Here is a 141310-nt window from a genome sequence, read left to right as displayed (position 1 = left end):
TTGGGCCCATTGGGCCTAAACCCATTGGGCTTTTATTCAAGCATTGGATGACTTGAAATAATAACCCAAAGCCCAAACAAACAACAAAGAGGCCGGCCACTTTAAGGTGGAAAGGGTGAGATATTTAGTCAAGTGTTGACTAAGTTTTCTTTTGTCTATATAAGGAACTTTATGAGATATTGTTCATTAGGGTTTTTGTGTGGTTAAAACAACAAAGAGGCAAAATAATATCTCTCTTAAATCACTACAAAGGCCGGCCACCAAAGAGGGTGATTTAGCTAACAATATTTCACCCTTTTGGTTATTCCTTCATCCTTCTCACTACACTAGTGGGTGAGGATCTTTAGAGGTTTTCTACTTTGGGAACTTGAAGAGAACCTAGGAGCACTCATTGTAACAAAGTGGAGGAGGCAAGGAAGGAAGCTAGGCTCAAGGAGTTCAAGGAACAAAGGGCTTGGAGGTGGTCCATCCTTGGTCTCAAGTCTAGATCAAGAGGTATAAGACTAAACCTTCACTTTGTTCTTTTTCTCTTAAATTTTATTTGATGCATTATATATAAACCTATGAACCTTGAAGGGGATTTGCATGACTATAGCTTTGATAATATGTTATAAATGCTTCCGCTGCTTTCGTATATCAAAATTGTTTTGGATATGCATGATAGTCATTTAGAAATCCCATACATGAATCTCATAGTTTTCCCTTCATAAGGAAAGTCAAGACGATACCACACTCCGGTACTTAGAGGTTTCGTGGTTACGAGATCATTCTCCCACAATATTTCCTAATGTCATTTGTACTAAATCATTCACTTGTACTCCCTAAAGGAGAGCTTGAACCTATGTACTTATGTAAACCCTTCACAATTAATGAGAACTCCTCTATTCCGTGGACGTAGCCAATCTGGGTGAACCACGTACATCTTGTGTTTGCTTTCCTATCTCTATCCATTTATATACTTATCCACACTAATGACCGGAGCAATCTAGCGAAGATCACAAAAAGTGACCGTTTTTGCTACCTAGGTTCTATCTTGCAAGAGAACGGAGAATTAGATGGAGATCTCAACCATAGAATACAAGCTGGATGGATGAAGTGTAAGAGTGTATCCGGCGTGTTGTGTGACCGTCGTAGGCCACTGAAGCTCAAGGGAAAATTTTATAGGATGGTAATAAGGCCAGCGATGTTGTATGGCACAGAATGTTGGGCGGTGAAGCATCAACACGTACACAAAATGGGTGTAGCGGAGATGAGGATGCTTCGTGGGATGTATGGGCACACGAGAAAGGATAAGATTGGGAATGAAGATATCCGAGGTAAAGTAGGAGTAGCCAAAATTGAAGGAAATATGAGAGAAAATCGGTTCCGGTGGTTTGGACATGTGCAAAGAAGGCCTACTGACGCTCCGGTTCGAAAATGTGACTACGGGACAGAGGTTCAGGGCCGAAGGGGTAGAGGAAGACCTAGGAAAACTTTGGAAGAGACCCTAAGAAAAGACTTGAGTACTTGGATCTAACGGAGGACATGACACAAAACCGAGCGCAATGGCGTTCTAGGATTCATATAGCCGACCCCACTTAGTGGGAAAAGGCTTTGTTGTTGTTGTTGTTGTTGTTGTTGTTGTAGGGGCTATCATCCGAATACCTTATGACCACGGGGATCATTTATCCGATTAGGCCTAAATTAAGTATTAGTTTTTGAAATTTGTTCACCACTATTTGGTGTGTGAAATTATATTTAATACATTATAAGTTATTCAGATTAGCATGTTTTTTTTTTCACACTATGGCTATGTAGCAAACGTTTAGTGTCCCACATTACTTTATTTCGTTAACTTCATAATAACTTTTTGACTTCTAATCCACAGTATCATAAACTAACAATATTGTAGATAACATATTGACAACATATCAAATAACCTTTAATTAAAAAGGGAGTAAAGTGGTTCTGTTTCAAGAGCATAGTAACACGGTTCTGTTTCAAAAGCAGGGCTAAAATGATATTTAAGATATAATTATGGGGCATTTTGAAAGGGGTAAACTGTTATTTGACCTTTTGAAGTATTACTCCAGTTGAAATTGACTCCTGGCTATTTTTTTGGTAAATTAACCGCCTAAACAATTTGAAATCAGCCAATTGGCCCCTTGTCAGTAGATTCCATCCATTATTTAGTCAAATTCAAAGGTAAACTAGTCTTTACTTCATCAATTCTTACTTGTGAACTATAACCACTATTGAATTTATGACATATGAAAGAAAAATAATGTGTAATGACTGTTGATGCACAAAATCGGAGGTCTTGGAACAACATAAATCCGACCGTGAATCTGCAAGAAATGTAAATAACACAAGATGTATCGTGGTTCACCCCAAGGTTTGGGCTACGTCCACACTGATTATGTATTTCTCTGAGAAGTGAGGGAGAGAATGTGAGAGCCTCTGTAATGAGAGTGAGGCTTTGAGAGGGGGTGAGAGGGCCTAGGAATTTGCCTCTTCCAATTGTGAGGGTGAGGGGTCCTTTTATAGAATAAATGTTCTTCACTTATTACATATTTGCCCATTCCTTTATCACATAATTACATTTAAGTCCCTTGAGTATTTGTACGAGATCTAAATACGGAGGCCCTAAATATGGTATAAACAGTAGTCCCCCAAGTCTTCAGTCAAGAGAGTCTTTTGGCTGGAGACTTGAAATTCAGTCCATGTGTGGGCTGAAGTAACTAGATGTTGTCTTGAACTGATGCTCGATATGAGGCGGTGCTTAATCTGAAATGATGCTTAACTAGAAAAGCACATGTTGTGAGGCTGCTCAGTTTATGGCGCTTGAAAGTGAGGGGGTCCCTTTTATAAAATAAGGGTTCGCTCCTCAATACATAAATGATGGGCTATAGTTGATGCTCATGGCGAGGCGGTTGCTCAACTGGCTGCGATGCTCTCTAATGAAGGTGAATGAGTCCCTTTTATAAAATAAGGGCTCACTCCTCAGTACATGAATAATGGGTTATGAGTGATGCTCGCAGCGAGGCGGTTGCTCAGCTGGCGGCGATGCTCTCTAATGGAGGTGAGGGAGTCCCTTTTATAAATAAGGGCTCGCTCCTCAATACATGAATAATAGGTGCTCTCTAATGAAAGTGAGGGAGTTTTTTTTTATAGAATAAGGGCTCGCTCCTCAGTACATAAATAATGGGCTAAGTCCCCCAAGTATTTTTCATAAGGCCCAGTTGAGGCCCAATATATGGTGTATAGTGTAGTCCCCCAAGTCTTCGGTTAATAGAGTCTGTTGGCTGGAGACTTCATATTGAATCCATGTATGGGCCGAAGTGGCGGTTGTTCGGAGGCGGTATTTGTATACCTTGCACTGAAGCTTTGCAAGTGAAGCTTTGTAGGTGAAGCTCTGTAAATGAAGCTTTTGAAGCTGGAGCTTTTGTAAATGAAGCTTTTGAAGCTAGAGCTCTGTAAATGAAGCTTTTGAAGCTAGAGCTCTGTAAATGAGGCTTTTGAAGCTGATTGACATGAGTGATACTCATGAATGTTTATGTTGATTAACATAAGTGATGCTCATTGATGTTGTCATAAGTGATGCTCATGAATGTTAACATGAGTGATGCTCATGAATGTTGACATGAATGATGGTCATGAATGTTTATGTATGATTGTCATGAGTGATGCTCATGAATGTTTATGTATGAATGACATGAGTAATGCTCATGTATAATTTGGAGTACTAGGCGTACTTTTGATCATCTGGTTGGTGGCATGAAGGAGAGTACTGGTTGTATATTTCATCACCTGGTTGGTGGAATGAATGGCTAGTTGCCAAATGGTATTTAGAGTACGGGTTGTACATTTCATCACCTGGTTGGTGGTAATAGCGGCAGGTTGCCAAATAATTTTGGAGTACTGGGCGTACTTTTGATCACCTGGTTGGTGGTAATAGCGGTAATTTGCCGAATAATTTTGGAGTACTGGGCGTACTTTTGATCACCTGGTTGGTGTTATTTTGAGCTTATGGGCCTTCACCTTCCACAACATGCTAGCCTATTTACTTTGGGCTTTGCCCGTTTTTTTTTTACATCATACATCTGTCAAAAAAGTAAATCACATCATTCTGGTGGGGTATTTATTCCTTACTTTTGCTTTCTGCTTTTGCTTTCTCTTTTTCCTTTTCTTTTCACTTTAACATCATGGTGTCGTCTGTGAAGAGTGGGAACATGCATGATGAAAGTTGGTGGGTATCTTTTGTGTTGTCATCGTGCCAAGTTGATTCCCTTAATCAACTTGGAGCTTGGGCTGCTGTGCATTAGTGGGTAGCCATGTTTTCTGTTTTTTTTCTTTTTGCTTTTGTTTCCCACTCCCTTTCCTGCATGTTCTTCTGCGTGTGAAGTTATCATTGGCAAGCTGGGAAATTGGGACACTGAGGGTAGCTTCCTAGGCAACGAGCTTAGCTTCGTCTTGGTGGACCCATTGTTTTGGGGCAGAATCAAATACAATGTAGAAGTTTTAGGGCAGGAAACTGAAAGTTTTTTTTGGAGACCTCTCTTTCGGTTGGCGGACCCATTGTTTTGAGGCTGCAATTGTTCCAATAAAACTAATTACCCTCTAATGGGCTATTAATAATCATACCTAGACATCTACAAGGAGTCAACTACCATCCCATTATTACTCCACCCGCATTCACTCATACACGCCCCATTCTCCGGCGATCCCCAGGTTTTTCTGGCGGGCTCGACAAACTCGACGTCGGCCATCACCGTTGACGCCGAGTCAGAAACAGACGCCCCACATCTCTCGCTCTTCCCATTCCCGACCACCAGAGACGACGTCGGAAATGTCATCGCCGGTGAAGACTGTTTGTAGTGTCTGGGTGGAAAGAGTGTTTGGCTGCAGAAAATATGTTAGGGAAAGAGGTGTGGAGATTACGATCTTGACGGAGATGGCAGACTCCGGCGGAGGAGACTTTGGGGTAGCTGCTTCCATGCGCTGGGACTCAGAAGTGGCACCTGAGAAAGGCCGCCGTCGTCATAGAGAAAGCTGCGGAAGAGATTGACGACGCCCCAGTCCTTGCCGCTGAAAGAGGTCGGATCGGATCCCAACGCAATCGCCTTCTCGAAAGTGGATTAAACCGCTCCGAGAGGGTTCGCCAGACAATCGTACACTACTCCCACCATATCTGATTCTCTTTCTCTCTCTCTGTCAATGTCGGTCTCTGTTAGACTTGTTGTAACTGCTGAAGTGTTGATGGTTTTTTTATTTGCCTGAGGTGGTATTCTCAGTGTTGCAGAGAGAGCAGGTAGAACTCTGTGTCTGTGTGTCTGTGTGGGTTTTGCAAATCCATGGCGGAGGTGAAAAAATGTAAAAGAACCGACATAACTTTTCGTGTCGATTCCCACAGACGGCGCCAAATGTTGATGCATAAAACCGGAGGTCTTGGAACAACGTAAATCCGTCCGTGAATCTGCAAGAAATGTAAATAACACAAGATGTATCGTGGTTCACCCCAAGGTTTGGGCTACGTCCACACTGATTATGTATTTCTCTGAGAAGTGAATGAGAGAATGTAAGAGCATCTATAATGAGAGTGAGGCTTTGAGACGGGGTAAGAGGGCCTAGGAATTGGCCTCTTCCAATTATAAGGGTGATTGGTCCTTTTATAGAATAAGGGCTCATCACTTATTACATATTTGCCCATTCCTTTATCACATAATTACATTTAAGTCCCTTGTCTATTTATACGAGATCTAAATACGGAGGCCCTAAATATGGTATAAACAATGACAATGTAAGATGCTCTGTTATGTAAACGTTTAGTTTTTTTTGTATTTTTTTCTCATTATGCTATGTGTTTTTGAATTATTTTGTGTTCATGTGTCAAAATTTTATTAGTGGCTATAACTGACAAATAACAACTGATGATGACATGACTAATTTGCCCTTGAATTTGATTGAATTGATTCCGCAATCTAACGGAAAAGGTTTAATTGACTAATTTTAAGTACTTCAAGGAGTTAATTTATCAAAAAATTAATTTAGAGAGTCAATTTTATATGCGGTGATAGTTTAGGGGGTTAGACCGTAATTTACCCTTATGAAAGATAAGTAAAAAATGAAACAAGGTAAAACCTTTTCTTTTAAGAAAAACTAATGAAAAATACCTGAAAACTTTAAGTTTTAATGATAAGGACAAAATAAAGGGTAAAGAGAATAGTATCAAGTTTGACCTTTTAGTGTAAAAATATGATTTTTCGTTAAAATAAAGAGTACCATGAACTTTTCGTTAAAACTTTCCTTCTTTTATTTTGTTTTCCAAGAACTTTTCCACTTCAATGAGAAGCAAATGGCGGCAGCAACCTTCAACAGTCCCGTTCGTCCCTTCGCATCACCCATTTCCCGCCAAATCAACTTCCCTCGCCAACGGTCTCCGCTTCTTCGATATAATTCCGTCAAAGGTGAGTTCTTTCTTCACTCCCATCCAAACTCCACAACTCAATTTCCCAAAAAAAATTAAAAAAATTGAAAGCTTTTTTCCTCCTGTTTGGTTGCGGAGATACGTTTGCCCAGTGAGAAGATAACCCAGAACTTCAATGAAATGCTAACAATCAGCTCCTTGTTCGATTTAGCTAAAATTTCAGTCTTTCGGTTCCAGTGCGTCCGAAGTAACTGCAAAAAATGAAGCTCAAATTTTCAATATTCTTTTGTTTTCTCGGCAACCAACCAGCCATGTGATTTGTGTGTTGTAGCTGCAGGTTATGCTCTTTTGGTTCTGCCTTGTTGGTTTTAGTTGTGCTAGAATTGTATGTACATGTATGGATAAGTGATTATCGTGTTTAATTGGGTGTGTAGGTTTTCGATTATACGAAAATAGGTCTTTGCATTGTGGTGTGATTTGTGCTGTCAATGGAGGCGGGAGAGGGTACGTATCTTCGTGGGATGAGAAGCCATATGAATATCTTCCAAGTGGGAAAAAAGCTTACTTGGACGAGCAAGATGTTGTCACGTTTCTTGATCCTCCTAAGGAGTTGATTCCTTTGGACTCGGCTTCCTACAATCCTGCTGCATATCTTTGGTTAGTATCGAATTGTTATGACCCTTTCGTTCCGAAACTTTGTTTGAGTTATTTTCTCATTCACTTGATTGACTTATTATTTTTTTGTATGTAATGTCAGTGCGAATTTTAGTAATTTCAAGTTACTCCCCTTGGTTGTGAAATTGCCGAGAAAAAGTACGAGTGTTGTATATATAACACACATGTATAGGGAGTGTCACCTTTGCTTGCATAAGATCAACGCATGATGATTATGGACGCCATTGATCAATTTGACTTCATCATACAGTTAAACGATTAACAGCGTGCCATTAAAACTTGCACATATTTCCCTTGTCTGCATATGCGATATAGTACTATCCTGCATATGGGATATACTACTATCTCGTAAAATGAAAACAATTTAAATGAGGAACTAAGTAAGATTAGGTTAGTTTGACTGAAGTTTTTATTTTCTTTGAGTCTACAGAATAGGCTGTGGTTCATTTGACTAGGATAAGAAATAACATCTATTTCCCTTTAACCGCATGAATCCTCAGATAAGAACGTTTATTTAGTAGTAATAATTATAATTTATAACTATAGGTAACATTAACTGTCTTTAAAGTTTTTGCAGATTGTGAATAATAAGAAAGTCCATTTTGTTACATTTTCTATCATGTTAGTCGGACATTATGTACATTTACTAGAGTTATGGTTGAGCTGTGTGTAGGCTTGTTATGCATAGATTTTTTATTTGGTGCGAAAATCATGCAAGTGGATTCAGTTTGAAGGCTGTTGACCCTATGTCTGTGAAAGTTTAAAACATAGAACCTGAAGAGAAAGCCCCAGAGTCAAAGAATACTAGTCATCACTTGGATCCTAGCCAGCAAGTCAATAGAGTCACCATTAGTCAAATAAGTTGGGATTGTTAAAACTACTATCGGTACAGTTTTGATTAGTTAGATTCTGTTTTGATTAGCCAAAGTTTTTCAGCTCATTATATAAGCTCAGTTGTAAGTTAATTTCATTCATCGGATGAGAAAGATAAGAAATTCTTCATGGCTTCAGTGCCACTAGCCTAGCGGCAGATTTATTTGATATGTATAAATTCTTTTAAAAGGGTCGTGTTTAAGTTGGTTTATCAATTTTGAATTTGACTAGTAACTGGTTGAGTGGTTAGTGAACATCATTTGTCCCTAATTCTAATTGGTAGATAGTAGATATTATTTCCATTTGGATTTCTTAATCTATTATTACTGTTCAAAAATGTTTGTCTGGTGTTGTTAGGAAAAAAATTGATGATATTCCTCCAGAAAGGCGTTATCGACTTCTGCGCTTGGTAGAACCAAGGTAATGATATTCATCAAATATCAGCTTAGTATAGTAGCCTACTAAGTTATGTAGAAAATTAGAATCAAAGCACTTGATGCTTGGATATTTTGCATAGCATTTCTCTCTATGATTTTAATAAGGTGGAATTTAGATTTTAGAGTCACTGATGTTTGGGCACTTGTAATGCAGGCTTGTATCAAGAGCTTGGGAGATAGCTGGCACACGATACGGCGATCCCAACTTAGCCAAGAGAAGTGCATCTACATTGTTGTCTAATGATGATGGTGTAACATCTCTTGAATATTATAATTGCCGAACAAGTGGAGGTAGGTCATGTAAATCAAGCCCTTTTAAACTGGAAGCATCTCCAACCGATGGCTGGCCAGAGGGCTCGTTTTAGCCCTCTGGCCCTCCAAGATCCTCCAAAATATTAATATTTTAATGAACAGTATAGGACCATATTTGCTTCCGTCTCCAACCGAGGGTCAGAGGGTCAGAGGGCTTGTTTTAGCCCTGTCACCAAAAATCGTCTCCAACCGAGGGTCATAGGGCCAAACATAATTTATTATTTTTAAAACAACAACAACTTAAATTTAAAAACAACAACTTAAATTTAGAAACTACAACTTATATTTAAAAACTACAACTAAAATTTAAAAATGACAAATTAAATTTAAAAACTACAAATTAAATTTGAAAACAACTTTAACTTAAATTAAAAAAGAATTTTAAAAAAAAGGCCCAAAAAACCTTAAAAAAAAAAAAAAAAAATATTTGAATCCAACGGTAACTGGCGCCAGCTAGCAGTTGGATTCAAAATTCTTTTTAAAAATTCCTGTCAGTTAACCGACAGGAATACATTGTATTTAATGTAAATGTATTCCTGTCAGTTATAACCGACAGGATTAAGCGGTTTTCTGGCCAGCCCTGGGCTGGCTGGCTGGCTGCTTGCAACCAGCCCTCCAACCCTCCAGCCCTCTCCAATTCCGTGGGGCCCTCTCAGATTCCACAGCCCTCTGGCCTAGCCCTCAGTTGGAGGCGGTTTTCGGGCTATTTTCGGCCCTCTGGATCCTTCGGTTGGAGATGGCCTAATGTCCCCATTAGTGCTTTTCAAAAATCACTGTAACTCGTTCGATGGAGTAGTTTATTAGTTTACTCTTTATCAAACTAAAGATGTTAAAAACATGAAATCTTCTAATTGTATGACATTAAAAATCCACCTGCTGATTAAGATGAGCAAATAGCCCATTTCTGATCACATTTGAATGATTATTTGGCATTTCTCAAACTTCCGATTGCGTATTTTAACCTGTTCATTATGTTACCTTGTAAAGAGTTTGACGCTGATCTCTTTAATAGGACCAATGCCCATTTCTTGGATAAACTCTTTCCAGAAGGTAATTCCTCTAATCCTATTGATTTTTGCTTTCTTCTATCTCTTTGTATATGCATGAATTGTTGGGACTGCAAAATTGGATGTTCTGCAAATCTCAGGCAATATTTTCTAGCACAGACGGGAACATTTATGGACGATTTATTGGTAATTTCTTTACCCTCCATGATTTTATTATTGAATTTATTATATTTTATTATACATCTATCGAATTGAAAGTTAGCATTAAATTGAAGTTTATGTTGGGGACAGTCCCTTGCTTCTTAATAGTCATGGGGGTTGGCCCATTTACAGTTCAACTATTAAGGCTGACATTAGAGAATGGTCCAACAACAGATGGGCTGATGTAACAGAAACATTATAGATTTGATTAGGAGGCATCGCAGAGGGAGTGGATTGCTCTGATAGGTTAAAGTTTGGTAAATTGTGTAAGGCAGTGGTGTTAAACACGATTCTTGACGTTTCTTATAGTGCCCCAACATGTGTTTCTTATGTATGGTTTACGTTATGTCTACTCTGTCATTGCATGGTTTGCAATTCCAAAACTAAATGTTGATTTGTTACTACTTATTAAGGTGTTTTTTTATACAACTCTGTACAATTATCGTAATGAATCAGGTGGATCATTTTTAACCGGACTTGCAAATTCCTTTAGTCCATTGTACTTCGTGGTGAGACAGCTTAAGGAAGTAATGCCAACTGAACAACCTTGTGATCTAGCGTATGAATTTGGGGATGGACTGTTTGACCTCCAAGAATACCCAGAAGGTTTTCCAAGACCAGGTATATATTTTCCTTATATCCAATGCAGTGCGGTATTATTAGAACAGTTTGTTCGGAATTTAATTGTTTCATGGTAATTGCTCCCATTTTTCCCCCATGGAAAAGCTAAGAAATACGAGAGAAAAACAAAGGTGAAGAGATGTTTTGATCTAATAAGTTAGACAGAGAGGCCCTAAGACGGAGGAGCCCTATACATGTACAATTATACACGTGGTGCATACATAACACACATATTGTATATACCTGACCATTCTAACCTTATCTTTTTCGAATAGACTAACCATTCTTACCGATACGTTGAATATATTACAAGGTACAATATTTATGATTTCGGTTCCCATCACATTCCCACTTCCAGTTCTTGTATCAGCTCTACCTACTTTTAGCAAGCACCGAAACTGCCTTGTCATAGCAACTGCCAGTGAGCTGTTTTTTCCATTAAGGGGATTAGGTATGGTACCGGCTGTTTGCCATTAAATTGCCTGCTTGCTCAAGCCTAGGAGTAGGACCCTTAATCACCCAAGCTCAAGCTTATTTTCCATATGAGAAGTTTGTTTTGGGTTTGTAATATCTGTATGACATCCATTAATAACAGTAACAAACTATATATAACTGTATGTAATTTCGCAATGTTTTCATTTTGCTGTTTCAGTCAAACATCCATATCCTTTCAACGATCAGGTGGTTGTGTATGTTCGCCATCTGGGGCCAGGCGTTTCAGTTGGGCAAGCATGGCAGGAAGGAAGGAAACTACAACAGGTGCCACAAAAGTTATGCTCCGATATTTTGATGGTGAAAGATTATTCTGCTCGTAGAGAAAATCAGTAACTGTTCTCGTGAAGTTAAGGGAAAGGAGAAAGGTTACGCTGTAATCAATTATACCTCGGTAGATCATGTTGTAAGGCGTTGAGAAAACAAGCACAGAAAGGACAGCGGGTAGGGATCAATATAAAGATCAGTTCCTGTTAGTCAAAGCCAACAGTAAGTGATTCACATTGATTTGAATTTACAAGTAGAGTTTCTAAAGCGTTTGTTTTCGCACGTCACTGCATTTATTTTCGATGAATTCAGGTATACGACACCCTTCTGTTGCTCCAACATAAAATGATTCAAGGATTGAATTAAGGCAAATGTTACTTTCAAAGTTAAAAACGGTTGATGCTGGCTGGAAATAGGTGTGATTATATGAAAATTTTACAATGTTGCGGCATATCATGTACACTGGGATTGTTGGCTGTTAGATCTCGGTCACTGGTCTTTGACCAAATATCTAACAACCAAAAGCACCAGTGTATAGAATGCTTCGGAGCATACTAGAAAATCCCGTGATTGTACGTATATTTGTAGTAGGGTTGGGCAGGACATTAGGTAGACTGGTAGAGGACATGCAGCACATGAAAACTTTCTACTAAAATGAATACAACACCAACTTAGAGGAATGATCGATGTCGTATGATCTAATTGCAAAGAAGGTTTTAAAGAACATAAGAGCTACAATAATGGACTTTCATTTAGCAAAGGATGATGCCTCGAGTTGTAAATTCCTTGTAGCACTTAGCTAAGAAGCATGTGGTTATGTTGATAATCAAATAATCAAATCAATAATCACATGAGAGCAATAAGGCATGTGAAAAATGCACACTAAACGGAAGGACGAGCGGTACTAACCTGTAACTCAGTGTACATCGAAACTCATATGTTACACTGATTTGCACCAAACTACGAGAAAAACTTAATTTACTTGCAACTCAACATATAATTAAACTTGCTCTATTGAATTACAGGTAAGTTTCTCTCGTCTTTTCATGCGTTATGTTGCATGAAAGTTCTTTTACCTCACCTATGTATTTGTTTTTGTAAAGGATTTGTAACTCGACTAGTAAGAACATTCACTCTTTAACCTAAACTCCCAAGTTCGAAAATCTCTTATTTAATATCGCTTGTATATGAAAACCATATAATTCGTTTTTTCTTTCACAAAAAACAAAACATGTATTGCAATAATTTGTATTGGAATCATGTGTGTTGGTGTGTTGTGATAAGTATGCATATGGCCGAATGGGCTGTCAACTTCTCTCGATCGACATGCACATATGGAGTAAATCAGCAAGAAACATGGGGCGTGGTAGTAGGCCAGAATCTTCCAAAACCAGTAGGCCTCATCTGGTTTTATCCTTCATATATTCATCGATGCTACAAGACACTCTTCTTTAATGGCTCCATGTGTTTGATTCTGTATTTCTCTATTATTTATTTATTTAATTTGTTCACATAAAATTATTTATTTAAACTCGTTTGCTAACTGTTTCAGTTTTTATTATTTTGGAATTATTTTCAGTTTTCAAGAAAAGAAAATTTGAAAGCCAAATTTCGAAAAGAATGTGATTTTCACTTTTTTTTTTTGAACAAATAATATTATCTACACAAAGGGGTGGGGGCATGAGTTAAGCCTCACAATGGGCTAGCAATAATATGGTTCAAATTCGACTTTGGCAAGAATCAGACCTAAGCCTCTCACTTACAAGTAAAGTAGAATATCATACCGTACTACTAAGTCACATTCACACGCCTTTTTTAGCTTCTCACACATCCCTCCTTATTTATAGTTATCAGATTGAATAATTAAATGCAAAAATCATGATTAAACATGGGTGTGTAAAAGATTAAAATGATGTGTGAAAATTACTTCATTTTTTTAAACCTCGGAAAAAATGAATTTCCGTTTTTTATTTTCAGTTAAAAAAGAGTAAAAACTAAATAGTAATAAAATCATCAGTTTGTCACCTTTTGTGGAAACTTCATAATTTTCTTCATTGTATTATTGACAAGAGTAAAACGGACCCATTATTCTGCAACTTACAGAGAATGAATCGAATCAAAATCCTCATTTTGTTATTTAGCTTGTTTTGCAGGTCCCCCAGCTTTGTCTCCACACTATAAATTGGAAGGGAAGATGACCAAGTCCTCCTCGTAATGGGGAGTGCATGCTACAATGGACGGCTAAGATCAATCTGGACGCATGTGCGACTAGTGCTAGTATTTTCCCGTCTATTTGCTTTTGACACTTTCAATCTTGAACAATCATAGCACACGGATTAAAAAAAGAGTAGATTGTAGCTATGATCCCTTAACTTTAACTCAATTGGAGCAATGATCCCTCAATTAAAAATTCATTACCATTGGTCCCTCAACTCATCAAAACGTGCAGCTATGGTCCCTCAACTAAAAATTCATTACCATTGGTCCCTCAACTTTAATTCAATTGGAGAAATAATCCCTTAACTTTAACCCAATTGACACAATGATCATTCTAACATAACTCGTTTTGACAAAAATTTTGACGTAGTTGACGAAAATGACCATAATTACACACTTGATGAGTTGAGGGACCCTAATTATATAAATGGTTTTTCCAACATAACTTATTTTGACAAAATTTTGACGAACTTGATAAAAATGACTATAGTTACACATTTTGATAAGTTGAGGGACCAATGGTAATGGATTTTTAGTTGAGGGACCATTACTCCAATTTGATTAAAGTTGATGGACCATTGCTAAAATTTACTCTTAAAAAAATGACATTTTTACTTCAGTAATAGGTAGTAAAGTTTATGGTTTGTGAGGATGAAAGGAAAAAGTAGGTTCACATGTTGTTGTATTCAAAAGAAGAAAAAAGAATGTCAATGGAGGAAGGCAAGGAAATCCAAAGCTTTCTTTTGACATAAAGGAAACAAAACGTTTGTTTCAACATGAATAGAGGGAAGTTTTAAGTCTTAGGGTTACCCCAATTCTTAAGAGTCGAGGAAAGTTCAAGGTTCATGGGATGATTAGAGGAAAGTTTGAAGTCTTCGGGTTACCCTAATTCTCAAGTGGCAAGGAAAGTTAAAGGTTCTGAATTCGATTCTCTCTAATGTGACAAAAAATTGACTCTTCTTGCAAATTCATTTTCCAACTCTTTCTTTAATTAAGCAATAGAATTAGAGCCCTCCATTTCCTTATAATCTTCCACACAGCATAGAAAAGAATCAAAAGATAAGCATGACACCCCATCAACCTACTTATACATGCATTTATTTGGGGATCTTTTGATGCTTTACTTTAGGATCCCTTTGCCTCTCATCATCATGTAACACAAAATCCTTCGGCAGTTGTAACCCCATAATCTATTTATGATGGGAGGGGTATTTTGGTCATTTTAGAAAAACAAAACATCGGTCAAACTTGGGCAAACAAATGCAAAAGTTGAATTCAAGACGAAAATTTTCTACCATGCTCCGTTGTATCTTTTATACTAGAATTATTTATCGTTAGATCTGTAATTAAAAATCCAACAGCTAAAATTTATCGGCAAAAAGTCCAGATATATAGCATACACCAAAGCATAGTAATATTTCGCTTCAAAAGTGTTCAAATATAAATCACAAGAAAATGAATGCATTGGAAGTGGGCGATGAGAGGTCCACACGGCTTCCATGAGGTAGGGCTTCTTTTTCTTTGTGCATCTACTACCACCATCATTCGTCCCTTTATCGCAACAAGGATTGGCACACATCCGCAACCACAAACCCTTTATTATTACTAGTGGCAAGATAGTTAAGACAGATCTGTGGGGTTCAATGTCCATAAACAGGGCATACTTAAAGGCCACCCCCGTTGCCTGCCGACACTATTTTTTGCTCGCCCTTTTTTTCCCAAGAGACAAACTCCTTTTACAAATGGACAGATACAATAGAGTATGGTTGCACCAGAGTTCGATTTTCCTTCCTCTTTAAGTTACAGTAGTTTAAAATATCGTTTTTTGGGGAAAAATTTGAGAGAGAGAGAGAAAGAGAGAGAGAGAGAGTGCAGTATCAATTCAACTAATGCAATATACAGAGAGTTATACATGTGTAAAATCTGAAAGTTCAAACAATTAACAAACCTATCTGGCTCCTCCAAGAACACTCCACACAGAAGCAGCAATACAAAGGATAAAACTGTAAAAAACCTACATTCTTATATGGAAATAGAACTCACCGATAATTTTCGTATGTCACAAATAAACCAAGAAAAAATATTCAAAAGGACAAAAAAATAGCTAGAAAAGAATCTATATGGGCAATTTTAATGAGAAGGAGCTATTTTGCATCCACCTGTTCCAGTCTTGGACACCAAGCATTCTCTTATTCACCCTTTATTTTTAACTTTTACCATGATTTTTTTTACCTCAAATCTCTAGCTCATCTGCTCACCAATTAGGTCAAGACCCACCAGTAAAAATGACACACCTTGGAATAGAAGGAAGTAAAAGTGTACTCCTTGTGCTGATAGGAGGCTCCTAAGTGCAGCAGTAAGCAGTAAGAAAGCCAGAGCTAGCTCTTTCTTGTATATCTTGTTCAGTTTCTTCACAGGAGGAGGTTTCGGAGCAGCTTCTTGATGCTCTTTTAATTTGTTGAGCTCCGAGAGGCCACTATCTGATGTTCCTCGGTAGAGTTGTGGGTGAATCATGGCCTTTGTTTCCCTCTCCTCTAATTCTAGCAGGTCCGGCTCCGATGACCGACCTGCCTTCTTGGTGACAACCCATTCGTACGAGCTCCCCAACTTGAACAAACCGGAAACCATAGCGTTGAATTTGGTCACGGACATTGTGTTTTCGAACAGGAGGTAAGGGACAATGAAGGGGAAAGATCTAAGGGAAGGAAGAATGTTCATGAATGACATAAATACAGGCACATAGCAGATAACCCACATGGATAGCTCGGCTTCGGGGACAAACATTGTCAGAGGAAGAATTATGCAGAACAATGTGAAAGAATAAAATGGGAGAATTAACTTCCTAAGAAGAAAGAATAGTAGTATCAAGTTTGCTTTCTTCCAGAACTTCATCTGCAATATGGCATTTAGTAGTGTTATTCTCAGAACGGTCTGATTCAGGGCAATACATTGATCAAAGAGAAGAATCAAATTGCAACATTACCTTAGAACTAATAATTGCTGGAAGGCACAAACGGAAAAGATGCATGGGACCAGAATGCCAACGATGTTGTTGCTTTTTGTAAGCTTCATAAGATTCTGGAAGCTCACAAAGTACCTGAAAAATCAGTTTCTTAAACTTGAGAAATCATTTGACTATATTATTCACAAAATGGAAAATGGCTTCTGATAAGGTAGAAAATAGATAACGAAGAATCCAAATAGTCGGAAACTAAACATAGGATCAGGTAAGGTTACCTTGACATCATTGAGGAATATGAATTTCCAACCACAAAGATGGGCACGAACTGCTATATCCATGTCTTCTACTGTTGTACGCTCAAGCCAGCCTCCAGATTCTTCAAGTGCTTTGATTCTCCAAACTCCAGCAGTACCATTGAAACCAAAGAAATTGAGGAAAACCCCATTAACCTGCTGTTCAACCTCAAAGTGGAAGCACAAATTAATGTTCTGGAGGCGTGTCAACAAGTTCTCATCTGTGTTGACAAAAGACCACCTAGCCTGAACTAACCCGAGCTCAGGATTGTCCTACCACATAAGTTAGAATTCCAAACAAAAATCAGTCACCTAAAGCAGAAATAGCTAGAAACCATAGAGAAAGAGCTAAATGAGATCTAGCCACCTTAAAATGGGGAACTGTGAGCTTGAGGTAGTCAGGGTTTGGCTGGAAATCGGCATCAAAGATTGCAACAAACTCATAGTCCTTTACATAATCACAATTCATTGCAGACTTGAGATTTCCAGCTTTGTAACCGGTTCTGACCAAACGATGGCGATAGATGATATTGACACCCCTTTGGTTCCACTTGGCTACCTCCCCCTTAATTAACCATTGTATGCTCTCATCATCAGAGTCGTCCAGAACTTGAATCAACAAGCGTTCTTTCGGCCAATCGAGTTGGCAGACTGCTGAAATAGATTGTTCATATACCTAATAATACATTTTTTGTTACATTCATTGTCACCAACAGAATGAATGATCTATGAAAACTAGTAAAACAGTAAAACATCAATTTCTACAGTTATACACATTTTTAGTAATCTTTCCAAATTAGTAATTTTATCAAACAATAACCCGAAAAAGAATTGGATTGTTACCTCTCTCTCATTACACATAGGAATTTGAACAAGAACTTTCGGATAATTGCATCCTGGAGCTTCCAAATCGTCTGACTTCAATGGAACTTCAAACTTTGGCTTAATCTTCTTAAACTTGATCCAGAAGCAACCTAAACACAGCAGCATCCGGTCGGCGGACTGGATTAAGAAGAGAGCCACACAGAAGTTAGTCAAACCCTGAATTGCAGGAGCAATGTAGCCGGCCCGGAACTCCAACCACGAAAAGTAAATCGAGTGAAGCCATCCTCTAATCTCCAAACTCTGTGGGATATGCAAATGCCAACCCTTGAAGTGAGCCATGAATTCAAAAGCCAGAAAAGCCAAAGCCATCATTAAGAACACCATAATAACCCTATACAAAATCCTCCCTTTTCCAGATTTCTCAGTCTCCACAGTCCCAAAAATCAATCTTTTTTTAATTGAACCAAGCAATGACCAAACAATGTTTCCAATCCAAGAAACAAAGCCAACAGCTTTGTGGGCTTTTAGAAGCAAAGCCCATGTAAATTGCCTAGCATTCTTCCCTCTGTCCTTATCAACTGGCCTGAAAACTTCATCTGGACCGTTTATCTCCAGCACTGAGTAATTAGGGTTCTCCATTGTTACCACCACTGGATTTCCCTTACTAGTCCTCTCCTTTCCCCACCACCTTGAAAAATTTAGGCTTGGAGCCATTTTTTGCTCTCAAGCTTCAAACTTTTACTTCTGAAGTAGTAAAAAAACAGAAATCCAACTATGAACAGTAAATCCACAGCAACCAGATCCCAACATTGAAAATCTCAAAAACCCATTTCAGAACTGAGCACATAAAGCAGAACCAGCACTAAAGACTGAAAATTTGGCACAAAATATTGAAACCCAGAAACCAAAAGTGAGAAAACTCACAAACCCATTTGAGGACTGGTACAAAAGAATCGATCACAAACTGCAACAACTTGACAAAAACCAGTTCAAACCAAATGCAGCAATGCAGAAAGGCAGAGAGAGAGAGAGAGAGAGGGAGAGAGAGAGAGACAGACAGAGAGTGTGTGTGAATGGTTTCTCATTGAACACTGACCAACATATGATAAAGCTCCGCAAGCTACCAGAAATGGGAAATTACTTTTGTGGGGAAATGTTTTCTTTTGTTTTTTTTTAAGAATTTTGTTAAACGTTTAATTCATGTGGGGGCATCAACAGTCGCTTGATTAATCCACTACTATAGAAACAAAACCGAGACCTAATGTCGCCTTTCCACATATTACCCTTTGCTGGACTGGAATTAAATAGTTTCTAAAATCAGAAAATAAATACAATAAAGTGATGATGAAGATTATAATGAGACATAATTAAATCCCTCGCTAACTACGTGTTAAGATAATTGACCATAACAATGTATTCAGCTCTTATTGAGTTTCCTTTGATGTGCTTGAGTATATTAGAATATCGATTTTTGAAAAGAAAAAATATTGTACTAAATTTCTCACTCCTTATAAATTTAAGAATGTAGTGTTCTGGAGTGTTGTGTACTCTGAATTTTTAATTGTTAGATCTCAATTATTATATTTGAAAATACAAATTTAACAGTTAAAGCCTTAAAAAACATATAATACTTCAAAATACACTAGAAAATCCATGACAGCCATCTTCTTGTTAAAGAAAGAGAGCACTTTGTTGGTATTGGTGTATGGAATTTGTATTAAGGTTGCAGATAATGAGGAAGATGAGCATGTGATTAAAATAATTATAACTTTAATCAGAATATAATCCATTTTATAAAAAAAAGGACAAGAAAATGGAATGGCCACTGACAATGCAGATCCCAAGTCTTACAATTAACCTCAATCTCTTGGCAAACCCCACACACTCACACACACGCACGCATTGTGTCGGTGGTCTTAAAAAAATACGAGTAAAATGCTTTTAGGTTTTCTTTTTCATGTAAAGCAATAAAAAGATTGTCCATCATGTTCATAAATCACAATCATGAAGTTTGCTCGACAACATTGATTATGTCTAGAAGTAGTAGGAGATTAAGATTCTTTCTAAGCAAGTTATATGTTTTAAATCAGAGTAGGTTTTTCAACAAAACTAATAATGCTGAGTCGCACTTTAAATTATGTTTTTATACTCTTATATATCTTAAAATCTTCCTCATCGCGAAAAAAAGGAAAAAATCAAAAATTTATTTTACTCTGTATAATCTAATATGTTGTGTCTCAAGTCATACTGTAGTGGAGATGATTAGTATATTGGATAATAATATTTTTTTATTTCACTAGTTTATTAAAAAAAATTATATTAATATACTTTAAATTAGGAAGACTTCATTGCATTTTCGTCTTAAGTTTCAGTTTGTATTGGACGGCTCTGTTTGAGTGCATACTTTTTGTTCTTTGTCTCTCTTCTCATGCAACTAGAGAAAGAAAATGCAATTGGTTAAGTTGTATAACCAGTACTAGTTTCTTCCCATTTCTAAATTGTATTGATGTTCTTTAGGTTGCTACTATAATCTCAATTTTTCATTTTGATTATTGTTAATTAACAAACGATGAAATGTTTATAAAGATTTTTTTTTTAATTGCGCCAGTAATATTGGTTTATCATACTCATCATCATAAGTATATGTACCATGCTCATATTTATATGAGTCAAACCTCTCCAACCGAGTGGAGACAATCTCCAATGAACTAACAGCTAGTTGATTATTGTAGGGGTGGTTTGGTATGGGATCCCGAAGCCTAAACTGAAAATTTTGGGATGGGAATTTGAAGATCAATTTCGAACCAAAATTTCAGTATTCCCAATTTTCGAAGTAGCCGAAATATTTTCGATATTTCGGGATTAGATTTTTTAGGCTAAAATTAGAGATTTTTGGATTGAGGGCAAAAATTTGGGCTTTTGGCCTTAAATTTTGTTGCTTAATTTCATATTTATTAAAATTTAAGCTTTTTATCTCATACTAATTGAAATAACAATTCATTCATACCAAGTTAAATTGACGTTCCAAAGTTTCAAACTACTTAATTTCATGCTTCTATTTCTAATATAGTCTACTATCAAACTACTTAAATTAAACATGCATGCAACCAAAATAAATAAATAAATATATATATATATATATATTTTTTTTTTCGGTTTGGAATTCCTGAACCATTAAATATGTAATCCTGATTTTTGTACAAAAGTTCTGGATCAATTCAATATGGAGTCCAGAAAATTTCGGTATTATTGGTTTGAGAATTTTTGGTATGAGATCAGAATTTTTTTTGTTTGGTTTGGAATTTTCGGAAAAAGTTGTTAGCCCTAGATTATTGTAGTTTTACATTTTACTCAATTGAAAGAAAATTATCCTTCAATAAATGCAGTAATGCAAATGGTATTATCTTCTTTATTGACCTTTCTTAAAACTAATTATCTTCTTTATTGACCTTTCTTAAAATTAATTATCTTCTTTATTGACCTTTGTTGTATGACTTTGGAGACATTAACTTGTATTATAATTTTTCTCTTTTTATATGTTTTTTAAGGTTTACAGTCAAAATAATTTCTAAGGTTGACATAACTCCCCACTGTGGTTCCTAAGATTTTGAATTAATAGAAGTGGTTTATCCACCATCAATCATTTTGGTCATACCGTAAAAAATTAATTTAAATAAGGACCAAAATGACAAAAAATACCCTCCAATTAATGAATAATAGGCCAAAATGATTTGACAAAAATTGAGGGTACTTTTGTCATTTTATCCTTATTTAATAGAGATCACGAAATGACCAAAACGACTGATGGTGGACAAACTCAGGGCTCACTTCTATCGATTTCAAATCTTAGAGACCAAAGTGAAAAATTTTGTCAATTTCAGGGACCATTTTGACTTAAAAATCTTTTTTTAATTTTTTCGTTTTGATGAATAAATCAAGCTATATTTTGAACTCACCTGTAAAGACAATGCAATTCATGTGGGCAAATTTGTAATTTAAAACTGGAGTCATCATTCCTTTGAGTTGGTGCACTGCTGTTGGCAAATCAACATTTCGTTGAACCACACAAGAACTTTGACAACAAATGTGATAAGTACCATATGGAGAACGATCAAGATTTACGAGACAATCACCTGAATAATTTTTACAACATATTGGACACGAATCAAGCACCTTTTAAGAAATATTGGTAAGGTGTAGGGGTGAATTTTTTTGCCATAAATCGATTTACTGACCGAATCATACCAGTCGGTTCATAATGGTATGGTATAGTTTTGGCATTTTTTCATAATCGGTTGACATTATACCGAACCGACAATTAATAGTATGGCTTTGGTATTGGATTTTGTATACCGTCGGTATGCCATACCTACAAATATATATATATATATATTTTTTTTTTTTCTATTTAGATATTTTATGTGTTTTTTACATGCTAACTGGAAACATGTAAGTATTGCTAATTTGTTTTCTAATTCTAATTATAGTACTTCAATCTAATGTTTATTGATATTTTTAATTTATTATTCAATATTACTTCTTATTCTAATCACTAGCATAGAGTACACACTTTGTGTGTGTGTGAACAATTTCTCTTAATAAGTGCATTTTTTTTAATATTACATAATTACTGTTTTGTCCTCCTTATGTAAATATTGTGTATTAAAAGTGAGGGTAAAATTGAAAAAATATGATTGTCATTATCTCAAAAAAGAGGGTATAATAGGAAAAATAGGGATATGATTGTCATTTTGTCAAAAGGTACAAAATTATTATTTTGCCCTCATTTTGTCAATAGTGTGTATCAAAAGTGAGGGCAACATAGGAAAAAAGTTGACAATGAGGGTTTTCTTAATAATAGTGTAGATGCATTTTTATGTAACATTTGAATTGAAATAGTTGCTGGTTCTACATCTCAAGCAGGAACATCAATTCCAAGTGCTTCGAAGAATTGATTCATGGAAGATTTCACATGCATTGGTTGCTGCTACTTCAATGATGTTGCATTATCAAAACAAGTTATTTGTTTTGGAATTATAATAAGGGAATCTTATAACCAGAACCATATTTTTGAATTTTAAGTTTTTTGTTTATGCATTAGTTGCTACAATTGAATTTAGACAATTATATTAGTTAGACTTTTGAGTTTGTGAACTTATAACTATTTGAATTATGTTTGCTGACATTGTTCTTGGCTTATTAAGTTTTGATTTGATTTTCATTTTAATTTGTTAAGTCATGATTATGTTGGCTTATCATCAATTGAAAAATTGTAGCAGCAACTTCTTTTTCTCTTTACTTTGTTGATCATGGGTTGGTGCATGGTCATGAGCTATTGTTTTTGTAGATTATTTGAAAACCATCAGTTGTGCCATCTACCAATCGAACCAGCCAATAATTTTGGCTGAACCGATTTTTTGCAACCGCAAAAAGATAGGTTGGCTAAAGGTAACTGATTTTCGGTAATTGTGTATATGTAGCTGGCATGTGGCAAAAGAAATTTGGCACGTTTAGCCAACCGAACCCAACCCTAGTAAGGTGTTGGACGCCGATAATGCTACCTCACTAAAACCTTGCTAGGAAAAACCCAATGGGATAAAATTATAGTCGAAGAGAAATGAGCACATCGCTTATATATTTTTGTTGCAGCATATAGTTGAGACTCCCCCTAATGAATAGCTTCGCTGGATAAGTGCCTATCCCTAATGATAGTAAGCCCTCATTCGACTGGCCATCTTTGTCAAGTTTGAAGTAATGTGACTTTTGTTTTCAAGAAATTGAACTTAGGTAGAACTTGATCCTAAGAAGTGCATGAGTTTTTTGTATACCTGTAAAGGTTAGAGAAATCCTAAAAGAAAAAATATACTTCAAAATATACAAGCTGAAGAAAAAATAAACACTTCACTAAGTCTCATGGCGAATATAAGCCATGTATAAAAATAGCCTCATAAGGCTTTCAATATTAATATACAATTATGTGAATTCTTTAACAGTATATTGCATCAATGTAAATTTAGTTTGAACTAACAAAAGTACTCATTGATGCAATTTATACCAAACTTATATAGAGTACAATGTATTGGTACCAACTACTGAGTACATACTTTGAGCTTTAGGATATTCCTTTGAAATCTTTGATAAAGATTTCACGGCATTTTCATTCTTTAAGAAATTTCTTCAACAATAAATTCTCAAGTGGTTAGTATGCAGTCTCCACATGCCACAAGTTTATGTCTAAAGAAACATTGTATTTATATAAATGTGGTTACATATATGATGACAAATATACTCATGTCTCTACTATGAAGCATCATGCCGTATTAGTGAGTTTATTCACTCATTATAAACACCAAAAAATGACATTTGGGGTATAAACTATAGGCCCCTATTCCAAGTTTTTCAATTACTCTTAAAAATGGAATTTGTATCTTTTCAATTTGGTGAACTTTTTACTTTGTCGACATTAATAGCAAAACTTGGTTGAATAGCCCTTGATGATATAAATGGCTACTATAGGGCTTGTTTGGAAATGTTTTTAAAATGACTGAAAGCGTTTTTAGTGAAAATGTTTTTGTAACCAATCCCTAGTAAAAACACAAGTGAATCCTAGAAAAATACTTGAAATGCTTCTTGAAAGAAGCGCATAACTGGTGCTTATTCTAGAAAGCACTTCAAGTACTTTTGGAATCCAAAATCATTTTCTCTAAAAGTAATTTCAGTAATTTTAAAAACATTTCCAAACGAGCCCATAATCATAATAATTGAGTATCATCAGTTTGTGATCCAACAATTCTCATTTTCATGCGCCTGCTTATTTATAAGTATTCTCAATGCTTGGGTACAAGTGCCTCTTCGAGAAGTCTATTGTCATGACAAACAAACAAAGATGAATTACTTAGAGAATTGAATTATAAATTACTATGGATAGTCATTTAAATCGTGCTTGAACTCTATAATCTCCACATCTGGGGATTTCAAAGTTTGGAACCCATATATTTGTTATGCTTGAGGCATGCAACATATTCACATACTTCACTTATGAGATAAGAGCGGATCATTTCTTCCTTTGGGAAAAATTGTCTCATAAGAGTGAATATTCGCAAAAATGCGGTAAATAGGAGCACAACCCAGAAGAAGAAAGATAAAATCAAATCTCAATTTGGATGGATAACCCATGTTTGTGTACACAATATTGTTGGTTGAAAAATTAATCAAAATATAAAAATATAAGTTCAAGTGGGTGCTAGCTAGCTATAGTGGCATATTTTGTAATTTTTGTTTATTTTAGATGCATTTAAGTATTACAATACATGATTGATATATTTATAATTAACATAAATATTGATAGTATATTGTTAATATTTAACTTTGTATTGATTTTATACAAAATCACCCTTTTATCTATTAATATGATTAGGGCACAAAAAAAAAACATTATGCATGGGTAGAGAACTTCGGATGGTAAGTTTATAAATAATAAATGTATTATAATTCTTAAATATGGTAAGTTTTGAAAATAAAATTTTTAATTAAATTTAGAAAACCGTTCACCTTAAAATCTAAAAAGAATCTTATTTAAGTCCTAAAATCTAAAATCCCATTTACTAATCAACACTAATAAGGAGGAATTCTTATTAATCTCCATATATTACGTATACAGAGGATTATATATAATCTTACATTTAATGCAAAGATTTAGTGGAGATGCAAATTTTAATTTATTACCTTCATAAATTAGAACAAGGTTTTCATTTCCAAAAGTAGTCTTGCAACTTGAAAATCTAATGTACTATAAATACAAAGCTCTCACTACATGATTCAGTTATCAATCACACTCTACTAACAGAGCAAAAAGACCGAGAAAACAAACAATATTAACGAATCCGTTCGATAATATGGCTTCCGTCAGCTTTGTGGGACGTTTTTCGGTGCTATTTTGCATTACCTTCTTTCTTTTGAGCTCAGGTACGTAAAGGAATTCTCTTGCGATCAATACTACTTTTATCAACGATATCGTCTGATCAATATAATCGGTACATGTAGTGCAGATAACGTTGGTCATAACATAAATCATTGGTATTGAACTTGTAGGCTACGTCTTAGCAAAAATCCCCCCATATGAAATCGGGCCATGTGAAAGATTTTCACCTTGCGACGCTTACTGCAAGAAACATATGACTGGCGCAATCTATTGTGGATTTTGCCACCTGAACAAAGATGGAAAAAACATGTGTTACTGTGATCCAAATAATGAGTGTAAATTTCCCCCGCATCCCTCTACAAACATGTAAACCTGCTCTATGGCCACCATGAATAAACAGAGAGATGGGGCAAACCCTAGTTTCATTCCCATTTATCTTTTAATTGAGTTGTGCCCAAATCTTTAACGAATAAAACTTTGCAAAAGAAATTATGATCACAGCCTTTTTCTTTTTTTTTTGTTACATCTATGAATTCAGTCTTTAATGTGCAAAATCATATTGACTTTGGAACAACGTAAAATATCAAGGTGTGATCTTCGCAATGTCACTTCGGTCACCAAATGTAGGCAATATGTAAAACGAAAAGGAAAGAATTAGAAGATAATCTTAAAGAATTCATCTAGAATTAACTAATTATTGGTAGTGTAAACAATTTATTCCAAACCTCTTAAGGTGTGATTTTTCCTTATTATACCTCTTACTTAATACGTGGAACAACCATAACTAGGTATCAAGCTCAACTCACCAAATATTCTTATATTAAATTGGTATTGCTTGTGAACCTCTTACAAGTAGATGAAAATATCATTAGACAATAATGCTAAATAAAAGAATGGCATACACTGATATTGTCCCCACGTAGATCTCAATAAACCTCTAGATGTGAGATTTTAACTCAAGAGACCTTGGTCTATGACTAATAGATTGTAAACTGAACCATACCACCTAAATTATTTTATTTGTTTTGGTACATGAATGAAAATCTATGAATGGTCAACTCTTACATTGACATCAATCATTTAATAACAAAACAAAACAAAACTTAATCATCAATTTATTGACATCTCTCTCTCACGATTTCTCTATCTTTAGTGTAAAGCAATTTTTGTTGTTGGCTCATGCCTTTGGTTTTAAGGTTGGAGGCAATCTTCTTGATAATCATTATGGATCTCTTCCTTCTCTTATTTTCTGTTTGCTTTATTTTGGTGTCGAATTGTCGTCATGATAGTTGTCATATTTTGGCCCAAGCACACAGTAAACATATAATTTTAGATCGAGTTATCACTTTTGATATGGAGTTGAAGTTGGAAGTCAAGGAAGATGTCGGATTGCGTTGGGATTAGGTTTAGCTAGTACGATGTTATGGGTTTAGTCGGTGCAGTGTTATGGCTCTCGGATGTCTGGAGGATGTGGAGCGGTGACATGGTTTTATCCTTTTATTTTGTTTAAGTTTAATAATTTTCATAAAGGTTCTTGGAGTTCGGTTTTGATTTCTCTCTTTTGGAGAGTTTTCTAGTTTGATTTCTCTTTGGCGTGCTACATCTCTTTTGGATCTACGTGTGAAGGGTGGAGTCATTTGATTTGCTAGATCTATTTCACTTGGTGTTCTAGGATCATGGCGATGATTAGGTGATGCGATTAGACTCATTGGCATCGTACTCTTTGTCCCAATATGATTTGCGGATTTTGTTCTTACATGATCTTCATGTAACACATGGTTTAACGATTTTATGAACTTGTGTAATCTTGTTCCAGATGAGTGCTTGAAGTCTACTTATTGCTTTGTTTTTTCGTTTTTCTTTTTGACAAACAATAGCGTTAGTAAATTGAATTGTTGGTTGTTAGGGGGGAGAGAGATAGGTGGGGATTGAATTCACACTATAGTGTATAAACATAATTACTTTTCACTATTGCAGTAAATCCCCGTCTACAAAATCCCATTTCATAATATAAACTTTGATCGATTACATGAAATGAAATAATCGAACCAAAGTGATCACCAAACTGATTGGTTTGGTTCATCTATGCTAGTAGTTTGAGGACTAAATCGAACCAAATCCGACCCCGACCACCCTTACTAGAATTGACAGATCATTGGGCCTTTGACAGATTATTGGGCCTTCTCTAAAGGCCTCAGGAAAAATAAAACTCGATCTGGCCCATAGACAAAGCCCTTGCGGGAACTACCACTGCAAGTTAAAGGGGCGCTTCGTCTAGGTCACGTTGACTGACGCAGAGAGAGAGAGAGAGAGCGAACGAAAACCAGAGAAAGACAATGTCATCGAACGCAGCGGCACCGTTTTGGCGCGCAGCCGGTATGACCTACATCACCTACTCCAACATCTGTGCGAATCTGGTACGGAATTGCCTCAAGGAGCCTTACAAGACCGAAGCCATTTCTCGCGAGAGGGTCCACTTCGCCGTCTCCAAGTGGGCTGAAGGCAAGCCCGAAAAGCCCAGTAAGCTCTTCCGTTCATTTCTATTTCGGATTTCAGATCTTGGGTTTTAATTTCCGTGATTTTTTGTTGATTAGGATGTTAAAAATCGCATCTTTGATCGTTGTTAGTCGTTGATCTCAATCTGTGCGATTATAATTTGGGGTTTTTCTGGTGAAATGAGATTTAATTTTGTGAAGGGTTGATAGAATTCAATTTGCAATGTTGGGTTGTGTAATTGGTTTGAGGTGAAATGAGTGGCTCAGATGTTGGATTTTTTTATAAAGTTTTGTTCTTTTGGGTGTGACAGAAACTGGGGAAAATGCATTTGATTGAATTAAGATTATTTGGAATATTGAGTTTTCGTCGAATTTAAGATTTCTTGAAATTTTCAAAGGTGTTAACTTTTAGATAAATCTGGGTTGTTATAGTTAAAACCACCGGCTTCAAGTAATGCACTTTGCGATCACTTAGTTTGTGTTTATGAAACGAGAATGTGTCTTTGAACTTTGCATCTTGTGGTTAGCGCAACTGGGTACTGAGGCAATTCTCTGTGTGTATTTTGAAGACATTTGGGAACATTTGTTAGTAGTTGCAGATCTTTCTTCCTATTGTTTTCTTTTGGTTACGGAGAGAATGCATATGATATTAGTCGGGAAATGCTAGGACTGCACATGATGGGGCATTATCCTGTGCTGCAAGAGGGCCGTATAACTTATGTTGTAGTAAAACCCAAGCAAGATGCCTGTATAACTTGTGGGGCATTATCGTGTGCCGTTTAGGATTTGGGGATTATTTTAGATGAGTGAAATTTTGGTCTTTTTGGTCAAATGAGACTTAATCTCGTGATGGGATGATTGAATTCAATTTACAATGTTGGGTTGTGTAGTTAGTTTGATGTGAAATGAGTGGCTCAGATGATGGATTTTTTGGAAAGTTTTTTTCTTTCGGTGTGACAAATAATGGTTAAAATGTATTTGATTGAATTAATATTATTTGGAGTCGTGAGTTTTCGTCAAATTTAAAATTTTTTGAAATTGTCAAAGGTGTTAACATTTAGATTAATATGGGCTGTTATAAATAGAACCACCCACGTCAAAGAAAACATGTTGTGATCATATTGCGTTTGTGAAATGAGAATGTGTCTCTGAACTTTGCACCTTATGGTTAGCCTAAATGGGTGCGGAGGCAATTCTCCCATTTCTGCAATTTTAAAGATATTTGGGATCGTTTGTTAGTAGCTTCTGATGTTTTTTATTTTTTTTATTTATGGTTGTTGCTTTCTTTTGGGGGTGTGGAGAATGGAAACGGGGACTGCAATCGCTGGGGGATAATCGTATGCTCTAAGAGGCCTGTATAACTTGTGAAGCAAAAGAGTAGGATAAAAACAGGGAACGTGCTGAAATTAATTAACAGATTTATCTTATTGGTTGCCACATTTTGTTTTCTCATTTCTAGTTTATAGATGATATATTCTTGTGTAGAGTGGTGATATCTAAATGCATCTTTGAGCAGTCCAAGAGGAAATAAAAGTGACTTTAGTTTGTGATCTCAGCATATGTTGGAAAATAACTTGCAATGCTTTGGTATTGTCCGCTTAACTGTGTTGCTTTAAGTTAGTCGTACTTCAGGAACTCCTCCAGTCCTCTTGGTGTTCAGCTGCCTGCATCCAAGTAGTTAAACCCAGGACAACTCCCTCAGAAGAGGGACGGTTATCATTGGGCTACAGCTCATGATTGGAAGGAACTCTTTCACAGAATATTGTTTCCTATAGTTGCATGCGTTTGTAAATTCTTTTACAACATGTAAAATCTGAAACACTTTCAGGCATTCTTTTACAACATGTAAAATCTGAAACACTTTCAGGCAGTGTAGTTTCTTATTTTTATTTCTTGGAATGTGCTTGAAACAAGGCTTTTTAAACTTCATTTCTATGTTTTGGGGGACGTTGATAACAATCAAGAAACTACTTGTTTCTCTGGTCACTTTTGTCTAGCCAGCTGTAATTTCTTGTATTCGAGGATTTCTGTTGTGGATGTTGTACATGTTCGTTGTAAGTTGGTGTGCTGGTTATGATTTGGTTGTATGTTATCAAATGTCCACTGTGAACAGTTGGTGGGCTGAAATAGGAAATTTTGGATTTAGATTTTATTTGTTGATGTCCTGTGTTTTCTCAATGTCCTCCAAACTGTTTCTTAATTCGAAGAGGTGCCGTTTTTGGAGCTGGTAACTAGTGAAGAAAATATCCCAGATAATGCAATTTTAAGGCTGGTTTTGAATTCAAATTATAGATAATTGAACTTGTTATTTTCAATGTTGTCTTTATTCCTGAGTGTTGATTTTTTCATGATCTGCAAACCGATGAAGGAAATACAGGGCACTCTGCAGAATGACTATGAGTTCTTAATATTCATTTTGTTTTAAATTTTCGTTATCTTTGAGAGTGTAGGATTTGAACGGCATGAATGTGATTGCACCCTAGTTTTATTTTTGAACTTTGTTAATCGAATTCTTATTCTGCCAAGCCCGTATTCTTATATATTCTTATGTATGTTTTTTGTTCTTTCCAACAGCTATTCGTACGGATACACCTGAAGCATGAGTTGAGAGAGCGATGTTGGACTGCTCATGCGCTTGTGTTACGCAGATGTTTTCTTCGTCCATTTGATCGATGTGATTATAACGGGGTTTTTTATGCCCAAAACTTTCAGACATGGAGTCTAATCTGTGTTTCTGCATGATCTTTCTGTTATAATAATGTAATTGACACTGATGAAGTGCTTGATTATTGAGTAGTGTAATGTCCTTGTCAAGGTCTAAAATATTGATCATATCGGAAATATCGGTGGTCCAAAAACACGAAAATTTCGATAGAAATATCGGGATATTATCGATATCGATAAAAATTGAATAAAAACCATGGAAATTGTAAGAAAAACTTGGAAATTTTCATTGAAATTTTGCAGGATGTTTATTTAGTCAATTATCTATTAGTTTATCACAAAAAATTGAAAGGAAATGCATTGCATAATGGATTTAACTGATTTAAGTTGATTATATAGCGAACTGGCAAATATTGTGAGTGTATAAAATATGTAGTAATTAATAAAAGAAGTTTAAACACACCATAATCATTTATATATAATGAATTAGTACAATATTTTACACTTTATATATTGCATGGTAAGATACATGAGTGACTTAGTACCGCATAGAGTTTCTATCAATGTTTAAAATATCGATGATATCGGAAATATCGATAATCCAAAAACACGAAAATTTCGATGGAAATATCAGGATAATATCGATATTTTAGACCTTAGTCCTTCTGACCAAATATTTAAATTTCATTTCTCGCATTACGCCATTGTTTCGAAATACAGATACTGTTCTTGTTCCTTGTTTTTTTCGAAAAACCTAATGTATCACTTTGTATACGATATTTACATCACCTGAATGTGCCAACATTTACAACAAATGTGACAGTTTCCTGAATGCTAATGACATTACAAAACTCCGCGTATATACTCGAACTCGCCTATGGCAAGACCTCACTTAAAGCGAGATCACGGAACACACACTACCCAACTTGAGTGTGTAACAAGCCTAGTTCTAAAACCAAGAACACCACTTGCCACCGTTAACTAATTGGAGTCGTTATGTCTAAAGGTAAGAGACTAAAGAGGGAAGCCCTAGATGATCAGCTCCTACAAGTTGTGAAACCTTAATTAGCATCATAATCATCACCACAACTATCCCTATCCTCTTAGCAGGGGGCGTTAAAGGGGAGCGAAAGGTGCAGTCACAGAGGACTTCAAATTTGAAGGATCTCCTAAAATTTTTATCACCTAATATTTATATGTAATAATGTTCTATATTTAAAAAATATTTTTGTTAGCACTTTAAAATCTCATCGTGCATTCCTTTAAGCTTTAATTTTTTTTCCTTTCTAAATATAAAAATTTGGAGTACAATGAGATACTTTTAATGGCAATAATAATACCTTAAAAAGGGTATTTTTTTTCAATTTATTATATAATAATGTTATATATTCAAGTGAAACTTTAAAGTTGGAGTTTTTGAAGTTTTTTTTCCTTGTTTGGTTATTTAAGATTGAACTGCTTTTGATTATTTAGTGAACGTTATGTTTGTAGCTCTTTTTATTTATAATTAATGACATTTTAAACTTGCAATTAGTGAGTGCTAAACTTTATTTTGATTTAAATGATTACTTTCTAGCGTCAATACATTATCCTACATTTTTTTTAAAAACCATCTTAAATAGGGGTCCTTTTATTAATTTCGCACAGGGCCCCCAAAATCTCAGAGACGGCCCTGCCTCCTAGAATTAATTAATCTCTCTTGCCATGCCATATACAGACTAATAATACATACGATACAATTATAAAGTCAATAATTTAAAAATAATCAAATTAATATTGTCACAGTTTAACATGAAAATGATTCAAGTATGATAATTGGTCCAAAAGGTGATAAGAATAGTCAGCTGGCGGCTGTTGTGGTTATTAGAAGAATCGTTGGTTGAGCCCGCTACCAATTCTCTAGTGATAAAAAAAATTAAAATAAATTACACAAAAATATCACCGGAGAATAGGCATATTGGAGAATAGGCATATTGTGGGTTGTATGGTGATTAGGGTCGAGTTTAACCGACTGTATTTTTGCTTTAAACGATTCTTCTCTTCTGTAAATTAGAACAATAATATCACTTGTACTTAACAACGGATTAACAAACTCAAGGTCTAAAATATCGATATTATCCCGATATTTCCATCGAATTTTTCGTGTTTTTGGACCACCGATATTTCCGATATCATCAATATTTTAGACCTTGATAGGAACTCTATTTGGTACTAAGTCACTTATATATCTTACCATGCAATGTATAAAGTGTAAACTATTATACTAATTCATTATATATAAATGATTATGGTGTGTTTAAATTGTTTTCATTAATTACTACATATTTTTTACACTCACAATGTTTGCCAGCTCGCTATATAATCAACTTAAATCAGTTAAATCCATCATGCAATGCATTTCCTTCCAATTTTTTGTGATAAACTAATAGATAACTGACTAAATAAACATTTTGCAAAGTTTCAATAAAAATTTCCAAGTTTTTCTTACAATTTCCGTGGTTTTTATTCAATTTTTCTCGATATCGATAATATACCGATGTTTTCATCAAAATTTCCGTATTTTTGGACTACCGATATTTTCGATATCATCGATATTTTAGACCTTGAACAAACCTAAATGAATTAAAAAAAGACTAAAATGTTTGACCAAAAAGAATTAAGAAATTAAAGCCGAAGTTGGTCATTCCAATTTCCACATGTAACGTAGAAAAATACGATACCTTATAAATCATATACCCTATAAAACAGTAATAACGTATTGCTTGATGTAGTTTCTTTAGTCCAAGAAATCGTATACTTACAACTTAACTGATTTGTAAAACGTTAATTACATTGATAGTGTACTTAATCAATGTTAACTCTTTTTTGCCTTTTCAATACAACAACATTGTGCTGGATCAATCAATGAGTTATTTATAATTCGATATCAAACTTGCAATAGACGAAAATTAAATTTAAAAACTTTCTACTTACATAGATAACTATCACTGGACGGTAGTCATATTAACGCTTTTGATTTAATTGCACAAAATTAGGAGCCGTAAATCCTAGTCAGACCTCATTATCTTCTGTAATTAACCGCTGTCAAAATCTAGTAAATCAGAGAGTCAAACCAAACCGTTCTTCCATCACATTCCCGTTTCCCCTCTCTTCCACCAAAACACGCCTCTTTAGCACTCGTCTCCTTTCTCTCTCCTCTCTTTCTCTCTCTTCGCTGGGCTCGGCAGCTCAACTTCCACCGTTCCACGTCCTAATTTCCACCGGCAGATAATTTCGAAATTACCTTTTTGTCCTCACCGGATCGTTCGCCCGTTTGCTCCTCGCAGCCCTAATTTCGGAGCTGCTGGTTCAGTTCATTGATCTGATCTGTCCCGCGATTGATGGCTTCGGCGAAGACGGCCCGGTCGAGAGGCACGCCGGCCAAAGAGAACGGCGTCAAGCTCCAGGAAGGCCTCAATGTCTTCAAGTCTGACAAGTTCGATTCCCAGGGCTACGTCCAGTCACGATGCTCCCTCAACGAGAAGGTCACTTTTTTCTATTCCTGTACATATACATACCCCTATATATATGTGTATGTAATATGCATACATGTTTTTTGTGTTCAGTGTTGTATATTTTCTGCTGTTTGGTTGGTGAGAAACCACGGGAAAGTGAAAGAACGAACTTTCAGAATTCTTGAATTGTTGATGGAATGGAATGCTATCTTTGTTTAGTTGTAGAATTTGGTTTCTTGAAACAATTTCGGGATATGCTATAAAGTTCGATTTTTCAAAATTGCGGAATCATATGAAGGGCCAATGTTAAATGTATGTATTTGAATTTTCTTGCAGGAAATAAGACAATTATGTTCGTATCTTTTGGACTTAAAGAGAGCTTCCGCCGAGGAAATGCATAGAAGTGTCTATGCTAACTATTCGGCATTTATACGGTGAGTTTTAGTTAAATGGTTAAAGTGACAAGTTAATGAGTTCATAATGTATGTGCAATTTTACCGGTTTATGTTGCTGAGGTGCTTCGCAATAACAGCACTGCCTTTGCTTGTTGATATGCTTAGTATATGGTTGGGTATTTGGGTGGCCTAGCTTGATACACTTGATTTTACGCAAGATTTGGTTGGTGAGATTCTTTAGTTTTAAAATGTACTATGTAAAAATATTCCCACCACCTCCAGCTCTAGGTAGAAAGTAAAAGAAAACCTCTTTGGTTCTCTTAGACCATGTTCACACAATATAAATTTCACTTGTTTAGAGTGGTTGGATGGCCATTCTTCTCTTAGTAGCTTGGATTTCGCTTCTGTGTTTATTACGTAGTGTTCCAGCTTATCCTGGTCTATACTTTGAACTTTTCAGAGTTCAGAACCAATTAAACTTGAGATACAAAATGTTACTTGTACTTGGTGCAGAGCATACTATGATTGTAATTTTTTCTTTAAGTAAGAGTTAAAACGTTTTCGGTTTTGTACTTGTTTGTTTCTTGTTGCTTTATGCAATTGTTTAAAAGTTGGTATTCATGGCAGTTTTAGTGCTGATATAGTGACAATCAAATGATTGTATATCTCCTTAAACTTGTATTTATTTTTTGATATTTTTGTTTTTGTACTAGAATTTCCGTTCTTGTTTCTTTAGATTATATGATTGATAATATTTGGTATTGAGGTAGTTTAGTTCCATTATAGTCACAGTCAAAGTGATTATTTATCTCCTTAAACTAGCATTTATTTTTTTATGTTTCGGCTTTGTTATTAGAAATTTCTATTCTTGTCTACCTATTAGTATGGTGAACTTGTTGGGGTAACTTTTTGGTATTTAGTTTACTTGATTGTAGTTTTCAAATTCTTTTGGAAGGTTTAGCCAGTTAATTCTTCAGTTATGGAGTCATTTGACTCATTCCTTTTGATACACATTAATTTTGATTTCATGTAAACTGCATTTCTTACTCACAGCACCTCCAAAGAGATATCAGATTTGGAGGGGGAGCTATCTTCTATCAGAAACCTGCTATCCACTCAAGCTGCTTTGATTCATGGTCTAGCTGAGGGAGTAAAAATCGATTCCCTATCTAAATCTGTCCCTGAAGGTTCTAGTGAAAATGGTTTATTAATTTCTGAATATAGAGATCCTACTGACCTGGAGAAATGGTTAGTAGAATTTCCTGATCTCTTGGATGTTCTGTTGGCCGAAAGGAGAGTGGATGAAGCTTTAGATGCCCTGGATGAAGGTGAACGCGTGGCCGCTGAAGCAAAACAACTGAAGACGCTGGATCAAGCTTTGCTCGTGTCTCTGCAGACTTCTATTGTTGAACGCAGGCAAAAGTTAGCTGATCAGCTTGCTGAGGCTGCTTGCCAGCCTTCTACCCGAGGTGGTGAACTTCGTGCAGCTATCTCAGCACTGAAAAGGCTTGGGGATGGCCCTCGGGCACACAGTTTGCTGCTCAATGCACATTTCCAAAGATATCAGTATAATATGCAAAGCCTTCGTCCATCGAGCACTTCATATGGAGGAGCTTATACTGCTGCACTCTCACAGTTGGTGTTCTCTGCTATTGCTCAAGCTGCTGGTGATTCTTCGGCGATATTTGGCAAGGAACCAAATTATACTTCTGAGCTTGTGATGTGGGCAATAAAGCAAACTGAGGCTTTTGCCTCTCTTATTAAAAGACATGCATTAGCTTCATCAGCAGCTGCTGGGGGGTTAAGAGCTGCCGCAGAGTGTGTTCAAATAGCATTAGGCCATTGTTCCTTGTTGGAAGCTCGTGGTTTGGCACTTTCTCCTGTGCTTTTGAAACTCTTTAGGCCTAGTGTTGAACAAGCACTAGATGCTAATTTAAAAAGAATTGAGGAAAGCACCGCGGCCTTAGCTGCTGCTGATGGCTGGGTACTTACATATCCTCCAACCGCTACACGGCAACCTGGCAGGCCTTCAACTACATCCCTCGGTAATATGACAGCATTCCAACATAAACTTACAAGTAGTGCACATCGGTTCAATTTCATGGTCCAGGTAAATCATTTTTCTCCCACATATAATCAATTAATCAACTTTCTCTGTGGGCGTGTGTGATTCCTTATTTTATTGTGGCCTCATAGATTACCTGATCATGCAGGATTTCTTTGAGGATGTAGGACCATTGCTCAGTATGCAGATGGGCGGTCAGACATTGGAGGGTTTGTTCCAAGTATTTAATTCATATGTGAGCATGCTCATAAAAGCATTACCGGGTTCAATGGAGGAAGAAGCAAACTTTGAAGGTTCTGGGAATAAAATTGTTAGTATAGCCGAGAATGAAGCCCAACAAATTGCTTTGCTGGCAAATGCATCCTTTTTAGCAGAAGAACTACTTCCACGTGCAGCCATGAAGCTGTCTCCACTGAATCAGGTTGCTTACAAGGATGATCTACGTAGAAGATCATCAGATAGGCAAAACCGGCATCCTGAGCAAAGAGAGTGGAAGAGGCGGCTTGCCAGCTCGGTTGATAGATTAAAAGATAGTTTCTGTCGTCAGCATGCTCTAGATCTCATTTTTACAGAGGATGGTGATAGCCATCTTACTGCTGACATGTACATAAACATGGATGGGAATGCAGACGAGGTTGATTGGTTCCCATCCTTAATATTCCAGGTATGCTGAGTAATGATTTTCTCTGGTGTCATTTCTGTTTGAACTCTTTTCTCTTCCTTCTTTTGAGCTGTCATGCTATTCATAGTTGGTGCTACTCAGTTCAAAATATTCCTCTGCTAGTTTGCTTTGCATGTTTCATACCCTTGTTGATGTCCTCTATGCTTAAGAAAGGGTTAAGAAAAATTTTGAGGACCTCCTCCTCTGACTTCTGTTGTCTAACTTCTTGTTGGAGGATGTGAAAGTGGCTATAAAACAAATGTCTTATGTCAAAATATTTCTGAACACATGTAGATATGTCTCCTTGCATGATACCTTGAAATTGGACTAATTACCTTGAATGTTATGGTCAACTGAAGATTATCAGGTGTGAAATGCTGTCTTTACATGATCCATAATTATACTTTTTGTTGGTTATTGATGGTCCGAACTAATGACAGAGACAATCTAAAATTTGAAAGGGACATTGATCATTTTAAAAGCAAGGACTTGAGAATTGACCAAAAAGTTCATGTGGGTGGGGGCATATGATATTCCCCTTTTTGTGTATGCATATTCAACTTATTTGTGGTGTATGTGATCTGAGTTTTTTTGTTTTTACTATTTACATGTTTTTATTATTGACTTTTGTTAACTCCTAAGTTTCTTTTGTCATTTTTGTCCCAATTCAGGAACTTTTTGTAAAACTAAACAGAATGGCCAACATAGCAGCAGAAATGTTTGTAGGCAGGGAAAGATTTGCTACATTGCTTCTAATGAGACTAACGGAAACTGTCATATTGTGGCTCTCGGAAGACCAGAGCTTTTGGGATGATATTGAGGATGGGCCACCTTTAGGTCCTCTTGGCTTACAACAAGTATGTAATTTCTGGTCACACCATCTGATTTACTCCGTGGTGGTTTATTTTGATAATCTGTCTTGAATCCGGTATAACAACTCAAAACTTATATGTACAAGCAATAAGAAGCACATAGCCATTATCATGTGAAGGGATGTTCCTATTTTAGTAACATGAGAAGGAACTATAGCATACAAGGAAATAATTGAAGATCTAACATATAGAGGACAAAGAAACGAGGATGGAAGGAAAAAATATAGGATTGGTATATTTTGAGTGAGGGAGTTAGAGTAAAAGGCCTGCAACTGTGATCGCTCTATTTTTTTTTATGAAACTCTCTTTCCATGCGAACTGAATCCCAATGTATCGAACATGAAAAGAACTTCCTCATATACGAGGATACTAAGTATTTTGTAACCTGGCCTTTCGGAATGATATGCTGATTCCCAGTTTTTTCCTTTTTTTTTGCCTGATATTTCTTCCCAGGTTACTAATAATTTAGACAACCTAACATTTGGTACCCGCAACTCTGTGATTATATTGATGTAAATTAGAAATCAAATCTAAAGCTATGTGAGGAAATAATGCAGATTAGAGGACTCATACTCATGATAGCTGTCTTCTCCTGTCTTAATTTTGGGTTATCCTAACGAGGACTCATACTACATGATAGCTGTCTTCTCCTGTCTTAATTTTGGGGATCTCCTCACTGAACACCCAATTTTATGTAACTTTTTTCATCTCTGTGCAGTTCTATCTGGATATGAAGTTTGTCATATGCTTTGCTTCTCAAGGTCGTTACCTATCTCGAAATTTGAATCGAGCTATTAACGAGATCATATCTAAAGCCATGGCAGCATTTTCTGCAACAGGCATGGATCCCAATAGGTATGCTTTGTTCATCATCAATAATATACGCACACATATACATGTAGATGCATAACATAAATGCACATATATTGAATCGTAATTGCAACTTATTCTATTTTTAAGCAAAAATTATCCTGGAAAATATTCTGGACCCGGTAAAAAAACAAATCACCCGTTGTAAAAAAGTTTTGGGTAAAACCTTCCAGTACGACACTATCATCTTTTTTATGCTGGACGCTTTTATCTGATTTGTTTTATTTATTTTTAATTTTGTAATTTATACGAGAACAATCTAAAGGGATTTGATATTATCTTGATCAATCTTTTTCTATATTTATTATATTCTTTGTAATTTACTGTATTCCGAGTTCTTATTTTGTTTTGATTACATGACTTATAGCTTTTGAGCAGTTGGTTTACTGTATGCCGGGTTGTAATCTTGTTTCAGTGTCCTTCCGGAAGATGACTGGTTCAATGAAGTCTGTCAAGATGCAATTGAAAGATTAAGTGGGAAACCAAAAGCCGTGAACGGGGATCGGGATCTTAATAGCCCGACCGCCTCTGTTTCAGCACAATCAATCTCATCTGTTAGATCTCATGGGAGTTCCTGAGGCACACCAAGTTTCATCTCTCTGTAAATTAAATAGAAAACCATCCTTGTATCCTTTAGAACCCCTCCAGTATAATTTTGGTCACCATCATCCTTCTCCCTCATTTTTTTCTCTGGAGGACGACGTTTCGTCTCACAAGGCTAGGAATTCTTTTTGAATGATTTGAGTTTGTAAAGTTGTTGATTGCAGTTGTTTGATCGGAATACAAGTTTATATAGTTCTTTTTCAAGTTCGGGCAGAGTCGCATAATCTGTATTGATATCGCCGTTACCCCGAATTCATGTGAATAATGTTTTATTTGTTGGAACCATGGAAGATATGTTTCTTAGGTTGAATATTTCCTTCCATTGATAAAAGAAGACATTTCAATGTGTATAAATATAATGCATGGTACAGTATACTGCGTTCCGTTTAGAATTAGCAGCTTGTGCAAAGAGAAATGTTTAAAATACTCTACGTTCGTGAAATATCGTTCATTTTGACCCACCAGTAGTATAATCTGTCATGTGTCGGTGTGACGATCACACTAAACATTTGCCGGTACATGCTTTCTGGGAAAAGTCAGTGTATCGAGATCCGGGTCTCATTTAAACCTGCCTAATTTGACATCCACACTTCCGGATTAGCTTGGAAAGGTTGTATCTTCGACTTCGTTGCTATTTTAGACATTAGATCTAACTGTTTAGTTTAGATCTTCTATTTCCAATCTCAACTGTTAATTCCTCGCCTGCAATCAGTGCTACGTAGTATTGAAGAAAAATCCAAGATTTTGATCACTCGTGTCTTACTTTTTCGACTCAGTCGACTCAAGTTCTCTTCCTCGTCCTCACTCGACTCAGTCATTCATATGGTTAACATCATAAGAAGCTTATCATCGAGGTGCCAATACCTACATGTTAGTTATATATTTAGAATGCTTGAAGTCATTTCCCTTAAAATTGCATATCGAACCTACATTGCACATGTTCACAGATACATCACTATCCAGTAGCATTAAACAGCACTAAAAGTACGCCGGTCACAGCAACCGATTTGGAAAAATTCAAAGGCTAGCCTTTTGTGCTTCTCACTTGGGAATCTGCATCTAACAATTGCTTGATAACAGCTCTCATCGTGGGCCTCCTTTTCGGATCTTTCTCAGTACATCTGAAAGCCACCATAAGCACCTCGATAACTTGATCCATGGTCGTTGAATCCAGAAGTTCCTCCTTAAGGCTTGAATCGACGATCTGATCAATTTGTTCCGTGCTGCTCCACACTGACTTGGCCCATCCTGCAATGTCAGTTTGCTCCATAAATGATGGATCCAATGCCTTCTTTCTAGTTATCAGCTCAAGTAAAACAATCCCGTAACTGTACACATCAGATTCCACGCCCTTTGCCGTTCTAAATGCATTTTCTGTCAAAAGCCATGAAAAAATAACAACTCAGTTCATTGAGTGCATGAAATGTACAAACATTTCTGAATACAAAATAAACTAGAATAATTACCTGGTGCAATATATCCGGTTGTACCCACAACTGCAATGGATGTCGTTGGTGCAGAAGATTGGTGATCCAGAAGTTTAGCAATGCCAAAATCAGCAATATGGGGCTCCATATCAGAGTCCAAGAGGATGTTCATAGGTTTGATGTCTCGATGCACTATCGGGGGATCACAATCATAATGGAGATATTCCAACCCGTATGCAGTTCCAAGCGCTATCCTGTAGCGAACACTCCACTCAAGAGTTGGTTGGGGTTCAATTTCATGTAAAACATCATGAAGGCTCCCATTTTGCATGTACCTATACAAGATTAAACCGTGGTCTTTTCTTAACCAGAAGTCTTCCAATCTAACCAGATTCCGGTGCCTAATTGACCCAAGGGTTTGAATTTCTCGAACCATGCTCAAACGCGTTCCTTCGTGCCCTGCAAATTGAAGCTTCTTGACTGCATAATCTTTGTCTGTCGCCAAGGAGGCCTTATAGACTGTTCCATGGGCTCCTCTCCCAATGATATAGTGACCATTCAGGTTTTCTGTAGCCTCCAGTACCTTGTTGAGCAAGGCAGATGGCCCCTCTTGAGCAGAGATCTCGAGATCGTGCTTGGCCTTTTTGCGCCAGAGGAACAGATAAATCAGCCCATAAAGCACAAAAACAACAAATATCGAGGATCCTAGAGCTATAAATGCAATTTGCACTTTACTAAGGCCTTTCCGGTTGCTTGGTGGGCTGTTGCAAGGCTTAAAACTGTTGTTTCCTGCGCACGTCTCACCACATGATGGAAGGTAATTGACACATATGTAGGGATTGCCCATAAATGACGATGGGGATGAGTTCAACAGCTTCATCAACGTCTCTGGTACTGGGCCTGTGAAGTTGTTGTCTGAAACATTAACCTCAGTTAGTGAACTCATACCGTCGACCGCTTTTAAAGTCCCTGTCAAATTGTTATGAGAAAGATCTAATTGTTGTAGCCTTATCAGCTTCCCTAGCTCCGGAGGAAGCGGACCTGTCAGTCCATTGTTGCTAAGATTTAAAGCATAAAAGATACTCTGCAATGCTCCAATTGATGGTGGAATCACACCTCCGAACAGATTTCCACCAAGTTGTAGCTCTGAAAGCTTTTCGAACTCTGACAAGAAAGTTGGGATGCCACCAGTGAAGCTGTTGTCGCTTAAAATCAGTGTTGATAAACCTGTCCAACTTCTCAGAATTGACGGAATGGAGCCATTCAACAAGTTGGACCGCACATCAAACTTATCCATTTTGGTACACTTAGATAGTTGAGGAGGCAGAGAACCAACCAAATTGTTCTGGAAAAGAACCAATGTACGGAGCTCTGCAAGATTCCCCAGCTCCGGCGGTATAGCTCCAGTTAACTTGTTTGCGGACAAATTGATAGTTGTGAGGTTGCCACAGTTTCCCAAGCTTGATGGAATAGCTCCACTAATCTCATTGCTGCTGATGTCCATGTAATCGAAGTTTGGATTTTCTGCAAATTCCGGGAGAGCTCCACTGAGGTTATTCTGTTCAAGCTTCAACCTCCAAAGAGTGGAGCAATTTCCAACATCAGAAGGTATGGAGCCTTGAAGTCGATTGGAAGCCATAGTCAACACCCTTAATCGCTTTCCATGGCAAAGATTTGGAGGGATTGTACCAGTGAAGTTATTATTCAGAAAATCTAACTGCACTAGACTGCTATTAATCCCCAGACCTTGAGGTATAACTCCAGAAAACAGGTTGTTAAACAACGAAATATTCTGCAGCTGCTTCAGCTCAGTCATCTCTACAGGCAGCTTCCCCGTGAGGCTATTATTGTACAGAAGGATGTGCTGAAGACTCTGAATCTTCCAAATGCTAATTGGGATTTCACCAGTTAACCTGTTCTCGAACAATTCAAGATCCTGCAATTTGGTCAGCATCCCCAATTCACTAGGAATTTCTCCCTCTAGTTGGTTCGTATACAAGTGTAGTCCGGTCAAGGACGTACACTTACTAAGTTCAGGGGGTATTTTCCCAGACAAACGGTTCTCAGGAAGGTACAGAAGTTCAAGCTTCTCTAGTTGGCCGAAGGACGACGGGATAGTCCCCACTAAGTTGCTACTCACAGCAGCAAACTGTGTTAAATTACCACAATTTCCCAGGCTTGATGGAAGACCTCCACTAAACTGATTGCGTGACAAATCCAAGAAAAACAAATTCTTGCAATCCCCAGAACCCAAATCAATCCTACCCTCGAGATGGTTCCCACTAACTTCAAGATACACTAGGTTCCCAAGATTGTTCAGACTCTTAGGCAGGACTCCACTCAACTGGTTATCACCCAGATACAACTCCTCCAATTTACTTAAATTCCCAACATTTGCAGGGATGGAACCATTCAAACTATTCTCATACAGATAAATATAGACCAAGCCGGAAATCGAAAACAAGGGTTCAGGGATTTCACCAGAAAAACCATTTACCGACAAGTCCAAGTACTCAAGTAAAGTACAATTGGCCAAGCCGGTTGGGATTTTGCCACTAAAGTTGTTGGAACGCAAAGAAAGAGTCTGCAAAAACCTAAAGCTGGCAACTTCAGGACCCAATTGGCCAGAAATTCCTAACCCGGTGAGGTTTAAGGCAACCACATTGTGGGATTTATCACACTGGATTCCAACCCATTGGCAAGGATTGGAATCAGAGGCATTCCAGGTGGAGGATATTGGGGTTGGGACTATAGTCCAGTGCTTGAGGAGGGACAACAGTGCCACCCCATCAGAGCTCAAGCTAGATACAAGAGGTATGGGCACAGAAAAGAAGAACAACAATAAGAAGAAGAAATTTGAGAGAGAAAGCTGCATGCTTTGGTGTCTAATTAGATGAAAAGAAAAAAGAAAGATATTTGGTAAAGATATGAGCTTTAGCTACTGCATGTAGATTCAGCTTTCCTTTGCATTTGAGTGAGTTGGAAACCGATGGAACAGTTTGAGAGAGAGAGAGAGAGAGAGAGAGAGGACGATGTTGGGATTTTGGTAAAGATTTGAGCTTTAGTGGTAAGCACGCTTATTTGAGCTCACAGTAAAACCCAGCAGCATGTAGATTGAATTGAGTTGGAAACTGAGTGGAAAAGGAGAGGATTGTGTTGGGGTTTTTGGCATGGCGGTTGAGGCTGTTAAATAGCGTAGAATTGAGTAGAATATGGAGTGTTTTTACGCGTACTTCTGGTTGGAGCCACATTTTGGAGACTAGTGTGGACCTTAGTCATACTTTTATAACCTGACAGAACCAAGAAACGATAAAGACTATTTTCCTGTGTGTTTTATGTGTGTTATTTGACAACTAAAATAATAAAAACTAAAATTTGTTTTGTGTGTGTGAACAAAGCATAAGGATAAATACCTTCTAGTGAAATTGTGTGATGAAATCAGGGTGGGTGGGTGCTTGTGTTCACACAAACATGCCTGCAGGGTGATTTCACATTTTGACCACGACGTATGAATCCAATATTATGTGTGTTTTAGGCTTTTAGCAGTTATATTTAATTTTTATAATTAATAGATTTTATTTATTTATTTTAATTCAATATTACGCGTGTTTAAGCAGTTATATTTAATTTTTATAATTAATAGATTTTATTTATTTATTTATTTTATCTATTTGTTTTTCTTACCTACTATATATTATTGAAAAAAATTATAAAATATTTGTGTTCTGATTTTATTAATAAAAAAGTGGGGCTTATAGTACATTATATATTGTCGAAAATGAGAATTGACATTTCTCAATATTTTGGAGCGTTTGGTTTCTCAATAGGATGTAATAATTTTAAACTCTTTCCTTCTCTTAAATAATAATAATTAAAAAAAAAAATAATACCAACCATATATATCAATCCCCAACCCCATTTGTTACAAGATAAACATGGACTGATAATTGTTTATGCGCACGCGTTTATTTAATTGTCAATATACACATACAAAATTATATAATTAATATAAAATACCACGATTGCAATATATTCGTATTGGAGGATTATATTCACACCCTAAATTACTTCTCTCACATCTTTTTAATTTTTTAATATTTTTTTATCAAGTGTTAATGGTGTGTAGAAAATATTAAAAAATTAAAAAAATGTGGAAGAAGCATTTTGAGATGTGTGAATATAATTCCTCATTCGTATTATATAAGTTGTCCATGGATTATTAATGTATTGTATATGCCACATTTAACCACTCCTCAACTACACTAAAGCATCAATTATTTATTGTTTTTGGTTTGTTAAACTGTCAATAAAAAAGGCAAATCCTTCAGAATGGACAATGACATTACGCAATGTGAAAACAAGGCATGGATTTGCGGAAGTCTCGTCCAAAGGTGGAGCTGACTGCACACAGCCACGTCAATACTGGGGACAAGAAAAGGATTCCTCCAACTATTTTAAGGGAGGGAGGCCCTACTTACTTAAACCACCACCAATTGTGACTTCTGACTTTCTGCAAAATAAACATATTATTTTGAGTAAATTGTACAAATGGTCCCTCAACTTTAATCAAATTGGAGCAATGGTCCCTCAATTAAAAATCCATTACCATTGGTCCCTTAACTTATCAAAATGTGTAGCTATAGTCATTTTCATCAATTTTGTCAAAATTTTGTCAAAATAAGCTATGTTGGAATGACCATTTATATAATTAAGGTCCCTTAACTCATCAAAATATATAATTATGGTTCTTTTCGTCAACTATGTCAAAAAATTTGTCAAAACGAGTTATATTGGAAGGACCATTGTTACAATTGAGTTAAAGTTAAAGGATCATTTCTCCACTTGAATTAAAGTTCAGGGACCAATGGTAATGGATTTTTAGTTGAGGGACCATAGCTGCATGTTTTGATAAGTTGAGGGACCAAAGGTAATGGATTTTTAGTTGAGGGACCATTGCTCCAATTTGATTAAAGTTGAGGGACCATTTGTACAATTTACTCTATTATTTTACTTATCAAAAATATAATTAAGCCTAATACTTGGGTGTGCGGGTAAATTCAGGGTTTTGACAATGAAATTGTGGGTGGGAATAAAATAAATACATAGTAAACTATTGTGAAGAAAAAAAAAAAAAAACCTCTCGCTTAGTTTTATTCCTAATCATATACTATCTATCATCTTACAATTTAACGTTAATTATCGTACCCATTGTATAAAATCAAAAATATAAAATGACCATTGATCCATGAACCGTTACATCTTTAGTCTCTAGATTTTTAGCCAACGACCCGACGGCTATGAATATCGGTCCATGCTGTGGGTCAATCCATTCTAGTTGCGAAAGCACGTATAGAAAATCAGTGGGTATGGTCAAAATCAAGAGCACCCGCACCCAATAAGGTCAAGTAGGGCTTGCATAAAGCGAAGCAAGAATTGCAAACTACCCACTTTCTATTTTTCTTCACTTTCCAGTAAGTCTTCACAACCTATGAATTCAGTTCACTTACAAATAATCAATGGCACGCTAGGACCAACGCATAGTTCCATCATATTTGCTTCAAACTAGTTATGGAAAAAATGTGTTTCCTCTCGCCGATGAACATCATGATACCTACTAATCTCGAGGCCAGAGGTACAAGAAAATTGCTTGATGGTTGCCTAGTGAAGTAATATTACCTGAAACAAACGAGCAGCTGAAGACACCTGACCTCCTCAAATGAATAGTGCATTGTCATTTGGTATTGGAATATCCTGTATATAAACCACATAGCATGTATATAATACCCAACATCTTTCTGAAAAGTCATGCTTCGAACATCTTGAATGGTAAAACTGCATGTCTAGCTCCTCGCTTAAACGATGATCTATGACTAGTCTAAGTTATTAGTATGTCGTGGGGATGGAAATGACAAACGTGATGGAAACGGAAAACATGATAACTAATGGTGTGTTTTCCTAAGTATCCACAACGGAATGGAAGTTATGCCATCAAATAGAACTGAGGACGACCTTCAGATGATTGGTTGAGATAAGTTAATCACTCAAACCTAAGTTCAAAAATAATGTAAGGTAGCAAGATGTCTATATGGATGGTCATTCCTAATTTCGACATACAACAATTTAATCTGTAGACAAATGCACGACCCACCACCCTACAGATGATAACAATATTTTTGCCCCTAATATTGCATTAACACATACTGCTGAAATATGCATGTCACAAATACGCTATAAGATGATAACAATTTGAGCCCCTAATATCCAGGCATTAACACATACTGCTGAAATGCATGTCACAAGTACGTTATAACATGGCCAAATGGTATGTTCATGATGCCACTAAGCGCATTCATTCACATGAGGGGAGATGCTAATGCTGATGACGTGACTATGAAATAGATGCATGCAACAGCTGCAAGATGCATCCTATCATGTGGTTGTGATTGTCTCTAGCATAAGGAACAGAGTACATCCCCTTCAAGCTACTGGTATGTCATAGCCGGTGGAGCTCCATTGGCAGCAGGGACAGCACCAGGGTGGTTTCCATCCTTCCTTTTCCCAAATGGGTTCTTTGAATATGTATTTATAAGTCAAGAAGAAAACATATATTGCCAATCACAAAAGGAACATAGACAAGTCACGAGTAACATATATATCTGTGGTGAGGTGGATCAGAATTCAGAATATATATATATATATATATATATATATATATATATACATATATAGAAGTTATTTTAAGGAATATTGGAATTAAAATTATTCTGTAAGATAAAAATCTTGCTGCAAATGCCATTTGGTAATCTAGACTCTAGTATCACTATGATATACCAACCGTAAATGGGTATTCAAACCTTTTATTCATGTAACATTAATCAGTCACACTGACGCACACAGAAAAGGCACATCAACAGATGACTTGTGCACGTTACTAAATAGGATTTGCTAAACTCCATATACTAAGTTAAGACAAGTTTTGTGATTATGTAGAGCACCAACAAACTATACAACTGGAAACCTAGATTAAAAAATAGAGCAAGAACCTGATCGATCTGACTCAGCATTGGATCGCATAACCCACAAAACAAAAATCCATCCTAGAAAACAGAGTTTTGGAAACATGAATATTACAGGTGACTTGAGAAAGTAGAAACTAGTCACAGTCATACATGTAAGACAGTCCAGCAACCAGGTACATACATGTGAGCACGAATTTTGACCTATGCTTATTTATACTTGCAGTCCAATTAATATTAACTTGCATAAACAACAAACAAAATATCAGCCATAAGAAAATTCCAAAAGGATATTGTATTCTCATGCCTACAGAACCAGAACTGGGGATAACAGCACCCTGCAAAGCATGGTGTACATTGGTGGCACTGTTCACATCCTGCATGGGTTATACAGAAAATCTGTTTAGTAAATATAGAAAAGGGCAGGCAATCAGAATATTTATCCCAATATGAAAGCGTCAATGAACAGCATTTAATTGCTAAATATTACTTACTTCAAACTCAATGAAACAAACAGTATGCCTTTCTTGTCTTAAGATCTTCATTTGCTTAAATCCAGGTTGTCTGCATTACCAAAAATTTATATTTAGCTTGACACCTTTCTTATGAAACAAAGAAATGAAACACATCCTAAGGTAAGGGATGTAACATTCATACGAGCTGAAAAGGCCCCTCAGTTCTTCCTCATTAATTGTCTCTCCCAGATTTCCAATAAATAAGGTATTGCACGGTGGGTTATCTTTAGTGTTCTGCAGGAAACATGAACCATTATAAAGAAGAACAAATTATATTTATCGGCTTCCTACATCATGGACAGCCAACAGTTATGAAAAAATTGGCCACTGCGAAACAACAAAAGTACAGCAAACAGGAAGAAAGAAAGTGCACAAACAAAATAAGCTAGATAAAGGGAAGAAAATAAATCTTTGAACTGTGAGTCAAATAAGTAAAAATGAATAGCTAATCTGCTTAGTTAGTTTAAATATCATTTTAAGGCTGCACTTCAGTTTTTTTCTTCTTCGATATAATATACATTCATTTATATAAACAAGAGAAGAAGGGGCACAGTGGTTGTTTGACTAAGTGATGGCTAGACAAACTATATCTCTTGATAAATATCAATATCTCAACTCCCCACACACACACCCCAATCCAAAGAATAAAAAAAAGGAAATTTGTGAGGTTCATGCAAACACAAACTCTTTACCCAACATTTTACGCACACAAAGCATAGTGGATTACCAGAACAGGTACATAACTACTCGGTGCTGGTACAGGAGGAGGAGGATGCATTTGTACTGGAGGAACAGGATAACCACCATATGGATCATACGTAGGAGGTGGTGGAGCCATATACCTGGGCCACACGAGCAACATTCACATGAGAAAATGTGAAATATCTGGAAAGGAAAACATATGCTCTATTGAGCAGCAGAAACAATTTTTTTCGAAATTAGATGAGCAATGTTTGATTACCCGTGTGGCCCCCAAACAGGTGGAGGAGGAGGATGAAAAGGAGATGGACTGCTATAGCCAGCCTGTGAGTAGTCACCACCAGTTCGCAAACGTTTACTCTGATCATAAGGGCTTGTATCGCCTACAATTCCTACAGTTTCGAACTCAAATTAGATAGTCACAAAAGATTCAATCAAACTCTCTAAGCTAACCAAAAACCATTGTTATTACAAATTGAACCAACATAATGCGGTAATGATAAACATAAGCAACAGAACCGATACTTGCACATTACCGGAAACAGGAAATTCTCTCCTATTCCGCTAACAAAATTGAACTTTAAACCAAATACATTGAGTACTACACAATGTAGATAAAACTCTATGAACTAGATCCCTAACAAAATACCGAAAACAATAAAACTCTCGAATTCAACTCAAAAAGTAACAAATTGATCACCATCCTCACCTCTTTTAACAAAAAGATTCTTCTTTGCCATCTCCGTGTGCAGCACAGCCTTCGACTCCGAATCGAAAATCATACCCTAAACCCCAAAATCCAACAAAAACTCAAAATTTCAACATAAACATCAAAATTAAAATTCAAAGTAAGAAATTATTCAAAGCTAACCTGAAGGGCGTCTTTGGCAGCAATGGCTTGATGAGCAGTGGAAAAGAGCGCGAAACTCATAGGCTTCTCGCCCTTGTTGTTGACCTGCGAGGCCTCGTATCCTGGCAACCATCTCAGGAGGTTCTGTATCTCTCTCTCCTTCACATCCTCAGGAAGACCAGTGATGAATATGGTGCGAACCTCATCGGTAAGGGGTCGGTTGGGGTTGTCGACGAGGTGGTGAGGAGGAGGAGGAGCTATAGAGCCAACAGCCGGAGGGGGAGGCGGAGGAGCGGCGGCTGCGGGCTGCCATTGCTGGTGGTACGGGTGGATCCCAGTGCCGGCCATATCCGATTTGTACGCAAAACCCTAGAGAGAGAAAGAGAGGGAGGGAGGGAGGGAGGGGAGAGAGAGTTGAGATTTGTCGGAGGTAAAAGTTGAGTGTTTGGAATGGGATTTTTTGCTGCGAGCGATTGGAAATTTGCCGAATCGCGTTACAGAAAACTGCAACTGTATAGGGTGCCGACCCTCTGATTCACTTACCCATCGTGTGTTGACACGTGCAAAAAGCAAGATCGTGAGGTTTATAACATTTTCCGTATTTTTGAGTTTGTTTTATTTCTTCTTCTGGCGTCCACCGGAGAAAGTTTTTGTGATATTTATGACACCGATTTATAAATTAATAATTTTTTATAGAATTTGAGAAATTTTATTTGAGTTTTAGAGATTTTATAAAAAAAAATATTTACTGTTGTAGCCTATTTTATCTGACAAGGAGAAGGGAGGTGGCGGTAGAGAGAGAAGAGAGATGTGTTTGTAGAATTGTCTAGATGAATGTGTGAGAAATGCATGGTCTAAGGAAAAATGCGTGAGAAATGCAAAGTTAAATAAAACATCTATGGGATGTCATCAGGGATATGATCAACCCAAGGTGGGTGCCTCGTTAAAACTTAGTTAGGTAGCAAAAACCCAGTTGGAAAAATGCTCCTAATCGTAGGGAAAAAGAGGATCAAGCAAGTATACTTCAGGATATTCCTCCTAAGTTTGACACGATTCTAAAGAGAACTAGCAATGTTACAACTCAGAAAGTTTATGCATACAAATTCCATGAACAAGCTTCCTGAAACTTCGCATTCAGTAGTGATTTGGTGAAGAGGTCGGCCATATTGTCTTGTGAACAGATTTGCATGACTTCAATTTTCTAATGCTTTTGTTGTAGATGTGAGAAGAAGAACTTCAGCGCATTGTGCTTGGTGTTGTCTCTTTTGATGTAACCCTTCTTGAGTTGTTCGATGCATGCTGCATTATCTTCATAGATCGTCATCGAGACATCAACGACGGGGTAAAGATCACGTGAGCTTCAAATATGGCTCACAATTACTCTCAACCAAAAGCATTCCCGAGTTGCTTTATGTAAGGCGAGAATTTCAGCATGGTTAGACGAAGTGGCAACGAAGGTTTGTTTAATTGACTTCCAAGATATTGCGGTGCCTTAAACGGTAAAGACATAACCCGTTTGAGAGCACGCCTTGTGCGGATCAGATAAGTATCCTACATCGATATAACCAACAAAGCGAGAATCGACTTGAGAAGCGGGGGGTGCAGCATCACTCAAGGATTCGTAAGGATAGAACAAGCCCAAATCCATGGTACCTTTAAGGTAGCGGAAAATGTCTTTAACACCAGTCTAGTGTCTGCGCGTTGGTGCATTACTGTATCTTGCCAAAAGATTAACAACAAAGGAAATGTCGGGTTTAGTGCATTGAGCTAAGTACAATAAAGCTCTTATCACACTTAGATAAGAAACTTCCACTCCAAAATCTCTTCACCATCCTCTTTCAGACGGAAGGGATCTCATTTTGTATCTAACGATTGAACGACCATAAGAGTACTCGAAGGCTTCGCTTTATACTTATTAAAGCGGCGTAACACCTTCTGGGTGTAGTTCGTTTGATGTACTAAGATTCTATCCGAACAGTGCTCTATCTTGAGACCAAGACAGTATCTAGTCTTTCCTAAATCTTGTATCTTAAATTCCAACTTCAGCTGCGCAACAATTCTCGCGAGCTCTTGAGGAGTTCCAATAAGGTTCATGTCATCGACATAAACTGGAACTATCGCAAAACCGGACTGTGACTTCTTAATGAACACACAAGGACATTATTCCTTGTTTACATATCCCTGACTAGTCAAATACTCACTCAGACGGTTATACCACATTCTTCTAGATTGCTTCAAATCGTAGAGTGAACGCCTCAGCCGAATTGAAAGTGTGTTCTGGGATTTGGAAATATTTGATCCAGTCAATGTAAGTTCTTCGGGAACTTTCATATAAATTTCCGTATCAAGATCCCCATAGAGATACGCAGTTACTACGTCCATCAGTTGTATACTCAATTTTTCAGAAACTACCAAACTGATAAGGTAGCGAATAGTAGTCACATCCATAACGGGTGAATAAGTTTCATGCGTTGTGAGAAGCCTTACACAACAAGACGAGCTTTGTAACGCACAATTTCGTTCTTTTCATTACGCTTCCGAACGAAAACTCACGTGTAGCCAACGAGCTTCACTTGTGAAAGAGTATGAGCTACAAGTCTAAACCTTTACATTTCGTAAACGAATTGAGTTCGACTTGGATTGCTTGTTTTCAGTTTGATTAATCGGTTCTACGTCGACATTCATCAACGGAATGAGGTTCAAAGTCATTGCTTAACATGATCTTAGTAGCTACTGCATATGCTAATGCATCATCAACGATCATCTCATTTCTACACCACACATCATCATTTAAGCTAGCATAATAGACCAAAATATCACGATTCTTAAGAGGTGGATTCGTCTTTTCAATGATGCTTCCGTAATCTAGAATTTCTTCATGAGTTAGATAGAATGAGTAAGAGACAGTCGGATTCACGATAGGTTCTTCAGGTGCATGTGTCGTGGGTTTCCTTTTTCAAAGGTGTGAATCCTTTAAACCAAGTGGTCTGTCAAACTTTTGTGTAGGGGCAGATGATTGGCTAGCCGCTAATGTACGTGGATCACCAAAGTTGGCATCCCGAGCCTCCATGAGGGAAGTCCGTCGTACATTTGGTACATTCATCTTTGCAGGCATATTTGTAGCTGGAATATGTGACCTTGTTACTTGCGCTAGAATGGTGAAAGCATCTGGCATGCTCTGAAGATCTAATATGCATTGCACTTCAGTTTCAGACTGAGCGGTGCGAGAATCTAAATGAGACAAAGTGGGAGTCATCCACGATAATTCGCGTCATTCTTCAGGAACATTGATATTCTTATCTCCCCCTAACGATGAGAAGACTGTCTTATAGAAGTGATAATCCGCGAAATGAGCGGTAAACAGATCGTCTGTCAAAGGTTTTAAGTAACGAATAATCGAATGAGAATCATATTTGACATAAATTCCCATCATTTGTTGAGGCCCTATTTTTGTACGTAAGGGCAACGAAATCGGCATATAGACCGCACAACCAAAAATGCGCAGATGAGATATGTTGGATTTATATCCGGTAACCAACTGAAAGGCACTATATGGTTGGGTAGCAACAGGCCTCAGGCAGACCAACATGGCTGCGTGCAATATTGCATGGCCCCAAGCAGTGATTGGGAGCTTGGTACTTATGACTAACGATCGAGCAATCATTTGTAAGCGCTTAATGAATGCCTCTGCCAGGCCTTTCTAGGTGTGAACATGGGGTACATGATGTTCAACTTTAACCCCAACCGACATGCAATAGTCATCAAAAGTTTTATATGTGAATTCTCCAGCATTATCCAATCAAATAGATTTTATCGGATAATCAAGATGGTGAACCCTGAGCTTGATAACCTGAGCCAACAGTTTGAAGAATACAACGTTCCTTGTGGACAACAAGCACACGTGTGACCAATATGTGGAAACGTCAACCAAAATCATAAAATATCTAAATGGTCCGCATTGAGGGTGAATAGGTCCACAAATGTCCCCCTGAATTCTTTATAGAAAAATAGGAGGATTCGAACGAATCTTGTCATAAGAAGACTTAGTAATAAGCTTTCCCATTGAACATGTTTGACATGCAATTCCTTGAATTGAACCTAAACGTCGAGTTAATGGATACCTGTGTGATGATATGAGGATACAGCACATCGCTGTTCGTCCAAGGGGTCCCAAACAATCATGCCAAAGTGTAATTTCGTGCACGGTCCCAGAGGTAGGGCAAGCCATATAGTGACTTTCTATGGAGTGTATGGTTATAGTAAACAGACCACTCGGGATACGCTTCATCTTCTCTAGAATACGCTTCTGGCCATATTCGTAGAAAGTTATGCATAGAAATTCAATTCCGTTTTCTATATAGGTTTCAGTGTGGTAATTATTATCTCTAATGTCCTTAAAACTCAACAACGTTCTTTCGGAACGCGGAGAATAAAGTGTCTCATCAATGGTCAAAATTGTACCATTGGACAACAATATATGTGTCTTACCGTATTCTTCGATCATGTTGTCAGAGGTGCATTCTTAGGTATGAGGTTAGTGAAATAGATGCATCCACGTAAAACAGTGTGCGTGGTTGCACTATCTACCAGACAACTAATTTCCCTACTAGTCATACCTAGAATAAAAAATTAATTTGAATTGGTCACATGTGTAAAAGTTCTAAAAACAAATATCCATTCAAAATCATTTTAAGTATTCAAGGATGGTAATTAATTAAAAACTTAATATCCAAAAACAAATCACCAACAAATAATCCAAACATAAAGGAAAATTGTTCAAAATTAACTAAAAACACAAGGGTGATTCGGCTGATAGGTGGAATTCGGCCCCATTGTCTAAATTTAGAAAAATAGTTTATGTCTAAGATTCTAAACTTCCATAGGGGTAATGACCTCGTGAAAGTCAAAAACTTCCATCTTGGTACTCTTCAGTCGTCCACTTGCACAAAATTTGATTCAAACTTCTTATAACGAGATTGATATTCAGCTACAACCTTCTGGGGAGTACGACAAAGACTGGACCAATGGTCATTTGAACCACATCGATAACACATATCCGCATCCATGGTTTCAGGTGCTTTGCCCTTATTCTTGAAGTTTGGGGCCTTGGGAGCGAGGTTAGGGGGTTTCTAGGCTTTGTTTCCTCCCTTAGATGGGCCTTGGCTCTGTTGACCTTGACGAGGTGGCTTTTGGCCGCCCCTACCATGCCTTTTTTGGCGTTTTGGGCTTTGGTTCGTGTTATAGTATGCTTCAGGCACAACAGTCGCCCTAGTAGGTCGAGATTGATGATTTTTCATCAACAGCTGATTCTGCTTTTCAGCGATAAATAAAACAGAGAAGGTCGAATAGGTCTTCTCCAGGAGATCTTCTTCGGTCAAAGTTTCATTACAAAACTTGAGAAATGATCGGATTCGATAAACTTCAGAATTATATTCATTCACAGACTTAAAGTTTTGGAAGCGCAAATGCTGCCAGTCATGTCTTGCTTAAGGCAAGAAAATGTCATTTTGGTGATCAAAGCGATCAGCCAAAGCGACCTATAGTGCTCGTGGATCATCCTCAGCAAGGTACTCGGTTTGCATTGCGTCATGAATATGTCTTCGGATGAAGATCATGGCAATGACTTTCTTAGCTTCGCCAACTAGGTTGTCCATCTCATCTTCAATGGCGGGACGCAAATTCTTTGCAATGAGGTGGAGCTTCACATCTTCGACCCATTTAAGGTAGTTCATTCTAGAGACCTCTAAAGCGGTGAAGTCGAGTTTGTTCAAATTTGACATGTTCCTATCACAAAATAGATGGACAAGATGTGGTTAGTGTAATGGAGAAAACAATTAATACATTCACATAAGAATAGAACATTCAGGTTTTAATAGACATGTATTGGTTAAAATTCACATGAAAAAGCTTTGGGTTTTCATGGGTGATGTTTTTAAGGAAAACTTCAGGTTTTCAAACAAGGCATGTTTTTAGAAACTTCATGTTTCGAAATAATTATGAACTTCAAGTTTATATGTTCCTACAGACAAACGCAAATATATACACAAAAATATGCAATAAGAAAATATGCAAATAGAACTTCAGGTTTATAATTATAAGTGAATTACTTATTTGGACTCTGGCCAAATTTAAAGTGTGGGAGAAAAAATTATAAAAACCATTGGGCCTAAAATAATTAGGCAATTAAACTCGGGCCCAAAAACTTGGACCAAAGCCCACGAGTGGGCTGAGTAAAAATGGTGTCGTAAGGTCCAAGCCCAAGAACTGGGCTGGGATTGGCACGGACCTAGCAAGCAGACGAGCTCAGCATCACAGAAAATGAGCTGCAGGTGCAAGCCCAAAAACAGAGGCCCAAACGGGCTCTGATCTTATGCTTCGCGAACACATGTACTCGAAGGGACGTAATCCTATACATTGCAGTACATGGAAGCCATAACAGCCATGCAGGCTATGATCCTCTGCGGTGCAAGATAGAAGAACACCGTGGCTTATGAAGGTCGATGTTTTGGGCCAAGGAGAGCTCCAAAGCCCAACGGGCTAGTGCTCACCGAGAACGGGCCAAGCCCACGTAGGCTGGGGTTTGAACCAGACACCCCAGCATGCACTGGGTGAACTTCGTCGGCAAAGACAACCGGCGCCATCGCTTCAAGAGGTCGTGTCTAGGTGCAAAAATCATGGTAAAGAACCATGGGTTCGATAACGACCTATAAAAGTATACGGGGAATGGAAACTCTCAACATTTGTGTTAAAAACCCTAGGAAAATTAATCGGAATTTCGAAGAAAAACCAAAGAGATTCAAAATGAATCTCGGCCAAAAAATCGTCGAGAAAGGGGGAAAGACGATTTGCAGGTCGTCGGGACGAGGACCTAAGATCAGGATTGGGCTGCAGGCCTATCTACGAGGGAATGAGACGCCATGGATGGCGTCAAGTGTGTTCTAGGTTTCAAACCAGAAGCCTATGGGTTTCAAACATATATAATACATAATTTAATGCATGAGCAGTTATTTGATGCAATATCAAATTCACATAATTCTACAATTATGAATATAATGCATACACAATTTATGTAGAATCTAAAATTCGAAAAACGTAAAGTTAGGTCATGCATTATGATGAATGTTCATGATATCAAGGCTGCAAAAATATCGAGATAAAAACTGTTGTTTTGGAAGAACATGATTGCATGATGATATGGATGAACTAGTTTGATGCAAAAAAAGCTTCAACGTCAGATTCCTAAGCGCATCGGTATGAGCGTGTTGATAACGTGTTGTAGTCTATTTTATCTGACAAGGGGAAGGGGCTGTCGACAAAGATAAAGAGAAGAGAGATGTGTTTGTAGAATTGTGTAGAGGAATGTATGTAGAGGATGTTGTTATTCCCCCTACGCAGTGCCTTTATTTATAGTAATAAGAAGGAGAAGAAATCTTTCATCCCCAAGGAATACAAGTTCATATAGGAAAGAACAACTAGAATCAAATCTAATTTAGGATTTACACAATCACATATAAACTAGGAAAGTTTATAACATTTAGTAAATACTCTTAAATTTTCAAAGGGAGAGGTGACATTAAGAATGGTTAAAAACACTACAAAATCTCTCGAATTTTCTCGAATTCTCCAACTTTGTAAAATCCTTTAAAATCATTTTCTAATTTAATGCCTCAAGAATATTGTAAATTCCTTTTAAATCCTAATTTAATACACATAAACTAAAATAATCACTTAAAATCTTGATTGAATATCCTTGAATTTGTAAAAGGAATTAAAATCTCTAAAAAAAATTGAATGCACCCCTTATGTATACATATTATAATATAAATGACATTGATTTGTCAAAGACTTTGAATGTACCGCACTAAAAAACTTCTCATCAGCTCCTTCCTGATTGCTGGAGTTATAATATAAATAAGACATAATTGATCAAGCCTAAAACCAATGAAAAGTTTTATCGAGTTGCTCATAATCTTGTGAAAATCTTTTCAAGGTAAATCTTCAATGCAAGATAATCGTCATGTTCATCATGTTATGCACGATCGACCTCTGTCAACTTTTAGGTGGTGAGATTTGAAAGTTGAAACATAATACCAAGAAGGAAATTTAGCAAGGTATAAATATATATTGTAGTAACACCAATTCGTCAAGATTTTGCCTCTACCAAAGCTTGGAAACCCAACCTAATTCAGCATATAGCTTGCTTGCCTCCCAAGACATTACCCAATGAATACCAAGCATAAAAGAATTCTGCTGTTGCTTATTACTGAAAAACTTCTAGCATTAATGTCTGCATTTACCAAAAGAAAATTGGAAAACTTCAACAGAATTACCATACAAATAAGTCCACACAATAGCAGAAGAAGTACTTCTGTTACTACACCAGCACTGACAATAATTGAACAACAACATCGATAAGAATCTCAGAATGCGGATAAAGAACTACCAAAACTAACTAAAACATCAATCCTAATACCACCGGCTTCTGGCTTATCATGTTGGCATGAAATACATTACTATCTAGACTAAATTCATGGCCCAACCAGGGACATGCAGAGCTGGCCGGCCTCTTTGTTTACTGCTGAAGAAGAAGAAGAACACTACTTAAACCAACTGATATTTTTTTTTTTCTGCACCAGAAGCCTTCTCATTAGGTTTTTACTATAGCTTAAGGAACACAAACTCTTCGATATCAGGTACCTTCCCGATTTTATTGAGTAACTCCTCTTTCGGTTCCTCATCCACTCCAATCGCCATTATGGCCTTCTTCTGGACAGTTCTTCCCACACTCATAAAGTTCACATTCACATTCTCAGTCCCAAGTATGTTCCCCACCTTCCCAATCATGCCTGGATGATCCACCTGCCGGCACAGAATGAGATTTCCCTCGAGGCTCACGTCCACACCAAACGATCCTAACAATGTCAGATGGGGCTTTCCATATTTCACTTTCCCCTCAATGCTTATGTTTCCATTTTCGGAAACACAACTTGCGAATTTGGACTCCACATTGGAAATGTGTACTTGGATTGAAGCGATAGGGCACTCTGGGGATGTGTCGACAGCTACCCTTTCCTCGCTTATGCGCAGACCTTTATCCTTCGCAATGAAATCTGCATTGACTAGATTGATAAATGAGGCAGATATCGGTTCGATGATGCCTTTAGTGATCATGGCCCTGAGAAGTCTGGTATCCAAGTCATCGGGGTGGCGAGCTGATTTGTAAACCACCCTCACAGATTTAATCCCACTTCCTCCTGCTACTAATTGTACAGCCAACTTTCCCAGCTTCTCGGCTAGCACAACATATGGAGACAACTCAGCCAGAACCTGAGAACATGAAAATTTGTGAGCGTAGTTAATCTTCCACGAATCTTGCCTATTCCTCTTCTACTAATATAGCAACATACCTCAGGAGAGACCATGGGAGCGTTGACAGCGGTTGCAGAAAGTTCACCTTTCAATGCCCCAACAACAGCTTCTGCTATTTCAATGGCAACACCTTCCTGAAAATATTATGTTTTGTGCAGAATTTGATGAGTTAAAGGATGTACGATATATCTTTCGAAAGTTTTGATCAGTGTCGGAGAAATTAAACGTGCCTGAGCTTCCTTTGTGCTAGCTCCTAGATGAGGTGTGACTGTTACATTCTCATGTTGCACGAGCTTGCTATCTTTGGATGGAGGCTCCTCTTCAAACACATCAAGTGCGGCCTGTTACGAAACAATGTAACAAACATAACCGTATGTTAGCATAGATCAAAACAATACTAAAGTCTGCAGAAAAAAATGGAGAAAATGTGGGTGATGGAATATACAAATGATGTTTCTCCCTCCAACAGAAGAGCGCAGAAGAAAAAAATAGGTGTGTGGAAATCACTTTCTTCCTTAAAAACATGCTATATACAGTTGTATCTTCAACACCGTCAGCTTTGACATAAATTAGAGAATCATACCTGAGCAACAATTCCACTGTCAAGAGCTCTCACTAGTGCATCTTCATCAATGACTCCGCCTCGGGCAACATTAATGATTCGGACTCCCTTCTTCATCATTGCGAATGTTTTATCGTTGAACAACTTTGATGTAGTAGGGGTGAGAGGCATGTGCAGTGATATGAAATCTGCAGTGCCAACTGCCTGCTCAAAAGAGACCAAATCCACACCAATTGCGCGCGCTCTATCAGCCGGTGCATAAGGATCATGCGAAATAACATGCATTCCCAAGCCTTTCGCACGTCTAGCAACTTCGGATCCAACTTTTCCAAGACCCATAACTGCCAATGTTTTCCCAACCAGAGAGACGCCAATGTACTTGTTTCGTTGCCACTTTCCTGCAAAAGTCCGGCATCAAAGTTAGCATTATGTGCAGGTTAGCAGTAGAACTTCAAAGGAAAATGCAGTCCATCCTTACACACACACACACACACAAAGAAAATGTGTCAACATGTTCTTCAAGGGGTCAAAACTAAAACAATAACGTGTCAACCAAAATTTTTTACGGTCGATGTAATGAACAAAATTTCGAATTTATTGATCTCGAAAATTATGGAAATTGCAGCCCTTTCATTCACTTAGTAGAACCAACACATGTTTACTTCAGAAACAATCAAACTCAAAGTTTGGTAGTATTCATTTTTACTTCTACATTCATTCCTTTTCTGACTCGTATTTCTCTTTTCAATAGTTAATCGTCGGAAAAATTGTGGAGTGTACTGGGAGAAGAGTGGAGTGTGGAAATCATTTCCCGGTTAGAAAACCCTCAGTCAATCATATTTGTCTTTGATAATCAAGAGGACCCTTAATTCCTAGCTATTAGTAGATAAAATATATCTGACAGAATTTGATTCCTGTTCAACTTGGGAATAAAATTGTTCCTGCATGCTATGCTCACATGCTCACATGCTCACACATGTGCATCCACCTGTGGAATGTGTCGGTTCAACAGCATCCATTCAAATTATATGTACATAAAGGGTTAGGACATGGAGACACACGTTTTTGACACACATTTTGACACCTATTTATAGGTCACATTTAATCAACGATCATGTGATTTCGGAATTGAGTATTTTTGGTAGAAATGATTTTTGAGATAAGACATAAAAATAAATTGTTAAATCGTTGAAATACATTACAAAATGAGCTCAACAAAAACATGCATCAAAATATGTGTTTTTGAACACATAGATCCCTAGACGCTTTTGTTCACTCGTTGCTTGGACAATCATTTTTCTACCCAGAAAGCGACAGATCCATATAAATTCAATGCACATCCACTAAAATTCAATGAATTGTGAAGGTACAAAAGCGGAAATCCGACCCCGGCGTACTGTGTGCGACTGTGAGTCGCGACATCAAGCAAGACAAAAACTATTTACTTCGCAATAATTCCATAACAATTGTTTTGCTCGAGAGAGAAAATAAACCCATCGAGTGTATCTTTAGCTTAGGTCTTTGATCCTGCAACGGGATTACAAGTAAGAGCATTTGCCATTACGTCTAAAATAGCAAATTTGAGTCCTTACCTCTCAATATAGCTTTGTATTGCATAGGAAAAAAAGCTTAAATCTTTAATCTCAAGGGCAAATTATTATGGCTTTTTAGTTAAAATAGTTCTTAAGATTAACATAACTCCTTACTTTGATTCCTGACAATGAACATCTATAGAACTGGTCCCTGAATTTGTCAACTTCAAATCATTTTGGTCATTTCGTGACAAATCTGTTAACTCCTCGTTAAATTGTCATGTGAAGACCACGTAACCATCTTTTGAGAGCATTTTTATCAAACCCCTCCACTTAACAAGGATTTTGATGAAATAACCAAAACAATTTACAATGAATAAACTCAAGAACTGCTTCTATCAATTTTCATTGTTAGAACCAAAGTGATGAGTTATGCCACTCTTATAGAGACTGTTTTGGCTAAAAAGCCAATTATTATCAACAACCAAAGTATACTACTAATTTATATTATGTTAATTGAAAGTTAAAACTAGAAATTTTAAAGTTTCCTTTTTGCTTAAATTTTTATTTTTTTTAGTACATCGATATTTTTGCTTAAAAATTTAAAACTCAAGTGATTTTTACATGTCCGTTCTCTCCTTTTAGATCCTTTTCATTTGTCCTTTGACATTAGGTAACGAATGGAGAGAGATATATTGAAGTGCATAAATAACTTCTCAAATTCAATAATAAACCAAAATGGTTGGCCTAACAAATATAAAAAAATAAGTACGAAGCGAGTTGTAAACTTAAACATAAGTTTGAACTTTCACATCCCAAAAGAAAAATCTATGCTTACCTAAAACATGTAATTTGCAAATAATTGCACATATTAAAATTTGATTTCATCCGAAACTAGGAAGTGCATGGGTCGTGAGAATTTTCTTAGAAAACTAAAAATATTAATAAAACAACAAATTAAATAAGTGTTAATTACCAGCTTTGATGGAAGCATCAGCTTGCGCAACATTTCGTGACATGGCAGTGAGCAGCGCAATCCCGTGCTCTGCGGCGGCCACGGTGTTTGCCGTGGGCGCATTAACGACCAGGCATCCATATTCCGTGGCCGCCTGCAGATCCACATTGTCTATCCCCACACCAGCTCTCCCCACCACCTTCAACCTCCCTTTGGCGGCCTCAAACACCTGCCTGGTCACCTTCGTTCCGCTCCGAACGATCAAAGCGTCGCATGTCGAGATCTTGGCGCAAAGCTCCTCATGGGAGAGGTCATACGCGCACTCCAAGTTGCCAAAGCCACCTAGGACATGAAGACCGGCTTCTCCGAGTTTTTCGGAGACCAGGATGGTCGGAGTTGAATCTGAAGACTGTTGCTTGGGAAGCTGGGAGGACTTTGAAACGTATGTGTCGGATGATGACTCAGCTGTTTTTAGAACGTTGGTTATGAGAAAAGAATGGGAACGCAAATTATGGGAATGGGAGAGTTTTAAGGATATGCGGTTGGAGGTGGTGTGGAGGAAGGAAAGGAGGTAGGGTTTGGATGGTGGTGGAGGGACTTGAGACAGCTTCGGTGAGGCGGTCAAGGCGGAGGAGGAGATGGCCTTGATGGAGGAGGAAGCCATGGAAGCTAGGAAGCGTTTTGTACTCTTTTTTTTCCTGTGTTTTTGGGAATCTGTGTGATTGTGGGCTGGTGTCTTGTTTTTTTAAAGTCGTTGGGATCTTAAAGAAGTGTTTGTAATTAAACCCAATTTGGGGTAATTTTTTTTAAGTTTTTAGCTTCTAATTAGGTAAGCATGGTTAGTTGAAAAGGAGAGGACGTAACTAAGAATAGACAAGTTTTGGAGATTGAATTTTTTTACTTTTGATTACAGCCACTGCAGTGTTTGTCCTCTAAAACCATGGGTTCTAGTTGCACAAGTGAATTTAGAGAGCAACACGTAAAAGTAATCTTTTCGGCTTTTTTAACTAAAATGGTCATTGAGATTGTTATAACTTTTTACATTATTTTTTGAGATTTAAAATCAATAGACATAGTTCCTCAATTTGTATTTTTGTCATTTTGATCCTTATTTAACAGAGATTTTTCACGGAATGACCAAAATAATTAACAATTGATGAACTCAGGGACCATCGATTTCAAATTTCAAGAACCAAAGTGAGGAGTTATGTCAGTCTCAATAACTATTTTAGCTAAAAAGCTTTCTTTTCTTTTATGCTATAGGAATCGTAACATACTCTCGTTTATGAGATTCAAAGTGAAAATATATTCCAACCGAATATAGACATATGTTATTAAACCAAATGGTCATTAGCAAAGAACTTTAAGAACACAAAAAGTCATGGCATACCATATTCTTTGATTTTTTGCGACGAATATGAGATTTTCATGACTTCCACGACTCAATCCCTCGTTGTAAAAGTCCGTAAGTATAAACTTAGAAGAGTGTTTTGCGTCCAGGGCATTCAAAAATTAAGATTTGTTCATCTGCTCATCGCATACTTGTTCATTACTAGAGTTTAATTTGCATGGACGCATTTGGCATTCCTTTTTAATCAACGATCCTTCGTCCTAATCACGGTCTCTGTTTCCATATTTTCTGAACTTTTAGGTACAAAGTTGACAAATGAATTGCAACCCTAGGCTTTTAGGATCTTTGGTTGTCGTAGAGGCTTCAAGTTTTCCCATATTGTTTAGGCTTCGTTTCTCTACTTTAACCAAATCTCTTTAACAAATAAGGCTTCATTTCCCTACCCAGAAATGAGTTTGGTCATATATGAGAAAATTTTCAGTGTGATGGAATACGGCCCATTACATCAAGTGTTATAGAACAAGTCATTGAAATTTTTTTTTCAAGTATCCAACCACTACTATGACAGTTGATTACTGGATCGTATTTCCGGCACACTAAAAAATCTATCCAAATATAGGTCCCATGATTGGTCAGCTAAAATAGACAAGCACCGACTCTTTGTTTCTTTCCAATCAAGTATAGCCACGAATCACTACTTCCAAGTTTCACGTAACTAAGAGCTATATGAAAATTAACTTTTGTCTGAGATTAATTGTACATACTACATATTCAAGCAGAATTGATGGTTTGATCAATAACATGGGATTTTTTTTCGATGTGAATTCTGATTGCATGCAAACGCAGTTTTAGCCGTTAAATTATTGCAAATTATTGCAAACGCAGTTGGAGTCGTTGAAGTATTGAGTTTATCATTTCAATAAATTAATCACGAGTCGTTATTTATGTTTACCGTCAATGCAATCGAAATTACACTGAGAATATTATAATATATCAACTGGGACTATTATAATTTCAATCCCACTACAAATTTACAATATCTCTCTCAAAAAGGAAGAACACATCATGTCTTGGAACCTCTTTATCGGTGGGGACCCAAGCATTCAACTTTGTCTTTTCATGGGTCCTTCCCATTTCCTAAAGTTTAAGTGCTTCAATTTTTAATTGGAGGTGTGGAATCCCTTTTGCCACAATTTAATTGGAGGTGTACATCATTCATTGATACCATACAATAAGACATTTTAATGAATTTTGAGTCGTAATGAAGTTTTTGTTGTAAAAAAAAAAAGTACTTTTCAGTTTGTTTTCATCATGTAAATGTCACATGAACAAATCTTTTTACTGTTCTAATAGATGGTTAAATGGACAAAAATGTTACAGAATGACTAAATTGAAACACATAATGCATTAGAGGTTTATGTAATTAAAAAAATGAAAACTTTGAATGCGGTCCCTAGCTATAAATATTTTTTGGCTGAAATTTTGTTGATTTTCAATTTTTGATCGAAGTCCCTGAAATTAATATGATAATTTATTTCTTTATATGTTACTATATTTTTTAAATTAAAAATTGAAATTTATAGTTGTTTATATTAATGAGATTTTAAATAAAAAAACATAATTTGTGGGATTAAAAATATTAAAATATAAATATACTATTGTGTGTGTGTGTGTATATAAAAACATTGGTACATTCATAAAAAATTAACCAAAAAATTATTGTACCAAAACATGGGTACATTCTTCGAAATAAAAAAATAAAAAAATATATATTAGGCTTAATAACATTAGTAAATTTCTTCGATTAAACTTGACATGAATACATTCTCAAATCAAAGAAAAAAATAAGAATGTACCCATATAAGTTTAAAAATGGATTAGAAACAAATTGAATAGATGTTATATATAAAAAAACATATAACAAATTTAAGAATGAGTACATTTTAAGATTAAAATTTTGAAAAAATTACATGAATGGGTACATATAAAATTAAAAAATTGAAAACATTTTTAAAAAAAGCTAATGGGTACAAACTTATTCTAATTTATTTATTTATTTTGGAAATGTTTTGAATTGAAAATTAGTTAGGAGTTTAATAAAGGTGTGAGTATTAAAATTCTAAATCAATTATTAACTTTTATTTTAAAAAATTATGTAACTGACATGTAAATTCATTATTACATTAATGTTAGAAACTTTGGTCAAAATCTAAAAACTAATAAGGTTTCAGTCAATGAATATTTGTGACAGCCCGTCCCAAAATATTTATTTTTTGGACGGCATGAAATTACTTATATACCCTTGGATGTTGAGTTTTATTGTGGAGTGTGAGTTAGACTTAAGCTTGAGGACCAATTAGTTCTATTTCTAATTAATTGGACCCAATTAGAAGTAAGATTTTGTTGGTTTTGGTTGGTGACCCACGTGGACACACGCACTCTCTCTTTCTTTCTCCCGTTGACACTCTTTCTCTCTCTCTCCTTCCTCTCAGGTTTCTTTCCATTTTCTGTACAACGTATGGACTAGTTTCAAAACCACTTGATCACTCACGGATCGAGGCTAAAGTTAGTGTCTTTGAGTTCTTGGCAAGCTAAGGATCACAACCATACCTTTTTTTAGACGTGAAACCCTCGTTTTCTAGAGAAACCGAGAATCCAGATTCGAGGTATTGTTCATGCACACGTGAATGTGAAGTTTTTAGAAGATTTCAAGCCTCTAGGAAGCTTTAGAACGTCTTCACGAAGCTCGGAGAAGAAAAACAAGGTGTTTTGGACGTCGGGAAGTCAAGTTTGGGGAGTTTGAAATTTGGTTAGAATTATCGTGCTTTCTCCGGCGAGATCCCATGATTTTGGAGCTTGAAATTGGTAAGATTGTGTTCTTCTAGTCCTAAGCTTCATTTTGGTTAAGATTTCATGAAATTTGGTTGAGAAATGGAAGAGAAATGAAGGTTTAAACATTTTCCAGTTTTCCAGCGACGACGGCAACTAGTGAGGTTCACTGTTGAAGAAAGAAGAATATTGTAATACCCTGAAAATTTTAAATATATGAATATGTGGAGAAAATCGAAAATAAATCGATTTATGATGATGAAGAATTAAATCGTGAATATTATTGAGCTTTTATATGATTTTTCAAGAATTTATAACAGTTTGTGTAAGTTTAGTTTTAAATTAAACTAGTGACGAGGTTTAAAGTTTGGACCTTAATTAATTAAAATACGTAGACCTTTTGAGGTCAAAATTTATATTTTTGAATAGAGCTCGACCTCACGAATGCGTAGGCGCAAACCGTTCGTGAAACAGAGTTAGAACGAAGAAGTTATTAACTTTTAAAGTCGGGGATAAAATTGTAAATTTACCATTACTAGAATGCTCCAGATTTTTGGAGCCAAATCTGGAAGGCCACGTGTGTGGCCCAGATTAAAAGTAAGAAAAGTTAGGCGGTGGAGATGGAAGATACATGAGAGAAAGGAGGGAGAGAGGAGCGAATCAGAAAAGGGGAGGATGAGAGGTGACCAATGAGAGAAGAGAGAAATGAGGGAAAGGAGAGAAGAAAATATGAGGGGGGAAAACGGGTCTTTTGACCCGTGAGGAATAACCGGTGAGATTCATCCTCTTCCGGCCACATTTCGACGAAATTAATGTCCCCCACAACCTGAAAATTATCTCTAATCATCTCTTTTACCTATTCCACCACAAATTGGAGTTTAATTGGTCTTAGAATTTGGGAAAACACCTCACGGGTGCCGCGACCTTCTTCGCTCGAAATCCATCAAAATCTGAAACGTTTTGGTTAAATTACAACCACCAATAGACTCTCCATGAACCAAGAAACAAAGCCCATTCATTGGTTGGGGCATCGGAGTTGTTATGGAGTCGAATTGAGGACACCCAAATTCTAGGGTTCCGACAGGTTTTGATGAAATTGGAGCCTTTCCAGGAAAAATTGGCCTTGGTTGCAGGTATGAAAGTTTCTCTACTCATTGAGATCTTCATTTTTGTAATTTGTAAGAATTTTTAGGAATAGTTGAATTTTCCGGCGAGTCGAGCGGCCGACCTCCACCTGCGGCGGCGGGGGCGGCTGCACACGGCCAGGGAGCTGACATTTGCGTTGTTATATGAATTTCGTTATTTTAAGTAGGTTGTTTTTGATCTAATTGTTATGGTTTAAGTGGTGTATGTGGGATTAAATGAACAGTTTGTATGTGGTTCGAAACTTTGAACTTTTGAACTACGAAAGGCTTGATCCCTGTTGAGGGTACGTAGGCAGTCTAACAAGACGTTAGATGCAGCCATAAAATATGTGAAGTTAAATTAATTCAAGAATAAAGGTTACATAATGGAAATTGGTCCCTACAAAGAAATGGTACTAAATTGGAATTTAATTTGGATGTTTTGGAAAAATGAATAATACTTATAAATTGCTTGTGGAATGAAGGATTTGAATTGGAGTTGTTAGCTAAGGATAATAAACTAAATAAGATTTTTATTTTGGGCCCATTACTAATATTATTATTTCTCGAAATAAAATAAATATTTCGGGACCGGGACGTTACAAATATTCCGTTAGACTTGACGGAATATTCCTAACGGCGTCAGGTTAGTTTTAACGGAATATTCTAATTTTTAGCGGAATATTCCTTAACGGTGGTTAAGGATTCTGTCAGGGTTGGCTGCGCGTGGGGGCGCGTCTGGCCGTGCCTTGGCTGGAGCGTGGCGGCGCATGGGATGTCAGAAATTTTTTCTAAAAATATGGGGATGTTCGTGAGGTTGTGTAAGTCACATTGGTATATTTAAACACCCCATTTGAGCAATGTATGAGAAGTTATTAGCTAGTATTGGTTATGTGCTTTAAATTAACGTTTTTATAGTTGTTTCTCATATAGGGGAGACTTATCCCGATGATGAGCGCAGTCAAGGGCGACTCGGGGGCTACAACCCTTTGACATACCAATGAGTGGGCTTTTGGTTTTCAGTATATATTTATATACTTGATATTTTCCTAGAAAATGTGTTTAAATGAAAGTATGCTTTGAAATGCCATGCATATAAATTTATACTCAACATATGAATTAGTATATGATGCATAATATGAATTGGTGATGTGGACGCTCAGGTAAGTACCATGTGAGTTATGTTTTGTTATATGAGATATTGATAATGTGAGACGTGATTGAGAGCTCATAAACCTGCACCCTGGGTGATTGTGATTTAGCCAGAGATATGGCACATGCCTGTTTATGATGTCACCTCCCGTACCATATGCTCACATTGGATCCAATTTAGGTGCATAGTCTTGTCGTACAGACCACTATAGGTGGTTCTGACTCGTAGGTGACTAGCGTTTTATCACACATCTATAATGAGAACGTAGCAATGAGCATAATTATATTACACCAAATCTTGTCATATAGACCATTACAATGGTTCCAACTCGTGTGCAGTGTAGTGCCGTATAGGTCACTTACGGTGACTCCGGCTAGATTGACTAATGAGCTATGAATTCAGCCGTATAGACCCCTGCAGGGGTTCCGGCTAATATGTTATTTCCCATGAACTTATTTTCACCTGAGTTACTTATTCTGTTATATATTTGGCATGGCATACTTATGATTATGGATATGTGAAGCATGAATTGATATATATATATATATATATATATATATATATATATATTTATATTCTATTTCTGGGAAAGTTATACATGTTTTACGGCGAGGGGTTAGAGCATTTGATAAATGAAATGGCTTTGAAAAGCTTTGTTTTTGCCCACTCATACTTTTTGTTTTGCGCCCCTCCAGGTTTTGGATAAGCTTGTTCGTTGGTGGCTCACGAGGATTTATTGGAGGTTCTGACAGACTATCACAAATGTAGGGCATCTTTGGGTGTCGTTTAATTAGTATTTGTCTTCTGGACTGAACTTAGGCTACTTACGCTCTGATTGTGTATTCACACATATTCTAGCACTTGTCTTAACTAGTACTCTTATGAGTTGGTTTTCATTTATTTGTATTCTCTATTATCATTATTGCTTCTACACTGTGCACATGGCTACGTCACCCTCATGTGACGGCTAGCATGCCTTGATCTCGGTCAGGGTGTGTCAATATTAGCAACTAGGGACTAGATACTAATTTTTCCTATTTTTTTTACTGAAACCTTTGTTGGTTTTTAATTTTTGATCAAAGTCCCTGAAATTAATGCAATAATTTATTTCTATGTATGTTACTATATTTTGTAAATTAAAATTGAAATTTATAGTTGTTTATATTAATGAGATTTTATTTTATTTTTTAAAAAACCCCATAATTTGTGGGATTAAAAATTATACTATTGTGTGTGTGTATAAACATGGGTACATTCATCAAAATTAACCAAAACATGGGTACATTCTTCAAAACCACAAAAAAAAAAAAAAAAAAAAGGCTTGGTAACATTAGTAAATTTCTTCGATTAAACTTGACATAGATACATTTTCAAATCAAAGAAAAAAGAATCTACCCATATAAGTTTAAAAATGGATTAAAAAAATGAATATATTTTATATAAAAAAAGGTACATTTTATATATAACAAATTGATATATTTAAGAATGAGTACATTTTAAGATTAAAAATTTGAAAAAATTACATAAATGGGTACATATAAGATTAAAAAATTGAAAACATTTCTTAAAAAAATAAATAAATAATGGGTACAAACTTATTCTAAAATTAGTTAGGAGTTTAATAAAGGTTTGATTATTAAAATTCTAAATCAATTATTAATTTTTATTTTTAAAAATTATGTAACTGACATGTAAATTCATTATTATATTAATGCTAGAGACTTGGATCAAAATCTGAAAACTAATAAAATTTCAGTCAATGAACAGTAGTAACTAGAGATTGGATACTAATTTTTTCTTAAAAAAAAACTATGTTAAAATGATCAAAATGAAATACGAGTTTACATTCAAGAATTCATTCAATATCATTTATGGTGTTCTAAAGTTTAGAGAGAAAATAAAGGACTCCTCGTAATTTCCTTTTTAATTGCATGTAAGCCTTTTTTATCTGTTTGAGCGCATATCGTACATTTATCAAGATCCTTAAGGACATGGTTGTAACTTTATTCTATTACTTTTGTGTATACTATATTTAAGGAGAATCTGAAATTTTCTTTGCTAGATCAGAGTGCTCCTAGAGAAAAATATCGGTTGGGTTTGGGAAACACGATCTATAAATCCTCAGCATTTAACATTAAAAAATGAACATAACACATGCTTGTGGGTTTATTAATTATTACGAAGATTAAAAAGTAGATCCAAATCAAACATTTAACATTCTGCATTTGACAAATGGTCCAAATTTTTTATGCCCCACTGCGATAGATCTCAACAATGAGTTTACGAAGGCTTCGAGTAGTGTGGGATAGGCTAATTACTAGACTGCTCTGGAATAGATGAATTGTCAAGGACAATCATGAGTGAATAGGCGTAGAGTTTATAAGTGAAAGGTTACAATTTAAAAAAAAATGATTCCAAATGAGAACAATTTCCCTTGAGTAATGGGAAATGAAAAGCAGGCTAGTCCTCGGTTATTCATATAAGTTGTGTTTTTTGTAGGTTTCCTATGTTACAACTATCGTACCAATTTAGGCGTCGATCTTGAATGGAATCAAAACAGCAACGAGCTGAGTACTATGACAACAGGGGGAAGCAAAGCTTTGTAGACATTTTATTATGGGAGACTTTGAATGTGGTCCCTATCTATAAATATTCTTTGATTGAAATCTTGTTGGTTTTCATTTTTTTATTGAAGTCCCTGAAATTAATGTGATAATTTATTTCTATGTACGTTACTATATTTTTAAAATTAAAAACTAAATTTTTTAGTTGTTTATATAAATGATATTTTAAATAAAAAACCATAATTTGTGGGATTAAAAATATTAAAATATAAATATACTATTGTGTGTGTATTAACATGGGTACATTCACCAAAAATTAACCAAAAAATTATTGTATCAAAACATGGGTACATTCTTCAAAATCACAAAAAAAAAAAAAGAAAAAGATATTAGGCTTAATAACATCAGTAAATTTCTTCAATTAAACTTGACATTGATACATTTTAAAATCAAATAAAAAATAATGTACCCATATAAGCTTAAAAATGGATTAGAAAAAAATTGAATAGATTTTATATAAAAAAATGGAAACTTTAACAAAAAGCTCTTGGTACTGTTCACTTTAACGAAAAGCTCCTGGTACTGTTCACTTTAACGAAAAACCACATTTTTACACTAAAAAGTCAATCCTGGTACTATTCACTTTACCCTTTATTTTGTCCTTATCATTAAAACTCAAAGTTTTCAAGCCCTTTTCATTAGTTTTCCTATAAAAAAATGGTACATTTTACATATAACAAATTGGTATATTTAAGAATGAGTACATTTTAAGATTAAAATTTTGAAAAAAATTAAATGAATGGGTACATATAATTAGCATGGGTACATTTGGTAAAATAAAAAATGGGTACAAATATTTTTTTTTTAAATATGGGTACAAATACATATAAAACTTTAAAAAATATGGGCAGAAAAAGAAATTAATATATGGGTACAAATTAAAACTGAAAAGAAAATTGGTAAAAATTAAAAAAAGGATTGCAAATTAAAAATGGGTACAAACTAAAACTAAAAATATATGATAAAAAATTTAGTCATAAATATAAATATACTAATTGTAACATTTTTAACATTAAATGAATATATTTAGAAATAAAAATATTTTATTATTGAAATAATTAATGATGTTATTAATACCCAAGAACCTTGATCAAAAATTGAAAAGGAATAGGATTTTAATCAATGGAGCAACAAAAGGAAGGATGAGAACCCAATTTCTCCTTTTATTATATTATGAATTCAAGCTCAAAAGAACATATATATGGAGGATATGTCAACTTGTGTACGTCTTGTTGACCATAAGGAAGAAGGTTGTAAAGCAGGCCTCGTTATCCATACCTCCGGTCAGATAAATGGAGGACCGATCGACCCGGGTTTTCATGAGCGTTGGCGGGTCCTGGAGTGCCTATCAAGAGCGCCCACATACATGAGGAGAAGAAGAAAAGGGGGATTACTTGTTTAGTATACCAGCGGAGCTTCCAAATTGAAGATTCTGACCATAGGGTCGATGTCCCAAGGCTTGTTCAGCCGTAAGAACCTGATCTGGAGCAATTTATCACATTCAAGTTGAAAGAGCATATTAACCATGTCCTACTGAGGAGTTTGAGCTCTTTTGGCTTACTTTAAGCCATGCGGAGAGGTTATCCACATGTGTTCCAAAGTGATGTTCATTTTTTGGTAATTGGTACTTTCAAGAGAAAAGTTTGGAATTCGACCACTCTTTTTCGACGCGCAGTGAGTAAAAAGCTTGACGATCTTTGAGGCAGTTCACATTGTATTCGTATAGGATGAATTTATATTAGGCCTCCGAGAACTAAAGGTAGAACATGGCTTGCTGTTGGAGCAGCCGCTCCCCGAGTCGTGAAGATATCATATTTCTAAATAGTACCTCATTTCCATTCACCACAAGGCAGCGCCCTCAATAGGTGGGTAGCTAATCATCTAGTATAATCAAAACATTATACATTAGGGAAAAAGTGGATCCAATTAGCATCAATTATTTATTGGGAACTTTAACGAAAAACACCCGGTACTGTTCACTTTAACGAAAAGCCACATTTTTACACTAAAAAGTCAATCCTGGTACTATTCACTTTACTCTTTATTTTGTCCTTATCATTAAAACTCAAAGTTTTCAAGCATTTTTCATTAGTTTTCCTTTATTTATTTGGGAAAGCTCTAAGAAACTCGGGATTTAATTAAAGATGCAGCAAAACTCTGTCGATTTTTTGGGACAATACATACAATGAGTTTATTGTAAGGATTTTCCGATCTAATAATATAATTTTATGTATAAATTTTTTTCCGCACGACATTGTATTATTAGAATGAGACGTGATATGATAGTAAACATGCTTCATATAAGTTTTTGTCCCACTTTGTGGGATTATCATTATAATCTTCATCAATTATTATTGCTGTTATTTTAAAGGGTTTCTCTGAATCTTTGTCCTGAGCAAACATGATTATATATTAATTTAGAAGCTAGATACCTATAGTCTTGCAATACGATTATGCATCTAAAGTTTTTGAAAGAAGGGAAATGAGAGAGAAGGGAGGTGAGGTTTGGGTCTGGATTAGAACCAAAGGAGGGGTTGGGAGGGCAGAGAGTTTAAAGTCATGGATCTTATGAAAAAGTGATGGGTGATATATGATCAGTTTGTTCGTATTTGATTTGATTCTTGAAATTAGGGTTTTAGAGAAAGAAAAAATGGAAGTAGAAATACTTGTTTACAAGAGATGGGATTTCGTCCCAGAAAGGCACAATTGAATTGAAAGAGAGAAGAATTTTTTTCTTTCAGAGAGACAGTGAACGGACACAAGGAAATGGCATAACGAAGTGGGCAATCCAGCATAAAATGACATTTTTGTTTTTGTCCTTACATGTCATTTCACAAGAGGGTAAAATTGACATTAAAATTTATACTAAAATGGGGGTGGAAAAATAAGACAATGGAATGTGTTTATCAGCACTCTTAAAATAAGAGAATAATAATTTTTCTCATTTAATTTTTCTCATTTAATTTTTCATATTTACCTTTTGATTCAGTCTCACGTGTGTATCATGTGAATTATTTTCAATTGACGATAAGAATATAGCTGCGAGTTTTACTGAGTTAAAAGACCAATGGTCGTGAATTTTTAATTGAAGGATTATTGCTCTAATTAAATTAAAATAAGAAATTATTATTACAATTTTCTGTATTTTAAAATTCTAACTCCACTATTGTAAAGTCGCATCAACCAAGTAATAAAGAACCAGCAGTTTTTCCGTCCACTGTAAGTATTTAATTTTAAATAAAAGTATTTAAAATAATTCTGATCGTACGATGTACGGTGAACGGATACGATTTGATAATCCGGAGAGGATCCTCATTCATTCTTATAAAAGCTTTGATTTGTATCCTAAATATTGTTTACAAAAAATGTATTCTACTTTCCAACTATAACCTCTCGTTGGCTTCTTTAAAATATTTATTTTTTTATGAGAAACTATACACTAAAGTTCTCAATAATATTACAAAGGAACGAGGGACCAAGCAATAATTAGAAGCTTAATTCCTGCAAAAAATATTACACTTTAAAAACAACTTTCCTGCAAAAAATAAAACGAATACATCTAATAACTTGGTTTCATCATCGCTCACAAAAATAAAAAGCCCAATGGGACATTCTGGCCCAAATCCTCAAGCCCAACAGACTTCAAGTCTTCAAAATCTGAGCCAAGAGCAACTAATTGCTTAAATTAGGCAGTGAAATTTCAAGTACAATGCAACTAAGGAAAATCATTCACACTGATCATTTTCAAGTAAAAAATTTCGAAACAGAAACTGTACAATTTGCTCTTTCAATTCATAGTTTTATTACGAAAGAATGAACCAACATACTAATTCTTCGAATCCGAGAGCACTGTCTATTCTTCACCTACAAGAAATTACCCCGGAGCTGCTAAACAATGTAAAACCATTGCAAAAACAAATGCCAACATATCTGCAGGACAGAAGACTGAGCAGCACTGAGTATGTCAAAAAGTGAGAGATGATCAGTCGATCATCTTGTATTCCTTTCGGTCTTTCATTATCCTCAGCCCGACATATCTGCCAAAATTGGATCAAACAAAGTAGTCAGTTTTCAAGAACATTTCATTGTGCACAATTGCAAATGTAATGACTGGGGATTTGAGGATAAACTTACCTCCCAAGCATCATAAGAGTAGCCTGGGGATTTGTCCCAGGTGATATACCGAATGTTGATCCATCGACAACTCTGAGTGCATCAGTACCAATGACCCGGAAATCACCATCAACCACCTTTCCTATCATGCATCCCCCATGGTAGTGCCATATGGTGCTAACAGTGCGCCGGCAGAAATCTGCCATCAGCTCAAAGTTTGATTGGTCTACAGGCAATGCAGGTCCCACAAACCTAAAGTCTTTGTTCCCAAACCAGCCCTGGAACTTGAAATCCTCCATAGACCTGGTCTTGAGTATATCACCAATCTTGCGCGTCCCATTCACACACCTATGCACATCCACCGGGTTGCTGAAGTAGTTGAATCGAACAATTGGGTTCACGTTGACATCTGTTGAAGCCAACCTCAGAGAACCAGCTGAGGTTGGCCCAATGGTTTTCTCCATGAGGGTTGCCACTGTGAGGTAGAGAGGCGCAGATGGCGTCCGAATGAACACAGACCTTGCTGGAGATGCAAAAGGTATAACATTGGAGGCTGCTTCAATGTAAGCTCCTGATTCAGTAATTCCCACAACCTGTATTAGTGAGTGCTCCAGTGGGATTGGTGGCACAATTGAGATACCATTTCTCGGATTATCGTAGAGATACTGCCCAACATAAGAAAGATGATGAGCCACTGGAATCCCCCATGATGAAAGATACGGCCTCGGGCCAATACCACTCAGCAGAAGCAGCTGTGGACTTCCAATGGCACCAGCTGAGAGAATCACCTCACCATGTTCACGTAACACAGCATGGTGATACCTCCCGACGCTGTCACGAAAAACAACCCCCACTGCAGACTGCCTGGACGCTGGAGATGGCCCAGTTGAAGCCAACAGAATCCTCTCCACACTGGCATGAGTCACAACTTTGATGTTCAGTGGTTTTGCATAATTGAGAAGATCTGCAGCACTGTGTCTCCTTCCCAAAGTGTCAAATGTTGAACCACCAATCTTGGTCCCCACCACATGATCCAAATTGAACCCATTGTAGGGATCAACGCCAGCTTCCAATAACCCATCTCGAACTGCCGATTGCCAAGTCCTCAGCTCTGGCCGAAACACAATTGCCCTTTCAACCCACTCGTACGACTCATTCACCATTTGGAGATCCCAATCGACACTGGTTTTCATGTAAAAGTCCTGATCTGCACGGCTGTAGAAACCAGCATTTATGGCACTGCTGCCTCCAAGAATGCGGCCTCGGACATTTGCAACTCCTTCTTCAGATGTGAAGGCTTGAGTAGGTGAGTCAAGGGAGTTGACATCCATGAGTGTGGCCAAGAAACCTTCTTTGGTCATCAAGTTTCGATTTCCATAAGCAACCCCACCCCGTTCGAGCAAGAGCACTCGAAACCTAGATGATAATGTCGCAGCCAAGGGGCACCCAGCAGTGCCACCTCCTACAATAATGTAGTCATAATAATCTTCCGTTGGAAAATCGGTGGCGTTGACAACAAATTTGAGGTAACTTGGCTCTGCAAAAAGAACACAGAAGAATCAGACACAGTTAGGTTCATAGAGGCATCAAAGCAAACGTATACGGTACAGAAATCGCCGTCTGTTTGGTTACCAAGAAAACTCATAGCAAAAACACGAAATTTCAGTAACTTGGCTTTGTAAACAACAGAGAAGAAATTATCCTCTGTTTGGTAACCCAGAAAACTCACAGAAAAAAAAATTCCAAGAAATGAAAGTATGCGACATGGAAATCAAACTTATAGCTATCTAGAAGAAAAACAGAGGAGAAATTAACCCCTTTTTGATTGCCCAGGAGAAATTGCACTTTCTTGCAATTTTTTTTCAGATACCAAAGAGAACCCAATTGAGAACGGGTTTCAGAAACATCAAAAAGCAAAAACCCATAAAACCCAGAGAGAAGGAAAAGAAAATCCATATGTGGGCCTAAATCTTTAACCCCAAGAAAGACTCAGAGTTTCGTTAGATTCACTAAATCAGTACAGAGAAGCTCAATCCACTGTTTGGTTTCCAAGAAAAAAGCAGAAGAAAAATGAAAACTTTGCAGCATTTCAACCACGATTGCATTCCCCATCCCAATTTCTTGCATGCATTCAGAAATTTACGCCAAAAAAACGAAGGAATTCGTACGAATCGAAGGAAAAAAAGAGAGAATTTCAGTTACCCTGATGAGAACGGTGCGAGCCGCGCGTCCGGGCGTCGGCGATAATGGCGTTGACAAACAAGAAGAAGAACGCCAAGTGTAGAAGGTAGAACGCAATGGGCCTCGGCATTGTTTGGATTTTCCCAGCGTTTCTTGGAGGAGAGAGAACTTTCTCGGTGTTTCTTGGAGGAGAGAGAAAGAGAGAGAGAGAGAGAGAGAGGGGAAGGGAAGGAGCTAGAGAGAGGACTGTTTCTCTGCAAAAGTAGTAGAGAGGAAGATAGTGCCTTTTTGGTTAAACATTCAGATGGAAGATCGTTATTTAGCGGCAAAGAGCGTTAATCCCCTGCGCCCGTGAGCAAGAGAAGCCCATCTAATAACCGGATCACCAGCCGTTCCATTTACGAGGATCCCACTTCTCAAGAAATCGACGGGTAAAACAGTAATTGCGTATCAAGGGTGGGGTCGACGGAATAACTGCCTAATTGGATCTCTGCCGTTAAACACGAAAATGCTGTCGTAGTTGCAATTCAACAGATTCTGAGAACCGAAACGACGGCGTATAAAAGCAAAAACAGGTCATCGCACTTTCAAACTTATTGGCCGATAGACTCTCATCAGATAAGAGGCCTCTCAGTGCGAGCTGAACACCCAGCACAGGAATTTCAGGTAATCGTATTGTTTTTATTTGGTTAATAAATTATTGCAATTTTCTTAATTTTGAAATTTAGCTGATCAATTGCACCTGCAAAAGATTTGAACTTTGAATAACGAATTTAGGGTTTATATGTTTTAAGGGAAAATTTATGAACTTTGAGTAAATTTTGATTTGTTATGTTAATTAGCAGTGTGATATATGTGCTGGGTTTTGATAATTAAAAGAAAATGATTTCCGCACGTCCTTGTTTATTTTTGTCCCTCGATTCTCCTTTTGAGTTGATCAATCCAAAGGCGGGAAATAAACAAGGGTATGCGGAAATCACTTCCCTGATTGAAAAATGATGAAGCTTTATCCTTCGTATGATTTTCGGTTGCATTTTTTTCTAAAGAAGATTTTGTGTGAATTTTGATGTGTGTTATTGTGAAGAGAAGATTGAGTAGTTGTTTTTGTTACTATTTTCTAGTTTTTGAGTGCAGATGGATCTTAATGATCTTAACAAGGTGTGGGAAATCAAACCACTAAAGAAGATTGGGGAAGAGGATGCAAGGGAAATACTTGAGAAGGTAGCGAAACAAGTGCAGCCGATAATGCGCAAACGTCAATGGAAAGTCAAAGTGCTTTCGGAATTCTGGTAGTGTATGTTTGTTCTTCTCTTACCATGATTTTTATGTGTGTTTTGTTGTATATTTACTGCTGTCTGTCTGCAACTTTGAAATGCAGTCCTGCCAATCCTGGTCTTCAGGGGCTCAATGTAGGAGGAGGTGTTGAAATTAAGCTCAGACTGCGGAGGCCGAACAGTGATTGGGTTTTCTACCCGTATGAACAGATCCTTGATACAATGCTGCATGAGCTCTGCCACAACGAACATGGTCCTCACAATGCTGACTTTTACAGACTTTTGGATGAGATCAGAAGGGTAATTATCTTAATCCCCTTTCATGGTGTTTTTCATTGTTTTCTTCTAATGTTTTGCATATGAAAACTAATGGCCTTGTAAGAGTATCTTCCGTTGAGAACCTTCTGTTGTGTACAGTATCTACTTCGATGGCGTTAGATTGGTTAAGAACTGCCTGGAGTATGGTTTCTATATGAATTCAAAGCATACATCCGACTCAAAGTAGCTTCTTATTTTATTTGAAAGCTGTCCTAACTGATGGAAATTCTGTAATTTCCAATGGAAGATACAGACATGAATTGTCTTATTCAGGTTTTCACTTGTAAAAGAAAGTTCATCTTAATCTTAAGGATTAGATGCGGTGTTAAAAAATTCTTAATCACTACTGTGACTAACAGCACCTCCTGTGAGCACATTTCTGTCTAGAATCTTTCCTTAATGCATTTTAAATCTAAAGTGAATCATCTGAGTTCTAGAGCAAATTACTGCAACTCAAAAGCAATCACTTTTTGGAATGTCCTACGAAGCCTTGTTGAATGATCATACTACTTATGCATGTATACATTCACGGGACCTACTTACCTGCAGTGCATTTGTATATCAATGCGCATGTTTGTTGTATAATATAAGGGAGGTGTGGAATATCTCCACTTGAATAAGAATATGCACTTGCATTGGCTTGACGGTATCTTACTACCTTGTCTTGGACAATTGTGGGTTCTTCCATTGGTCTGATCGTATTAGATGATCTGGGTCTGGAATTGTTTATAGAACTCCGTTTCATCACAGTCCATATTTCTGAAGTATCATGCATAACCTGTTCCTAGATGGCCTTAATTATTTAAGCTTTAAAAGCACAAGAAAGCTTTTAAATAATATGATCCAATATTGTTTCGCCCTCTAATTTCATTTGTGTTCCATTCCTTAGTTTATTAATTTCGTCATCCTTGCCTCTCTTCTGATCGTATGGGGTCAGCCACATGAATTCTTGTCTGCCCTTTTGTTTTCATGTCCAGTATCTCCTTATAACTATAATATTTAGGTTTAATTATAAGCTCTAAGAGGCTCAAGTAAAGCCTTTCACTATTTTGCGTGATGATTTGCTGCAGACTTATCCCTGGACAAGAGTTTCCGTCAAGTCCTACTACTATTAAAGGTTTATATTATTTTCTAACTTGTAATTTCTGTTGTTGCTCTGAATTGAAACTTTTGGTAACGTGTTGTTCCATAATATACATCTTCCTAACTTTGTGATGATATTCTTTAATAGTTCATTTAAGTCCCCTCATTATCAAATTGCTTGAGTTAGCATTTTCGACTGTAGTTCTATAGTTTATATAGATGGATGCTTTATGGACGATGGTCCATCACTAATTTGGTCCCGCGTTTTCTGCAGGAATGTGAGGAACTGATAGCTAAGGGGATTTCAGGCACGGGGCAAGGATTTGATCTTCCTGGAAGACGTTTGGGTGGTTTCTCCCGTCAAGCCCCTCTGTCATCTATTCGCCAGACTGCCTTGGCTGCTGCTGAAACCAGAGCACGCCGTGGAGCTTTGTTACCATCAGGGCCTAAGCGTTTAGGTGGCGATAGCAACATTAAGGCAGCTTTGAGCCCAGTACAAGCTGCTGCTATGGCTGCAGAAAGGAGACTGCATGATGATTTATGGTGTGGGTCCAAGTCTTCGGAGGGTGACATTGGAGTACATGGGAACATTGGAACTTCTCAAAGGCCACAACCGTTCGCATTTACTGATGGTGTCTCTAATATTAAACCGAAGCCAGGTCAGGAAGAAATGGATGATCAAGCAAAGTGGAAATGCAGTATGTGCACTTTATTAAATAAGGTAATGTTATTCTATGCATAGTTTTGTCAAAAATTTGAATACAAAACTCCTTCTCTGTGTGTGTGTGTGCGAGTGCATACTGTAGAGTATATGCGATCATCAACGTGCATTCTAATGCTTTGAAGTTGTTTCAGCCATTGACATTGAGATGTACAGCCTGCGGGACGCTAAAAGAGGACCTGAAGTTTAAGGTTTGGTCTTGCAAATTTTGTACCCTAGACAACAGAGTCGAGCTAGATAGATGCTTAGCTTGTGGAGAATGGAGATACTCGTCCGGCCCTCCTGTCCCTACCCATGGACCTTACGTCGGTACATGAGAAAGAGTGGTTCTGAATCAGCTGGGGACTCTCGACGAGTTATACAGAATGATCTTATGTACACACTTCAACAACTACACATGACATGACTATGTTTATTATAGTGATCTAATTTGATAGTACAGATTGTGTTTGAGTTATATAATATTAATCCTAAGGAGTGTTTGTGAATGTGTTTGGACGGAAAAATGGTTGGTTATTCCGCCCGAAAATTGTTTCTCAGTTCGGTGGCCCTGGAATGATAGTTCGGTGGCCCTGCAAATTTTCCTTCGACTGCAGTCTGCAGTACCTATACTATATGATCGCCGGAGGTGTTAAGAGGAGCATGGACGTGGTTCTGAGTATTTAGTTCATTTGGGGAACTAGGAATTTTATCTTGCCCGGAGTTCCGATGTGATTGTACGCCAATCTCTGTTGATCAAGACGTTCAGAATTTTATCTTCCCTTCCCTGTTCATCTATGAGCTCGTACCAAAATTCTCGTGGCCACACACCCCACCACCGCCACCGCCACTTTTTTCCATGGAAAAAGTCATCTCTCTTAGCTCGAGTGCTATATTTAGTAGATGCCATATTACTCGAATCGAGATGGGCTCAAGCAATGGGAATGAGGCAAAAAAGGTGGAAATGCATGGATTCAACTTTTGGTTCACCAAGACTTTTGTCATTCTTTTCAAAATCTTCTGAAATGTTTTCTTTTTACGTGTATAAAGACTTACTTGCTAGAGAGATTATCGTTTTAAACCACATGATGTGGTTGTTAACGCTTGGTCTTCTCTTTTAAATGATAACACGCAATGGGTTGACGAAGACTACCCTAATCACCAGGACTATCAATTTGATTTTGATTTTGATTTTATGAGATTCAAAATCATGAAATCGTATATTGCATTAAACTATTATATTCACTCGTATACATACTTGGTCAACTTAATGTGTAGACTCTGGTGATTGTGCTAAACTACTTTACTTTTCATTTTTTTCCAAATTTTTTGGTTCTTATTTTATTGTCTTGAGGGTAACGGACACTAGTTTGGAGGGGAACTCAATGTTTTGTTTTTGGTAAAGAGAGGAACTCAACGTTTGATTGGTACGAAAATGTCAAAATCTCATCTTCTACAAATAGACCAACCCAATGTATACCATAGCATGCATTTCATGTCCACATACAGAAACAAATGTACCAATCCAAGCCATGTACTATTCTAATTTCCGTCCTTTGGTTTGAAATTTTTTATTTCGTGTGACACAACAACGTCGTGTTATCAATATCATTTGTTTAACACATATTTATTAGTATTATCATTTAGCATGACTGTCATACTATTATATTATGTTATTTAACTACGTTTTATAATATGGTTAAACAACATGAATCGACATTCTTAGTTCGACGACATATCAACTATATCATTCACTCATAATATAACACTTAATTAGAAACATCAGATGACGTTACGGTCTTCACATCCAACAATTTTTCCTTTTGTCGACTACGTAATATTATTATTATCAAGTGCTACTTAACCTAACCTTATGCATATCTTCTTTTTCCATTAATATAATCTAAATTGGGTTTAGACTTGGGATTACGATTAGGATTTGCCTCTAATTAAAAAGATTAGAATAATAGCCACCAACCATGTGAAAAACACACAATTATATACAGCTGTGCTGGAGGCTGGAGGCTGGAGGGCTTCTATTTTCTCTTGGCTTGCTTGACGGGTTTGTTTACAAGGAACAAAAACATCAAACAAGAAGATGCTAGGAAATGCAGAAGCTCTGATCTTTCAATGGAACGAAAGCGCCCAGCAAACTACCAAGAAACACCCAAAAATAATGGTAGGCAGGGCACAAGGGCTGACTTGATGGAACTCAAAGGCAAAAGGTCGGGTTTTAAGTTGGGGAAAGCAAAGAAAAATCTGACAAACCCAAAAGAAAAAGTCCACTGCTTTTGTCACATACGGACACAAACTTACACGTATAATTGTCAAATCGCTGTCTTGGTCTCTCTACTTCTCCAAACCATGCATACATCTTTTTCTTCACCAACACGTTCATGGGATTTTTCCGTCGTGATTCGAAGTATTCTATATTCTGAGATTTTTATCTGGTAGATTTGTAATAAAAATTGCTTAAGAGCATGCTACATTTTTTGCGTGTTTCAATAAACTTGATGTGAAAGAGAGAAGCAAATTTTGACTTATGTTTTAGGTCACAAGGGCATTTTCGATAGAAGAGTTAAATTTGGAAAGATAAAACAACGTTTTAGCTCCCAATTTGCACCTCATAAAATGGAGAGGTAAAGAGTTGTTCTAGCAACTTCGGTCATATGCTCTATCTACAATTCTTTTTTTATCTTTGGAAGGATGCTTATTTAGTTGAATAATGTACATAACCAATGACGAAATATTGTAAGAAAAGAATTATTAAATAATGATTATGCATAATCCTTAATTATTAGCACAATTAAAGATTCTGATTAGCATCTGTCGACTAGGCATTACTAGTTTCATTCCGACCAATAATGCTGCAGCACCAATAGCCTGGGCCCCACGTAATCAGATGTGGGCCCATTTATATCGGTGTAGGGCCCCACCCACTCAAAAGAACGAACCCGTTCCAAGCTCGAAACCAAATTAACCTTGCTTGACCGCCGGCGGGTAACCCAAAGACAATAACAACCTTTTTATTTAATTTTAATTTTTTTTTCCCTCCTCTGCTCTCTGTTCCCGGGTTCATGTAAGCTCACGAACCAACTTGCAGAATTGTGCTGTTACGCGTTGTACGCTTCAAGTGCCAAAGGGTAAACTAGGTACCACGGTACAACGATGTAAGGCAATAACAATGTGCCTCACCGCACCCGATTATAGCTGCCTAATTATTTGTCTTAGTATTTTCTGGGAAAATCACGCGCGGACCATTTAAGAGCATACTTAATAGAAATGTGAAAAAATAAACATCATATGTTTATTTGATAGTTAACGTGATAAATGTACAACCTATTTTTAAAAAGAAATTAAATAGATTAATTTTTAAATTTTATAATTAGTGCATTAATAGAATATACATAATTAAAAAAATTAATTAACAGCACTTTTGGACCTTTTTTATCTTTACATTTAATTTCGTTACATTCTATCTAAGATTTGACATAGTGCTTGTTTGGATGTGCTTTTAAAATCACTAAAAGAAACTTTTGGTGAAAATGTTTTTAGAACCAATCCATAGTTAAAATGCAAGTAAATTCTGGAAAAGCACTTAAAGTGCTCTTTGGAAGAAGCACATAACTGGTACTTTTTGCAAAAAGCACTTTAAGTGCTTTTGGAACAAAAAGTTATTTTCTTTAAAAGCAGTTTAGTTATTTTAAAGGTAAATCTAAACGAGTTCATATAATTTAAAATCTAAACTTTACATTTTAATTTTAACTATTTTCTAATGACATAAAATAAAACTACAAAACCCAAAAATGCTCGACGGTCCCACCACCAAAGACACCTCCTCCAATATCTGACTGGTCCTTGTCTCCCACTCTCTCCATCAGCGCGTGGCCCTTAATTCTCGATTCCCTCCCCCTTCTCTGGGCCTCTTTGCTTTTTAATTTACATGTTTTTAATTTATTTTTAATTCTTGAGAAAAGAAAGCTCCGGTTTGTTCCTTCCTTTTTCATTTTCTCGCTGTTTCCTCCTCTTTTCCTCGCACAATGAAGTCTCCGATTCTCGGAACGAAAAATCAAATAAAATATTTATAAAATAAAAAAAAGAGAGAAAAACGACATCAATCAATCACTCAACCAATCAACGAAACAAACGATGACTCGTGATCCTCACGACCTCCATCATCGTCGTACTCCTCATTAACCCGAACGCCCCTCCCTCGCTCCCTCCCTCCCTCCAATCCATCGGACCCCCAAAGAAATCGCGATTTCAACTCCGACCTCGGCAACTGCGTCGTTTCAAACAAGTAGTACAGTCGTCGCTGTCGTCATCCGATCATGAGGCCGATGCAGCCGCCGCCCGGAACAAACCCAGCAGTGGTGGCCCCACCACCGAGGCGGGACAACCAGAGACGACGTCGTCACGACCTAACCCTACCGCTACCTCAGCGGGACACCTCGCTTGCAGTACCGCTCCCTCTCCCTCCGCCCGGTCCGAGCTCGGCCCAGTCGTCCTCGGCCCACAGCGCGGCCCAGCAGCTCATCAACTTCTCCGAGCTCGAGCGCTCCAACCGCATCGGGAGCGGAACGGGAGGCACTGTCTACAAGGCCATACACCGCCCGACGGGCCGGGTTTACGCGCTCAAGGTGATTTATGGCAACCACGATGACGCCGTGCGCAACCAGATCTGCCGCGAGATCGAAATACTCCGCGACGTCGACAACCCCAACGTCGTCAAGTGCCACGACATGTTCGACCACAACGGCGAGATCCAGGTTCTGCTCGAGTACATGGACGGCGGGTCGCTGGAGGGCCAGCACATCGGGAACGAGAAGGCCCTCTCCGATTTGGCCAGGCAAATCCTCAGCGGCCTCGCCTATCTCCACCGGCGGAAGATCGTCCACCGCGATATCAAACCCTCGAATCTTTTGATCAACGCGAGGAACCAGGTCAAGATCGCCGATTTCGGAGTGAGTCGGATTCTGGCTCAGACCATGGACCCCTGCAATTCTTCCGTCGGGACCATCGCATACATGAGTCCGGAGAGGATCAACACCGATCTCAATCACGGCCAGTACGACGGCTACGCCGGCGATATATGGAGCCTTGGGGTCAGCATATTGGAATTTTACATGGGTCGGTTTCCGTTCTCGGTGGCGCGAGGAGGCGATTGGGCTAGCTTAATGTGGGCTATTTGTATGTCTCATCCGCCTGAAGCGCCGCACAGTGCTTCCAGAGAGTTCAGGCATTTCATTGCTTGTTGCTTGCAAAGAGAGCCGTCTAAGAGATTGTCGGCGGCGCAGTTGTTGCAGCACCCTTTTATCTCCGGCAATGGCGGTGGCCAGCCCCAGCAACCCCATCAGAATCTTCACCATCTGCTGCCTCCACCGAGGCCTCTTTCTTCTTAGCTCAAATAGTGTACTTTCTTCTACCTTTGGTTTCGCTGCCCAGTTACTCTCCGCTGTTGGTTTTTTTCTTTCCTTTTTGATGATAATCATAATGATCATATGATGATTTTGTGTTTTTGCTGTTCGATTTGGAGAAATTGGGGAAATGGGTTGCCTTTGTTTTCTTGTTTTACCTTCTAATTGACTTTAATTTTTAAGTAATTAGACCCTTTTAGATATTATGTGATTGATTGGTGCGTAATTATGTCTCATTGGGCATTGGATTTTGGCTTCTGCAAATGTTTTTCCATTTTTGGTTAAACTTTTGTTGGGTTTTCCTGGGGAAAATCAAATGTTTGTTTTTTTGATAGAGGAAGACGTTAATCTTTTAGGGTTGGATTAGATTTTGCCCTAGGTAGTTCATATCCATGCACACAGATCCATATCATCAGTCTCACAGAGAAGAGTTTAATGGAACTGGGAAGCTGCAGCTTTTACCTTTTCTTTTACGGAACTGGATCCTCTCCGGATCCAAGGGATCTGAGCCAAAATGAGCAATGCTTCTGGATCATTGAAATTTGATCAAACGGTTACAAATATAGGCTCCCTCTAAAGGTATAATAATTGTAGACATTGGATCAAATTTCAATGGTTCGGATGCATTATTCAGCGGGCTCAGATCATTTTGGATGCAGCGAGGATCCAGTTTCTTCTTTTACATCTCCTTTTCTCTTTTTGTCTGGATGGGTTTGTGTGTGTGATCAAGGAGAAGAACTTTTATGCAACAAGGACACCAAGGTGGTGCCCCGAATCAGTCACGCGATGCCATTTGGCAGAAAGTTAAAACTTATGGCGTCGCGTGATAGATTTGGAGTATCGTCACCTGGTTGCATGTAAGTTTGAGTGGGTTGCATTTTCCTGAACTGTTAATAAGTATTACACTGGAATTGATCATTAATGAGCCTAGTTGCTAGGGTTTAAACAAAAAAAGCTATGGAAGGACATGTTAATAATGGAGGACACTGGTGTGTGATGAGGATTTATTTGTTCTTTGTCCCCTCCATCATCAAGGCTGTCAATATTCGTTTCTCTTTCTTTGTCGGTGAAATCAGTGGTGTAATTCTATTATTTATATATGTTTATATATGTTTTGATCACAAGTGAATATTCTGCACTAATCTACACTAAAAGAGAGAGGGAGTGAAATATTCGAATCCGGAAATTGTCGGTTTAAGAGAAAGATCAAAACGATTAGGGCAATCTGTCACTTGCAATCGCGATGATTTGATTTTTTTTTTTTTTAGTTTATTTGCTGCTGTTCGATTAGCTACTCGTAACTCATTTGCTTGTGCAGCATTTTGATTAAATTTGCATGCATAAACCTTTATTGTTTGGAACAATATTATAGGCCTAATTGGATAAATACTCTTCGTGATAATAAAGTATTCGAAGATGGTCTCTGTGTTAAAAAAATCAGACTTAAAACTCTTGCAATGAAATCTGTTTGGAATTAAGCCAAAATCAAAATTTCCGTCAATTTCTCCATTCAGCTTCCTTTACTTATAGTGCAACCTCTTCAACGAGTTTCTCATCATTGTTGGTTTAGAAACTTACTAGCTGAATCTAACCAAGAACAAGCTTGAACTCCAACAATCTTATATGAGAGCAACAGTGAATCAAAGTCTTTGAGCACTGATTTGATAAATTTGTCATTTTTTTCTCTATTACACAAAACTTGATTTGATAAATAGATGAATTAAATCCATATCTTTTCTTTATCAGATTAGAACAAAAAAAAATCTCTTACTGAAAAATTCACAGGTGCAACTACAAATCTATACTAATTAATAAAACACTCATTGTCAACCAAAACTCTATGAAATAACCAGTTTAATCGTCTAATTAAAACAGAACATGAATAAGAAATATGGGACATAAATGTAATTTCACACAACCAAATTTTGCTGTGTTTTTTTTCAAAGTCTCACCTATATATAATCCTAACATATTTCTAATTAAAAAAATAAAAAAAAATAAAAAAATTTCCCGCACCCACATTCTCTATCACTCTCTTCCTCTCTCCTTCTATTTCAAAAATAAAAAATAAAAAATTTCACACTTTGTGTGCCCCTATGCTAGTATTATATTAAAATAATCTACAATAAATCTGGTTGCTCAGTAAATTCGAATTTTTTTTCTTTTTTTTTTTGATAAATAAAACTTAGAATTTCAGAGCAAAAATACGGTAGAGATGTAGATGACTTTTTCCTTCCCCTCCAGCCATATGCATCCCAAGTGCAAGACATGGTGATGGAGGTAACAGTTAAGTTGATTCTAAGCTATGGTTGGCCGCTTCGCAATTGGCAGTGGCCGGGGAGGAAGCTTTGGTTGAGAGTGTGGAGTCATGGCTTAGAAGTTTAACGAAGAATTAATGGAAAATTTTATTTTTGGGCTTAAATCCTGATTGACTTCACTATAAAGGGTTGCAATTCGGGTGTTTTTTTTTTTTTTAACCATGAGGCTACCTTCTATCTACCCTATTACCACGAGGACCGTTCATCCAATTAGGTCTAATATTACGTCCGCAATCTAGGATTCTACTTCGATGGCTATGAGCTCTGGATTCACAAGACCACATAATCCAAATCAATCCACGTCATTTAGCATTCATAACCTTCAATGCTAATGAAATTTTTTTTCCACATTTTAATATAGTTTTGGTGCTTTTAATTAAAGTGTAATTTAAGCCTTTAATGGTCCAAGTGATTATTTTTTAGAAGCCTCCATAAACCAACTTTCCTCAAAAGAGATTATTTTCCCAATTGGGTTACAATTCCGATTTCTTTTCGTTTGGATGATTGCGATAACGTGTGAATTTGGTGTATGAATTTATCTTCGGGTTTTATGACAGTGCATAATTTACAATCCAAATGGAAAAAGGCAAAGCCTAAAGTTGCATACCCATGTTTTTATCATATATAGGTTATGATCCAAGACAAACGCTTATACTGGATACTTTGACACACGTTTTTATGAGTCTACTTCGTAATGTATTTCAACGATCCAATAATTTATTTTTTATGTCTTATCTCATAGGTTATGTCTATCAAAAATCACCTAAATTCAAAATTATATAACCGTTGGATTAAGTTTAGTGTTTTTTGTATAACCATATTCGTCATTTTCTTCATTACAATTAAATGTCTTAATGATTTTAAATTTGTTTTTTTTTTTTTGCAAGAATCTATAAATGATATAGTAAAATATAACTGTTGAACAGTTGAATACGGTACGAAATGAACTCTGAAAACGTGTGTCATATACATATGCGTTTCCGTACAGTTTTCCTTGTGTAGCCCCTCTTTTGCAGTCTTGCCTTGGCCGTGTGGAAAGAGAGGAGACCACAGATTCACGTCCTGACTAATAGGAGATGATGATCCACACCTATTCTGGGGACTGGATTTAAATGAGCGATGATCGATGAAAGGAATGTACATATATATTCTAATACAAGCAATATTCTGCACTAATTTATGTTAAATAAAGAAGAGTAGGTTTGAACTAACGATCCAGTGAATTAATAAAAACTATAATCATCACGACAATTCACCGCTTGAAGTGTAGAACTACTTCCAAGGCAAGGAGTCAAGTATTATCTTATAATTCCAAATTAATTTCGCCACTCCCGCCCACGACTTGGGTTAATTAACCTCAAGGGCTGAACATTTAGGGTCTTTTCAAACCCTACCAATTACCAAAAGACAGCCATACTAAAACACTGTATTTAACAAAACCTAGCCCAATCACAGAATCTTTTATACCTAAACAACAAAGGGTACGTTCCAAACATTGGAAAAACTGCAACCAAATGCAGACATGGCAACATCCCCTCTTCCCACTTGGTTGCTTTTCCAATTGTCATGCCCCTAACCTAACACACATCAGCCTCTAATCAATGTATTCACTTTTGGATTTCCATGCATAGATATCTCATAGCCCCACCCAAAACCTATCCACTGCAATCCACTCCAATCCAATCCAATCTAATCCTGCCTCTCCCACTTTTAGTACCACTTTTGTCCTGCAAGGGTTAAAGTAAATCATTTAGTCCCAACTTATATGGGATGGAACCAAAAGCAGCTCAACCTTTCATTCTCCTAACAGTAAAGAGCCTGGTTAATCAATCCACTTGGATGGGAGGGCAAAACAAACGCATGAACTCGACTGAAAGGGTAAATGCTTTTAACACTTGAGCTATCTTCTGCTTGCAATGCGTTTGGATCTCTGAGTTGCTTCAAGAGAGAGAAAGATATAATGTATGTCTATAAGTGACATCGTACGATCTAATTCAAATGTTCTCGTAGCCAAACAAGCTATCAGAATTAATGTGTTCACATGATCTAATGTCACAGAATTTCATATGGATGATCAATCACATTATGATAGTTGTTATGAGAGTGCTAAGGAGACTCTTTTAGAACTCGTTTGGATGTGCCTTTAAAATGACCGAAAGTGCTTTTGGTGAAAATATTTTTAGAACCAATCCTTAGTAAAAATGCAAGTAAATCCTGGAAAAAACACTTAAAGTGCTTCCTGAAAGAAGCACATAATTGATGCTTCTTGCAAAAAGCACTTTAAGTGCTTTTGAAACCCAAAAACATTTTCTCTGAAAGCGCTTTTAGTAATTTCAAAAACACATCCAAACTAGCCTTTAAAATTTAGGTTTCTCTATAAATTTCTATCATCTCATGCTTTTAGCACAATATTTTATAATATTAACACGGGAATTGACGTTAAACTGTGAAATGAAAAAGAATCCATAGATAGTCACATTTTGAAGGATTCCCCTTCGCATTTCTCATGTGTTATTTCAAAAGCAAAACGATGAGCATGCTTCATATACGGGAATATATACATATAATAAAACACGAGAAAACTAAGAAAATGGTAATGAAAATATGAACTATGAGGTCAACGATCTTTTTAGGGTAAATTACATAATACCCCATCAGGTTTGAGGTCTATTACAACCTTAAAATATTTCACTTTCATACCTCATGTACTATTTTATTTCAAAATAATATCTTCATTAGATTTTCCATCCATTGGTCTTTTAAATGCTGACGTGGCTGCCACGTGGCAAAAATAATAATTTTTTATACATTAAAAATATTATAATATTAACCATATTAAAAAAATAACCAGAAAAACCCGAACCCAGATCAGCACAAATGTGGCAACCACAAAAACCAAAAAAAAAAAAAAAAAAATTATAATAGGGTTAATATTATAATATTTTTAATGTATTAAAAAAATATTTTTTTGCCACGTAGCAACCACATCAGCACAAATGTGGCAGCCACGTCATCATTTAACAGACCAATGGATGGAGAATCTAACCGAGGTATTATTTTGAAATAAAATAGTACGTAAGGTATGGAAGTGAAATGTTTTAAAGATGTTGTATAGGATTGTAATAAATCTCAAACCTAAGGGGGTATTACGTAATTTACCCATCTTTTTCACAAACGAAAGACATAAACTGAGAAGAACGAAGCAACATTAAAAGCAATATAAAAGGAATTGACATTGACACTTCTACAACCAATTAAATTGATCAATTTTCACTTGGGATTCTGCAAGGAAATACGAAATGTTCATTGGATGATATCTATTGGGGTACACCATAAAAAATGTCATTGATATCAAAAATCAATTACATGTTTAGCAAAACGACATGTGACATGTCACGTTTTAATTCTGAAATACGTTAAGAATTGACTTTGGCAGAAGGACAAAACGATAAAACAAAGACATAGAGTCCACTGGAAATCATAAGATATATATGATAATCAATGGAATTAGGCAACAAATTAAACTAGAATAATAAGAGTAACTGAAACCCTACTCCCAAGTGCTCAAACCAAATATATATGTAACTCTGCAAGAAAAGACTGCTACACGACGGAATAATTTCCTGATCGGGTTGTTGCAAACTGGAAGAAACATGTGATGGGCTCAAGGGCGTTTTCAGGAAGTATGGAAATAAAAAGCGCATGAGTTTACGTGAAGACTATCAGCTGCATATAGCTGCGATTGAGGGCGGATTCATGAGAAAGGGCAAGCTCGAAAAAGGCTATTTTTGAGGACGTTAGAGTCAAGACTGCAGTGGCTAAACGAAGGGATAAAACACAAAATTCTCTTCACGCCAAAACAACGAATTCAAAGAAGAAGACACAATCGCGCTTGGGATGATTGCACTTGACTAACTATTAACCCTTATTATTTTAGGAGCAACGATTTATTTTTTATCGATGCTTGACAAACTGAAAAAAAAGTTGACGAAAACGGGAAAAAGAAGTATGAAAAAACTTGATAATATGTAATGGACCTAAACTGATAAGAAAAACACCTTAGATTAATCCTAATAATGAATCAAATTTGTGGTCTTAAATCTAATCATGATCGTAAGTGTTTTCAGTGACAAAAATTTGTTTTTAATTACCCAAGCTTGCTTCAGTTAGGTCTCATTGAAGTATACAAGACAAGCAACGTCGGAGATAACAATCTCTGAAAGCTTTTGGGACTGAATCCCAACTACTTACACGACGCCATGCACGTGGATCGCGGCTTACAACTGCTTGCCGCCAACTACTATCCGCCGTGCCCTCAGTCAGAACAGATAGTTGGCCTTCGTACCACGCTGATCCTGGCCCATTCACTCTCATTGAAAACGAGAAGATTGACATTCAAGCGTTTTCAACTTTGTTAGAAATCCTTGACAAAGTTGCGCGTGATTTCTGCAAAGCTGAGGTTGCGTGTGAAAGGTGCTGATAAATCCGGAAAAGTTGGTCTTTTGAAATTCGGAGAACGGTGCCTCTTCGATCTTGGAACAAATAGCCTTGTTGCCTCTTCGGTTTTTTAACAAGCGGCCCGGCTTTTGAAATTTGGGGAGAGGTGCCTCTTCTTTTTATAGAGACATTAATTGTGTTCGAAAACACACTTAGAGAGTTGCCGCCTGTAGGAATTTCCTTTTTTTTTTTTTTTTGTATTTCTAAGAATTTAATTTACTTGACCTTCTTCTTCCTTCATCATTTTTTTGCAAATGGATTGCCCATCTGATCGTCGTCTTGATTTGAATGTTGGGGAATATGCTGATGTGTCTTCTCCAGACAACATATGGCACCCATCATTCTTATCCCCCACCGGTCATCTTACAGTTGGGGACTCTGTGATGAAGAATGACATAACCGCTACGGTGGTAGCTAGAAATCTTCTCACCCCCCAAGGACAACAAGATCCTTTTCAAGCGGTCTGATGAGCTGGCTGTTCAGGACTCTCTGGCTTTCAGTGTTCAGTGTGCGGGCTCTGTATCAAATATGGGTCAACGCCTTCTTGCTCGAACTCATCAAGTTGAGTCACTGATGGCTAAGGTGGCGAGTCTTAAGCAAGAGATTATAGGGCTTAAGAGTGAAAACAAAGAGTTGCACATGCTTGCCAATAGTTACTTGACGAGCATGAAGAGAAAGCTTGACCAGCTGCAGGAATCCGAAAGTCGGATTCAGAGTGACCATCAGATGTTTGTGGCTTTACTCCAGAGGCACCTATTGCCTTCGTCCTTTGGAGTTTTACCGAGTGTTGAAGCTCCAAACACTCAACCTCCGATGCATCTTCTTCCTAGAGTTCCGCCGAGTGATGAGGCATCACCTGAACAACCTTTGTGAAGGTTTTTTTGTTTTTTTTTGACTCATGTAAAATGTACATTTATGTGAATTTTTTAGAGAAATCAATAAATGAGCTTTGTTTCACTTAGTGTACTTTTTTTTTTTCACATGGTGCCAGAATCACCAAAAGACTTTATGATTTTTTTTTATATTATTATTATTATTTTCACATAATGTCGTCCACCATCATTTTTTTTACTTTTTATTTTTTTGCTTTCAGCGGTGCTCACACCCACCGCCATCATGAACTTTTTTTTTTATTATTAATTTTTTTTTTTAACTCTTTTGTGCGTGGAGCACCAAACCTTTTTTTTTATGTATACTTTTTTTTTTCTTTACATGGTGCATGCACCTTTTGTCGGCCATATATATATATATATATATATATATATATATATATATATATAACTTTTATATATATAACTTATATATATATATATATATATATATATATATATTTTTTTTTTTTTTTTTAAATTTCTTTTAACGTGGTGCGCACCACTTTGCTTCACTATCCTATTTTTTTATTATATTTTTTTTGTATAAATTGTGATGATGGGCTGAGGAATTTGCAGGGAAGGACGAAGATGGACGGAGAGCTGGAGTCAAGCTTGGGGTACAAAGCGTCGAGCTTCACAACCGGCTAGTCGTTTGACGGCGGTCACTGAAGTTCTTCGCCGACTTTGATAATGGCGACCAAAGTGACGAACTTGAGGTAGTGCAAAGCGTCGAGCTTCATGACCGGCTAGTCGTTTGACGGCGGTCACTGAAGTTCTTCGCCGCCTTTGATCATGGTGGCCAGAGTGACGAGCTTGAGGTAGTGCAAAGCATCGAGCTTCGCGACCGGCTAGTCGTTTGACGGCGGTCACTGAAGTTCTTTGCCGACTTTGATCATAGTGGCCAGAGTGACGAGCTTGAGGTAGTGCAAAGTGTCGAGCTTCGCGACCGGCTAGTCATATGACGGTGGTCACTGAAGTTCTTCACCGACTTTGATCATGGTGGCCAGAGTGACGTGCTTGAGGTAGTGCAAAATGTCAAGCTTCACGACCGGCTAGTCGTTTGACGGCGGTCACTGAAGTTCTTCGCCGACTTTGATCATGGTGGTGATGTTGCCGTGAGTCTTGGTGCTTGGAGCTTTGCAGTGCGTCACTTTTTTACCGTGTGGCAATGTGCAAAAGATTGCGGCAGGATTTCGTTGTGTAATGTCTTTTGGTCACAGTTTTCCTCGGTGGTGACGTTGCCGTGTGATGCTGTGCAAAAGACTGCGGCGGGATTTTGCTATGTAATGCCTTTTGGTTACAGTTTTCCGACGTTGCTGTGTTTTGCCACCGTTTGCTGCTGCATGAGGGCTGCTGCATGAGGGCTGCTGTACGAGGGCTGTTGCACTGCCGTTGCTGAGCTTTGAGTCAAGAAGCGCGCTGCCCGTGCTGATGTTGCCGATGCGGTTGGGGAGTAGGAGTTGACAGCAGGTTGATCACTGCGAACGGCGTAAGCGGAGGAGATGGTGACTTGGTCTACTTCAACAGCAAGGAGGAGATGCGGGAGACCTGTGGCGGTGCCGGTGTCTGCGACGTCGTTTGGATTTGCAGCTGGGTGTGCAATGGTGTTGAGGATGGCGGAGAAGCATGATGAAGCTTGAGGTAGTTGGTGGATGCTGAGGAGGAGGGCTGAGCTCAGAAGAGCAGCTGTCTCGAGATCCACAAGATCACTAGAGCTCCGGCGAGATCTACCAATTCCTAGCCACAGGACGGAGATGATGTAGCAGAGGAGCTTGGAGCTTGACGCAGCCGTGGAGGGAGAAGACGAAGGAGTGGAGTTCGTGGTGCATGCAGGAAGTTTCGGACTTGAAGTGGACGAGGGCACGACGGGGCGTTGGTCTGAGTCCGCCGCCGCTGCTTGCAACTCAGCTTGCTCCTCCAACTTCATTCAGCCTCCATGGCTAGTTTGAAAAACCTGAGTGAAGTCGAGTGCTTGCCAGCAGCCTCAGACAGCTTAATCTCCTGCAGCCAGTAAGATGGCGAGGCAAAAACGTTGAACTTCTTCCGGCATGTTGGTCTAGAAACATCAGAAGAAGCGGTGGAGTCACTTCTCACAGACCTCCTTGATCTAGCCTCGGAAATCAGAGTGATGTTACCACCAAGTTTCGGAGCTGGGGTAGTGGATGAGCTTGTACGCTCGGTCTTGGAGGGTCTTGTCGGTGTCAACAAAGAAGAAGCCGAGCCTGGTGCAGCTTCTGGGGACTTGAGCTGGGATGGGTCTTCTTCTTCAGCTTAGTGGGCATCGTACCTTTGGCAGAGCTTCTAGGATATGCGACTAAGTGCTAGCTTGTTTTGGATAGTATTAAGTTCTCTTAACTTTGTCCAAGGCTAATTCTTGAGTTTTTCATTGTTGTGGTGATATTTATATCGCCAACTGGATTAGGATTTCAAAGAATTTTGTCCGAATATATATTATTTTGATGAACTAAATTTTCTGAGGTTACCACCATCCTAGTTTAGAGTCCTGGCACTGCTGCTGCAACAAAGTACTGTTCTGTTGACACAAAATGTTGCTAGGGCTGTCCATTGGGGCCATAGATTTAGACGCAATATTATTTGATCAACGGTCATGATCAATAGTATAATTTAGTGGATGATGATATGGGTTTTTTTTAATAGAAGTATATTTTCCCTTGCATCACCTGACAATTGGGAAGTATATTTTAAGATTTTTTTAGTTATCCTCAATAAGTTAACTTCTTCCCTAGAATAATTTGTGTATCTCATTTTATTTTCCATAAAGAAGAGCGTTTACTGGTTCCTTCTGTTTTCTATTGAAAATGTAAAGCTAATACTTGGATTGGTTCTTGGGACCATTTTCTGACCTAACTCCATTCAGTTGTATAATTTCTCTTTGGAAACTGTTTCAGGAAGGAGTCGGGGGTGAAGATGAATCCGATGAGGAAGAGGCTCCTGAGATAACTCAGTGGGAAGCAATTGGCTGGCTTGCTGTTCTAATTGTCTGGGTATCTGTTTTGTCTGGATACCTTGTTGATGCTATCCAGGTAACACTTGCTTCGTATACTAGCCCACTGTGCTCCGGGTGCGTAGTTTCTGAGCTGCTATTGTGCTGACCTTTTCCACTTCCATTTTCTGTGTCAGATTGTGAAGCACATTTTTCATTCTTGTTTAATGGTAATTTGGCCTCGGTTTTGTGTAACTGTTTGATAAGCTAATGTATTTACTGTTTCCCAGGGAGCGTCTGACTCATTCAACATGCCTGTAGCATTTATCAGTGTTCAACTACTACCAATTGTAGGAAATGCTGCAGAGCATGCAAGTGCTATCATGTTTGCCATGAAGGACAAGCTTGTGAGTGCTTTGAATCGAAGATTTGTAAACCTCAATTTATAGATTCCGTTTATTTTATTGACGGAATTAATCTTTCCGCAGGATATCACACTTGGAGGTGCAATTGGATCATCTACACAAATATCCATGTTTGTGGTAAGGACTTGAATAGCTCGCTAATGAGTTCTCTCTGCAGAACTTTGGCATATGATAGAACGTCTATGAACCATCGCAAACCTCTGTTGGACTTGCTTGCTATAGTTTCTCTACTGAGTTGATTACATTTCAGAACGGAAAATAGGTAATAATTTTTGTATTCTTGACAATTGTAGATACCCTTCTGCGTCGTCGTTGGGTGGATCATGGGACAGCCAATGGACTTGAATTTTCAACTGTTTGAGACTGCCACACTTTTTATTAGTGTTTGGGACGTCAAACTACTTTAAAGGCTTGATGCTTATTCTGTGCTATCTCATAGTTGCAGCCAGTTTTTTTGTACACGTCGATCCTTCGGAAGGTGAGTCACAAGAAACTTACTGAGTTATACACTTTCACAAGTGTTGTTACCCGTGAAAAGTTATCTTCATATGCAAGGGCATTACGGGCCTAAACAAACATAAGGATCTCTTTTCAATTGGTTTAGTTTGTGACATGCCCCTAATTTCTGGCACACGGTTGAAGCCACAATTGATGGAAACTAACGCATCGTGCACACGATCCATCAAGTTTCGATTGTGTCAAATCAAGCCTTGCACCCTTTTTATCGTATTAGTTCTTTCCTGAATACATAGCACACACAAGCGATATCAGACGGTATATGTGAAAGTACACGGTTAAAAGACATGCTGAGTGCTTTTTCTGTTACTGTATCTGCTTTTCCTAGTTGTCGAAACTGAATCGCTAACACATCAGTTACATTATTGACTCGATATTCAGTTAACATATTTGTTCTCAAGTATCTGTTTTTGGGGTTCGTTGCAGATGGTAATTAAACTAACCATTGGAGTCGTGGCGTAGAATGTAACAATCTACGTAGTATCTTCGATTTTTCGTGCAAAAAGGTGGTAGGAGATATGCAGGAAGCTACTCTTCCACCAATCGTCAAGCCATGTGATCCGTTCAATATGTTTTATTTTTTGTTCTTGATCATGTGATGGAAAGTCCATGTGATCTCCCAGAGCATCAAAAGTTTGGAAACTTGTTCAGCTTTGTATAACAGAGCAGTTTGATTCTCTTCAAAAGCATGAGCATTCAGCTGTAACCCCTTGTTTTTCACTTTTGCTATAGCTTTTCACAAAATGACTCCTCTTTGTCAAATTTGGTCCTTGATATTAGGTTTTCCTTCTATCCCCATAAGATTCAGTCTAATCCACCTTTTTCAAGATAGTTTCGTTACTGACTAAGAGAGATTTTAAACCACTCGAATCTACGGAGAAAAAATTGAATTTGGATGCAAGAAGGCTAGCACGCTGCTCATTAGCAAATGTCAAATCAACTCTTGAAAAGAAAATTCTAAACTCATAGAGTATAATTAACAGAGTTGAGAGTTTGAAAACTACAGGCATAACCAAGTTAATAAAAGCAATTTATTTTCTCTCACTTAAGTTTGAATTTTTTTTCAGTAGTTTAGATTATATTGTAAATCTCTTTGAAAAAAAGGAGTTTCATAAAATAAAATGTTGGAAATTTAGAGTAGAAATTTTATTGTCCTACATTGGTCACTACCAAAATGTTCCTTCACTTTATAAAGTCTTGTCCCTTATAGATAGTGATTGGTGTGATGGACCATGGAGAATAAAATTGAGCTTAACCTTGGGGTTGGGCTTTGGGGTGTACTAAGTAATTGATAATTAATATATATAATTAATCTTGGGTTCTAAAAATTAAATTTTTTAATTTTTAATTTTTTATTAATTTCGAATTTAATTATTTATCTATTTTTTATCAACAAACTCATCTTTTCAGATGAAGTCTGAAGGAATGAAAGAACGCAGAGCAAAGCACCCCTCTGAGAAGATGGCTTTCAACAGACGCATCCCATTTACCTGTTGCGAACAGACATGATCCTATTATATATACATCCATCTGTATGACATTTAGAACATAGAAAAAATCAAAATCTTCTTCTACAATCCCAAACATTCTTACTGAGAGAACCACATCGAAATTCTCCAGAAGTCAAATTTTCCGATGCTGGAATTCTGACTTTGATCGTTGAATCCTGGTGAAACAGACAACCATAGAATTACAAATACAGAGTAGGGACGAAATTTTTGTTTCAAGAACATTGCGGTACGCAAACCTCGATCTTCAAGTTGTTTGTTTAATATTTTTGTTTTGTTCATACTCTGTTAATTTATCTATTCGCATTTATTATTTATTAACATATATAAATTATCATTGATTGTTGATATATATCCAACAAAAAATACCAGCAATCGACGCCTCTTCTGCTTGTTCACTTCGAATAATGCAAAAATTCAACAATTCTATGCGAATTCCTTCTTTTTTCCTTCATGTTTTTACTGGGACGACTTATTTTTTGGCTAAAAAAAGGATTATTTTTAATAAATGAATGTATCATAAAGAGTTGTGCTGGGAAAGATTTCACAGCTTTTCCAATAATAATAAAAAGATTTCACAGCTTTTATCAGTAGGTGGTGCAACTCGAACTCAAACTACGAGAAATTTTTTATAGGATTGATTGACTCGAACAACTTTTTAAATAGAATTATTTAATTACATGGACCTAACTGCGAGGTTGCTGCAAAAAGTAACAAAATTTATGTTTTCGTAATTACTAAATTATTCATGTTTTTTATTTTTGTTTAGTTTTGGTGAGAGGGTTAAAATGGTAATTTTTAGAGTTATGATTGACAACCAAGTTTCTATTAATAGGTAGTTTAGATATGTACAAAATCAAACATACTAAGATTGAAAATAAGCATACCAATAAAAAATGTGTACAACATTAAACGTAATAAAACTAAATATAAATATATCATTCAACAATGTGTACAACAACAAATGCACCTGACGATTGTGTACACATAATACAATCGTTTTGTTGAATACATGGATAATTTTATTTGGGAGGAGATGTGGGTTCAATCTTCAAGTTTAGCAATTACATCAGTACAAAAGTGGAACTCACTGTTACCATGTCATCACTTAACGGCAAACTCCACATATTTTCTAATAAGGTTTTGAACCAGCCTTAGAGACCTTTTTTCTTTAAAGAAAGTCCCGTTTTAATGATTTACAGAAATTTGAGTTTTGTTCAATTCTTTATGTATGACATTGAAATGAAGTAATAGTAAATATATGAGATTGAAATAGTTTAAAGATGTATGAGATTGCAATTGCACATAAACCTGAATGTGTAAAATGTAATTCACCCTTAATTTTTTTTCACATGAATTATAATTGGAGGGTTACAATCATCTTTTTATGTAATTTTAGTTGACAAAGGGTTTTCTATTAATTATTATAGACATATGTACAAGATCAAACGTACTAAAATTAAGAATAAGCATAGCAATAAACAATGTGTACAAAATTAAATGTAATAAAACTGAAAATAAACATACCATTCAACTATGTGTACAACAACGAAGGCACCCGACGATAGTATACTGTGTCAAAGACAAAGACAAGTTAAAAAAAAAAAAAAAAAAAAAAAAAAAAACTAAAAAAACTAAAAAAAGAATAATAATTTGACCAATAAAAAGTTGACCGAAGAAAATGCTATTAAGTGAAAAGATTTTATTGTTCTGTTGAATACATGGATAATTTTATATAGGGGGTCATTAAATCTTCATTCACCAAGTGAAGATACGCACCAGTTTCTCGGTGCTCTATAAAAAGGAAGCATTTCTTTCATTAAGAACTCATCTCAACTCAACATATTCTCCCTTAGCTTGTAACTGATTTCTTTGATCTTAGTTTTTGAGTTTCGAGCTATGGATGCAGTGGCTACTCAAACAACCATGGAGACCACGAAAGTAACAAGCATCAAACCGCTTGCTGAATCCCCTGCTTTCAGCTCTCTTCCTTCTGCATGTATGTTCAATGGAGACCCCAGTGACGAAGCAGATCCTAACGATCCTGAACTCACAATTCCTGTAGTTGATATGTCTCTTCTCACATCGGGGTCTCCTGATCAACGGTCTGCTTCATTTTAAGCATAAAACCATATATTAATTATTCTGAAAATGAAAGTTTCCCCCTTAAAACTTATTTTCTCTCACTTAAAACCCATCCTCTTTATTTTTTTCAGACATAAACCCCATTTACTAGAGTCCAACCAAGCAAATTTCCTTAACAAGCTTGGTATGTCAGTTTTTATAATTCTCGTGTTCCTAAAATACCCTCATAGAGTGTAACATGGGTTAGATTTGACTTATAATTAATAATAAATTTTTCATTTTATTATTTTCAATGCAATTAAATGTCAATTAACCTATTATTTGATTAGGCTTTTTTTTCTCAAATTTTTTTACCAAAAATTGTTTTATTATGAAACTAGCTTACCTTATTAGCATGCAATACATAATATAAATAAAAAAAATATTATGGTGTTTTACGTTGAGACATGGACAAAAATAATTTCTGTCAAAAAAATTATACAAAATAATGGTTGTATTTTTTTCTTTCCATAGAAAATAACAAGGAGTGAAGCCCGCGCGATGCTGCAGGTTTCAAAACTGTCTTAAACGTGTAAAAAGTAGGACATATATACGTGAGAAAATATGTGCCAAAGAGTAGGGTTATATACATATATTACATGAGAAAATTGAGGATGTTGATATGGCACAATTAGAGAGCGCTATTTACATTCTTATATTACATGACAAAAAGTAGTATAGTTATTTAAAACAAAGACTCTGGCTTATCACTTGCAACCATGTTTCCAATTGCTCCATTTCTTGTGATTTCTTAATTTTTGTTCTCTAATCAAGGGAAATTACAAAAATCATATTGAAAACCCCTATCGAAGCACATTAATAATCTAACTAATGAATGTGATTCGAGAAATAAACCTTGTTAAAGTGCAATCGATCAGATCTCGCCCTTGCATTGTTGGTTCCAACACAGCACTCTGTACACAAAATCCCAAAAAAAAAAAATCAATAAGTAAACTACTTAATAGATTAATGTAGGCAGATGTGAATTTGAATGGCTTAAAACTCAATAGGTAACCTACTTAACAAACCAAATTGAATGGCTTAAAACTCAAAAATTGCGAAATTTTATAGAAAAGTTTCGATCAGACTTTATTTCTAAAACATACCTCTGTTCTTCCTCAGGCTGCGGAACAACTCCTCCACCAAACCTCCACCAAAACTGATTTAAAGCATCTGTTTCGTGCCTAATCATTATGAGTCAATTTGGAGATTTGATAAAAGATCTCAGAAGTTAAATGAATAATTCAGATAAAAAAAAATCATATCAAAAGAACCCAAACTTCAAAAGAAAAATTGTTCTAAATCCTGCAAATTTAAACGAAGAATTCTAAAAAAAAGGTAAATCGATCTGATAAAGACATGAGTAAATTAATTTCATAAATATGAAATCATAAGCATGTGTGACATGCCCCGATCCCGATATTCCCCAAATACTAGGATAAGCACGTGCTGGTCGACATCCAAGGGTGACGAAAGCCATTCATTGAATGTAAATGCTGAGAATAAGGAGTAAATAAGACTTATAAATATAAAAGACTAATGAATATGCATTTCAGGAACGTGTTCAGAGCATACAACTAACCAGAATACTAAAAGAAATAATATAAAAATTGAATGAACAAGGAATAGGCCCTACACCGAGAGGATTCGAAGATGCCAATGCGGAAGTGCTTTGATGCCGGGATTGTATGCCTCGATTCTAAGTCCTGAAGGGGGTGCAAAACAAACGTGAGTGGACCAAGTTGATATAGATATAATAAAACAGTTATCAACATACTAACCCCCAGGTTTTATGAAAACACATATATATCATGATAAACATAGGTTTTTCGAAACCTATCATGTCGTGCAATATCTCAAATCATAACTCATATATAATAATCACTAGTGAATTGTCTGATAACCCCCAGGCCCCATGTCAGCTCCCCGTCTCTGAGCAGACAGTCAGAGGAAAATACACTTCAAGCCTTATGCCGGCTCCCCGTCCCTATGCTAAATAGCCAGAAGAAACACACTCCAGGCCCTATGCCAACACCAAACTGTCGTCTGGGAATGACCGAAATCTATCCCTACGTCCCGTAGCGGAAATGACCTCTAGGTAAATACAAACCCATTGAACATATATATATTGAAAAACAACTTCATAATATAAAGTCATTCATCATCTATACTATAAAGAGGTGTTCTAAACATGTTCTAAATATCATATCGTCATCCATCAGATATTCTATAAGAACACGAGTTATAGGTAAAATATTAATAATTCAAACTAGCCCCAATAAGCATATTATCTCATAAAGTACTTCATAAAACATAAGTATTAAATCATTCTTTTCATGTATGCATTTCTATTATTAAAACATGCTTTTGAAGGGTCAAAGTCAAAGTCAACGCTGACCGTTGACTGGTCAACGTCAAAGTCAACTCTGACAGTTGACTGAGTCAACAGTCAAAGTCAACTGGTCAGAGGTCAAAGTCAGACTTGGGCTTGAATTGGGTTGGGCCGAAAGGGCCTTAGGGGTTTTAGGTTGGATTAAAGGTTAATGGGTTTTAGGAAATGGCTGAAAGCCCACCTTCTAAATGGCCTAAGGCCTTAATTTCTAAAACAGAAATTAATTAAAAACCTTAAAAAGGTTTTAGGTTGGACTAGAGGGCTACGAGCCCTAATCCTAATGGCCCGAAGGCCTTTTGGGTCTTAACAATTAACAATTAAATAAAACAACTAAAATTAAACTGGGCTAGGGTTTTGGGCTTGACTCCCCACACGGGCCTAAGGCCCGCTTGCCTTGGAACCGGCCTACACGGCCTGGCCTCGCCGGGAACGAACATCGGAGCTTCTACAGCTCCGGCCGACTGCAAACAGGGGTTTTAGACCCCGATCTAGGTACCAAACGAAAGTACAAGACGAGGGGAGTATTTTTATACCTTCCTTTCACCTTGGAACGGCCGGAGATGGCCGGAATCTCCCTTGACACCCACGGTTCGCTAGAGAAGGATGTGTTTACACCCGAGTTCGATTTCGTCCTAAAACCTCCAAAATCACACATAAAAACTTAATTTAAAACTCATTCTCACAAGATTCAATGACGAAATAGAAGATTTGAGGCTTACCTAACCGGAAGATAGAAAAACTCACCGGAGTTCCTTTTTGGGTTTCTGGGTTCGTCGCACGGGAAAGAAGAAAGAGAGCATGACGAGATTGATGATGGTGATGGGTGTCTTCCTCTAGCAGGTGCGATGGTGTGCGTGTATGTGTGTGGTTTCACAGTGCAGAGAAGAGAGAGAGATGAGGGAGAGACAGAAAAGACAGGAAGAGGAAGAAGGAGATGAGGTTCACGGGGAGGGGGGAACAGAGAGATAAGTGAGGAGTGAAGGGGGGTGCTACCACGTGGTAGCTTGAGAAAGAAAAGGAATCCAGTGTTTTAATTTCTTATTGGTAGCCAAAATAGGACCAAATTGATAGATTCAAAACATTTCGGGGATAATTACATAAATATGTTTTTATAAATGGGGGTGGTGTTACAGTGTGATTCCAAATACTACTGTTGGTATGAACAGTAAATTAATTTATGAGTAAATTGATTTCGATTAGCTTTAAAACTCAACCATTGCACACAAAATTCACAACCTAAGCAAATTTGAGGGTGTAGAGTAAGAATATCACCTTCGTGGGACCCAAAAGGTCGAAAAGGCCTGAAACCGGTAGGAGAAAACTCAGATCTTTGTCGGAAAAACCCACCACGAGCTGGGTTTATGGAACTCCTCAGTCTAGGGGCAAATTCGAGCATGCAAAACTCGAATGTTTTTGTTGGGACTCTCCTAAGTTGAATATATTGAGATAACACTTTGAAAGAATAGATGCAAAGTTGCAAATACACACACACAGGCGCACAAAACCTTAGACAATCCCTCCAGCTTAAAGGCATTCATATGCAGATTATATAGTTTCCTTCAAATATATATGAATATAAATATATGAATTAATCAACCTTCTTCTCTCTTATGAATGCTTATTCTACTTATCATTGATATATATAAGTTCAGGCGTTCTCCTCACTATGTCCTCAAATGTGGATTGGCTGATTTTCAATTCAACTGATGCAAAAAGTACTATATATGTTTTGAGTTTATCAACGTAAAGATGTAAATAGTACTACATATATCAAACTGGTATGATGTATGCACTACGAATCATACATTTATTACGTAGATGATTTGTCCTAAAACAATAACAACCTCAAACAACTAAAGTTTAGAGAACGAACTCTGAGTATCAGAGTACTTGACTCATCTCACTCTTTGCATAAAACATTTAAAAAACCAAATGCCAATTATTAAAATGGAAAAATCAAGTACCTGACATCTTATCTAGACATTCAAGATGGTAAACAATATTTTTGAACACCCACTCTAAATATGACAACTATTAGCAACCCTCAACCTTGTAACCTGAATCAAACTGGTTTCAAATAAACCAATGGAAAACCAAAATATCAATGTTTGGGAAGTAACCTTATTTGAAATACCATTAAAAAAAGAGAGTATACTTTTAGGCAAATATTGTTCAAAAACAGAAATATAATTCATGATACCTGCCAAAAGGAAAATACCTCTCGATTACATTTCTTTCCTTCACAGTTCACAGACTTTCTCCTTGACAAAGTCCTAAGATAAAACCAAAAAGGAAAATCGGTCACAACTGATGCAATTTATCAATAAAAAATCACCGGAAAAAACAGAACCCAGATTCCACAATAAGCAAAATGTAAGGAAAAAAGTGGATTTATTGAAGATTTTGAAATCCTACAGACACAAAGGTGAGAGAAAATCCTTCAAATAGTTGCTTTGTTTCAACATGACCATTACTTTATATGGCTGGAGACGATTGGTGGTAAGTTCACACAAAATTTGTAGATTAAACCACAATTACAATTGAAAAACAACGATATGGGATCACATTGATCATAAATTATTATCTGCAACTCAAAAAATAAATAGAGAGAAATTATTATCTGCAACTTAAAAATAAAAAGAGAGATAGAAACTTGCCGGAAAAACGAAAACCCTCGCCAAAAGGAAGACGATTGGTGGCAAAGAGGAGGTCCGATTCGCAATAGATGCAAAATTACAGATATATGCACACACACACACAAAACCTTAGACAATCCCTCCAGCTTAAGGGCATTCATATGCAAATTATACAGTTTCCTTCAATTCATCTTAAAATGAACTAATACTGCACATGCAATACCTTAACGTATCTCCTAAGAGTGAGAGAAGTTGTTTCCAGGTAACGGAGAGGCCCAATTCGCCGGCAATCGGCAGGAATTAGGTCGCTGGAAAATATGTATGAAACCCTAACTATTGGTTACACGAAAACAACGACAAAATTGGCGAGAGCTTGACTAAGAAGAGTGAGAAGGATGGGTTGGTAGTGGTTCAGAGGAGTGTAGTGGTCGTTTTACAGTAGTCGTGGTGAGTCGCGCGCGGAAAGGAAGAGGAAGGCAGGAGGATATATAAACAGTGGCAAACTTGAAATAACAGAAACTTAGAGAGGGTAAAACCGGAACAACACTGTGCTTATGAACAGTGTTTCAAGGCAAAATGTGTTTTAGTATATATTGAATTTACCTATCTATATGTTAGTACCCACTTAGAATAGAAATCCTGTAAAAATAATTTACCTACCCCATAGGTATGATATTGCAAAGAAAAAATGTATATGCTTACTTTGGATATTATAAGTAATAATATGACAGTATTATTTGTATAGGTAAATTAATAAGTAGATTGGTAAATTAGTATGTACTACAAAAATGCAGATAAATTAGCTTGTAACAAAAGAATGTATGTAAATTAGTGATTTTTTTTTTAAATATAGGTAAATAGTTTGTATCAAAAGAATGTAGGTCAATTAGTTTGTATCAAAAGAATGTAGGTAAATTAGTGAATTTTTAAAATATAGGTAAATAGTTTGTAATACGTGGATTTAAAACAGGAGCTAAATTGCTCATTGCTAGCATAATTGAAGGTGAGTAATAATAATATTTATTGACATATTTAGGTCATTGTGGCATATGTTGTAAATATTTTATAAGGATATGTCATTCATTTGCCAACATGGTAGACTATTTGAATTTTGGATTTTATTTGGATGTTTAATATGAGGTGGGTTTTTGTCTAGACAATATTAGGTAGTTACAAGGGCCTATATCTAAACAACTCATTAATTATTATTTCAGGAGTGATGTTAAAACTGACATACTTGCTAATGAAATCACACACTTACTGAGATAGTCTACCCAACATTTTTGTTTATTTTTAGTACAACGATATATTAACACTAAGGCATAGATTGTGGGCTAAGCCACATAATGTTTCATCCATAATAATTTGAAATCTAACTCGTCATCTACGTGAGTCAAGCGAAAGACTTCTCACTTAAGAGAAATAAAACACCACGAGACCTTAGTGTTAAGTGGCACCCTAAGTTAACCCTAAAGCATTATTGTTATTTCAGTTAATGAAGCATTATTGTTATTTACTTCTATGTCCGTAGGTACGTAGTAATTAGTTTTCTATACATAAAACTAATACTTAACTAATCATCATGGTTGGCAGGCCATTAACCACGAAGTACCACCGAGCTTAATGAAGGCGATGATCGATGCATGCCATGGATTTTTCACTCTCCCAGACGAAGAAAGGGAGGAGTTCAAATCTAGTAACGATGTGCTAGAGATGTTCAATTGCGGGACAAGTTATAATCTTGACTTGGATAAATTACTTATGTGGAGGGATTTCTTCAACGCCAGAGTACATCCTGAGTTTTATGCCCTAAGCAAACCGGCTGGCGTCAGTGAGGTCTCATTGAAGTTTAGCCGGAAAACAAGACAAGTAGCATTGGAGATAACAAGTGCAATAGCAGAAAGCTTGGGATTGGATCCCAGCTACATACATCATGCCATGAACACGGATCGTGGATTTGAAATCCTCGCCGCAAACTATTATCCGCCTTGCCCGCAGACAGAAAGCGCAATCGGCCTTCCCCGTCATACTGATTCTGGCCTGTTCACTCTCCTAATCCAGAACGAGATGAATGGCCTCCAGGTCGAACACAACGGAAAGTGGGCCACTATTGATGTCCCTCCCAACTGTTTCTTTGTTAACCTTGCAGACCAAATGGACATTCTAACTAACGGCAAGTACAAGAGCTTGATCCATCGGGCCACCTTGAACAACAAAGCTACAAGGATCTCTGTTGTCTTTTCGCATGGACCATCTGCGGACACAGTTATCGCACCGGCGCCGGAGTTGCTGGAAAAACACGGCCAAGCTCCCAAATATATTGGAATGAACTATATAGAATACATGAAAATTCAACTGAGCGGCAAGAGCTACCAGAAGTCAACCTTAGATCACATGCAATACGAGCATGCAGGCTGATCAGTTGAAAAGCTTTTATAGAGGCCCGAATTATTAAGATGCAACTTTCATTTTCGTTTGTTACGTAAAATAAAAGTAAAAACTAAAAAACCTAAAATTCGAACAAGGTGTCATGTGTTGAAGAATAAAATAGGAATAATTTGGTGTTGTGTTTATTTCCTACCTTTAGGAGGAAGTAATATTTAGATTCCCTTGTCCTTGTGGATTTAGGTTTTCTTGTATAATATGATTGATTTTAGGGACACTTTGTATCCGGTCCTTAGTTGGTAGAGATCTTTGATTGAAATCCTGTTGTTTTTTATCTTTTGATCAAAGTTCCTGAAATTGTCCACATTAGCATTTTACTGTTAATATATTTCCATGTCATATTTCTTTTTATTTTACTAAAATAGTTCATTATTGTATTCTTTTTTTATTCCCACTGTGTTTTTATTTCACGACTCTTACGCCTCCAACGCCTCTTTTGCTTGCCGAACTGAATTCACGCATCCGTTCCACCAAATAATCACGCTATTTTCTTCAGTTTCTTATTTTCGTAACTACAAATTCCACTATAATCTCACACCCATTTTCAAATTCATCATTATTATCTTTGATATGAATCCTCAAATTCAATTTTCGGCAAGATTTGAGTCAAAATCATATTTTTTTCAAGGAGTATTCGAATGAGCGCAATTTTTTGAAGGGGGACTTGCAGACCCAACGACCCTCACAAGCTAAAATTCGAGGTATTGTTCCATTTTTTGAAATTACACCCATACTGATTGATGCTATAATCTTTGTACCATATTTACGAGAACGTAGTATCGTTCACAATTGATTTTGTATATATTAATGAATATTTTACGATTTTTTTGGTCATGTATTGGGGAACTTCAATGATTTCTGCATGTACCTTATGGTTTTGCAGTGTTTTTCTAGTGTATACCAAGTGTTTGTCGAAATGTTTGAATGAGAATTTTTTGCATATGAAAATTTTCCATGCATAGTAAGTGTTTATAAAAATGCTTGAAAAGTTTTTTTTTTTTTTCTCCCTTTGTGGTGCTTAAACAACTATTGGGTGGGGTGCAATTCAATTGCATTGTATTCCATGTTTTACAGTGGTCCTTGCAAATATGGGTTTTTTAGCCCATATTTTGAGAGTGTAGAACAGTAGGCAAGGATACAAACTAGTTGGTTGGGGGTACAATGCAATATTTGTTTAGTTGGGGCAGTAGATGGCGTGGATATATTCTCAATGTTGGGAGTATGAATTCTTTTTAGTAACATTGACAAGCAGGGTACAAACTAGGTGGCATGGGGTAGAATTCAATATTTGTAGAGTTGTAGTTATCATTGTATGAGGGGTACATTCTCAATGTTGGGAGTATGAATTCTTTTTACTAACATTGACAAGTAGGGGCACAAACTAAGTGGCATGGGGGTACAATTCAATTGCATTAGAGTTGCAGCTAGCATTGTATGCAGGGGTACATTCTCAATGTTGGGAGTATAAATTCTTTGTACTAACATTAACAAGCAAAGGTACAAACTAGGTGGCATGGGGTACAATTCAATTGCATTAGAGTTGCAGCTAGCATTGTATGCAGGGGTACATTCTCAATGTTGGGAGTATGAATTCTTTTTACTAACATTAACAAGCAGATACTAGGTGGCATGGGGTACAATCCAAAGCCAATTGTGAAAACGATACTACACTACTTGTAAATATGGGTTCGAAAATTATAACACTAAGAATCCACCATTGCGGACAAATCAGTATAAATGAACTATGGGTGCAAATTCAAAAAATGAAAAGAAAAAAAACCTCGAATTTTAGCTCGGAATTGTCATTGATTCTTCAAGTTACTCTACAAAAAACTGTGCTCGCTCGAACGCTTGCAGATAAAATATGACTTCGATTCAAATCTTGGCCAAACTTGAATTTGAAGCATCATATCAAAGATAATAATGATGGATTTGAAAAACTTAGTGAGATTATTGTGGAATTTGCAGTTACGAAAATAAAAAAGGGAAGAATCAAGTGAGCGGGATTATTTGGTGGAATGGATGCGTCATATTCAGTTTGGTAAGCATAGGAGGCATTTGAGGCATAACAGTCGTGGAATAAAAACGCTGCCTCAAATAAAAAAAAGCACTAATTAACTATTTCAATAAAAATAAAAATAAAAAGCTGACATGGAAATATGCTGATAATAAAATGTTGATGTGTACAAACTTTAAGGACCTTGATCAAAAAGTAAAAAATAACAAGGTTTTAATCAAAGAATATCAATAATTAAGGACTGGAGCCTAATTTCTCCTTGATTTTATTTCATGTTTTTGAGTTAATCCTTGTATCTTAATTTTCTATAATTTCCTCTTTATAAAGAAGAATAAAAATTACGAGTGTGTGTGAGATTATAAGAAACTTATCAAATTTTGTTGGGAATTGTTATTAAAACTCCAAAAATCTCATTCTACACTCCAAACTTTCTATATTAGGAAAGAAAAATACACTAGTGAGGAGTGTAAAATGAGATTTTTGGAGTGCCAATAACACTTCCCTTTCTTTTATAAATAATTTACCCACTTTTAAAATAATTTTCCACTCTTAGATGTTAGCATTTGTGCATCATTGACTTTTTTTTGCACTTAATCTTATTATTGAAAAAAAATAAAATCTTACATATGGATCGGATTTGTGGCAACATAAAAAAGACGCTAGTTTTAACACAAGTCTTAAACCATTAGATTTATTCACTTTGAATTGTTGAGATATAATATGATATTCCACTTCGTTTTTATTATTTAAATAACGGTTAAGTCTGGATAATTACCTAACTTGTTAGGGGTAATTCCGAATTGATCCTAACCTTTTAGAACTTTCCAAATAACTACCAATGCTTTGAAAAGTGGACATTTGTTAAGTTCAGTCGCGTTAAGTGATCATGTGGACAGTTATTAAAGTGGGTTTTTACTCTCAAGTCGTCTTGGAGTTTTGAATTTCCAAATGAACGCAGCTTAACTAAGCAAATTTACGACTTAACTAAAAAGAGTCAATTTGGAGAATTAAAGCTCCAAAGACTACGATTAGTAGGGACAAACTTTAGTATTTGTCCACCTCATCATTTAATGCTAGAAAAATTATCACTTAATGTTGGTAAAGTCATCACTTAACACTGGCGACCTAACGAATGTCTAATTTATAAAACGTTAGGCAGATCTTTAAAACCTTTTAAAAGGTTGAGACTAATTTAAAATCACTCTAAAATGTTAGGTAGTTATTCGTACTTAACCTTTTGAATAAGTATGCATTAGAAGCAAATAACGTTTGAATTAAGATTTGGTATTCTGTTTTTCATTGATTCTCTCTCAATCTCTTTCTTCTCCCCTTAATTTTCGTTTCTCTACATATCTTACACTCTAACATTCTTCTTCGTGCGCCTGTGATAACCATGCATGAATTTTTTTATTAAGATGGGCTGGGACAAAAGATTATTCATATGTTGTGCAGTGTATTAATTTAATCAATGATAATTTTGTTAAGCTGCAGCCTGCATGATGCAGTTCACGTAGAAACTGCAGCAGAAAGGAAAAAGGGGAATACAATCCGCAAGCTAAGAAAAGAGAAACTGTAGGAAGCTAACTCAATGGGGAAAAATTCTATTCAAACTTCATTACTCAACTTCTCAAATACACCTTATTTAAACTTGAAAATGACACTTGAAATAGTAAATAAGAAGGAAAAAGGAAGAACCAACTTCTAGGTACAACTATTAAGTGCAATAATCTTGGAACTTGATGGGTATTTTATTCTTCCTCTTTGGACGCTCCTCGGAAGTATCAGGTTTTTCGTTTACCGACAATTCATAATTGAGACCCAAGGATGGCTCTTCAGCTGGTCCTCCATCACTGCAGGTCTGTTGGAACAAAAAAAAAAAGAATCCTCTTGTTATAACCATATCCATTAAAACAGATCTAACCTGGAAATGTGCCAACCAAGCTCCCTGATCACCCGGTTTCACCTTAACGTCGGTTTCTCGAAGCGAAAATAGTAGTGGAACATGGATAGCTCGAAGAGACGCAAGATGTCCGTGATATTTCCGACTAAGTGCATTCGCCACCACATTGGCATGTCCGGGATGAAATTCGATCATGCAGTTATAATCAGTGATGAGCTTCATCCATCTTCTCTGTCTCAAGTTTAATCTATATGCGTAAAGATATATTTGAGGCTCTTATAATCAGTGAAGATTCGGCACTTCTCACAGTACAAGTAATGTCTCCAGATCTTCAAAGCGAACACTACTGCACCGAGTTCCAAATCATGAGTGGGATAGTTTCTCTCATGCGTCTTGAGCTGCCTGGAAGCATAAACAATGACTCTCTCATGCTGCATCAATACACAACCCAGACCTAAATATCCAGATATGGATAGGTTGTACGACTGCTCAAGTCCCCCTGAATACATCGGTAACCTACGCCAAACGACTTCCAGAATTGGCCATGATAGTCATTCCACCGGAATAGACTTAGCCAACTGAAGGATTCAATTCTACGGGATCCCGGGTCTCTAAACTGAAGAGACGCTAAGTGCAGGACCCATTCCCTTGAAAGAATTCGAGTGACAAGATGGTTCATCCTCGACATGCAAATCTTCATGAGTGGCTTAATTTCAAAGTGTTGCAATACTATTTAAGCGACATGCAGGATCAAAGCTATTACTCGGAAGGATATGGTTTCTGATAAGCGACTTCGCCTACACCTCACACTAAATAATGCCTCCGAGAACCAGGGATGACGCTTGAAGTGGTCACGCGGGTCGTTTGCTTCTGTAAGTAAGACACCCGGCCGACGACCCTACGACTACAAGCCCAAGGTAGCTCGTAAGTTGAGACTTACACCTACTATGACTACGTGGACTTGCCTGCTTACTTACAAGCAGCACTTCCAATCGACGATCTATGGTTTAAGTTTTGATGGGACAAAGTCGAGTGTCACGACTATAGCAGCTACGCGGACCTCCTCTGCTTCTTACGAGAAGCATAAGTCCGGCTGACGACTCTATAAGTCAAAAATCTCGCAACGCACCCCAGGAGAGCCAAAGCTCAATAAGCCACTAAAGTTGAGTGTCATGACTATAGCAGCTACGCGGACCTCTTCTGCTTCCTACGAGAAGCATGAGTCCGACTGACAGTTCTCTAAGTCAAAAATCTCGCAACATGCCCTGGGAGGGCAAAAGCTCTAAAAGCCTAAAATGACTACATGAGTCAACTGCTCCATCAAAATAGCCAACTCAACTGCCTATCCTACAATAAAGTTTTGCAAAACGCCTCAAGCAAGCAAGGCTCCTGAAACCCCGAAGCTGAAACTAAAACCTAAGTGACAAACTGAGATCAAATGCTTCATTCAAGTAGCTCACCCAACCGCCCGTCCTACGGTAAAGTTTCACAAAAGACATGGCGAAATAAAAGGATGAAGCAAAGACAAGGAAAACTATTTATTAAATTTCTAGCAAATTGATAAACCAGCTCGAAGGCCAACAAAGTTCAAGCAAGGCGGAACAAAAAGGAAAAAGAAAAAACTTCTAAGTTTAAGCAAAAAGATTACTCTTTAGCAGCTTGCACAACCACTGGTTCCTCGACTGCCACGCCTTCAGCAGCCGTCCACTCCCAGCAACTAAAGTTTCCATCAGCTCATCCTCAGCCGCCCCTGCCTGGACTGCTTAACCTTTAGCTGCTCCACTAAAGGCAACCTCAAATGAGGAATCAAGCAGATCAACTGGAGAAATGGAAAAAGTCTCAAAGTCCTTCTCGGAAAACTCATAATCCGATGACCTGCCCTGATGATGGTCTACATAGCCAAGCTTGTAGAAATTGGCCTGACAATAAGCAAGCACCACTTCATGACCAACTTTCTCATTCTTCAGCTGCGCATTCTCCTCAACAAGCCTAGTGTGAGCACTCTATAGCTCATCCAGCTCATTTTTCAGGTTTTCGCTAACAAATAGCACACCTTCCAGATCCACTTCTTAAACTCAAGCTTACTGGCAATCTCTTTGAGAAGAGACACTTCAACATGCATGAAGATAAGCTCATCGTCCTTGGCAAAACAAGCAGCTCGTAGCTCCAAATTGACACGCTCAAGGTCCTCGACCACTAAAGAAACACGACTGATTTCCTTCTCTACAGCTTCCAACATTGCATGAGTCGCTCTAAGCCTAGCATTTAAATGAGCGACCTCCTCATGAGCGATCTCCAACTGCAAAGAAGTGGGGGCAGAGACATCAGACCGCTTCAAAACAACGAGTTCAGATTTGAGCTTCTCGATGTTTTCAGCAGCTGAGCCACCAGCGCCACTTCGGCCTCCTTAACACACTTAACATCTTCATGATCAACACGCATAGACTCAGCTGCCAGGATCAAAGTCTTATACATTATAGAAATCAGGGATGACCTTCTTAATTAGGCAGGACTCTTCGAAAAAAAAGTCTGAGCGGACGACAACTTTCCCAACACTGTCTACAAACTTAGCACATGCATCAACGTCCTCAAGCAGGTCAGCGTTCAGTAGTGCACAAACCTCAAGAAACTCTCCAGCATCAGACTCGATGGATTTCTCACAACTGCCCGTGCGAGTAGATTTCCCCTTCTCAGCAGACGAGTCAGCTACGACAGAATGAGAAGCAGGCCCAAGTGTCACTTTAGCAGCATACGCTCTTCATAGCGGTGAGCCTCTCAAAAGCCAATCTAGACTTAGCTCCTGACGGACACTTCGATACAAACCTGGACACCGGAGGCACCACCAAACTCTTCCATTGGGCAAGTCTCTCAGCAATGGATATGGTCACCTTTGGAGCAGCAGGTTGTTGGAAATATGCCCTGAAAGTCAATCTTTGGAAAAAACCTTTCAGGACAAATGAATCGATGTATGCATGACTCTTATACATCAAATGGCAAAGATACTAATTAGGACTATCTCAATAAACGATATATGTCCTTATTAATGAATCCATGGACAATGGATCGATTGAAGAAGTAATCTAATGATGTTAGACTACAGAGACCTTCTTCACATAACCATTATGTCCAAAAAGGTTCCTGGTCATTGGATTGTCGGAGGGACACTGACAATGCTTAGACCGGTACATACTGTGTCCACTTCAAATGGAAGAATGAAAAGTCTCATCCCATTTGTGTAGTGACACTAAAGACAAGTATGTAGGTGCTCATTAAGGGAATGAGTTCACTGAACACAATCGAACGAGAGTACTTGCATGGAGGTCTACTCACATGTCAAGCAAGTAACTCTAATGGTTGGAATAATGTAAGTAGTCATTTGACCTGAGGCATCGTCGTTGTCTTGTGGCTAAGTACTTAATCTTTGATTATGTCAAAGTCACCCCATTCGCGGATGTCCACGGCATAATTGGGGTTAAGCCACTTAGTCATGAAGGCAAGTGAATGCGCAACAAGGAATCTCTAATCCTCGATTAGAGAGGAAGAATACTCTAAGATATGATTCGGGAATCTTCGGCCGAAGTATCGAGCGTAATAAAGGAAAGCGTTCCTATACGACTCAAATGAATCATATAAGAAGGAATAATCACATTAGGGGTTTGACATAATATATCCATATCCTAGTAATGTGATTGAGAGTATTGTTTTAGAGAAGGATCGAATTACATTGTAATTCCAACTGAATAGGTTCTCCGAACAACTTCTACATTAGCTTGGGTAGCTATGACATATGGTTAGATGTCACTCATAACTTGTGAGTTCTTCTAGATGATTAAATGTAGTCATCAAAGAAGAAAGGTGAATTAAAAGGAAGTTTTTAATTCACTAAGTGATTGGATTAAATATAATCAATTGGATTGATGTCAATCACCTCACTGCCTTGCTAATTAGAACCTAAAATGATTGTACACCGATACACTCTTGTAGTGAGTAATTAATGGATGATGGAAATAATTAATTGGATTAATTAAGTGTTGTGATTAATTTAGAAAGTCTAAAGAAATCATAATAGCGATAAAAGATCGTTTTGGGCTTAAAGAAACGTTTGGGTTTAATTGGGCCCATTGGGCCTAAACCATTGGGCTTTTATTCAAGAATTGGATGACTAGAAATAAATAAAAGCCCAAAGCCCAAACCAACACAAAGGGGCCGGCCCTTGCAAGTGGAGAGGGAGAGATATTTAGTCAAGTTGTTGACTAGGTTTCTTTTTGTCTATATAAGGAACTTTATAGAGTTTTAATCCTTAGGGTTTTTGTGTGTTTTAAAACAACAAAGAGGCTAAAGAAAACATCTCTCTAAAACCACAAAGGCCGGCCACCTAGAGGGTGAATTAGCTAACAATCTTTCACCCTTTTGGTTATTCCTCCATCCATCTCACTACACTAGTGGGTGTGGATATTTAGAGGTCTTCTCCTTTGGAGACTAAAGGAGAACCTTGGAGCACTCTTACTAACAAAGTGGAGGAGGCAAGGAGGGAGGCTAGGCTCAAGGACTTCAAGGAGCAAAGGACTTGGAGGTGGTCCATCCTTGGTCTAAAATCAAGATCAAGAGGTATAGATCTATACCTTCACTTTATTCCTAACTTAAATGTTTTAGATGCATTATATATAAACCTATGAACCTTGAAGGGGATTTGCATGACTATAGCTTTGATATTATTTGATAAATTGCTTCCCTTGCTCATGTATATAAATTTTGAATTGTATATGCATGCTAGTCATTTAGAAATCCCATGTGTTAAACTCGTAATTTTCCCTTCACAGGTTTCACAAGCTCAGGCTCAAAGGTCATATTCGCCCCCTTGGGGGAAGTTAAATCAATGACAAGCTTCTCGGCAGCAGACGAGCTCCCACGAGCAATAAAAGAAGTCATTGGATTCTTCTTAACCGAAGGCTCACAAGCAGGTAAGGAAAACCTCTTATTTCCACCACCATTGGCAGCAGGCTCTATAGCAGCGATCGGGCGAGCCAATGCCTCATCTTTTATCTCTTCCATTAGGGTCAGGCCACATTTTTCCCTACGAAAAGGGCTGAGTAGCCAGCGTTACTCACAGTACTCAGCAGGAATGCACAAGACGACGTACATTTTCTTCATATATGTCAAAGTCCTTGAAGTTGAGCCAAACTCCGATTCTATGCAAAGTAAGAAAAACGATCAATAAATTGAAGTCATGGAGCAGCTCAACAAAAATTCAAGCAGGACAAGAATGAAGCAGTTCACTTACCACTGATAAAGGTAGTCGGGACACACAGCTCAGAAGAAGAGTCAAACTCCCACTCTCCGCTCACCTCCAAGGTGTCTCTCGTTCAGCCATGATTGCCTTTGCTAGAAGCATCAATAGCTTATGGTGAGACCTCAGCTGCCCCACACCTTCCTTGTGGTCGATCTCAAAGCAGTACCAGAACTCATTTATGGTCAAGCCAAGATCAAAACACCTACTCAAGTTCGAGAACCCTATCATCGCATGAAATGCATTTGGGGAACATTGAGCAAGCGCACATTTCATGGAGCAAATCACCTCCTGGAAAAGATGAGGCATGAGGGAATGCCCGCATTTCCTTCCCCTCTTTCTTCCGCGCCCAATGCGCCCTAAGGCAGGCCTAGGCCTCTTGGCCCAGGTCGCGCATGTAAGAGAGCCAGCCCACGCCGGTCTCTCTTCCTTTCTTCTTACCCGCATTGGCCCATGCCCAGCAGCCTTGAAGACCCGGCCCAAGCCAGTCTTCCCACGCCCCGGTGCGCCAACCTCCTTGGCCCGAGCTGAGCCGCCTACCTGGCCCACGCCAGCCAACCCATGCCGCGCCACCAAGCAACCCCAAGGCTCCCATGCCGTGTGTTACCCACACCCATAACCCCAGCCAAGCCAATTTTTCAAGTCCCAAGACTCCCCAAAAAATTCAAGAAGAAGAAAATTCAATTTTTTCTTACCTTGGTGTGGCACAGAGAAGAAGAACAGTGAGAAACGACTCTTTGCAAGGGCAAGAAAAGAATAACGCTAGGGGAGGGGGAATAAAAAATTTCCTCTGACTTCTCTTTCTTGTTGGAATAATGATTGTTCTCCAAATTTATTTAATCCCCTGCTTAAGGCAGAGTTAAATAGGTATTGGAAATAATTATTTTCCTTTTCCTAGAAGAAGTCTATCTTCAAATCAAGGAAGAAGATCAAGTTCAAATTGGGTAACAACTTTAAAAGCCCAAGCAGCTTGAGATTTCTACGCCTTATGCCATTTCCATGCATACATCACAGTAGGTGTGGGGGCATTTGTGGAGCCTAAAATAATCCCAAAAATTCTAGAGGCGACACATGGACTTTTACTCAAGAAAGACAAGATTTCCCTCAATAAATGGGCAGGCTTCTCAAATTCTCCCACGTGCAACTCACATCCCTGAAGGACTCATCAGCTTAACACAACTGCCCACAACTCACCTGCCCATGGCAAGGAATTAAAGATAATTATTAATTACCCAAATCCTATCTTTAATACATTCCTAATTGAAGATTGACTTCAATCAAGTAAGTAATCCTAATTTAAATCAATTAAGGATTATTACCCTATTATCTCAAGATATTATCTCCTATTAAATATCTTGGGAATATTTAGAGAATATTTCTCCATTAAACCATATATGGCCGGCCCTAGCCCTATAAATACCCCATATTCTACCAATGTTGGGGAGCTTTTTGCAACCCTAAAAAGCCTTAAACACTTTACTCTCTCAGAGCAACTAACTTAGGCATCGAAGATCCGTTGACCTAACCCCCCCAACCTCGTGGGCGCGTGAGGCTTAAGTCTTTGATCAAAGGTGTTGATTGTTTTGCAGGTGCATTTTCGTCAAGACTGAAGACGGCGAAAATTTGCATCGACAAGTGTGATTGGGAATTTCAATGATTTTGGTTGGAATTTTTATGTTTGATTTGCTAGTTATAAAGGTTTGTCTTGAAATTTTGATAGTGCTTAGCCACTGATGATTATGGCTTGAAATTCTGATATCTATTCTGCTGAAGATAGTTATGGCTGAAATTTATGATATTTGTTTTTGCTAATATTGAGTATGACAAAAAATTTCTGATGTTGGTGTCGGCCGTGTGTGGGGTTAGAAATTTGGAGGAAGAACCGTTGTAACAACGACGTATAACCAGTGATGGTACGTAGTTTACCAATGATTGTGGTTATTATGTTAGTATTAGCTAGTCAATGGTAGATGGGGTTTAAAATCTGTGCATAGTTGATTGTTTAATGGAAATTATTTATTTTTCGGAGCTTGGATTAAATTATAGATTGAGATTATGTTTTTATCCACCATTAAAGAAATGGTGGGAATAGTTCTAATTCTTTTTCGTAACTCAATAGTAGAAATCTCAGGGACGAGATTTATTTTAACGAGGGTTGAATGTAATACCCTGAAAATTTAAATATATGAATATGTGGCAAAAAATCGAAAATAAATCGATTTATGGTTATGAAATTCGAATGGGAGAAAATGTGAAATTTCCTCTCCGGATTTTATTATTTTTATCGTATAATTTTTCGTTAAGAAATGACGAAAATGCTCCTAATTGGTTAACTTAATTATATGAGGAAATATTTTATTCTCATATATTTTATCATAATTCTTGGTACATTTGGATAGAGCTCAATCTCATAGATGCGTGGGCGCAGACTGTTCATGAAACAGAGTTATAACGGAAGAGTTATTAACATTTAAAGTTAAGGACATTTTGGTAATTTTACCACAATCTGGAAGGCTCCAGATTTCTGGAGCAAGGATAGGTGAAGCCACGTATGTAGCTGTGATGGAAAGGTAAGGAGAGAAAAGGAGGGGTGTGGACCAATCAAGGGGGGGGAACCAATAGGAGAGAAAAGAAATGAGGGAAATGAGGGGAGAGAGAAAGAGGGGAAAACCAGACCCTCTCGACTCAAATTCCTCCTGACCCGACCCATATGTATCTCTCGATTCTAGCCACCTTTGACGACCGGACCGGTACAAAAATGATCCTTACTTTGAACCTAGTCGTTCCCTCTCCCTTTTCCACCCGAAAAACTAAGGACATTGGATTGATTTTGAGAGAAACCCCACGGTGGGTGCAACTGGTTTGGCCTCAATTCGCCAAAACCCAAAGCTAACTCCAGCCATTACCACCACCAATAGTCTCCCCTTAATGTCAGGAGAAAAGCCCAAGCAATGGTTGGGGCGTCGAAGTTTGTTTTGAGGTCGAATTGAGAACACCTATTTTTAGGGTTTCTGGCGGTCCAAGGATGATTTCAGGTGTTTCCCGGCCGAATTGGACTTCGGCTCAGGTATGAAAGTTGTTCCTCTCATTGAACTCTATTTACCTATAAAATTGGGTAATTTTTAGAGTTAGTCAGAAAATTGGGTTTCTGTTCATCTGAAACCGCCGTCAGCGGCGGCATGTGTGGCGGCACGTGGTCAGTGGGCCAATGCTGCCTTTTCATCCAGTTTTTTGATATTTTTAAATCTGTATTTGGTACCTATGTGATGTGATTCAATTGTGGAAGCATAATGGTGAATATTTCATTTCTAGAATATTTTCATAAATGGATAAAAGGAGGAATGGTGAACTACGAAAGGCTTGATCCCGTATCAAGGGTACGTAGGTAGTCTAACAGGGGTTAGATGCAACCTTAAATAATTGAGAATAGTCTTTTGTTGGGAATTTGATTTAAGAATAGAAATTTGGTGATTAAGTAGAAATTTAATCTTATGTTTTTGGATATAAAATTTTGGTTATGGTTTTTGTGAGTGATTAAGAATTTAAATAAAGAAGTGTGATCAATGGTAGTAAATTAAACAAGGGGTAAATTTCTAACCTATCACCGAATTTATTTTCCGAAATAAAATTTTCTAGCAGGGGCGTTACACAAATCTTCACTTTTAGTCACAACATCCTTTTAGTAACAATCACTCTTCACTTTTAGTCACAACATCCTTTTAGTAACATCCTTTTAATAACAAGCATTTTAGTCACAACCAGTCCACATGACTGAAAATCTTAGTAACAACCTTCTATAACTAAAGCTCTATTAGTCACAATATCAGTTATAACTAAAATGCGGATAATAACAACTAACAACTATGACTGAAAGTCTAATGGTAACAACTTTATATCATGACTAATATCTCACTCAAACATGTTTTTCATGACCAATACTTAGAAATATCACAGTGAATACCATTAAATAAACACGGCCAACCTCCCAAATACATTGGAATAACCTATATAGAATATCTGCAACTTCAACCAAGTAAAATAGACTTATTACCTTTCTAATTTAAAAATCTTCAAATACTAAATTCTTGAAATTAAAAAATTAACCTTATATCATAGCTTAAATGATTATTCACATACTATATATATACAAGCGATATTTTAATTAAACTAAGTAAAATTATGGGAATGAAAATTTAATGTTTTCAGTTGCTTAAAAGTGAGTTCATTCGTTTTAGTAATGCAGTTTACGTCTACGTCTGCACGATTAATGTCATATTTGTGTGAGTGTGTTATATAAACATTCAATTCATAAAGTTCTTTTTTGGCCACCACCATTTTCATCGCCTATAAAGAAGAACTGAACGCTTTACCAGCCGAAAATCGGGTAATGAAAAAAATCACATGAGCAATAATAAGCTCCTTAAAACCCTCTCTGAATTCTTAACCATTTTCTTTGTTAGGAGATTTCCGGATCTTCATTTTTATTTTCCATTTTATTCTTGAATTTGTTTATTTATTTTTATTTTTTCATCTTCATGTTTTTTTGAATTATTTTTATTATTATTTTAGTGTCCAAGTAATCAAATAAGTGATATCCAATGTTGCCACATGTGCATGTAACGGAAAAATTAACTAAGACTTAACGGATGTCACATTTTCAGTAAATTAGGTACTTCTTTGGAAAGTTTAAAAAGGTTGAGACCAATATAAGATTACACTAAAAGGTTATGAGGTTTTATTAGGTACTTAATCCTAAAAAGTATGATTAGAGTATAAATTTTTGAAGGAGCTTCTAACTTTCTACTCTTAGCTAAAAAATAAAGAGCGTGATTGAAGATGTTCATATATGTCAGTCTACACACAACAAACTCTTGGTGAAAAGGAGTGCAGAATAAAATTTTAAGGTAAATTTCTCGATATTGTTATATTCTTTGTATGTTTTCAACATTGGATCAACATGTTGCACATACTATTTTGGTCCGAACATGTAACACATATATAACTCTTAAGAAATAAATATATGAACATAATAATAAACAAGAACATATCTAAATCTAATCAACCACGAAAATGGGTTGTTGGTGGGAGAGGGACATAAAGAAAGAACATTCAAAGATTGGAAAACAATTAAGAAATCAAACCTTGAATCACGAGGCCTCCCTATTTTGAATTTTCTCAGAACCTTCCTTTTAAATGTATAATAAGTCTCGTTTTGTCTTAAAATCTTTTGCCGGGTTCTGGCATCCAACGCCATCTCCTCCTCCACTCTTGACTCCATCTCTCTTCTCCTTTTCACAGACCCAAAGTGCTGGGCTCCATTTTCAGACAAACGTTCTCTCTCTCTCTCTCTCTCTGAAGGAGGCAAAGACTGAGGAGAAGTTGGCCCATTTGCTCAAATCCAATCCATTTTTGCTTCTGGGTTTGAGGTAATACAGTTGTTTCTCTCAGAATCTATAAATTTAATCGTTTTTAATTGATATGCTCTGTTTGTTTTGCTGTATTTGTTAGTAAAAATGATTTCTTTTCAGGTGGGTTGGTGCCATTTGGTGTTTTGGCTGATCTGTAAGTAGATGGCTTGCACTCCATGCCATCTGTTCTGATTCTTCATTTATTTCAACCTCCAAACACTGCCTAATTAATTTTACTGAGCGTTATTTGGTATGTGATTGAAGTGAAGAAAACTGGGTTGTTTAAATGTAGTCATTTGGTTACTTTCAGATTGCATCCCATAGCCCTTAAAAGATGAAAAGGTGGAAAATATGAAAATATAATCAGCAGTTTTGGGGAAAACCAATGAAGTTTCTTCGTTTTTGGGATTGTTCTCTAATGAGGTCACCATGCATTTATTGTTTTTTGCTAATTTTTAACTTGGTGTACATTGTTGTCCTCCAAGTTACTTAACCAAATGGGTAAATGTAGCTTCTTTTTTTTTTTTTTGTGAGTAAAGTTCCTTGCTTTGGTGTAATCGCGTTTCCGTGTTCTGCCCTCTTCTTAATTGGTTGGTAATTCTTACTTGCAGATGGTTTCCATAGACGGAAAGACAGACCTTGAGTCTGATGAAGAAATCCCTTTTAGCTCATCAGCAGCCACCAGTAAAGTAGAGGCCTTGGACTTTGAGATGATTCATTTGCGGTCATGGGCAGATTTGGCGAACTCATGGGTTTCAACACATATGTGGATAAGAGTTCCAAGGAGTATTTATATAGTCTTATTTAAAGCAAAGATCAATGTGTTGCTACCCCTTGGTCCGTTGGCAATCTTGCTACATTATATTACTGGAAAGCATGTATGTATACATCTCTAATTCATCTTTAAAAATCATTTCATTTAGTTGGGAGAAGAATGAAGTAGAGTTTAGTAAGCAGGGAAGTGCAGAAGAGAATAGTCTTAGCTACTGGCAACTAATCAAGAATTAGCGGTTTCCATGTCTTTATTTTCTTTTGGAACTTGACATTACAACCTTGTGATGTAGCCTAATCTTATATGGCAAGGTGTTCCAACATGGTTTCTTTCTTGCACATCCTATCAATAGTTTAAATTGACTTCACTCCTAATCCATTGACAGTTACTTTGTATACATTAGGGATGGGTCTTCTTCTTCAGCTTAGTGGGCATCGTACCTTTAGCAGAGCGTATAGGATATGTGACTGAGTAAGTGCTAGCTTGTTTTGGATTGCATTAAGTTCCCTTAACTTTGTCTAAGGGTAATTCTTGAGTTTTTCATTGTTGTGGTGCAGGCAACTTGCTTTTTACACCGGACCAACAGGTATAATTTTTACCCTGCCAAGTGATGGTAGCCTGAATTTTTGTATCATTTTCATAAATTTTTGTAGTGATATTTATATCCCTAACTGGATTAGGATTTCGAAGAATTTTGTCCGAATATATATTATTTTGATGAACTAAATTTTCTGAGGTTGCCACCATCCTAGTTTAGATTCCTGGCTCTGCTGCTGCAATAAAGTACTGTTCTGTTGACACAAAATGTTGCTAGGGCTGTCCATTGGGGCCATACATTTAGACGCAATATTATTTGATCAATGGTCATGATCAATAGTATAGTTTAGTGGATGATAATATGGGTTTTTTTAATAGTCGTATATTTTCCCTTGAATCCCCTGACAATTGAGAAGTATATTTTAAGATTTTTTAGTTATCCTCAATAAATTAACTTCTTCCCTAGAATAATTTGTGTATCTCATTGATTAGACTCAGACTGTAGAGGAACTAACAGAGTTGGTTCTTGGTAAACTATGCAAGTTATCTTTTGCTGGTCATTGGAATTTTGAACATGCATTTCGCTCTGTGTTTAATTTACTAGATCATAACATTATGGGATTTAAATCCCCCAACAGCATCAGTCTGCTGACCACACTGAGTGGGATAAGGCTTTGTTGTTGTTGTTGTTGTAACAGCATCATTTGCTTCTCTATTCCTACCTGTTTACTAGTTAGTCTCTATAGTCATGTGTCTGGTTGAATGGCTTGTACGAAGTAAACTGTTTTTCTACGGGACTTTGATCATATCAATTACTCTAATGATGTTTTTGTGCCATTAATTGATTATAACGTCAGCTTACTAGAGTGTTTACTGGACATCCTGAAAGATATTTTAGTTGTTATAAATAGTCGTCGTCGTACCCAGTGCACAAGGCTCCCGCTTTACGCAGGGTCTGGGAGAGGTGAATGTCGGCTAGCCTTACCCCCATTTATAAATAGTGATTCAGATAATCTTAATAAATTATCACAGATTCCCAGTGCCGGTAACCTGTTCTCTGTAGTGTCACTTGATACACTTCTTTTCGTTGGTTATGAAAGGGAATAGGTAGTTCCTCTTGTTTTCAAAGTAGGAGCTTTGGTAACCTACTTACTGAATCACTGATTCAAAAAATCTTATTCCTTTGTGCATCTGTTTTTGGTTTTTTCTCAAGTGAGCTAGTTGTTCGATTGCAGTTGGGGGTCTGTTAAATGCCACATTTGGAAATGCAACGGAAATGATTATATCAATATATGCATTAAAGAACGGAATGATAAGGGTTGTTCAGCAGTCTTTATTGGGATCAATCTTGTCTAACATGCTCTTAGTGCTTGGATGTGCCTTCTTCACTGGTGGAATCATTCATTACCAAAAAATTCAGGTTTTCAACAAGGTAGATCTTCAAATTTTGTTAAGCTTTGGACCCTGAAATTTTCTGCTCTGTGAGCTCTTTGACGCTGTTCATCTTGATGTCATGACATTTACATCCGAATGTGGCTACTTTTGCAACAGTCTGCCGCCCTTGTGAATTCCGGATTGCTGTTGATGGCTGTCATGGGGTTAATGTTTCCAGCTGTGCTTCATTTTACGCACTCAGAGATCCACTTTGGGAAGTCAGAGTTGTCTCTTTCAAGATTTAGCAGCTGTGTAATGCTAGTGGCATATGCAAGTTACCTCTTCTTTCAACTTAGAAGTCATCGTAATCTTTATAATCCCATTGAGGAGGTCAGTCAAGTTTGCTTAAGTTTTTCAAAGGATCTAGAATGTCATTGTTTTTCTATTTTGAACATTGTGCATTGCTGTGTTAGTTGCTGAAGTTTATCAAAATGATGAGTTTTTTGCATTTTTTAAATCTTGAATGAGCTTCGGTTTTTTATATGAAAAAATTTCATATTTAAGGGAATTATCTTCTTATCAATTTTATTATGATTTTATTTTCCATAAAGAACAGCGTTTACTAGTTCCTTCAGCTTTCTATTGAAAATATCCATTCAGTTGTTTAATTTCTCTTTGGAAACTGTTTCAGGAAGGAATCAGGGATGAAGATGAATCCGATGAGGAAGAGGCTCCCGAGATAACTCATTGGGAAGCAATTGGCTGGCTTGCTGTTTTAACCGTCTGGGTGTCCGTTTTGTCTGGATACCTTGTTGATGCTATCCAGGTAACAGTTGATTCATATACTAGTCCACTGTGCTCCGGGTGCATAGTTTCTGAGCTGCTATTGTGCTGACCTTTTGCACTTCCATTTTCTGTGTGTGATTGTGACACATTTTTCATTCTTGTTTTACCGGTAATTTGGCCTCGGTTTTGTGTAACTATTTGATAAGTTACTGTATTTACTGTTTCTCCAGGGAGCATCTGACTCATTCAACATGCCTGTGGCATTTATCAGTGTTATACTACTACCAATTGTAGGAAATGCTGCAGAGCATGCAAGTGCTATCATGTTTGCCATGAAGGACAAGCTTGTGAGTGCTTTGAATCGAAGATTTGTAAACCTCAATTTATAGATTCCGTTTATTTTATTGACGGAATTAATCTTTCCGCAGGATATCACACTTGGAGTTGCAATTGGATCATCTACACAAATATCCATGTTTGTGGTAAGGACTTGAATAGCTAGCTAATGAGTTCTCTCTACAGAACTTTGGCATATGATAGAATGTCTATGAACCGTCACAAACCTCTGTTGGACTTGCTTGTTATAGTTTCTCTTGAGTTGATTACATTTCAGAACGGAAAATAGGCTAATAATTTGTGTTCTTGACAATTGTAGATACCCTTCTGCGTAGTTGTGGGGTGGATCATGGGACAGCCAATGGACTTGAATTTTCAACTGTTCGAAACTGCCACACTTTTTATTACAGTGTTAGTCGTGGCATTTATGTTGCAGGTTTGTGATCATTTCCTTGTTTGTCTTCCTTTTAACCGTTAAGAGTTTCTCTAAGTTTAACCATGAACTTATTTGGTCCCTGTCGAGTCTTCCTATTACATAATCCGAGATGAATTATGCTTTCTTTCTTTCATGCCTTTTATTTTGTTTCTGTTCAATTGTACGATATGACAAAGTGTTTCTTAGTTGCTGTTTTTTGTTTACATTCAATTTTGCTCGATGTGAGATTCATTGCCTTTATCTTTGTAGGATGGGACGTCAAACTATTTTAAAGGCTTGATGCTTATTCTGTGCTATCTCATAGTCGCAGCCAGTTTTTTTGTACACGTCGATCCTTCAGAAGGTGAGTCACAAGAAGCTTACTGAGTTATACATTTTCGCAAGTGTTGTTACCCGTGAAAAGTCATCTTCATATGCAAGGCCATTACGGGCCTAAACAAACATAAGGATCTCTTTTCAATTGGTTTAGTTTGTGACGTGCCCCTAATTTCTGGCACACAGTTGAAGCCACAATTGATGGAAACTAACACATCGTGCACACGATCCATCAAGTTTCGATTGTGTCAAATCAAGCCTTGCACCCTTTTTATCATATTAGTTCTTTCCTGAATATGTAGCACACACAAGCGATATCGTATATGTGAAAGTACACGGCTAAAAGACATGCCGAGTGCTTTTTCTGTTACTGTATCTGCGTTTCCTAGTTGTTGTCGAAACTGAATCACTAACACATCAGTTACATTATTGACTCGATATTCAGTTAACATATTTGTTCTCAAATATCTGTTATTGGGATTCGTTGCAGATGGTAATTAAACTAACCATTGGAGTGGCGGCATAGCATGTAACAGTCTACGTAGTATCTGCGATTCTTCGTGCAAAAAGGCGGTAGGAGATATACAGGAAGCTACTCTTCCACGAATCATCAAGCCATGTGATCCGTTCAATTTGTTTTATTTTTTGTTCTTGATCATGTAATGGAAAATCCATGTGATCTCCCAGAGCATCAAAAGTTTGGAAACTTGTTCAGCTTTGTATAACAGAGCAGTTTGATTCTCTTCAACAGCATGAGCATTCAGCTGTAACCCCTTGTTTTTCACTTTTGCTATAGCTTTTCACAAAATGACTCCTCTTTATCCAATTTTGTTCCTTGATGTTAGGTTTTCCTTCTATCCCTATTTGATTTTGTCTCTTTTGTGTCCTCTCTAAATAAGTTTCAGTCTAATCCGTCTTTTTCGAGATAGTTTCATCATTGACAAAGAGCGATTTTAAACCACTCGAATCTACGGAGAAACAATCAAATTTTGATGCAAGAAGGCTAGCATGCTGCTCATTAGCAAGTGTCGAATCAACTCTTAAAAAGAAAATTCTAAACTCATAGAGTATAATTAACAGAGTCAAAGTTTGAAAACTACGACGGACTTAACCAAGTAAATTAAAGCAATTTATTTTCTCACTTAAGTTTGAATTTCCTGTTTAGTAGTTTAGATTAGGCCTAATAGGATAAATGGTCTCCATGGTCATAAGGAATTCGAAAGATAGTCATGTGGTAAAAAAAATCGGATTTAAACCCCTGTGGTCTAAGTTTGTTAGGATTTATACTTGAAATTAGAACTTCTGTCATTCTTCCGTTAATAGTTTGCAGGTGGGTTTCACGGATAAGACTAAGATGGTCATTTCATCATTTCCATTTCATCCCTTCCATTGATCTCCTTTCAGAACAATGATGACGGCCACAACCACACCGCAAAACTTGTTGTCGATATCTCCTCTTCCTCACCACGAAAACAAATCAAAATCTTTCAAACCCTCAAATGGTTACATCTTCCTCAAACTCTCTTCAAAAACCCCTATGTTATCTCCAAATTCGGGCCTTTCTCGTGCCCAGTTTCACGTCTCCGACTCTCTCGCCGCACCCGCCATCACCGGAGTTGCAAACAAGAATGCCAAGATTAACAAGTACTGCGAAATGGGTAATCTGAAATCCGCCATGGAAATGGTGTCGGGGGCTCAAAAATCCGAGTTTGACTTGGAGGCTTACTGCTCCGTTATGGAGCTATGTGCTGGAATGATGTTGCTCCAAGACGGAAAAAGGGTTCACTCAATTATCTGTGACAATGGTGTGGAAGCTAATGGGCAACTGGGTGCAAAACTTGTGTTTATGTAAGGGATGAAATGGAAATGATGAAATGACAATCTTTGTCTTACCTTGAGACCCACCTGCAAGCTACTATCAGAAGAATGACAGAAACTCTAATTTCGAGCATAAATTCTAAAAGACTTAGACCACTGGGGTTTAAATTCGAATTTTTTTACCACAGTGACTATCTTTCGAATACCTTATGATCACTGTGGAGCCAAAAATAATCACAAAGCGACACATGGATTTTTTTATGAAAAATGACAAAGTTACCCCTAAGACACACCGGTTGTCCTACGCGCGAGCAGTGGACAATCATTCTTTAATCAAGCCAAGAGTGTCCAAAAAAGGTAACCAATTCCGAATTATCTCATCCATCCTCATCTTAGGTAATTACTTCATAACCTACAAATTATTCCATATAAATGGAGATTAATTGGCTAATTAATGGATTAATTCCTAATGAATCCATTAATCACCAATTTTCACACAAAAAACCTCTAAGGGCCGACCATCTCCATTCTCTATATATATGACCCTATTTTTTTCTAAAAAAGGAGGTCTACACTCTTGCAAAACTCCCAAAAACTCTCCAAATATTTTTCTCTTTAAATTCTAACTTTGGCATAGGAGGTTCTTCGGCCAAAGCCCCCCATTCATCGTGGGTGCGTGAGGCTCTTGGCCTTGACCTAAGGTGTTAATTGTTTTGTTGGTATAATTTTGTCCAAGAAGAAGATGGCGGAAATTTACATCCACAATCACGTGGACCATTTATCTGATTAGGCCTTTAGATTATATTCTAAATCTCTTTGAACAAGTAGTTTCATAAAAAATACCAGCAATCGACTCCTCTTCTGCTTGTTCACCTGGAACAAAGCAAAAATTCAACAATTCAATGCGAATTCCTTTTTTTTTTCCTTCATGTTTTTACTGGGACAACTTATTGTTTCCCTAAAAAAACGATTATTTTTAATAAATGAATGTATCATAAAGAAGGACTTGGATTGTCTGGCCTCCCATTTCGATGCCCTCTCCGTACCCTTATGTTTTGTGTGGTCACGGTTAAGCCACGTCAACATTTTATATTGTTTTTTTATAAAAATAATAAAATAAAAAGAAATAGTAATATAAAATGTTGACGTGGCTTAACCGTAACTACACAAATAGAAAGGCACGAAAATGGCACCGAAATGAGAGGACAGACAATCCAAGTCCCATAAAGAGTTGTGCTAGGAAAGATTTCACAGCTTTTCCAATAATAATAAAAAGATTTCACAACTTTATCGGTAGGTGGTGCAACTCAAACTCAAACTACAAGAATTTTTTTGAAGGAAAACTAATGAAAAAGACTTGAAAACTTTGAGTTTTAATGATAAGGACAAAATAAAGGGTAAAGTGAATAGTACCAGGATTGACTTTTTAGTGTAAAAATATGGTTTTTCGTTAAAGTGAACAGTACCGGGAGCTTTTTGTTAAAGTTCCCTTTTTTTTTATAGGATTGATTGACTTGAGCAACTTTTTAAATAGAATTATTGTGAAATCGAATCCTACTAAAATATGTAAGGTCACATTTTTGTGAAAAAGTTCCTTACGAATTACTGGTCGGACAACTCTCTTCAACACGTGGCACTGGTGGCTCCATACTGGAAGGAAACAACCAGCGATAGAGCACTTATTTATGTGAATGAGAAATATTAGGACTTAAATATGTATAAAAGCATATGGTAGGGTAAGCTTTTGTTTGCATGTCATGCAGGTGGGATTTTGTTCAAGATAGAAAAACTTCATATCATGACACGGATCGTCTTGTTGCTTATCAGAAAACATTAAAAACTTGGGCACATTGGATGGACAAATTGTTGATATTGAGAAAACCAAAATATTCTTCTAAAGTATTTCACTGAGTCATTGGAAGTAAGTTTAAATCCGTTAAGCATTAGTCCCACATATTGATAACTTTTGAGCTATACAAGGAGAAAACCCTCCCTTTTATCAAAAGGGTATTAGGTCCTTTTGTTTATGGGAATAGAATTTAGAATCTCTTCAATATTAAACAATAATTGTCGGGTCGATATACATGTCTAAAGTAATGCACTACTCACCATTGTTACATTATTCATTGTGCATGAACGATGTGACAGTCTATCATTTACCTAGGCTCACTTTTGAACCTCATTTATTTATAACAAATAAGATTTTAAGAGATGTAAATATGATCATTCATCATTTTATGAATAAAGTTGGTATGAAAACTTGTAGTTTGCCGGATTCTTTTTGTGAAGATTCTGAAGATCTGTGAATTATATCTGTTCATTGTACATCATGCAATCAGAAATTATTTTAAATATTTTTATTTAAAATTAAATACAAATAGTAATTGATAAAAACTGACCGCATAATGTATAATGAATGAACACGATTTACAGATTCCCAAGATTATCACCAAAAAAATCCGGAGAAGATTCTGTTGGCTAGTAAAAACGGATAATGATTCTCTTCCCTCCTATTTTCATCATCTTCCCCCCTTCCTCTCGCATATTATTTTTTGTCTTATTATCTCTATAAAAAAATTAATATAAGATATTAACATGGCTAAACCATAATCTTCAAATAGAAGGAAAAGGAACGGAAGAGAGATTAGGAAGGTATAGAACCCACCTCCCGTAAAAGCATACCCAAAAAGAAAACACCCAGCATATGTGATTGTGGAAAAACCGAAAAAAAGTTCTTAGTGACATGTCGAAGCTAGTGCTGTTGCTTAACGTGACAGGGCTGTCACAGCTGAGGAAAGACGGCCGCCCATCTACACATGGCAATGGAGCCCGCCGTAGACTGGACTGCAGCCACTGGTGCCTCCCTGGAGTTCTTGACACTTGGAACAAACTACTGTACACTGAGTTCATTCGAAATTCCTATAAACTCTCATATTACATGAAACTATTTTACCGTCATGTGACATCTCGGTCTCATAATATATTATCATGTAAAGAAAAACGTATACATGATAATACAGTATTGGATAAGAGATACCACGTGATAAGAAATCTGTTTCATGTAAGTTAAGCAGTACGGATTGAATTATCTAAATGACAATACAAGTAGATTATAATATCTGACAAACAAATATCATACCAATCAACTTCCATATACGTTCAAGAATGTAGTTTTCTTTTCTAATCATGTAAAGTTAAACAAATTATTGGAGAATGAAAAAATACAAAATCTTGAATTTTTCTCTATATTAGGTTTTCCTTCTATCCCTATTTGATTTTCTCTTTTGTGTCCTTGTAGACATCGAAATTTCGGTAAATAAATGTTGACCGATAAATCAAAGTGTCAACGCTCATGTATTACATAAATTTTACACGTAGCGTGTGACTCAACGAAAATTGAAATGAGTTGGAAAAGTCATCAAATAGGACACGTGTCAACACCTGGCAGAAACGACTTATTTCATCTGGAATATTATATTCAAAATTAGGCCTTGGAAAATTCTATAAATACAAGCCCATTTCATTCATTTGAGAGGGAAGGGGAATTGATATTACACCTTGAAGCTCTGAAGCTCTGAAACTCCGAAGCTCTCAAGCAAATCCCGAAGAATCGAGAAAGCTCTCTTCGTTCTTCGTTCATCGTTCTTCCAAGATCAAGCCCAAACGGCCCTTTGGATCAACAATCATCCACCAATTCAAGATCAAGCCCCGACGGCCCTTGAAGAAAGTGTTCTTCGTTCTTCGTTCATCGTTCTTCCAAGATCAAGCCCAAACGCCCCTTTGGATCAACAATCATCCACCAATTCAAGATCAAGCCCCGACGGCCCTTGAAGAAAGTGTTATTCGTTCTTCGTTCATCGTTCTTTCAAGATCAAGCCCCGACGGCCCTTGAAGAAAGCCCCATCGTTCATCATCCGTTCATCCAAGATCAAGCCCCAACGGCCCCTTTGGATTAACAACGTCGACAAATCCACACATCCAACCGTTCTTCAAGATCAAGCCCAAAAGCCCTTAAAGATCCGTCCATCACTGTTCTTCAAGATCAAGCCCAAACGCCCTTGAAGATCTGCTCATTACCGTTATTCAAGATCAAGCCTCAAACGGCCCTTGAAGAAACATTCATCCTCAAGATCAAGCCCCAACGGCTCCTTGAAGATCCGCTCAAATCCACCTCCAAAGATCAAGCCCACGGCCCTTTGAAGAAACTTCCAACAGTTCATCCAAGATCAAGCCTTGACGGCCCTTGGATCAACGAAATATCCACCAATCAACACCTTACGGAGATCGAATCAGAGGATCAAAATAGAGAGAGATTGTAACCCAAAACTATCAAATACAAATATTTGTTTGTGCACGTTGTTTCTTGTCTCTTTCGTTTCAGGAATTTTCCGTGTTCACAAATTGGCACGCCCAGTGGGACTTTCTCTGCCTCTCATCTCTTTCTCCGAAATTCAAGCGCACTTCGAAAATTAATGGCATCAAGGAAGGCTCAAACTGTTCCTGCAACCGGCGCAAAGAACAAGAGCGTCCTCGTCGCAAGTGGTGTCACTTTGGGCATCACGACTCGAAGCATGGCAAGAGCTACTTCTGCCACCTCTTTCACCTCTGCATCAACTCTGCCAAGGGAACAAAAACACCCAAGGCACGAGCCTTTGATCACCTTAGCCTCACTAAGGGCACCAAGGGGGGAAAGCCCAAGGAAATACTCCGAATCCATGCTCTCCGATGCCGATTCAAGCGACAGTTCAGCCATGCAAGTCATGACCATTGGAGCAACCTCAATCGATGAGCAGCTGGCTCAAATGAATGAAGCAATCGCAAGGCTAACCCGAACTGTGGAAGAAAAAGACTTGCAAATTGCAGCACTAGTCAACCGACTAGAGGTGCAGGACGGCGATAAACCCGACCCAGAGAATGATCCACTAAAGAGAAGAGAGGACGAAGAAGAGGAGCCTCATGTGGAGAAAAACGATGCGAAGCCGGAGCCAGACCAAGCAGCGGCACTCATGGGATCTCTTTCTATCCAGCAGCTACAAGAGATGATCACCAACACCATCAAGGCACAGTACGAAGGGAACTCATATACCTCCGGGTTGTACTCAAAGCCGTATTCAAAGAAGATCGACGCTTTAAGGATGCCGAAGGGTTATCAACCACCAAAGTTCATGCAATTTGATGGAAAGGGAAACCCGAAACAGCACGTTGCCCACTTCGTTGAAACTTGCAACAACGCAGGAACCGAAGGGGATTACCTCGCCAAGCAGTTTGTGCGCTCGCTGAAAGGAAACGCCTTTGATTGGTACACGGATCTGGAGCCTGAGTCCATCAACAGTTGGGAGCAATTGGAGCGGGAATTCCTCAATCGCTTCTACAGCACCCGCCGCACTGTGAGCATGCTAGAGCTAACAAGCACGAAGCAGTGGAAGGACGAACCAGTCATTGACTACATCAACAGATGGCGCACTCTAAGCCTCGACTGTAAAGATAGGCTCTCGGAAACCTCTTCAATCGAGATGTGCATCCAAGGCATGCAATGGGGTTTGCAATACATCCTTCAAGGCATTAAACCGCGGACCTTCGAGGAATTGGCCACTCGCGCCCATGACATGGAGTTGAGCATCGCCCATCATGGGAAGAAAGAACCGATCGCCGACTACAAGAACGACAAAGTTCTTGGGACAAAGGTGGAAAAGGGTGCATGGAAACCCACCAAGGAAGCGATGACGGTCAACACATCTCCCATCAAAATATCCACACGAGGCAAGGTGATTCAAGCCGAAGGCTTTCGTGATCAAGAGATGCGTAGACACACTTTGAAGGAGCTTGAGGAGAAAACTTATCCATTCCCCGACTCTGATGTGGTTGCCATGTTAGAAGACTTGCTGGAAAAGAAGGTGATCGGCTTGCCTGAGTGCAAACGGCCAGAAGAGATGAATCGCACCGACAGTCCAAGGTACTGTAAATTCCACCGCTTCATCAGTCATCCGACAGAAAAATGTTTCGTGCTAAAAGATCTCATCATAAAGCTGGCTCAGAAAGGAATCATCGAGCTAGATCTTGACGAAGTGGCGAAGTCAAACTATACCACCTTCACTTCTGGCTCTTCCGACTCAAAGTTTTCACCTCAACCGCTGGGGGCATCCTCCAAGACAAGCAAAATTGAAGGATGGACTCAAGTCACTCCTAAGAAATTGCACAAGAAGCATACGTCTCCTCCACAAGTCCGCCAATCGGAAAGGGGGCAAAGCATCTCTTGTCAACCTTCAAAGCAATGTGAACGTGTTGAAGATGATGAAACTTCGACACGAAGATCGTCCGTCCCCATCACAATGCGTGATTTCTTGCCCGAAGACTTCTTCAATCACTCGGTCAAGGCTCCTTGCTATGAAGATTGCGAGGAACACCTCTCCCGGATTGCTTGACAAAATTCACAAATGCTCCTCGCCTGCACGAGCCTAAACTGCATGGCACAATGCTCCTTGTTCGCACGAGCCTAAACTGCAAGACATAAAGCTCATTGTCTGTAAGAGCCTAAACTGCAAGACACAATGCTCCTGGTCTGCACGAGCATAAAAGGCAACATCAACGCTCCTGGTCTGCACGAGCATAAAAGGCAACACCAACGCTCATTGTCTGCACGAGTTGAAACTGCAAACGACACCAAAGCTCCTCGCCTACACGAGCCTAAACTGCATGGCACAATGCTCCTGGTCTGCACGAGCATAAAAGGCGACACCAACGCTCCTGGTCTGCATGAGTTGAAACTGCAAACGGCACCAAAAGAAAATACCAAAAAAAAAAAAAAAATGTATTTGAACTACGTTACGACTTGATCTCTTCTTTGGAGGGGTACGTAGGCAGCTCGAATGTTCAATTTTTCGAGTTCAGTCACATCAAAATCAAAAGAATAAATGTTTTATTAAAGAAGGTCAATTTCATTACAAATTTATTTTGTTAAGAAAATTTGCAATTTTCTTTGTACAAAATTAAATTACAGTTTCTTTGAAAAAAAAATACATATGTTATTATGTACAAAAAAAAAAAGAAAAAAAAAAGAAAAAAAGAAAAAAAAAGAGAAACAAATATATATATGGACCCTAAAGCAACACCAGGCCCAATCTGCGGCAAGCCCATCAAAAGAAGTCGCCCAGGCCCTCTTTGTGTGAAGGACCATCTTGAAGGGTCAACCCAGCCACCTGTCTCTCTCTCGTTTCAGCTTCTTCTACCCGAAATCCCTCATCACCCACAACTGCTCCTCTCTCCATCTCTCCATCTCTCCAACCTACACCCGCAGCAACATGAACAGCCTCCCTCGCCAGCACAACAACCAGCTCTGCTACGTCGGCGGTGAGACCAAGATTTTCTCCGTCGATCGCAACATCAAGTTCGCCGCCATCATTTCCAAGCTCTCCTCCCTCTCCGAGTACGAGATTGACCTCCAGCTAAACTCGCCCAGATCAAAGATCGGCGGGAACTCGATTCTGGGTGATGGGTTTGACTCGGTTTTGGAAAGGAATCAGACCCCCATCTCCAGCTGCTACCATTCGTCAGATCTATAGGTGACCATCACCGTCAGATCCAACCAACGAAGATCCACCTTCCCCCGTCACCCTCGCCTGCTCCAGTACACTCGCCTCCTCACACCCGTTCCCATCCACAGCCGCGGCGTTTACCACCGAGATCTGAAGCCGGAGAACCTCCTCCTAAACCAGTTTCGCCGGAGCAAAGTTGGAGGCTTTGCTGTCATTGTCTTCGTCGTCGGCTGCGACGACGTCGTCCAGGGCTTCTACCGGTTCTTCTTTGGTGGGTTCTGTGAGGCCCGTTAGGACTAGAAGGCTCCAAATTCAGATAGGAGTGCGGTGCGAAGTGGCCGCTTCTTCTAATGCTTCTACCGCGGTGGTTCAGTCTGTCGCTTCCAATGTCTCCGCTCTTGAGTAGCTCAAGACCTCTGCTTCTGACAGGTCAAATTCTTGCCTAGGTGAAACAAGTTGTTAAAGTCGGCCAAGGAGTTGTTGGCTTTGGTAGAAACATCAGTGGGCTGTTCAAACACGCAATCACTGTGGGAAAAGAGGAATTTCCTGAAACTCCATTGCTAGACAAAAATGGGATTGAGAGCCGCCTTGCTTCAAACCCTGTTGTTAGTGCAAGTGTCCTTGATGAAGAAGTTGCTTCACCTGCAGCACTCGCCAAAGCCCAACGCATGTCTCTCTCTCAGCCACAAAAAGCAGCAAACAGTCTTCTTCCTCAACTCGCCACAGACGCCTCGAAGCCACGGCAAAGTAACAACGCATCGGGTCCCTCGACGTCTTTCGCGGACTCACGGTTGTGGGAAGTGGCAAGAACATGCAACATCACTGTTAACCTGCTGCTGCATCATCTTGACAAAATCCTCGCTGCATAGCTTGGATTCGTTGGGGTAGCATCTTCGAGCCGCCTCATTTAGTGCCGTTGCTGCTGCAGTTGAAGAGTGTGAGCTGAGCTGCAGTTGTGTTGCGGGGACAAGACTTCGAGTACATACGACGTCGTTGAGCAAAAGCACCTCTGGTATGTGAGTACGGTGAAGGTCTGAGACGGACGGGAAAGGTGATGCCGCTGTCACTGGCGCCGACGCGGCGGTGAAGGTGAAGAGGCCAGCTGGAGTCGAAAAGCTCGAGAATGGTGGTTGCGACGATTGGAGGTTGATGGCGCTCTCTTTGGGCAGAGAGGAAAGACGAGGACGGTGGCGTGGAACAAGTTGGTCTTTGGGGGAGCCCTGGGAATTAACGAGGTGGAGTCTGTTGGCTGTGCTCGGTGGTTGTGCTCACCTTCTCCTTCTGCCCATCAGCTTCAGCAGCACGTACAGCCCCTCCTCCTCCGTCTCTGGCCTCGCAGCTGCCAACAACTTCAAAGACCGCTGTCAAACGACTAGCCGGCCGAGAAGCGCTTCCTCAAACTCCAGCTCTCCGTCCGTCTTCGTCCGCTCCCTGTAAATTCCTCTACCCACCACCCAAATTTATACAGAAAAAAAAGCAAAAAAAAAAAAAAAAAAAAAAAAAAAAAAAAAAAAAAAAAGGTGGTGGTGCATCTGGCACCACGTGAAAAAAAAAGGAATGGTGGATCAAAGATGGGGTACAGCCCCATGGCAGATCAAAAGTTTCTGATGGTGCATGGGCACCATGTGCAGAAAGAAAAAAAAATTGTAAAAAAAATAAAATTAAAAAAATAAATAATAATAAAAATAAATAAAAAAAATAAAAAAAATAAAAAATAAAAAATAAAAAAATAAAAAACAAACAAACAAACGCATAGAGAGAAATAGAAGGTTCATTTTATTTATTTTTCTGAAAATTTTACATAAATTTGCATTATACATAATTTTTAAAAAAAAAAAAAAAAAAAAAAAAATTTAAATCAAATCAAATTTACAACAGGGGATATTCAAGGACGATCAGGTTGCGCCTCACAACTCGGCAGAGCTCCAGGAAGAGAAGGCGTCGGAGGTTGGCTGTTTGAAGCCTCAGCAGTCGGTACAGCCCCAGAAGACGAAGGTAAATGCTGCTGGAACAAACCCACAAACCTCCGATGATCAAGTAAAATCTGACCATCAGATTCCTGCATCTGGTCAATTTTCCTCTTCATGTTTGTGGCATAGTTGTGAGCGAGCTTGTGCAACTGTTTATTCTCATGCTTGAGTCCTCTGATCTCCTGTTTGAGACTCATCACTTCAGCCGCCAACGATTCAACTTGACGGGTTCGAGCAAATAGGCGTTGGGCCATATTAGACACAGAACCTGCACACTGCACACTGAGAGCCAGAGAATCCTTAACAGCCAACTCATCCGACCGTTTGGAAAGTAGTCTGTTATCTCTGGGAGTGACAAGGTTCCGGGCCACCACCGCAGCGGTCATATCATTCTTCATCACCGAATCCCCAACGGTAAGAGGACCAGTAGGGGATATGAAGGATGGACGCCATATGTTGTCTGGAGAAGGCGGGACTGCCTCTTCACCAAGATTCAAGTCAAAACGACGGTCGGAGGGTCCAGACATTTTCAAAGTGTTGAAGAAATAAGAGATCGGACAAATCAAGATCTTAGAAGTGCAAGAAGAGAGTTTTCACAAGCGAAAATTCAAGTGTGCTTTGAAACGAACTGCATGCCTCTATAAAAATCAGCACTCGACGGGATTTCAGAGATCGAAGAGGCGAGCTCAGAATTCGAAGAGGCCATTCAAAAATCGAAGAGGCAAGCTCAGAAATCGGAGAAGCATCTTGCTTTTCCAGACGCGTTGGCACCCGTCACACGCAAACTCAGCTTTGCGGAAATCACGGGCAATTTGTCGAAGCGCCAATCCCAGATATCGAAGAGGCGCCAGTCTTTTTCAGCCGCGTCATCACCTGTCATATGCACACTCAACTTTGCGCAAATCACGGGCAATTTGTCGAAGATTTTCGGTGAAGGAGAAAGCACGTGAAGTTTACTGTTCAATCACGCATTGGTTGCCGACACGAGTGAAAGAATAGTACCTCTACAAGTATCAAAGAACTTCCTATAACTGTCCATCTTCACCCTCCATAGCAAGGCAGACATACATAACCTTTCTTCATCTCTGAGAATGCCTTCCCAACGAAGCCTCTCGAGTCACCCAGTGTTCCTTATTCCTTGGGGTACCTCTGCGAGCCAATGACTCCAAAGCAAAAGTATCTCATATCACCAGGGTAGAAAGCAAGAGTATCTCATATCATGCGTTCTCCCTGTCGTTTCCTTTGTCCTTGCTCCTACCTACAAAGACAAGGATAAAGAAAACAATATGCCGGAACTTCCACTCAAACTCGGGTAAGGAACCGACTGCTTGGAACCCTTCCCTGATTGCCTACCTAGCACTGCTCTCGAGTACTCGTCTCCCACTGCCGTTGTACTTCCAAAAAAGCTGCCACATCTGCCTGGAG

At 37.5% G+C, this 141310-nt stretch overlaps 13 protein-coding genes across 18 annotated transcripts; 8 read left to right on the top strand and 5 right to left on the bottom strand.

The window, feature by feature from the left end:
* Positions 1-6295: 6295 nt before the first annotated feature.
* Positions 6296-11684, top strand: LOC126633705 (uncharacterized). Of its 2 annotated transcripts, XM_050304280.1 has the most exons (9): positions 6296-6446; positions 6841-7063; positions 8312-8374; positions 8546-8682; positions 9716-9753; positions 9851-9896; positions 10368-10532; positions 10846-10983; positions 11185-11684. In XM_050304280.1, the coding sequence occupies exons 1-9, from the start codon at positions 6335-6337 to the stop codon at positions 11358-11360; spliced, it is 1098 nt and encodes a 365-aa protein (XP_050160237.1). In that variant the 5' UTR covers positions 6296-6334; the 3' UTR covers positions 11361-11684. The 2 variants fall into 2 exon arrangements, with proteins under 2 accessions (XP_050160237.1, XP_050160238.1); XM_050304281.1 differs by lacking the exon at positions 10846-10983.
* A 3694-nt stretch (positions 11685-15378) lies between these two features.
* On the bottom strand, positions 15379-18756 carry LOC126583762 (probable xyloglucan glycosyltransferase 5). The gene is made up of 5 exons (XM_050248277.1): positions 17607-18756; positions 17131-17439; positions 16746-17036; positions 16492-16605; positions 15379-16400 (listed from the first exon to the last, which is right to left on the bottom strand). The coding sequence occupies exons 1-5, from the start codon at positions 18300-18302 to the stop codon at positions 15750-15752; spliced, it is 2061 nt and encodes a 686-aa protein (XP_050104234.1). The 5' UTR covers positions 18303-18756; the 3' UTR covers positions 15379-15749.
* Positions 18757-27779: 9023 nt separating this feature from the next.
* On the top strand, positions 27780-30827 carry LOC126583795 (ATP synthase subunit epsilon, mitochondrial-like). Its single transcript, XM_050248317.1, has 2 exons — positions 27780-28029; positions 30579-30827. Exons 1-2 carry the CDS (start codon positions 27846-27848, stop codon positions 30605-30607), a joined length of 213 nt encoding a protein of 70 aa, XP_050104274.1. The 5' UTR covers positions 27780-27845; the 3' UTR covers positions 30608-30827.
* Positions 30828-33794: 2967 nt separating this feature from the next.
* Positions 33795-39938, top strand: LOC126634607 (exocyst complex component EXO84B-like). The gene is made up of 7 exons (XM_050305136.1): positions 33795-34192; positions 34499-34596; positions 35611-36667; positions 36771-37286; positions 37955-38140; positions 38874-39010; positions 39441-39938. The coding sequence occupies exons 1-7, from the start codon at positions 34049-34051 to the stop codon at positions 39601-39603; spliced, it is 2301 nt and encodes a 766-aa protein (XP_050161093.1). The 5' UTR covers positions 33795-34048; the 3' UTR covers positions 39604-39938.
* Positions 39939-40517: 579 nt separating this feature from the next.
* Positions 40518-46880, bottom strand: LOC126634605 (receptor-like protein kinase). Its single transcript, XM_050305135.1, has 3 exons — positions 46732-46880; positions 41095-45565; positions 40518-41002 (listed from the first exon to the last, which is right to left on the bottom strand). Exons 2-3 carry the CDS (start codon positions 43928-43930, stop codon positions 40653-40655), a joined length of 3186 nt encoding a protein of 1061 aa, XP_050161092.1. The 5' UTR covers positions 43931-45565; positions 46732-46880; the 3' UTR covers positions 40518-40652.
* Positions 46881-47214: 334 nt separating this feature from the next.
* LOC126634608 (uncharacterized) lies at positions 47215-50652 on the bottom strand. The gene is made up of 8 exons (XM_050305137.1): positions 50157-50652; positions 49995-50070; positions 49548-49677; positions 49314-49428; positions 48729-48820; positions 48566-48635; positions 48366-48448; positions 47215-47634 (listed from the first exon to the last, which is right to left on the bottom strand). The coding sequence occupies exons 1-8, from the start codon at positions 50481-50483 to the stop codon at positions 47538-47540; spliced, it is 990 nt and encodes a 329-aa protein (XP_050161094.1). The 5' UTR covers positions 50484-50652; the 3' UTR covers positions 47215-47537.
* A 7720-nt stretch (positions 50653-58372) lies between these two features.
* Positions 58373-63318, bottom strand: LOC126583895 (D-3-phosphoglycerate dehydrogenase 3, chloroplastic-like). Its single transcript, XM_050248438.1, has 5 exons — positions 62575-63318; positions 60088-60464; positions 59731-59845; positions 59543-59634; positions 58373-59462 (listed from the first exon to the last, which is right to left on the bottom strand). The coding sequence occupies exons 1-5, from the start codon at positions 63215-63217 to the stop codon at positions 58794-58796; spliced, it is 1896 nt and encodes a 631-aa protein (XP_050104395.1). The 5' UTR covers positions 63218-63318; the 3' UTR covers positions 58373-58793.
* Positions 63319-75281: 11963 nt separating this feature from the next.
* Positions 75282-78201, bottom strand: LOC126583382 ((R)-mandelonitrile lyase-like). The gene is made up of 3 exons (XM_050247726.1): positions 77950-78201; positions 75769-77284; positions 75282-75671 (listed from the first exon to the last, which is right to left on the bottom strand). The coding sequence occupies exons 1-3, from the start codon at positions 78056-78058 to the stop codon at positions 75617-75619; spliced, it is 1680 nt and encodes a 559-aa protein (XP_050103683.1). The 5' UTR covers positions 78059-78201; the 3' UTR covers positions 75282-75616.
* A 243-nt stretch (positions 78202-78444) lies between these two features.
* LOC126583383 (DNA-dependent metalloprotease WSS1-like) lies at positions 78445-81812 on the top strand. Of its 2 annotated transcripts, none has more exons than XM_050247727.1 (5): positions 78445-78594; positions 79063-79217; positions 79307-79502; positions 80878-81324; positions 81459-81812. In XM_050247727.1, the coding sequence occupies exons 2-5, from the start codon at positions 79063-79065 to the stop codon at positions 81639-81641; spliced, it is 981 nt and encodes a 326-aa protein (XP_050103684.1). In that variant the 5' UTR covers positions 78445-78594; the 3' UTR covers positions 81642-81812. The 2 variants fall into 2 exon arrangements, with proteins under 2 accessions (XP_050103684.1, XP_050103685.1); XM_050247728.1 differs by having other exon boundaries at positions 78478-78594; positions 79050-79217.
* A 3503-nt stretch (positions 81813-85315) lies between these two features.
* Positions 85316-86926, top strand: LOC126582881 (mitogen-activated protein kinase kinase 5-like). The gene has a single exon (XM_050247110.1). The coding sequence runs from the start codon at positions 85635-85637 to the stop codon at positions 86703-86705; it is 1071 nt and encodes a 356-aa protein (XP_050103067.1). The 5' UTR covers positions 85316-85634; the 3' UTR covers positions 86706-86926.
* Positions 86927-96535: 9609 nt separating this feature from the next.
* On the top strand, positions 96536-99801 carry LOC126633805 (vacuolar cation/proton exchanger 2-like). The gene is made up of 9 exons (XM_050304359.1): positions 96536-96663; positions 96774-96801; positions 97317-97451; positions 97642-97758; positions 97840-97893; positions 98070-98159; positions 98529-98603; positions 98719-98721; positions 99703-99801. Exons 1-9 carry the CDS (start codon positions 96536-96538, stop codon positions 99799-99801), a joined length of 729 nt encoding a protein of 242 aa, XP_050160316.1.
* A 1898-nt stretch (positions 99802-101699) lies between these two features.
* LOC126633804 (2-oxoglutarate-dependent dioxygenase 19-like) lies at positions 101700-109370 on the top strand. The gene is made up of 3 exons (XM_050304358.1): positions 101700-101909; positions 104534-104557; positions 108546-109370. The coding sequence occupies exons 1-3, from the start codon at positions 101700-101702 to the stop codon at positions 109368-109370; spliced, it is 1059 nt and encodes a 352-aa protein (XP_050160315.1).
* A 14288-nt stretch (positions 109371-123658) lies between these two features.
* Positions 123659-129391, top strand: LOC126583227 (vacuolar cation/proton exchanger 2-like). Of its 4 annotated transcripts, none has more exons than XM_050247554.1 (13): positions 123659-123796; positions 123900-124027; positions 124621-124887; positions 125185-125252; positions 125339-125367; positions 126554-126750; positions 126870-127082; positions 127384-127518; positions 127709-127825; positions 127907-127960; positions 128134-128250; positions 128500-128593; positions 129056-129391. In XM_050247554.1, exons 3-13 carry the CDS (start codon positions 124621-124623, stop codon positions 129064-129066), a joined length of 1302 nt encoding a protein of 433 aa, XP_050103511.1. In that variant the 5' UTR covers positions 123659-123796; positions 123900-124027; the 3' UTR covers positions 129067-129391. The 4 variants fall into 4 exon arrangements, with proteins under 4 accessions (XP_050103511.1, XP_050103512.1, XP_050103513.1 ...); XM_050247555.1 differs by lacking the exon at positions 123659-123796 and adding an exon at positions 124130-124163 and having other exon boundaries at positions 123805-124027; XM_050247556.1 differs by lacking the exon at positions 123659-123796 and adding an exon at positions 124130-124259 and having other exon boundaries at positions 123805-124027.
* The last annotated feature ends 11919 nt before the right edge of the window (positions 129392-141310 follow it).

The sequence above is a fragment of the Malus sylvestris genome, chromosome 9 (genome assembly GCF_916048215.2).
Source record: "Malus sylvestris chromosome 9, drMalSylv7.2, whole genome shotgun sequence".
In the NCBI taxonomy this organism is placed as follows: Eukaryota; Viridiplantae; Streptophyta; class Magnoliopsida; order Rosales; family Rosaceae; genus Malus; species Malus sylvestris.
Note: the sequence above shows the minus strand (reverse complement) of the source record. Positions and strands in the feature narration are given on the sequence as shown.

What these genes read in the sequence shown, in the direction of transcription:
- LOC126633705 (XM_050304280.1), top strand. Translation starts at nt 6,335, where the DNA reads ATGGCGGCAGCAACCTTCAACAGTCCCGTTCGTCCCTTCGCATCACCC. An exon ending in TCGATATAATTCCGTCAAAG is followed by an intron (nt 6,447 to 6,840) that starts GTGAGTTCTTTC and finishes TTGGGTGTGTAG; the next exon opens with GTTTTCGATTATACGAAAAT. An exon ending in CTGCGCTTGGTAGAACCAAG is followed by an intron (nt 8,375 to 8,545) that starts GTAATGATATTC and finishes CTTGTAATGCAG; the next exon opens with GCTTGTATCAAGAGCTTGGG.
- LOC126583762 (XM_050248277.1), bottom strand. Translation starts at nt 18,302, where the DNA reads ATGGCTCCAAGCCTAAATTTTTCAAGGTGGTGGGGAAAGGAGAGGACT. An exon ending in CTATGTGTAATGAGAGAGAG is followed by an intron (nt 17,440 to 17,606) that starts GTAACAATCCAA and finishes ATGTATTATTAG; the next exon opens with GTATATGAACAATCTATTTC. An exon ending in CAGCAATTATTAGTTCTAAG is followed by an intron (nt 16,401 to 16,491) that starts GTAATGTTGCAA and finishes GCCATATTGCAG; the next exon opens with ATGAAGTTCTGGAAGAAAGC.
- LOC126583795 (XM_050248317.1), top strand. Translation starts at nt 27,846, where the DNA reads ATGTCATCGAACGCAGCGGCACCGTTTTGGCGCGCAGCCGGTATGACC. An exon ending in AGGCAAGCCCGAAAAGCCCA is followed by an intron (nt 28,030 to 30,578) that starts GTAAGCTCTTCC and finishes TCTTTCCAACAG; the next exon opens with CTATTCGTACGGATACACCT.
- LOC126634607 (XM_050305136.1), top strand. Translation starts at nt 34,049, where the DNA reads ATGGCTTCGGCGAAGACGGCCCGGTCGAGAGGCACGCCGGCCAAAGAG. An exon ending in GATGCTCCCTCAACGAGAAG is followed by an intron (nt 34,193 to 34,498) that starts GTCACTTTTTTC and finishes ATTTTCTTGCAG; the next exon opens with GAAATAAGACAATTATGTTC. An exon ending in GGTTCAATTTCATGGTCCAG is followed by an intron (nt 36,668 to 36,770) that starts GTAAATCATTTT and finishes CTGATCATGCAG; the next exon opens with GATTTCTTTGAGGATGTAGG.
- LOC126634605 (XM_050305135.1), bottom strand. Translation starts at nt 43,930, where the DNA reads ATGCAGCTTTCTCTCTCAAATTTCTTCTTCTTATTGTTGTTCTTCTTT. An exon ending in AACCGGATATATTGCACCAG is followed by an intron (nt 41,003 to 41,094) that starts GTAATTATTCTA and finishes GGCTTTTGACAG; the next exon opens with AAAATGCATTTAGAACGGCA.
- LOC126634608 (XM_050305137.1), bottom strand. Translation starts at nt 50,483, where the DNA reads ATGGCCGGCACTGGGATCCACCCGTACCACCAGCAATGGCAGCCCGCA. An exon ending in GTAGTTATGTACCTGTTCTG is followed by an intron (nt 48,821 to 49,313) that starts GTAATCCACTAT and finishes TGTTTCCTGCAG; the next exon opens with AACACTAAAGATAACCCACC. An exon ending in CTGAGGGGCCTTTTCAGCTC is followed by an intron (nt 48,636 to 48,728) that starts GTATGAATGTTA and finishes TTGGTAATGCAG; the next exon opens with ACAACCTGGATTTAAGCAAA.
- LOC126583895 (XM_050248438.1), bottom strand. Translation starts at nt 63,217, where the DNA reads ATGGCTTCCTCCTCCATCAAGGCCATCTCCTCCTCCGCCTTGACCGCC. An exon ending in CACAAAGGAAGCTCAGGCAC is followed by an intron (nt 59,635 to 59,730) that starts GTTTAATTTCTC and finishes ATTTTCAGGAAG; the next exon opens with GTGTTGCCATTGAAATAGCA. An exon ending in CTCCCATGGTCTCTCCTGAG is followed by an intron (nt 59,463 to 59,542) that starts GTATGTTGCTAT and finishes TCATGTTCTCAG; the next exon opens with GTTCTGGCTGAGTTGTCTCC.
- LOC126583382 (XM_050247726.1), bottom strand. Translation starts at nt 78,058, where the DNA reads ATGCCGAGGCCCATTGCGTTCTACCTTCTACACTTGGCGTTCTTCTTC. An exon ending in CTCGCACCGTTCTCATCAGG is followed by an intron (nt 77,285 to 77,949) that starts GTAACTGAAATT and finishes TTCTTTTTGCAG; the next exon opens with AGCCAAGTTACCTCAAATTT. An exon ending in ACTCTTATGATGCTTGGGAG is followed by an intron (nt 75,672 to 75,768) that starts GTAAGTTTATCC and finishes CAATTTTGGCAG; the next exon opens with ATATGTCGGGCTGAGGATAA.
- LOC126583383 (XM_050247727.1), top strand. Translation starts at nt 79,063, where the DNA reads ATGGATCTTAATGATCTTAACAAGGTGTGGGAAATCAAACCACTAAAG. An exon ending in AAAGTGCTTTCGGAATTCTG is followed by an intron (nt 79,218 to 79,306) that starts GTAGTGTATGTT and finishes TTTGAAATGCAG; the next exon opens with TCCTGCCAATCCTGGTCTTC. An exon ending in TTTTGGATGAGATCAGAAGG is followed by an intron (nt 79,503 to 80,877) that starts GTAATTATCTTA and finishes CGTTTTCTGCAG; the next exon opens with GAATGTGAGGAACTGATAGC.
- LOC126582881 (XM_050247110.1), top strand. Translation starts at nt 85,635, where the DNA reads ATGAGGCCGATGCAGCCGCCGCCCGGAACAAACCCAGCAGTGGTGGCC.
- LOC126633805 (XM_050304359.1), top strand. Translation starts at nt 96,536, where the DNA reads ATGTTACCACCAAGTTTCGGAGCTGGGGTAGTGGATGAGCTTGTACGC. An exon ending in ACCTTGTTGATGCTATCCAG is followed by an intron (nt 97,452 to 97,641) that starts GTAACACTTGCT and finishes ACTGTTTCCCAG; the next exon opens with GGAGCGTCTGACTCATTCAA. An exon ending in CTGCCACACTTTTTATTAGT is followed by an intron (nt 98,160 to 98,528) that starts GTTTGGGACGTC and finishes CTGAATACATAG; the next exon opens with CACACACAAGCGATATCAGA.
- LOC126633804 (XM_050304358.1), top strand. Translation starts at nt 101,700, where the DNA reads ATGGATGCAGTGGCTACTCAAACAACCATGGAGACCACGAAAGTAACA. An exon ending in GGTCTCCTGATCAACGGTCT is followed by an intron (nt 101,910 to 104,533) that starts GCTTCATTTTAA and finishes TTTCTAAAACAG; the next exon opens with AAATTAATTAAAAACCTTAA. An exon ending in TAATTAAAAACCTTAAAAAG is followed by an intron (nt 104,558 to 108,545) that starts GTTTTAGGTTGG and finishes CATGGTTGGCAG; the next exon opens with GCCATTAACCACGAAGTACC.
- LOC126583227 (XM_050247554.1), top strand. Translation starts at nt 124,621, where the DNA reads ATGGTTTCCATAGACGGAAAGACAGACCTTGAGTCTGATGAAGAAATC. An exon ending in CGTATAGGATATGTGACTGA is followed by an intron (nt 125,253 to 125,338) that starts GTAAGTGCTAGC and finishes GTTGTGGTGCAG; the next exon opens with GCAACTTGCTTTTTACACCG. An exon ending in TTTATAATCCCATTGAGGAG is followed by an intron (nt 127,083 to 127,383) that starts GTCAGTCAAGTT and finishes AAACTGTTTCAG; the next exon opens with GAAGGAATCAGGGATGAAGA.